This window comes from Tursiops truncatus, chromosome 10 (genome assembly GCF_011762595.2).
Source record: "Tursiops truncatus isolate mTurTru1 chromosome 10, mTurTru1.mat.Y, whole genome shotgun sequence".
Classification (NCBI taxonomy): domain Eukaryota; kingdom Metazoa; phylum Chordata; class Mammalia; order Artiodactyla; family Delphinidae; genus Tursiops; species Tursiops truncatus.
The window spans coordinates 77,885,243-78,029,421 of record NC_047043.1 but is presented as its reverse complement, the minus strand read 5'-3'; positions in this window follow the sequence as shown (position 1 = coordinate 78,029,421).

The following is a 144,179-nucleotide window of genomic DNA, read 5'->3' as shown; positions in this document are numbered from 1 at the left end:
CAGCAACTTCCTGCAATCCTACAGTGCCCAACAGATGGAGGGTGACTCACGCCTCTGACAGGGAAGTTAATGGGTCTTTTCAGTGCTTATATTGGTCACTTTTCCCTGTTTGCTCCCAACATTTGCTGGTCCAGTAAGTTTATGAAAAGATTGGAGGACATCACTATAAGGTAACAACGATAGCATTTAGTTACTATTACAGTAGATTCTATTTGAAAGATTATAACTTAACATGTACCAGACACTATATATACTATGCGTGTGTGCGTGTGTGCATATATATATGCTTTGTATTTTGTGGTGGATAAAACACGGGCACAAATTTATCAGCATTCTTCCCATTGAGAGGTGAGTCTGTGACTCCTGCCCTTGAATCTGCGTGAGCTCAGAAACCGCTTTGAGCAGGCGGATATGGAAGAAGTGATGCTGTGACTGTTTTCAGGCCCAGGCCTTAATAGACTCCAGCTTCTCCTTCCTGCCTCTTGGAATGCTCATTCAGGGAGAAGCCAGTGGCCATATAAGTCCAACAACGCAAAGACCACCATACCGTGAGGAAGCCCAAGTTAGCCACAAGAGAATAGGCAGAACTGACTTAGCTCCCACCCAGCTTTTCTGACCATTCCAGCCCAGACAGCAGACCTGTGAGTGAAGAAACCATTAGATGATCCAGCCTCAATGACCATCTGTTGATATCAACCCACAGAGAGATTATAGGAGGAGATACCAGTGTGTTTATGAATAAAGACGAGTTCAGGGTTGGTCATGATGTGTTTGAGGTGCTGTGGGACATCCTGATAGAGCTATTGAGAGAGTACAGGTGTCTGAAGTTTAGGGTGAGTGAACTAGACTAAAGGTATAGACCTGAAAATGCTGAGAGTGCGTGTTGCTGGTCTCTGAACCACGGGATACAGCCTACTCTTGCTTGTAGCAGTCGCTTGCTAAGGGTAGGGGCCACACCCCTGGGGGAGTGAAAGAGAGTTGCACTTACGGTGAAGAGGGACAAATGTGTGTCATCCGCTTGAGGGAACCCTTCTCCCAGGCAATTCTAGTATCTGTCTCCAAGGAAAGGTATCAATTCTGCTCCCCCCCGCTTGCCATAAACTAAAATAAAATGCAAAAGCGTTATGTTAGCATACAGACCATTATTCATGTGTTTGGTATAGTTTTTTGTATAGATATTTTCCCACTGCTAAAGTTACGTATCAAACTCTGTCTTCCACTCTTTCTTTTTTTATGGCCTGTAAAGACCAACACCATCTCATTCTTGGCCCACGCTGATCTCATTTCCTTTCAATTTCATTCATTCACTTTGCTCCAGCCTCCCTGACTTTTTTTTTTATCTGTCCTTTCCATTTACCAAGCTCATTCCCTCCTATGGGGGGGTTTACACTGATTGTTCCTCGTATTTAAGAGGACAGATTGTCTCTTATATTGTCTTCTTATATTGTCCTATAGTTCTGTCCCTATCCTATAGTTGTCCTATAGTTCTGTCCCCATCCAAATTCAGATGTCAACCCAGAACCCAAATGTCACCTCAGAGCGGCTATGTCTACACGCTATGCTAACAGGCTATTTTATCTTCTTTGTAGCACCTAGTCATACCTGAAATTTTTTAAAAACTTAATTTTGTTTGTAGAACTATTAGCTCCACAAGGATAGGATTTTTGAATTTCTAATTCCCAGTTCCAAATGAGTACATAGTGGATTTCCAATAAAAAACTGCTAAGTGAATGAATGATCTTCTAGATGCCGGAGAGAGGGACCAAGAGAGGGAGGACGAGGGCAAGTGAGCATATGTCTTATAGGAGTCCATCTCCAGGGCTCCCATATCTAGTTTACTGCTCGGTGGATCTCAAATTCAGCTGCACGTTAGAGTCATCTGGGGTCCCACTAAAGGCTGAGACCCAATCCCAGAAATTCTGATTTATTGGTATGTGACCTAGGCATCAAGATTTTTCAGAGCTCCCCAGGTGGTTATTATGTGCATCCCGATTGAGAACCACTTATTAGGTGTTAATAAAACTGAAGTTATCTTTTCCTGGGCCTCTTGTGACTTTTTTATTAAGTGAGTTCTGAGACTCTAACTCTAGAGCCATCAAGCAATGCTAATCTCTAAAGATGTCCCCAAAATACTTGGTTTAAAGAAGGATCTGGACTGCTCATGTTTACCTTAAAGATCAAATTCCCAGTGACTGGTGGGAACGTTTTGGATTATAAGAAGAGATACATGGAGCTTTTGTTAGAAGACAAACTAGGGCTGGCATGTGAACCAAATTCAGAATTTTCCACATTAATGTCTTTCATGGTCATTGTATATTAAAGTAGGATAAGAAAGTAACTTAACAGTCCTCCCAGGAATAGGAGCGCTATTTTTGACATTTTGAAGGTCACGTCTCAGCCCCCAAGGGAAGCATATAGGAGAATAGAACCAGGTTCATTCCCTAAGCCCATCTCATGGAGAGCATGGGGAAGGTACTGATAGGATTGAGGGGCACTGTGGAGCGTGAGTTAAAAATCCTGAAGCAGTGAATCCCTCTTTTCAAAGAAAAGCAAACTATAATCCCAGTTTGTAAAGCTGGTCGAAGTGGGGCAGCTCTGTTTGAAGTAAGGTTTGTAGCCTGGAGGCCAGCTCAGTCCAGGTTGCCTCACACAGTCCCTACCCCAAGGTGGCCCTGGAGGACTGAAGCCTAGGGCTCTGCCAAACTTACCTTGAAAAACACTCTTCCAGATGATGCTTTTAGGAGGAGTAATTATAGATCTGTCCTGGTTAAAAACATCCACCCCAAGGGAAATTTAATAACAAATCGGTAAGGGACTGCTGGGGTTTCTTTGGTATCGAGATTGAGCACAGTGTCAAGATTAACCAGGTTGGTCCTTTACAGGAGCATGACACAGAGACCTTGGTAAAAATGCAGGTTCTGACTTAGTACATCCTGGGTAGGATCCAAGATCCACTTGGGATAAGCTCCCAAGTAGTGCCAATGCTTTGAGTACCAGAGTTCGAAATCACAATTCCTATATGAAAATCCCCTGGGAGACTTATTAAAAATGCAGATCTTGGGGCCCCATCCTAGGGCCTCTGGAAGGAGCCCTCTGGTTGTGGGTCTGGGAGTCTTGATTTAACAGGTTCCCCAGGTTTTTCTGATGTTCGCTAAATTTGAGAACTGTGCTTTAGCATGTATCTGTCTACTTACCTTTCTCTTCAGGGACCCGGAAGAAGAGCCCGAGGCTCCACATAATGCCAGGGCTGGAAGAGGCTTTGGAGATCATCTCGCCTAGCCTTACTCTGTTACTGATTAGGAAACTGAGCTCCCAAAGGGCAAACAGTCCTGCCAGGTGCCTATAGCCAGTGGGTAGCAGAGCAGTGCAGACACCAGAACAGAAGTATCTGATTCCGACCCTCACTTTTCCTAGAAAACCATGGACCTTTCTTGGTCATTGCTTTTCTGTGCTGCTTCATGAGGCTGTCTCTCTCTCATCCTCTGCTGTATTCCCCAAGCCTAGTGTCTGGCCTAGGGAAGATGCTATAATGAGTTACTCTTACTGTTGTATATACCAGCTGCACTTGTGCCTAATCAGTTATCTTCACATTCTCTTATTAAATATTTTCAAGTTATAAAAATGAACACTGGATGTTCCCAGATAAAATACCAAAGTTCTCAATAAGAGTCTAAATGTAGAAGGCATTCAAGAACATGGATTGTGGGGAGGAGAGGGGATGGCCCCAGTTCCATAATTTATTAACTATGTGATCTTGGGAATTTTGCTCAACTTTTCTGACCCTCAGTTTCCTCATCGGTAAATTGGAGATATCACTGGACCCTATGTCATGGAGTTGTATAAATATTTAATCGGTCAATGTATATAAAATGTTTACTATGGTGCCTGGTACATAGTAAGGGCTAAATCCAGCCATAGCGCTCTGGATTTCAGAAGCAAAATAATGCTTCATCAGTCACACTGGAAGTCACAGCGTTAGGAACCCCTTGCCAGCTGCCAATCTGTAACAGTTAGAAATGGGTCACATGTAATGCATAAACCATAGGTCTGGAGTGAAGAAATTTGAGTTTGCACAGATTCTGAGAAGAAACTTTCTGCAGCATAAGGTGTGTTACCCTTGCATAGCAAAGTGGTTACTGAGATACTGAGGAGACAGGTTACTGAGCTGGGTCACTGCTAACGAATGCGATGGCAGGAGGGGTGTGTAGGCTGAAATCCCCACTGGGATTCTCTCCACAGGGTCCACATATTGACTAACCAGCTCAGAGTTTGCTGCAGATCTGTGGTGCAATGGCTTTCAGCAGTGTGTTTCAGGCTTCACCCAGAGAGCGTAGGAAACATATTTTTAGCCTGATTACTAAATGATGGAATGTGAGTTTGAAATGCGCGCCTCCAAAGTTCACCAGGGGAACGAGACTGTGTGATTCTTACTGTCAGGAGGTGTGTTTTCTCCGCGTGTCCCTGGTTTTCAGAGTAACTCTGATTTTCAAGCATTCTGCTCTGTTGTTCCATGAGTATAATTCTGCTTGTCTGAGCAGATATGCTGATTTGTGAGGAAGTGGTTGGGAAAATATGGCCACCACAGAGCGATATAGAGATCACGTCAAAGGTACTTGGTGGTAGAGGAAGAAGTACGACATATTGTCAGCAGGTGTGACTTCACCTTTTACCTCAGTAATGAGTCAGACTTCTTTCAGTTGCAAGTGACAGAAACTAACTGAAACTTGCATAGGCAAAAAGGGAGTTCCCTGGCTCTTGTAACTGAAAAGTCCAGGGGATTCATGGCTGGCTAGATACAGATTCTCGACCAGTGACCCAGCAAGCCCACATCTCTTACCTCCTCACTCTGGCTCCTCTGTGTGGCTTTTATTCTCAAGCAGGCTGCCCCTTTGGGTGACCTCAGCGTCCCTGGGCTTGGATCCTGCCAGGGGTTTCAGCAAAAGCTCTGAAAATTCTCTTTGGCTGGACCTGAGTCATTTTTCCCTCCCAAAACCTACCAGTCCCTTAAACTGTAAGGACTAGAAGACTCTTCAAAGGAAACTGAGGTATAGCTGTCAAAAAAGGAAGGCATGGATTCTGGACAGAGAAATGCAATAAATGCCTTACATCCTTTGCTTGTGTGTCAGGAATGTGTTTGCTGTCACTTCTTTCTGCCCAGTTTTCCTAGAATAAAATTCTCATGCCCACCATCGTCATCTACCCACAAGAGATCTGTCTCTCGCTCATGTATTCTGTTCATTTGCCTCCCCGCCCCTTTACTTTTCTGCCTTCAGGAAGAAGGATAGTGCCTTTAGCTGCAGGCGGCCAGGAAGAACTTCTTCTGAAATTTCCTGGGAAACATGTAGATGCAATTTTGCCACCATATGCAGCGTCTCTGGTAAACTGTAGAATGGGCCCTGGTCCATCTTAGTTCACCAGAGCAAGGACTCCAGGAGTGATGTGCTTGGCTCTGATTTGCAGTTTGCTTTTAGAGAGCTGAATAGATAGGAGTTTGCACTTGAAGACTGCTACCCTTGCAGGGAGCAGTTTGCTTAATTAAACAAGAGGTGACAATGTTGTGTGTTGTGTACTTAGCACAGTAAGGTTCACAGTTCCGTACACAGTGGAAGAGCTCTAAGATTGACATGTCACGAGGTTTAGAGAGAACCTCAGACAGCAAAAAGGGACATTAATTTCAAATGTATGTTTTCATTCAGTACAACGCATCAGAGCCTCCTATAAGGTTTATTACAAAGAATTAGCACTTACTGACTGCTAAGTGTCAGACACTGGGCAGAACCCATTCACTCCCCCAAATACCCAACAGGGTGTTTATTATTCCCATTTTATACAAAAGGAAACTGAGGAACTCGAGGTTAACTGACTTGCCCTTGGTAACATAGCTGGACAGTGAGGGAACTTCAGGCCATTGGACCCTGGGCCCCAAGCTCTCTGACATCCTATATAGGTCTATGTGATGATCAGTTTGGCTACTCAGAAATTATCCATGACTGGGTTTCTTGTTTGTTTGTTTGTTTTTAAGACTTTATTTTTATTTTATTTTATTTTTATTTTGTTTTTGCTGTACACAGGCCTCTCACTGTTGTGGCCTCTCCCGTTGCGGAGCACAGGGTCCGGACGCGCAGGCTCAGCAGCCATGGCTCATGGGCCCAGCCGCTCCGCGGCATGTGGGATCTTCCTGGACCAGGGCACGAACCCGGGTCCCCTGCATCGGCAGGCGGACTCTCAACCACTGCACCACCAGGGAAGCCCTAAGACTTTATTTTTAGTACAGTTTTGGGTTAATCCCAAAATTAAGAGGAAAGTACAGAAATTTCCTATATGCTCCTTGCCCCATACACGCATAAGCTCCACCCCCCAACCCATTGTCAATATCCCCAGCCAGAGGTTACATTTGTTGTAACTGATGAACCTGCATTGACACATCACAATCACCCAGAGTCCATAGTTTACCTTACGGCTCAATCTTGGTGTTATGCGTTCCATGGGTTTGGACAAATATATAATGACAAGTGCCCATCATTATGGTGTTGTCCAGAGTATTTTCATTGCCCTAGAAATCCTCTGCCTACTCATCCCTCCCCTGCTCCTTACTACCCCAGCAACGATGAAAATTTTTGTTTGCTTTGCCTTTTCTAGACTGTCATAGAGTAGGGACCACACAGTGTGTAGCCTTCTCAGGTTGGCTTCTTTCACTTAGTGATATGCCTTTAAGGCTCCTCCGTGTCTCTTCATGGCTCGATAGCTCATTTCCTTTTAGCACTAAATCATTTCCATTGTCTTGTTATAGCACAGTTTATTTATCCCTGTTCACCTACTTAAGGATATCTTGGTTGCTTCGAAGTTTTGGCAGTTATGCATAAAACTGCTGTAAACATCCATGTGTAGGATTTTCTGTGGCCATAAGTTTTCAACTCCTCTGGGTAAATACCAAGGAACATGATTGCTGGTCTGCCTGGTGGTAAGGGTAGGTTTAGTTTTGTAAGAAAACACCAAACTGCCTTCCAAAGTGGCTTCACCTCTCTTCGTTCCCAGCAGTGCATGCGAGTTCCTGTTGTTCCACATGCTCGCCAGCGTTTGGTTTTCTTAGTGTTCCAGATTTGGGCCATTCTCATAGGTGTGCTACTTGCCATTTAACATTTTTTCTTTAAATATGTATTACATGACTTTTAAGTGCTAGCTGCTAGATGAGTGCAATGCTCGGAAGATTCTTGAGAAGTGACTCCCAGATAGCACCTGAGATGAAAAACGGTAGCTAAAACCTATTGCGTACTTACTAAGAGCCATGCCTCGTGTTAAGGGCTTCATGTTTTCATTCTCTTGTTCATTTAATTCTCATGTAACCTTCCTGAGTTAGATACCACTTCAGTTTAGATTAAGGAAACCAAGAGTCAGAGGGAAGACATTTGCTTAAGGGCTTCTAGTAAGTGAGTGACAGAGTTGAAGTTGAGTCCAGGTAGTTTGTCTCCACAGCCTTTGCCTTTGACCTCTGTGCCTCTCCACACCACGCCACACCATGCCATGCCACGCCATAGCAGATCCTGTCAGTCACTGCCAAGACCACGATGCCCTACTAGAACCCAATCAATTTTATACTTAGTATTCCTCAGTTATTATTCAATAGTCTTTTCCTTTTTAAATTTTTTAAGGCCATCACCTATCAAAACATTAAGTAGTAGGTATTTCACTTTTAAATTCAGTTGCAAAATAACAAAATTTTTGAAGAAGGAGATTTCGTCACTGAATAAAGTGACAGGATGCTCATTATCAATTCAATAAATTTCCCTAGGTGGGTTACAAGGGCCAGGCTCTGTGGTAGACATTGGAATGCGTGGTAAGATGCAGGCAGTGCCACAAGAATGTGCATAGTCTGGTGATAGGTATACAGATAAGTACAGGGAAATGTGTTGAGTTTTGAAGAACTAGAGGGAAGGCCAAGGTGCTCTGGGGACTTGGTCTCAGCTACCATGACAGCCAGTGAACTGGGTGTTCCCCAGAAGGTAATGGAAGTCTTGTCCTTCAGTTAAAGGGGTCAGATTTGAAGAATTGTGTGCTTAGTTAAGAATTTTTGGTTGGGAAAAAAAAAAAAGATAACAGAAATTTAAACAAATAGTGAGTTAATTAAGAGTTCAGCAGCATTGGTTCACTTGTCCCATGATATCGCCAGTGTCCCCTCTGTCTACTCTACCATCTTAGTTTTTGGTGTTTCATATTCATGATTTTACTTCATTGTCACAAGTTGGCTGCGGTAGCACCATACAAAACCAAGGTAGGAAGTGGATGAAGGCGTGGTAGTGAAAAAGCTCTTTTCCTGTAATGGAACTCTCCTTCTGTTAACAAAAGGAAAAACTTTCTCCAGGAGCCTGCCAGAAGAATTCCCTTTCCATCTCTTAGCCAGAATTGAGTCACATGATGACACTTAACTGCAGAGGAGGATGGGAAAGAAGCAAGTCTCCAGGTTTTCTCCAGCCTCTTTAGAGCAAGGTTAACAAAGGAGATAGAAATGGCTCTGTGTTATCTAACGAATAGTTTCTGCCACAGTGTGAAAGAGTGTGACACATTTGGAGCATTCCTAACCATACAAGTACTGTGACCAATGATTTGTGACCTTACGATCATTTAATTGGTCAGTGTGTTGGAGTTAATCATATAGAACTGGGTCACATGTTAGAGGATGGGAAATTCCTGCCCTGTTGCTCATGAGTTTTGAAAACTCTTCCCAGGGAAATTAACTGAGTAATAATTGGCTTATCTGTTTCCACTAGAGTTCAAATAAGGCAAAATATTTTTTTCATAACCTAGGACTGGACAGTATATCCCAAAATTACCTTCTAAAATTAACTGAACTTTTTAAAGCTTGTGTCAGTTATAGCTTATGTGCTATGGACAGCAGTAGCCATGTAATTTGTGAAGCTCAGTGGAAAAAAAAAAACAACGTAGGGCTCCTTGTTCAAAAATCATTAAGAATTTCAAGATGGCAGAGCAAAACACTAATCCAAGCATGGGGCCCTGTGCGACTGCACAGATCACACATCTACAAAACTGACCCTGGCTGAGCGCAACTGGTTTGCTGCTGAAGCCTGAACTTGGGGGAGGCTGAGCTCAAGAGGTTGGCTACAGGTGTGGGATCTGCTCCTCATGAGGGCAGCATGATGGTTGAATCCACACTTTTGAATAGGTCTGCTCTGTATTCTAATCCTAATGCTGCCACTTAATTGCTCAGTGATTTTAGAAACTTCTTTAGCCTTTCAAAGATTCAGTGTCCTCTTCTGTAAAAGGAAGATGAGAATATCTCTTTCGTATATTATTGAAAGGAGTAAATTAAATGATAGATGTTATCTCCTCATCATAGCACATCCCTGCTCTATGCTATACTCTGACCTCAGTGAAAGGTTGCCATGACCTGTGAATTTTGCTGATCCCAAAACTCAGTTTTACCATGTCAGACAGAGGATATTAGACTCTAGGAGGCAGATCCTTGCACATTAGACTCACCGGAGAATGATTTGTGAGTCAGAATGTCCATTTCTTCACATGTAAAGAATTGGCTGGGCTTGGAATGACATCTAACATCTGCTCTTTTTTCAGAATCCAGTCTGGAAACGATGCTCAGATTAGTACACAGAATCAGTATTTTCTTCGGACGCATATGTCCTGACATTTCCGAGGCCAAATACGTGGAAATCTTTTAAATGTAGCCAAGGTTTCCTTTTTGTAGGACTTGGGAGAACCTGTTTAGGAGGTTTAGGAGTTCTGTGAATTCCCAAGGGGATTTCCAAACTCAGCCAAGCATGCATGATTGGATCAATGTGGGGATTCACTTTGGTAAGCAGTTAACATAAACAGGGTCATGTTTTGTATGTGAACACAGGCATGCGTAAACTACCGTCAGCCTGCCCAGTAGGAAAAATTAGCATTTGAAGCACCCTCAGCGAGAATCTAACCTCAGAGGCAGTTACTTAGAGCTTTTGAATGCGCCTCTTGTAATCTACACCATAGGATTTGTTAATTTGCAAAAGAGAAATAGAAATGCTTTTTTGATTGCTAGAGTTAGTGGTGTTCAGCTGTGTTACCGGCCAGAATGATGGCATGGCCCTACCACCCTTCCATGAATGAAGTATAGGGACCGGGGGAGCCAATCACCTAATCCTTTTGGTCCTCAAGGTCCTACACCCCCATTTCATGGAGGGCTCTGGCACTGGACACAGTCCTTTAGTGGATGGTCCAGCCACCAGAGGACAGCGGTCTCAGCCTGTCGTAGGCAGAGTGAACATTTTATGTAAGGAGCTTATGCAAGAACCTCAGGGCAGACTGAGACTTCCCAGAGCTTATAAGAAAAATGTGCATTTTCATCTTGTGTGCTTGTTTGTTATTACACACATGTGTGTTTGGCAGGGTTTGGGCCTAGGCTTGCTTGCGTTAGGACTTCTTATTTGGCAGCAGGGATGTGAGGTGGAAACAGTCCAACCACTTTTTGTGGCCAAATGGGCTTAGGGCAGTTCGCCATGAAATACTTTCTTTGTGGTACAGTTCATGGAATTCGTGTTCTCAGGAACACACTTTGAGAAAGTGTGGAATTAACTTCCAAGCAGAGGGTTAATTTCTTAGGTGATATTTCCATCAGTCTAGAATAGATGGGGACAGTTGATCTAGTTCTTTTCTGTTTGTATTTTGATTTTCCGATCTGGGATGTCATGTATAAGAAAAGTGTTGGGGAGACATCCCAATGAAATCTCGTTTGATTTTGCATTTAACAGTCTACTTTTTTTGAGAAGAGTAAAATAGAGGAAGGCTGGGGAAAACAAGAGACACGATCATTTCACCTGTGCACTCATAACGGATCTGTGGATGAGAAATGAAGCACTTTGGCATCATCAGGGTGTTTCTGTATGTTTAAGTGCTTTCTCTCGATGGAGTGACTTTTAGAGGACTGACTAAAAATTGCACTTTCAGAAGCATGATGCTGTGAGACACATCCTAAGATAGAAAGCCCTTTGTGGAGAGAAAATTCACTGCTTTCCTGTGGCATCTATAACCAGCACACATCTAGTTATCAAAAGGAGAGCGGCATGGAATAAATACAGTAGTTGACTTCTACCCAAATCCTTTTGAAAAGAGGAAGTGGAGCCTTTCTGCTCTTTGACACACAAAAGCACATTGCTTTATAATGGATTCCACAAAAGAAGCAAAATCCAAAGAAAGCAACATCTTTTTGCCCTAACCTACATACAATGTAAGTGAGATTCCAAGTATGCAAATGATGGGAGGAAAGAAATGCATGTTCACTACCCCGATTATTGGATATTGTGTAGAATATGAGCAGTAATTGCCCACAAGTTGGATGATTAATGTGCACCACTTTTGTTCTTCTTCCTCTTCTTCTTTAATATTTGGTCTCAGTCTAATCTTTATCTACTCTTTCTATGATTATTTCTCTTGCTGTAAAAGCTGGGTTGGTGTTCCAAGAACTGAATCCAACCCCCATCAAGCCCAAGCCATCAGGGTGAAATATAACAACAGGTCTCTTTATCTGGGCCGGTCGTCTCTTTTTAGACGTCAGTAAGACTTTCTTTATATCCATCATGAGCTTGGTTTTGAAACCAAACCTGTCTCCATCCGTTTACTCTTGTGGTGCAGGTGTGAGTGGAATCAGTGCCATTTTAGAGCAATCTCTGTGAAGTGCAAGCTCCTGGAGCAACAAGCCTAGATGGGTACTCAGCCTCCCCCCACACCCCCCCCCCCCACTCCACCGCTCCGACCAGATCCTTAGGATGTGTGAGTTTATCAGTCTATCCTCCCTCCTTCACTGTTAGGCAGGGACCTTGTTTAATTTTCTTTGTGTCTCAATCTCCCGCCACCTCTCTTCAGTGCCTGGGCCAGTGTTCTATCCAAGTAGGCTCTGAATGTTTGTTGGCTGTTTAAATACTTCTGGAGGACTGTTTAGGGTTCTGTTGAGGGGGCGGGAAAATGGCTTTGCTGGAGCCACACATGAGGGTGGAGGCTTCGTTCTACAGGCTGGAATGAAGTACAGTGGGAGGATGAAGGATGTTTGCAAAGCTGGGGGTGGAAGGCACTAGGGAGAAAAGAAATGCAGAAGGGAATTTTGTGTTCTGTCTTTGGAGTTAAATTCATCAAGACTGTAGAAACCTCAAGGCATCAAAAATGATACCATCTCATAAAAGTCTTGGACTAAACTCTCCAGTGTGGTAGTCAGCTGCATGTGGCTATGTAAATTTAAATTACCTGAAATTAAACAAAAATAAAAATTCAGTTCCTGAGTCACACTAGCTGTATTTCACATGCTCAGCAGCCACATGAGACTCACGACTGCTGTATAGGAGAGCAGAGATATAGAAATTTCCATCATCTCAGAAAGCTCTGTTGGACAGCCCTGCTCTAGGAGATGGTAACATCTTCATTTTTTTTTCACTACTTGTTCATTCATCCTACAATATTAACTGAACACCTACATTTCCTGGCAGTACTCTGAGAAAAGCCTGAAACAGCTAAGAGCCTAGACCCTGGAGCAATGGGTTCAACTGCTCACTTACTGTGGGACCTTGGACAAGTCAGTTAACCTCCCTGTGCTTTAGTTTAACCAGCTGTAAAATGAACATAATGAAATCATCTCATAGGGTTGTTATGAGGATTAAATGGGTGTGTATGTATATGTGTGTCTATGTAGATAAATATATGTACATGTGTGTATCTATATGAGTATATATATGTGTATGCACATATATGTATATATGGGTGGATACACATACACATTTATTTTTGTATGTATCTTAAATCACTTTCTGGCACGTATCCAGTGCTTGGTAGGAGGGAGCTCTTAGTAGTAGTAGCAGGTATTTATTACAGAGTGATGAACAAAACAACTATGGTTCCTGTTGTCCTGGAATTCACCATCAAGTGGGAGCAGCACATGGTAAATCACTGCACAAGTTAATAATTACAGACTGTGTCAAGGATTGCAAAAGAAATGAATGAGATGAAGCAACAGAGAATAGTAATGGAAAAGCTACATAGAAAGCTTCTCATTTAAGCTAGAAAAAGAGGAGAAATGGCAGCCATGCAAAGGGAGAAGGAGAGAGAATGCTAGGCAGGGGAGAGTACACTATGAAAGAGGACAATGTAACTGTAACAGACCAGGCAATGGAGGGGCTCCAGCTAAGGTTGGAAGAAGCAGTAAAATGCAGCCAACTCACACAAAGCTGAAGCCAGTGGTAGAGTGTGTGCCAGGGGAGATGTATTAACATTATGTATAAACTGATCGCTCTGAGTTGTGGGAGGCACATATTGGAGGGGTAGCAGAAGCGAAAGTGGAGTCCATTGGAAGGCTATTTTAATAGACCAGGACCGGGGGGAGTGATGTAGATTCCGGCAGTAGGCATGGAAGTAGAGTGAGATGGGCAGTTTCTAGTTATAGTTGACAGAAAGAACCAATGAGATTCGCTGATGGATTACAAGTGGTTGATGAGAAGGAGGCATCAGGCTGATATTCAAGTTTTTACTTGACTAAGTTATTGGTAGTTTTATTTACCGAAATAAAGTAGACCTATAAAGAACGTTTTTGAGGAAGACTAACCAAATCTGCTTGATGACAAGCAGTGTGTTAGAGATGGAAGTCTGGTTTCCAGATGAAAGGCTGGTCTGAAAATAGGCACATGGGCATCATTAGCTTGTAGACGATATTTAAGAGGTTAGATAAGAGACTAACTTCTGGAATGATGGAGTGAGAAACACAGCAAACGTTCTCCCCAGTGAAACAACCATTTAACTGAAGAAGATTATATATATTCTCTGAAAATTGTCTAAGGGCATACAGCAATTAGAGCAATATTCATTCAAGTAAATTTAGTAAATCTTGGTAAGAACGGTGAGAGAGAGTCTTTGACATTTGAGCCGTGACACCTCCCTCCCAGCTACATCTTTGGAATCACCACGGAAGGGGCAGGCTGCCAGCATTTTTCATCTTTCTCCAGAAGTCCCATGTTGCAGGAGCGTCATTCGGAGAGAACTGGGCCTCTGTTCCTCCACCTAGGAAATATCCATTAAATACAAATGAAAGTAGTAGAAGAGGAACAGAAGAACAAAGAGATTTGAGACAGAGAAAACCGAAAGCAAAGTGGCAGATGCAAATCCAACCATATTAGTAATATTGGTTATGGATGATACTAAAATGTGGATGATCACACAGTCCAACTGAAAGGCAGATTATCAGATTAGATTAAAAAAGTAATATCATCTAACTATGCTGTGTACAGGAGGCACTTTAGATTCAAAGATACGAATAGCTTGAAAGCAAAGGGATGGTAAAAGATACACCGTGGAAATAGCAGCCATGAGCAATGTGAAGTGGCTGTACTAATAGCGGACAAAATAGCCTTTAAAACAGGAGCTGGAAATGGGGGAGACTATCCAAAAAGAAAGCAGTGCTAGAGAAGAACAGAGGGTTTGGGGTGGAACTTTGGGAATTCTCAAATTTAGAAGCAGACGAGAGGGGAAGGATCATGAAAAGGAGACACCCAAGCCACAATATTTTTCCAGGCTCTTACGGATCATGCTATGGTATAAGCACACATACTAGAATCCTTCCGCATCAGCCCTAAGAATGCATGCAGTTGAACGGATCTTCTCACTCTTTTACCTGCCCCAATTTGACACATCAGGAGATGAAAGACTGAACAGTGACTTCCCCAAAGTCAGAGAAACATAGTAACAGAGCCAGAACTTAAAAGTTCACGTGTGTGTGTGTGTCTGTGTGTGTAGTGTGCGTGTGTGTTTGTACACTCACCAATTCAGCTACATTACATTACAGCATTAAGATACATTGTCTTAATTTTCCTTCTTCTCTCATATTCCCTAAGTCTTTATCTTGTGGTTAAAGATAAGGTGGACTTGTACAGCAGGGTTGCAGCCTGCTTTGAACCCTGATAGAAAGTTCTCAAGATTTAAAATCAACGAAGTGAAATTGGGTTGACTTGATATTAGCTGTATCTTTGTATGTGATTGGTTAACTTCCCACAATCTTGGTTTCCTCATCTGTGAAATGGAGGGAGTCATAGTCCAAGGAGGGGTATAATTATTAGGAATGAATGAGGAACACAGAATCCCTTAGAGCTTAGCTTGTATTTCAGGAGCCCATCAGATTGGTTTGGAATCCCAGGTCTGTCTCCAACCTTCTGAGGGCATCATAAAACATTCAAGATGTAATATTTCTGCAGTGAGAACTTACCTCCACAGGTAGAAAGCAGCAATTTTGGAGAGTCCAGTGAAAACACCATGCTGTGTTTCAGATGCCAAAGAAGAGCCACCACAGAATTACCAGTTTCCAGTAACAATTATAACTATAATAACAGGATTAATTAACATCTACCATGGAACTAACATACAACTACAGTCTTGACATGAAAACACCAGTGATCCTCTACTACCCAGAAAATTAAAGTGCTTGTTGGCATTTAAACATGCCATAACCTAAAATGGCTAAAGGCATTTAATAAATACCCTTATATGCTTTTTACTTGGGTAAACCATCTATAGTTCAGATCCTTTCATCCTCAGGAAGTCAGCGAGAGTTCAACATGAATAAACTTAATTTATATCCTTTATAACTGTCTCCACATTGTCCCCCTTGGTGTTCACTACGATGAGAATCTGACCCCAATGTTACCCCAGTAGAATCTGGCCAGTACGTTTAAAAAATCCGTTACATATAGTATCACTTTTGGATTAACAGATCAATATCACAGTAAAGACACATTGAGCCAACTCTTCTCAGAATATGAGCAATGATATGGGAGAATATTAGGTAGTTTGGGAGACCATGGAACCCCCACTGGGGTTATACCATAGAGTTCCACGCAACTTGCCAATGCAGAGTGACCAATTAGAGCCATTTTTCAGTTTTACTTAAGAAGTTTTTATTGGGTACTTCCTATTGCTGATACTATGGGAGATTAAGCTAAGCATTATGATACTTAGAACCCACAGTAGGTTATAGCATTGCGCTGGACTCCAGAGTTAGAGTTAACCCATAGGTTCCATTTTCAGGCAACTGGAAAGAAGTTGCCATGCTCAGTCAGTGGAAGACAGATTTGGGTGGTACCGGATACTTTTTTTTTAGTTGTTGTCAGTGGAAGAAAGAAAATTACAGATGGAGTAGAAGTTTCTGCTTTCATGTTGAAGAGATTTTAAGATATGGAAAAGTCTGTTTATTTAATTGAAGTATAGTTGATTTGCAGTGTTGTGTTAATTTTTGCTGTACAGCAAAGTGACTCAGCTATACACATATATACATTCTTTTTAATACTCTTTTCCATTATGGTTTATCCCAGGATATTGAATATAGTTCCCTGTGCTATCCAGTAGGGCCTTGTTGCTTATCCATTTCATATGTAATAGTTTGCATCTACTAATCCCAAATTCCCAGTTCCTCCCTCCCCCACCCTCCCTCCCCCCTGGCAACCACAAGTGTGTTCTCTGTGTTTTTGAGTCTGTTTCTGTATTGTACTTTCATTTTTGGCATATTTTAGATTCCACATGTAAGTGATATCATATGGTATTTGTCTTTCTCTTTCTGACTTACTTCACTTAATATGATAATCTCTAGTTGCATCCATGTTGCTGCAAATGCCATGATTTCATTCTTTTTTATGGCTGAGTAGTATTCCATTGTATATACGTACCACATCTTCTTTATCCACTCATCTGTTGATGGACATTTAGGTTGTTTCCATGTCTTGGCTATTGTGAATAGTGCTGCTGTGAACATAGGGGTGCATGTATCTTTTTGAATTATAGTTTTGTCTGGATATACGCCCAGGAGTGGGATTGCAGGATCATATGTTAATTCTGTTTTTAGTTTTCTGAGGAACCTCCATACTGTTTTCCATAGTGGCTACACCAACTTATATTGCCACCAACAGTGCAGGAGGGTTCCCTTTACAGATACGGACAAGTCTAGAATAATTAGGTACTGCACAGAGTGATCTTGACGCATTTGACAGTATTCTTCATAGAACACTATGAGTGAAGTAAAGTGGAGCTCTTAATGAAATTTCTTGGAGGAATTGCCTCCTCTCAGTTTAGGTTGCCTAATGAAGAGTAAGCAACATTGTCACTACTTAGAGAAGTAGAAGAAATTGAGAGGGTGAAGCAATAGAAAGAAAAGGTACTCAAATTTTATTGCCATTATTCGTAACGTTGCAATTTTAGGTGTTTTCTATGGAGCTACTCAGCTCTTCAATTAAATCTGACAGCTGCTACTCAAAAAGTGAAAATAGATGTACTGACATTTATAGGTAACATTTTTTCTCACCAAGAATATCTGTCCTTACCTGTGTATGTTTTCTTCTTGTAAGTTAGCATTTGCAGTTTATTACTATTATATTTAAATAAATTATCCACTCTTTTTTTCAATGATATGAATCAGCTTACCACAGTGCATTTCTTTTTGGTATAAATAGAAGGAAACAGAGTTGAATTTATTACAGTCAATTTAGAAACAATTTATTTGGATTAGAGCGTAATCTTTCTTGAGTTTCCTTATTACATTGTAAGTCCTTTTTCTCTCAGATCTCTATTCATTAATACATTAAGCCAAAAATCATTATTAAGAGTCCTGCCTCATTAGAAATTGCGAGAACTAGCTTTCCATGCTGTAGTTGTACACTGAAAATAGCTTCTGGGGAAAGATAACATTTTCTTTAACAGCTCATATTTCAGGCAGTCAGCATCATATCATTATTGACAAGCGCCCAAATCAGAGCACCTACTGAACATGCCCATTCAACAAAGAGATTATTACATATTGGTTTTGAACAGTGACCTTAAGAGCAAAAGTACATCATCTTCCCAAGTACTTTTCCCCCATCATTAACTAGTTATTCTTACCAATAACCTTATGACAGAGGCCATTATAAAGAAAGGAAGTAGAAGTGGAAAAAATTCTACAAAAAAGGGCTGTGTCAGAGGGTACACATTGCCAATGTCACATTCTGATGGGAGCAAGTGCCTTGCAATGATGTATCTCTTTTTGATGGTCAGTTACACCCCAGCATGACTGATCAGATCAATAACACTCCTTAAAGGAATCTGAGGCTGGGTTGAAGGTTAGAAACAAAATCTTTTCTTCTTCATTTCAGTCAAACCAATCAGCCACAGGCCTCCAAGGTGACAAAATCGGCAGAGCTGTGGTGTCAGATGTTCCAATTGTCCTTCCAGAGAGGAAGATCATCCTTGGCCTCTTAGCATCACAGTCCCTTCTGCTTTAAAGGGAACATAATCCCTGGGTTCTTAACCTTGAGTTCGATCGTGGATTCCTCCAGGCGTCCGAGTCAAGATACACATGGCACCTCTCTCTCCAAAAATATTTTAAAAAGCTTTCTGCTGTTAGAGCCCATTCACAAAACTTACCTTTGTCTTTTTTTTTAAGATTTATTATTTATTTATTTTTATATCTTATTATTTTTGGCTGCGTCGGGTCTTAGTTGTGGCATGCGGGCTCTTCGTTGAGGCATGCGGGATCTGTTCATTGCAGTGCATGGACTTCTCTCTAGTTGTGGTGTGCGGGTTTTCTCTTCTCTAGTGGTAGCACGCAGGCTCCAGGGCGTGTGGGCTCTGTAATTGTGGCGCGAGGGCTTATTTGCCCCGAGGCATGTGGGATCTTAGTTCCCTGACCAGGGATGGAACCCGCGTCCCCTGCATTGTAAGGCGGATTCTTTACCACTGGACCACTAGGGAAGTCCCACCTTTGTCTTTTTAAGTGAGAAAATAGAGACCCAAGAAAGTCAAGTTAAATACTCAAGTTCAACTAACTCCTAAGCTGGTCCTCTTCAAATCATTCATCACTGCCTCTTGAGAGGGCTGAGGTAACCTCAGGTCTTCCTCAGCTTTTCTTGGAAATGGTAGTGTTCTGATTCTTCAGCCCAGTTCATCCATTCAGCGGTATTGATTGAGCCATTCTATGTGTCAGGCACTGGCATTCGTCTCTTCCATATCACAGGTGTCAAAACTGAAGAAGAATCAAAACGGTGGTCTTATCTTTTGATCTGACCAGTTGGTAAAGCTCCAGAGGACATCCTTTTGCCTCTTCTTTTAATCAATGAAGGTAACAGACCTCTAAAACTGTTATAACTCTACCCAGAACCACTAATGTTTCTCCAGTGCTCCTAAGACCAAACCCATTCAGTGCCTAGTGTGGAAGGTCCATGCATACATGGGAAACCTATTTCCAGACCCCTTTTCTCAAGACAAACCATTCTACTCACTTTGTACCAAATCATTAAAAAAACAAAAACACAAACAGAAAACAAAACAGAAAAACCCCATACTGTTATTCATTCAAGCGATTCTCACGCAGAAATTCACTGTAGTTCTATTCATCCTTCAAGGCCTGCATAATATCACCCTTCCTCCCTGAACCCTATTCTGATTACCTAACTTAAAATCCCCCCCCCCTTTCTCTTCTTAATTCCTACAGCTCATTTGGCTATGCCCAGCTGGGGGCTAATGGTTGATGGTCCTGTTTTATCTCTTCATGCATATATGACTTAGCACCAGTGATAAATTTAAGCTTATTGAGGACGGCTAGCGTGTCTGTGGTTCATTATATACCCTCCCTCCCTTGATGGATTTGTTCAAATGAGAACTAGTAAAAATGGCCTCCCTTCAAAAGATTCCCAAAGTATTTCTATTTTTAGTAGTTGACTATTAACAGAAAGCCCAGTCCATCCACATATTGAAATCCTTGAATCTGCCTTGAGTATGGATTCCCTTGGCCAAGAACACTCTCACTTTTATTTTCTTCCAGAGTCCAGAAAACCTTGGAAGGCTGCCTTATGGGGTGATGGGATGAAAAACCAGACCAAACCAACCAGACATGGGCTCCTTCTATAAATGTACATTCCACAGCCCAAGACAGAGCATCTTCCATTTTAGCTGCTCAGCCCCCAAATGCCTCCTGGTTATAATTAAGGACTTCAAAGTCTCCCAAACACCCTTTTGGAAGTGACTACCCCAAATACAAAATGATGTCCAGTCAGTTGTACATCATCACACAGCAGGGAGGGAGAGGCATGGAAAGCAGTCTTCAGCATATGGCCTAATCAGAAAGCCTGGTCTCTTGATGAGGATTTTCGTTTTCTCTCCGGTCCTCTTTCTAGCCACTGAATTCTCAAGTGGCCAATTTACTCCCTATTGGTAATCAGCTAGTTATTTTTACTCTCATTCTCTCTCTGGGACTGTCAAACTCTTTGGAACAATTCATCACCCAGGGCGGCCTAACCCTCCTGTGGCGGGAAGTGGGGGAGGGAAGCTATTATCCTGGAAAAGATAAGTAGAAAACTATTTCACCGTTTATATTTGGTTTTTAAACAATGATTTCCCCAATGAGGTAAGTCAAATAATGACACAACTGGGTAAGAGTGAAACAATGAAAGCTCCAAGGGTAAGTGCGTTAGGCAATGGAAACGCTTTCCGGCTGTGGTTTGTGACTCTGAAATCACTTGTTCTTAGATTGTCTTTACAACCCCACAAAGGAGCATCATCTTACATTCATGACTTAGGTTTGCAGGAAGCTGCCTGTGTGGAAATTATAAACCCAGAAAGGAGAGTTTTAAATATGTATAACACATCGGTGGTTTTTTCAGGCAACTTTACCCCACTAACGAGAAGGAAGGTAGTCTTTGAAGGTTGTTTTGTCTGAGGCAGGAAAGTTTTTCCGCTGGTTCCCGCAGGTCTTCTCGATTACAGAATCTCACTTTAGTTTGTCCCTTGTTCCCTCGTCTTCCAGCTGTTGCTGTCTTTGTCTGTCTCCAGTGAAATCATTTCCAAACGCAGTTTTCGGGCTTCCATTTTTCTGAGTTCACCCCAGGTGCCACGGGAAAGTTGACCCCACTACTCTTGCAACTAAAACTCTGGTGTCAGTACATTTTCTAATGACTGGTGTCTAATTTGATCTCCTCTCAAATTTCCCTCAGTCCTTCAGAAAAACCTAATATCAATCCCTCAAGGCTGGCTGTGCTCACTGGCGCTAAAAGTTTACATTTCTGAAGTCTGCGTTCCCCCTTAAGAAAGATGTTAGTGTGACACAAATTGGCATTTTCTTGGCACTTCCATTGCTTGAAGCAACCTCTTTATTCCTTGGGAGGAAGCTGAGCACTGAGCAGCCCTTCTCGCTATTTCCTTAGAGACTCTGAATTGGGGCAACAGCAACGTGATCTGAATCTTGAAATGTTTATCTTTCTCCACCATTTTTCATGTCTCAGACCCTTTCTTGTGTCCTTTATGTTTCACATAAACATCCACATACGTAACTTAACTTTTAGGTGTGTCGATCTATAAGGAGAATTGAAAGAGACTGAGAAAGCATGTTTACATACCCCATATTGAGTTTGCTGCCTTTTCATCTGCTAATTCCCTCCACGCATGGCTGTTCGCACAATGGGTGATATCACCCAACAGCTGTCTGGATTGGAAACGAAAATGCTTGTAGAATTTTGGTCTTTTGTCTTACCTACTTACCTCTCTCTCTTTTCCAAGATACCAAAACCATACAAGAATGGTTGTCTGGCTTCAGTGAAACATTATTTCTGTGACTTTATATAAATTGTTTTACAGCTTATTCTCTTCATCTTTCATGGTAATTGTCCCTAACTCTAAATTTGCTTTCAAGAATCATTAACGGCGATGATACTGACATGAGCTCTTATAGTTGGTATTTGGTGAAACAGGAAAATTGTTTTTGTGAACATCGGTTTTTCCATCTGCCATGTGTGAGTAGGAAATGAGTGGAGAGAAGTGACCCTTTACCTGACCCGTGTCCCCAGGTTGACCTGAATGAGAACTTTAATATCTGACGTGGTGCATATTTCTTGATTAGCGTCTGGATTGGCTGAACACAGTGAGCAGGGATCTCTGTGCCTCCTTTTCCATAATTACTCTGGTTAGTTACTGATGTCCCTTGGTCCTACTCTGAAAACAGCAGGTTCCTCTCATCATCACCAAAAATTGCTTCATCACTAAAATCTTGATTTTTAAGACAAATCTGCTTTCCTACCTGTTCTTCCATTCTCTTTAGTCTCCATCCTTATCACAATATCCTGTTCCCTGCTTCTATCCTCTGTTTTGGGTCATTGTGTTAACTCTATTTATTCCCAAAGAAGTGTGCTCTTGGGAGAGTGAGAAAGCCTCCAGGGAGCAGCAATCCTAAAATCCACAGACTGCCAGCGGTTCACAATGTTATACAGACATTGCATACAACTCAACACATTTTCCTCAACTAAACACATCTATTTGACCAGCGCCCAGTTCAAGAAGAAGCATTTAGGAACTTTGCTAGCCACTTGACAGAATAATGTCTATTGAAACTAATAAGCAAATATTGGGACCTGTATTTTGCCTGTCTCTTTATTCCATTTTTAATCCTTCCTTTTTATTGTTTTTTTTTTAATGTATCGACCAGTGAATGATTAGAAATAAATAGCCAAACAAAATGAAATCAAACAACAAAACGGGTCCTTTACCTCTGATTATTTGAGAAAAACCAATCTAGAGGACATAAGAGTCCTATCAGATTTTGTACGTGGTTATTTTCAGCTGCTAACTTCAGCGTACCTGTGAGAACCCCCCCTTCACATGAGGCCCCGTTGTCCTAGACAGTTAGGATAACACCCTACAAGGAGTTCACTCACCAGAACCTGTCTTCTATTATCAAAGCACCTTTCCTTGGATTTAGAGTTACCACAGTGTGTCTGTTCAGGGTCCTCAAGGTGTTGCTTTCTCTGGGGCCCCTGCTTTGCAGACATCGGGCTTGAATTTCACTAGGGTAAGTTTCCCTTCTTGGAGCCCAACCTCTCCTTTGAAGATGACAGCATGGTCTACACTATAGAAATGATTGTTCTGGTTCTAATATAGAAGCTGACACACAGGACTGGACTTTTCCTCCCCTCGTGCCAAAATTGTCTGCGGATGTCAAACTTTCCTGTTGTGAATAGGTACAGGCTGTGATGTGGCCACTCCAGGACTTCCAGTAGCGGTAAGAGGAAAATTACGAACCAACTCCCCTCAGAGAGGAAGTGCCTATTGAAAGAGTGGTCAGCCGGCGGCAAGCATGGTGGCTGCCTCCTTCCTACCGGGAATGGCCCCACCTCTGCAGCTGCCGACTCTCCCGTCTCAGGGTCTGTGAACTGGCATCCCACGAAGAGGCTTGGCACAGGCAGCATTGCACATATGCACACTTATCCCGCGAGCACTTTGGCAAAGAATCAGCTCCGTGCATTTCCCCGGAAGGCAGGATTTCCCTTGCTCATTGATGGTGTCTTCAGTTTACAACACATGCCTTGGAAATGGGACACATGTGATATTGTAAGCCTTCTACACATTCGAAGAGCAAATGACCCAAAGCTTATTTTCTACTTTTTTCCCCTTGTTCCAGAAGTTGATTGTTGGAATGGAAGAGGTAATACACGGGCAATACAGCTGGAAGGGCCCTCACAGATCAGCTGGCAAATCCCACTTTATAGATGCTGAAACGGAAGCCCAGAGAAGGCATGTGAATTGCCAAAGATAAGATTCAAACAACACAGAGTGGATTTTAGGGCTTTATGTTTTAATTTTGCTTTTGTTTCAGTAAACTATTGATGGAAATACAGTATACTTACAAAAAAGTCACAAATCATAACTGTAAAGCTCAACAGATTTTCTTAAACTAAGATACCCATGTAACCAGCACCCAGAGCAAGAAGCTAAGCATTTCTAGTACTCCCCAATGTCTCCATAATATAACATAGCCACTGCTCCCTCCCAAGGGTAACCACTATCCTGCCTTCTCGTATAATGTCTTGGTTTTGCCTGTTATTGAAGGTCATATAAATTGAATATGTAGTGTGCTATTCTTGTACCAGGCTTCCTTCATTCAACACTGTTTTGGTGAGATTTGTCCACTTTTTTGTGTATAGTTTCTTTTTGTTTTTTTCTTAAACATCTTTATTGGAGTATACTTGCTTTACAATGGTGTGCTAGTTTCTGCTGTATAACAAAGTGAATCAGCTATACATATACATATGTATAGGGAGTCTCCCTCCCTCCCTCCCTCCCTATCTCACCCCTCTAGGTAGTCACAAAGCACTGAGCTCATCTCCCTGTGCTATGCGGCTGCTTCCCACTAGCTATCTGTTTTACATTTGGTAGTGTATATCTGTCCATACCACTCTCTCACTTCGTCCCAGCTTACCCTTCCCTCTCCCCATGTCCTCAAGTCCATTCCCTACATCTGCGTCTTTATTCCCGTCCTGCCCCTAGGTTCTTCAGAACCATTTTTTTTTTTTTTTTTTTAGATTCCATATATATGTGTTAGCCTATGGTATTTGTTTTTCTCTTTCTGACTTACTTCACTCTGTATGACAGACTCTAGGTCTGTCCACCTCATTACAAATAACTCAATTTCGTTTCTTTTTATGGCTGAGTAATAGTCCATTGTATATATGTGCCACATCTTCTTTATCCATTCATCCGATGATGGACACTTAGGTTGTTTCCATCTCTGGGCTATTGTAAATAGAGCTGCAGTGAACATTTTGGTACATGACTCTTTTTTTTTTTTTTTTTTTTGCAGTACGCGGGCCTCTCACTGTTGTGGCCTCTCCCTTGCGGAGCACAATCTCCGGACACGCAGGCTCATAGGCCATGGCTCATGGGCCCAGCCGCTCCGCGGCATGTGGGATCTTCCCAGACCGGGGCACGAACCCGTGTCCCCTGCATCGGCAGGCAGACTCTCAACCACTGCGCCACCAGGGAAGCCCCATGACTCTTTTTGAATTATGGTTTTCTCAGGGTTTATGCCCAGTAGTGGGATTGCTGGATCATATGGTAGTTCTATTTGTAGTTTTTTAAGGAACCTCCATACTGTTCTCCACAGTGGCTGTATCAATTTACATTCCCACCAACAGTGCAAGAGGGTTCCCGCTTCTCCACACCATCTGCAGCATTTATTGTTTCTAGATTTTTTGATGATGGCCATTCTGACTGGTGTGAGATGATATCTCATTGTAGTTTTGATTTGCATTTCTCTAACGATTAATGATGTTGAGCATTCTTTCATGTGTTTGTTGGCAGTCTGTATATCTTCTTTGGAGAAATGTCTATTTAGGTCTTCTGCCCATTTTCGGATTGGGTTGTTTGTTTTTTTGTTATTGAGCTGCTTATAAATTTTGGAGATTAATCCTTTGTCAGTTGCTTCATTTGCAAATATTTTCTCCCATTCTGAGAGTTGTCTTTTGGTCTTGTTTATGGTTTCCTTTGCTGTGCAAAAGCTTTGAAGTTTCATTAGGTCCCATTTGTTTCTTTTTGTTTTTATTTCTATTTTTCTAGGAGGTGGGTCAAAAAGGATCTTCCTGTGATTTATGTCATAGAGTGTTGTGCCTATGTTTTCCTCTAAGAGTTTGATAGTTTCTGACCTTACATTTAGCTCTTTAATCCATTTTGAACTTATTTTTGTGTATGGTGTTAGGGAGTGATCTAATCTCATACTTTTACGTGTACCTGTCCAGTTTTCCCAGCACCACTTATTGAAGAGGCTCTCCTTTCTCCACTGTACATTCCTGCTTCCTTTATCAAAGATAAGGTGACCATATGTGCGTGGGTATATCTCTGGCCTTTCTATCCTGTTGCATTGATCTGTATTTCTGTTTCTGTGCCAGTACCATACTGTCTTGATTACTATAGTTTTGTAGTATAGTCTGAAGTCAGGGAGCCTGATTCCTCCAGCTCTGTTTTTCTTTCTCAAGATTGCTTTGGCTATTCGGGGTCTTTTGTGTTTCCATACAAATTGTGAAATTTTTTGTTCTCGTTCTGTGAAAAATGCCAGTGGTAGTTTGATAGGGATTGCATTGAATCTGTAGATTGCTTTGGGTAGTAGAGTCATTTTCAGAATGTTGATTCTTCCAATCCAAGAACATGGTATATCTCTCCATCTATTTGTATCATCTTTAATTTCTTTCATCAGTGTCTTATAATTTTCTGCATACAGGTCTTTTGTCTCCTTAGGTAGGTTTATTCCTAGATATTTTATTCTTTTTGTTGCAGTGGTAAATGGGAGTGTTTTCTTGATTTCACTTTCAGATTTTTCATCATTAGTGCATAGGAATGCCAGAGATTTCTGTGCATTAATTTTGTATCCTGCTGCTTTACCAAATTCATTGATTAGCTCTAGTAGTTTTCTGGTAGCATCTTTAGGATTCTCTATGTATAGTATCATGTCATCTGCCAACAGTGACAGCTTTACTTCTTCTTTCCTGATGTGGATTCCTTTTATTTCTTTTTCTTCTCTCATTGCTGTGGCTAAAACTTCCAAATTGTGTATAGTTTTAATGCATTGCTTTTAATTTCTGTATAGCATTCTTTTCTGTGAGTATAGTACATTATTTATCTTTTCAACTGTGGATAAACATTTAGGTAGTTTCCATTTTGGGGCTGCTATGACTAGTGCTGCTGAGACCATTTCTCTACATGTCTTTTGGTGAAGATACATATCATCAAATTGGGGTTGACTCATACTTTGTGCCTAATGATACTCTCAAAAAATGATAAGAAGGGGAATGAACCAACTTTGTGCAATTCTTTGTGCTGTGAGACATTGTCACCGCACCCCTGTCTGTGCCAGCTATCAAAAGGGGACCACTTGAGTAATTAAAGTAGCCACATGGCAGTCACCAGTACAGCATTTATGTTTGGGACTGTTTGCAAGGACTCTCAAAAGCCAAAATAAATAGTCATGACATTTTTGTTAATATAAAAATCTGTTCTTTAATTTGCTTTTGTTTTTACTTATTTTTATTTCCAGAGGTAATATATAAATACATTCTTGTTCTATAAACATACCTCACAAAACAGTAATGCTAGGATGAAGATGTCATGGTTGCAAGGATTTTTGTCTGTTTTTTGATCACAAGGCAGCATCAGTGCCTGGCATGGAAGGTGCCTGACATTATCTGTTGAATGAATGAATGATGGGTGGTACCCATGACCACTGCTCTCAAACCCTGGAGCTTCCCCAGAGGTAATCTAGTCTTTGAGTTTGATGTGTGTTTTTCCCTTCCTTTTTTTTTTTTTTTTAATATATTGGTTTCGTGTGTGTGTGTGTGATAATGTCATTGGATGATACCATGCTCTGTGGATTTTTAAAATTAAGAGTATGTCTTAAGCATTTGTTGTTGGCAGTATATAGAGGAGATCTGCCTTTTTAAGAGCTGTATAGCATTCCATGGTATGGATTGTTACATTTCATCTATTGCTCATTTTTTGAGACCATGAATGATGGTGCAATGAGCATCCTTATGAATATGTAAAAATGTTTCTTGGTGGCAGGTACGTAAAAGGGGCTTACTGGCTCACAGGTTGTGTACATTTTGAATACTTCCAAAATGGCCCGTCCAGTTCACACTGTCATCAGCAATCTTTCATCAATTTACACTTTCCTCAGCAGACGCTTACCTGCTTCCCCTCAGCATTGCCATGATTGATATTATCACACTTTGACGTTTTTCCCAAAATGATATGTGAGAAATGTCATTTAATTTGTGTTCCCATCCCTATTACTGGAGTTGGGCTTCTTTCCATATATTTGTTGATTAGGTTATGGTTTGATTGAAGCTTGCTGCAAAGAGCGAGTGTATAGTTGGAAATAATTTAGTGGGTGGATGAGACCTGCCAACCCCCCAGCAGGGCACCTTCTTTGGCCATGTTATTCCTTATCCTGGTCTTCAGACTGTAGGAATCCCAGACAATCCCTGGTTATATCTCTGCCCAAATGCTAAGGGTGTAAAGAAGTGATTTAACCATTTCTTCAACAACCTAGGAGATAAGCAGAATCTTGACCTGTCTAGTGTATTGATACAAAACAAAAGCATTTGGAGACTGGGTTTTCCAGTTAATTATCCTAGTGCTTTCTCTTTATACCAGCAACTGCAAGGAGAAAAACAAGTTCTGCTATGTGGCTGACCTATCTTTGCCACCAAAATGGGGTCTGAGTTCTGAAAAATGCTGTATGGGGTATGAGATTACAACTAAACGTGCAACGAGCATCAGTTTATATTCCTGCATGTCGGGTTCATTACCCAACCAGTTACTGACCAGCATTAAGGGCAGAGATTCTAGGGGTGAACTGTGCAGCTTTTAATCCTAGTCTCTGCTGGTTTGTAAGCTAGAGCATGTTTCTGAACCTCTGTTTCTCTGTTTCATTTTCTATCAAATAGAGCAAATAATAAAACTTACTTTGTAGAATCATCAACAGAATTAATTTATCAGTAAATGTAAGGTACATAACATAGAGCCTGGCACATACTAAATATTCCATAAAGGTTACTATTATTATTAATAGGGTTAGCTTTGATTGGGTCAGAGATCAAGGTTTAAATTGGAGTTGAGAATATGTTCAAGTTCTTTTCTGCTCTTATACTGGGGAAGAAAATCACTCTAGTGGGCCCTTCACATTCATCTACAGATGTACGCTCACGTCGGGTAGAAGTCATGTTGGCCTCTGATGTTGATTTCATACACAGCTTCTTGCAGGTTTTTAGTCCAGAACATGCAAATGAGGGATATTTTTGACAGAAAGGCTCGCCAGACCACTAACTTGCCTATGAATTTTTACCTAATGCGTAAATTGATTCAAGTTTGCTCTGATCAGACCTTGGCCTCATGAGCCCTTGGCTGACATTTCTGTTTGAAACCTGACACCGTGCCAGAAAGTTTCTTCAGTTTGAATGAAATGAAATGGGGAACTTAATTCCAATAACAGATGGACCCAGCAGGGCCAGCAGTTGGTTCGGATTTTTATTGTCCCACAAGAACTTGGCTTCCTAGGCCATGACCCCAGACTTCTACACGTTCACCTCGCGTTCAGGATAGAATAACCAGAGGCTCACAGAGGGGTCATCTGGGTGGGATAAAGTCAAACTCCAGCTGCCTTTGTTCTCAGCTTCCTCAACGGCTCTTTGAGGTCCAGCCACTCTTGGACTTGGAGATGAGGCTGATTTAATGCCAAGGCATCTGCTGGGTACCATTTGAGAAACGCTGGAACAATGCCCTCCTCACCACACTCATTCCAGAATGGGCCTTCCGTATGGAACTCCTATGTGAGAATTCTGAGATTAAGATGCATCCTTCGTTAGAATCTTCTTTCAAAATGCAAGTGTAGCTGGGGAGAATATTAAGCTATTATTGTTGCATCAGTCCCTCATTTATTCCTTCATTTACTTACTCCCCGCATATCTATGAGGACTTACCCAGTGCCTGACTATGGATGAAAGGGACAGTGGCTCACAGGGCAGACACAGTCCTTATGCCCTGCATCACCCAGTCAAATGGGGAGACAGACACTGGACAGGCAAGTACCTCAAAGTGTGATGAATGTAAAGGAGTCACCAGGAAGGGCCCTGAGGAACTCGGGGTTCAGTGTTTGGCCTTGACTCTGTGTGACCTGGATCACTGCTCCCTCTTCGTGAGCCTGCATGGTCATGGGGTGCCACCCTTGATGCTGCTCCCAATGACAGTTTTCCCTCTCGTAAGGCACCGGAGCACGCAGCCAGCTCAGGACTCCGGGGTAGTTTACGAAAGTCTCATTACAGTGTCCCTCTTGGGGTCTCTGCCACAGGTTCACAATGCAGGTGAGACCACCTTGTAATGATGCTTTTCTGTGCATTTCACCCTGGAGTAAACTGAAATCCAAGTTGAGACAAAGAGAGAGGAAAGAGGAGAAGGGGAAGGGGAGGGAGGAGGGGGAGGAAGGGGAAGAGAAGAGACAACAGTGACCCTGAGGAAACAGAGACACAGGAAGAAGAGAGAGACAGGTAGAGTGTGATCCTACTGTTCTTATTCCCAACGCAGCTAGTACCGAACACCCTTCCTCTGTCCAGGAGGAAGGTTTGACTCAGGGCAGTTGGGCTTGAGCTACACTTGGCATCATTCGCCAGCTCTGACCTTGTCAAGTCATTGAACTTTGGTTGCTTCAGTTTCCTCATTTACAAAAAGGGATATAAATCACTGTATCCCATTCCCTGGGTGGTTTTGTCGCTTGAATGAGGTCAAACAAGTCAATACCCATCAACAGTGCTTTCAAAACATAAAAAATATGTTAAGAAATACTAGTTGTCATTGTTATATATACACATTCACTGCGTGTATGTACAGTGGATGTAAATGACAGAATCTATACTTTTGAGTTGGCTTGGGGTCAAAGGGTGGACCGAGGCTGGAAACCTGGGTCTCCCCAAAAGAATGGATTCTAGCATTCTTCTCCGCTTCCTCATTATCTCCCAAGTGTATTTCCGTGACGCCCCTAACTTTTCAGAGCACTCACACATCAGCATTTCACCGTCTCAGTGGGTTTGTTACTAAGTGACCAAAGGTGCTCAAGTGACCCACCTCTTTCGGTCACAGATTTTGAAATGGATGTAACTTGACATGACTGCATTGCTATCCTCATGAGGCTAGAGGGGGATGGAATACATTGTAGGCTGGGAGACCTTCGTTCCACAAGCCACGTCCTCTTAAACCTCCGAGCTTCTCATCTCGATGGGAAAGAGAAAGTGCAGAGTGAGGGCGTGCCGTCAGACGTGAGGGGACATCACTGACGACAGCCACGCTTGCCAAGTTCAGAACAAGACTCTGTTAAGTTTATAAATGGTTCCCTCTAACACACCCTAAAAAGATGCTTCACCTCTGGCCTCTAGTGCCCAGGGTGCCACTCTTCCTCCAAGAAAGAGCAGCCCTCCTGGGGAGCTTCCAGAAACCATGCATTTCCTGACATTTGCAAAAGGCTCTTCGGGAACTGCTTCTCTACATCTGTCTGCTCCAACTACAAAGAAATGGATTTCAAAACCATGTGGGAAAAAACCGTGACATATGGGGCAGGTCAGCCACCCCACCTGCAGTTGTGACACCCAGCATCACCAGGAGAGCACCCAGCTTCAGAGCAGCCCTGCCCCCGAGGGCAGCGCTGCAGGGTGACTTTCTCAAGTCGGGGGCTGGGCTCAGTGCTACTCCTCTCCTGCCACAGCCCCCAGCCTCCCCACATTCTTCAGCATCCTGGTTGTGAAAAGGGCAGGGGCCTTCGGAGCTGGAGGACCCGAGTTGAAACGCCAGCCTCATCACTTACTAACTGAATCATTTTGGACAATAGTTTTTACCTTCTCTGAGTCTCAATTTCCTCATCTGAAAAATGGAGATGATCTTCTTCTTATAGGGTCAGTGTGAGGATTCAGTGAGACATTGTGGATAAATGCTTAGCACAGCCGCTGACACATAGCAGTGCTTCATCAGTAGTGGTTGCATTCACTGTGTCGTCCATCCATTCATTTTAGGGAGGCAGAATGAACATGGTATAATTTAGACCCTTTTCCTTCTTTCCTAATAGGTAACTTTATCACCGAGGCCTGTCCTCATCACCCTATTACAAATTGCAAACCTGTATCACGGACTCCCCTCCCCACACACCTCCAACCCCCTCCCCATCCTTTCTGCATATCATAGTTTTGGGGGGTTATTTTAGTATTTATTTTATTTGTCTGTGCCAGGTCTTAGTTGTGGCATGTGGGATCCTCGTTGCGGCACGTGGGATCTTTTTTTGTTGCGGCATGTGGGATCTTTTTTATTTTTAGTCGCAGTATGCGGGATCCTTAGTTGCAGCATGTGGGATCTAGTTCCCCAACCAGGGATGGAACCCGGGCCCCCCACATTGGGAGCATGGAGCCTCAACTGCTGGATCACCAGGGAAGTCCCACTACCCTAGTTTTTAGAGCACTATCACTTTCTTTTTTTCTTTTTAAAAAATTTTATTAAAGTATATTTGACTTACAGTGTTGTGTTAGTTTCTGCTGTACAGCAAAGTGATTCAGTTATCCTATCTATCTATTCTTTTTCATATTCTTTTCCATTATGGTTTATCCCAGGATATTGAATATAGTTTCCTCTGTTTACAGTAGGACCTTATTGTTTATCCATCCTGTATGTAATAGTTTGCATCTGCTAATCCCAAACTCCCTATCCTTCCCTCCCCCACTCTCCCTCCCCTTAGGCAACCACAAGTCTGTTCTCTGTGTCTGTGAGTCTGTTTCTATTTCGTGGATAAGTTCATTTGTGTCGTATATTAGGTTCCACATATAGGTGATATCATATGGTATTTGTCTTTCTCTTTCTGACTTAACTTTCCTTAATTTCATAATCTCTAGGTCCAACCATGTTGCTGCAAATGGCATGATTTCATTCTTTTTTCTGGCTGAGTAATATTCCATTGTGTAAATACGACATCTTCTTTATCCATTCATCTGTTGATGGACATTTAGGTTGCTTTCATGTCTTGGCTATTGTGAATAGCCAAGCCAAGCCCTATGGGCACGGGGTGCATGTATCTTTTTGAATTAGAGTTTTGTCCAGATATATGCCAAGGAGTAGGATCGCTGGGTCATATGGTAGTTCTATTTTTAGTTTTTTAAGGGACCTCCATACTGTTTTCCATAATGGCTGCACCAATTTACATTCCCACAAGCAGTGTATGAGAGTTCCCTTTTCTCCACACCCTCTCTAGCATTTGTTATTTGTAGACTTTTTGGTTATGGCCATTCTGACCGGTGTGAGGTGGTACCTCATTGTACATAAACTCCCTTTTTGAACATTGAATACAAGATAATGAAGTTGATGCTGATGATATCTATAGCCGTTTATGGGACACTTACTCTGTGTTTTATATATGTTATCTCCAATCTCAGTAACTCTACAAGGTGCATTTTATTTTCCCCAATTTGTATGTAAGGAAGCCGAGGCTCAGAGAGGTTAGTTAACTTGTCCGAAGATGCCCGTCCAGCAGATGGCAGAACCAGGATTTGAATCCAGATTGTCTGAACTCCAGAGCCCAAATTCCTTCCATTCCCCAGGAGCTGAGTCATCTTGGGCAAGTACTTAAACTCTCAATGCCTTAACATTTCCCCCTGTGCAAAGAAGGCAACAAAAGTACCTAACCCAAAGTGTTGTTGCTTAGATTAACAGAAATAATTCATGTAAAATGCTTAGCGCAGTAATATTAGCTATGACATAGTTGTTTTTTATACCAGGGCTTCTCAAACATGTCTTAGAAGTACGCATCCCCTCTAGATAAAAAGTGGCAAATAATTTCTGCGTAGGCTGCAAGTGACATCTACCTCTCAGTGGTTTTCAGCACTTATTCGCAGGTTAAAGAGTCTGAGAAGTTCCACAGTAAAGAACCCAGTTACACTCTTCCCCAAACTAGAAGATATAGATATTTAAATCAGTTAATTCACCTAACATTTTAGTCCTCCCAAGAAAGAAAGGGGCCTTTTACGCCTGATTTGGAATGGAATTGCTTTGATAATCTCACCCTCCGTCAGCGTCGGGAAAAGGTCCTACTGGAGAAACATACCATTAAGAAGGACTTGCTTTGATACCGGCTGTTAATCCCATGGCCCAGCTTGACATTGTCTCTTAGCAACGTCCTGTCCTTTTCCCCTTTTCATTCTTGTGCCTCTAATGACATTTCCTCTCCTCTGGTTTCTCTTCAGGCTTTCACGGCCCCTTTAAGCCTCGTTTACACAGAGAGAAGCAGGAGCCGAAGGCCCTGTGCACATATTTATGTTAATAGTACCGAGGGGAGGAACAGCCTGTTCTGGGGGCTGCTTTCCAACTGTCACAGAAATCAGTCCGAAAAAAAAAAAAAAGTTACTATTTTCACAAAGACACTGCCAGAGCGGAACAGCAGGTCCTGGCGAGGCATCGTCTGTGCCTCCCTCCAGTTACGTGCACCCTCCGTAATGTCCCCCGCAACCCTCAGGAAGGGGCGGTGGGTGAAGATTTCATAGATGCAGAGGATTTCCAAGTCAGAAGGGACCTTTGAGATCATCTAGTACTAAATCACAATGAACCGTCTCGTAAATACCTCTGCTTGGGTCCTTTCCCCGGAGATTCTGGTGCTGTTGTTTGGAGGTGGAGCATAAGAGAGATTTTGAAAGCTTTCCAGGTGACTCTCGTGCGCATTGAGGAATGGAGTACTGATGTCATCACACATCATTCAGGGACTTAGTGATACGGCCGAGCCCTGACACCCAGCCGCGTTTTGTACCGTGATGTCACGCTGTCACTGAGTTCTGCGAACAGCAGCAGAAATACTAGACAGTGGTATGATTCGAGTTGTGCGTCCAAATCACGTGGGGAGCTCTTTGAAAGTTACTCCTCACACCCACCCGCCCTTGCTCTGCTTGGACCAGCTGAATCAGAATCTCTTGGTGCAACCCCAGCACATAGATTCTGGAGAAAACCCTCGGTGGCAATTTCAATATATCCCAGTGTAAAAAAAAAATGCTAGTCTTATAGACCACTCATTTTAGAGTTAGAAAAACTAGTGCTTAGATCCAGGGTCCATCAAACACATCAAACGTGTTGTGTGTGTGGACAAGTTATGTGACCTCTCTGATCCTCAGTTTCTTCATCTGCAAAATGGGACTATGCAGCTAACTCTCACTCATTCTTCAGCTTTGTGGTTCAAAAGCCATTTCTCCTTGGAAGTCAGGGCTGAGCTTTCCGACCAGTCCAGTCACTCACCCTGCCAGGATATGTCCTCACAAAGAGCACCAGAAACTTGTCCTTTGTACCACTGACCACAATTCACTGGTTCAGCAGTGTGAGACTGAACATGTGGTTTTTGAATGGGTGAATAAATCATTAATAGTGATTAAATACTCGTGTAATGGATTATCCGCTCTCAGTCTCCACCACCAGTATTTAAGTTCAGTGAAATAAGAAGTCAAACTGTCTTGTCTACGGCTGCATCCACAGTGCCTGGTGTGAGGCTAGCACTCAATACACTTTGAGTAAACACACAAAGGGCTGAATACATGACTGGACAAGTGACTGATACATATGGAGCTGCTGGCTCACAGTGAACGTGCAACAACCATCAGCTGTTCTAATAATTATCATCAGAGAGGTCCAGTGTCTTGCCCAAAGACACACAGCAGAGCTGAGACCTGAACTCAGTCCTTTGGACTGCCAGCCTCATTTTTCATCCCTTATGTCAATCTGCCTTCCCTTTCACATTGAGGGGAGGGCATCTAGGAACTAATGGCAGGCTGGCTTTGCCCACTAGAATGAGCTGGAAACCCAGAGCTTCTTGCCCATTCCTAGCCTCCACCGATGCAGTCCATGCACACGCCTAGCCTCCACTGATGCAGTCCATGCACACGCCTAGCCTCCACTGATGCAGTCCACGCACACGCACGCACACACACTTGCCGATGGTAATGACTGTTGGCACGAAGCTCCTTGGTCCTCTCTTGAGAACGTTTTGGATCGTAAGCTCCTTGAGGGCAGTAACCATGGTTTTGGCTCCCCCGACACGATAGACCCATAGGAACTCTGCTGTTTGCTAATGACAGGTTGGTGGTGGCGACACTGTTTTGATCTCAGCACCAGTCAAATCATGTGCATGGTGAGGCCAAACACCTGTGATGATTTCCAAATTTCCCCACTGGCCATCGTACTGTCTGGGATGTCGGGGCAGTTGGCACCTAGGGTGGAACTAGAGAGGAGGTGGAATTCACAGTATCGGCTGCTTAAGCACCACTGGGGAGGGGAGTTTCAGAGTAAGACTAGGGGAGAGTGTTTGGGGGAATGACTCTGAATGATCCCTTGTCTTCTACACCAGCATGGAAAGCAAGAACTTTTCAAATTTTCATTCTAGTAGATTTCATTAACTTAAAAGTTACTGTGAACCAGATACTATGCCAAGTGCTTTATAAACATAATTTCATTTAATTCTTTTGATTCCGAGGGGTTTCAGTCATCAGTGTCATTATCTTACACAGGTGAAAACTGAGGCTGAGAGTAATTTGCTAAAGGTCACAAACACCAGTACAAGGCAAGACCAGCACTGGAAGCAGTCCTAACTAATGATTCCTTAGTTCAGTCCACAAATATTTATTGAGCCCCACTATGTGCCATGTTTTCTAGCTGCAAGGAATATACAGTCGGCACTCCATATCTGCAGGTTTCACATCAGGGGACATGGAGAGCCGACTGTGTATTCGCTGTACTATGCCACTTTATATAACAGACTCGAGCATGCCTATAAACGTACAGGCATGATCTCTGCCCTCACGGAGGTAATGGATAAGAGAAAGAACTCCCGTTTTCCTGGGGTACAAAGACTTGAAGTGAGGGAGTATATTCAGCAAAGGCCCGCAGCGGGGAGAGAGAAGATGGCATGTTTAAAGAACTAAAATAAAGGAAGTATGGCTGAAACATAAAAGGAGAGAGGGGAGACGTGGAGAAACATGAGTTTAGAAGGGTAAATCTGGATCTGCCATGCAGGGCCTCCAAAGCCACGATAGGACATGGTAAGAACACTGGGGCGACTTCCCTGTTGGTCCAGTGGTTAAGATTCCACCTTCCAATGCAGGTGACATGGGTTCGATCCCTCTTTGGGGAACTAAGATCCCACATGCTGCGGGGCAGCTAACTACTGAGACTTCGTGCTCTGGAGCCCGCGTGCCACAACTAGAGAAAAGCACACCACAACTAGAGAGAAGCCCGTGTGCTGCAACTAAGACCCAGCGTAGCCCCAAAAAAAGGAACATTGGGAACCCACTGAAAGGGTTTGAGCAGGAAGTGACGTGATCAGGTTTGGGTTTTAGAAGGATTACTCTGGCTTACCCTGGGTGAAAAAAGTGTGTGTGTGGAGTAGGGTGTTGGAGGGATGCTTAATTTTTTTTATGCCTAATGCCGCGGTAACTGCACCATCTTCTTGGGGTGGACCCAAGGACAGTGGGAGAGGGAGGAGAGCAGGGGGATGTGATGTCAAACATGGGCATCCTTCACTGGGCATCTCGATGTATCAGGTGTGATGCTAAAAAGAGATGGCGCACGTGATTTCTGTGGTTGGCAGTGTTGTGAGATGGCCGCAAACAGTCCCCACTTCCTGGTTTGCACACCCCTGTGCAGTTCCCTCCCCTGGAGTGTGGACTGGACCTGGTGACTTCCTTCAAACAAATAGAATGAAGGAGAACTAGTGGGATGTCGCTGCCATGACTGGGTGACAGAAGACTGTCTTGCTGTGGCTCTCCCCTTTGCTTGCTCTGAGGTACCTTCCTCTATGAGTCTGTCTATAGCAGAGGAACTGAGGGCTCTCTGTAGTGCCCAGCCAGTGACGCCCGGAAGCCTCTCTTCCACCACCCGCAGGACCTTTAGCCTGGCAACAACCAGTGAGTGAGCTTGGAAGCAGATCCATCCCCAGCTGAGAGCACTGTGGCTCCCACCAGCAGTTTGACTGTAGCCTGTGAGAGAATCTAAAACAGAGGACCCTGTGAAGCTATGCCTGGTTTCCTGACCCTTAGAAACCATGAGAATGAGAAATGTGTGTGGTTTAAGCCACTCGTTTGGGGGCTAATTTGTTGCACGGCAACATAGAGCTGAGACACTCTTACATGATGTCACAGAAGGCAAGTGAGGACACGGTATTGAGAAGGGGGAGTGACAAGCATCGTCAAATGTGGCAGGGAGATCAAAGATAACCAAGAATGATAAGGAAAAAGAAAACACTGAATCTGACAAGGAAGCAATGCGAGGGAAGCTGGGGTGGGGTGGGGAAGAAAGGGTAGCTTCAAGACTTCTATGACGTCCATATAGATCCTACATGATGCGACCAAATTTGAACTCAGTTACTGCTGCAGGCGGGAAGTATGACCTTTCGAGGATGAATAATGCAATCTGTTTTTGCTTTCTGTTTCTCATTCGAATTTGGGCCCCAATCCTATAATCCTGTGCTTCTAAAAACTCTCCTAAAGGCATCTATTAATGAATACAGCATCTGGCTTTGCAGTGCTGACCCGAATTCCTCCTCCCCTTTCTCTGGATTCTGCTCCCACTGATGCACTCCCTGTGTCCGTAAAGTGCATCTTTTCTGCACACTACCTGTTGTCTTTGGAGCAGACTTGGGAACAAAATGAAAAACTGTATACACATGACATGGGTGTGTGAAGTCAGAGTCTGAGTCAAGTCAAGTTCAAGTTCTTTCCTTGCTGGAGTTTCTTACCTATAAAAGACTCACAGACTGCCACATGACGCTCCACGTCCTTGCCTTCTCTCCAGCTTAAACTGTTCCCGTTCAGTGCACAGCAGGAGAAATAAAGAGTTTGGAGTCCCCATTTTATTGCTGTGTGGCTTTGAGGAAGTGACTTAACCTTTCTGAGCCTCAGTTTCCTCTACTGCAAAATGGGAGCAGTAGTACCTCCCTCTTGGGGTTGTTTGCAGGAGGATGAAAGGAGTTGATGTAAATAGGGCACTGAGCGAGGTCTCAGCGTGAAGCCTTGCTGATGTGAGGAGCAGCTAACCTTCTCAAGCTTTCTCACCTGCCTGGCAAACCCAAAACCACTCTAGAGGCTACCAGGCCAGCTGCCTGAGATGTGTCAGAAACAGCCTGGGGAGGCAATTTGCTTTCAAAGAGAAATAGGCAGAAGGGAATAAAAACAAGGCAGCCAGCAGCGGGCCCAGCCCTGAGCCAGGATAATTTGGCACTTGGCGGCTTCGGCTTCGGCTTCGATGGCTAGAGGTGCGCCGCCCGGAGAGTGAGTCTCTGCAGGAGCTCACAAGCTCAGGACCATCCTGAAACCCCCATGTTGATAGGGAAGATCTGGCGGGGCTGCTGCTTGGCACCTGTACCTGCCTATTCAAAACCCAGAGTTGCCTGAAATTACCTTGCTCTGATTTTTTCATGCCACCGAGGCCCGCCCCTCCTCTTGGCAGGAGAGTTGGTTTTCTCGCTTTCATTCTCTTTCGAGGTGGGTGGAACAGATGCCGGGGCTGCCTGAGAAAAGTACGCAGGACACTAGCCAGCTGTTGCCAGCATGTAGTCACTACGAAACTTAGAAAACAACGCCGTGCCGGCTGCTAGCATGCGGGTTACAATACAGGAGTCTTCACCATGATATTTATTACTGTGTTTTCTTTCTGGAAGACAGTTTCTGGGGTTTTGGCACACAGATCCTGGCCTCCTACTTTGGAAGTTGATGTGCCTGGCTTCATTTCACTGTTCAGGTTCCAGGTCCCCTTCTCGGAGAGACCCACCCTGGTAACCCACTCTAAGCAGCCCCTTTGTCTCCATCCCCTGCAGAGTTACTTGCTAACTCAATAACCTGTTAAATTGCTTGCTAGCCCTATCTGACATTGTTCCCTTTGCCTATATTTACACCAGTAAGTTGTCCATGCTCCCCACTAGAGTCCAGTTCAGTGTGGGCAGGAACTTCATCCAACCCCTTCTTTATCTACTCTACGTTGAAGGGATGATTCTTATCATCTTATCATCTCCATCTTACAGACGAAGAAACTGAGGTTCAAATAAATCAGAAGGGTTTCCCTAGGTCATAGAACTAGTTAGTGGTGGAATGAGAATTAAAATCAGGGAATATGAGTGTGCTTGTCAGTATAGTAGCCACAGGCCACATGTGGCTCTTGAGCCCTTGAATTGTGGCTTGTCCAAACTGTCATGTGCTCTAAGTGTAAAATGCATACTGGATTTTGAAGACTGAGTACAGAAAGTAAAAGAATATTAAAATATCGTTAATAATTTTTTATGCTGATTATATGATGAAATGATAGTCTTTGATCTATTGGCTTAAATAAAATCAAATATTAAGATTAATTTCACCTGTTTCCTTTTTTAAAGTTTTTATTGGCGTATAGTTGCTTTACAACGTTGTGTCACTTTCTGCTGTACAGCAAAGTGAATCAGCTATACGTATACATACATCCCCTCCTTTTTGGATTTCCTTCCCATTTAGGTCACCACAGAGCATTGAGTAGAGTTCCCTGTGCTATACAGTAGGTTCTCATTAGTTACCTGTTTTATACATAGTAGTATATATATGTCAATCCCAATCTCCCAGTTCATCCCACCCCCGGCTTCCCCCCTTGGTGTTCATATATTTGTTCTCTACATCTGTGTCTCTATTCTGCTTTGCAAATAGGTTCATCTGTACCATTTTTCTAGATTCTACATATAAGCGATATTATACAATACTTGTTTTTCTCTTTCTGACTTACTTCACTCTGTATGACAGTCTCTAGATCCATCCACGTCTTCACAAATGGCACAATTTCGGTCCTTTTTATGGCTGAATAATATGCCGTTGTATATAGGTACCACATCTTCTTTATCCATTCCTCTGTTGATGGACATTTAGGTTGCTTCCATGTCCTGGCTGTTGTAAATAGTGCTGCAATGAACTTTGGGGTGCATGTAACTTTTGGAATTATGGTTTTCTCAGGTTATATGCCCAGTAGTGGGATTTCTGGGTTGTATGGTGGTTCTATTTTTAGTTTTTTAAGGAACCTCCATACTGTTCTCCATAGTGGCTGTATCAATTTACATTCCCACCAACAGTGTAAGAGGGTTCCCTTTTCTCCATGCCCTCTCCAGCACCTGTTTCTTTTTATTTCCTAAAATGTGGCTACTAGAAGTTTTAAATTATATATGCGGCTCAAGTTGTATTTTCATTGGACTGCCTTAGTCTATACTCTTTTTTATGGAAGTATAGTTGATTTACAAAATCGTGTTAGTTTAGGTCAGTACTTTTAATCACGTCACATAGAAGAACTGAAATATTAGTAGACATGATATATTGTCACTATCAGTGCTAATAATAACACTAAAATTCAGTCATCCAGTTTAGAATTCCCTCTTCTGTTTTCTAAAGTTCGTTTGTGGTGGGATGAATTGGGAGATTGGGATTGATATATATACCTTAATATGTATAAAACAGATAACTAATAAGAACCTGCTGTATTAAATAAATAAGATTTAAAAAATAATAAAGTTCGTTTGTCAAAAAAACAGTTGCCCTTTTATTTACCTACATATATTAGGTGCCTCCTCTATGCAGACCACTGTGCGAGGTGCTTCTTAATGCAGTCAGAGCCTGCATGAATCAGGAAGTGACAGAAACCCAGCCTGAACTACCAAAGGAATAAGAGAGGGTGATTAGCTCAAAGAATCCTGGGTATCTCACAGATCTGAAGAAAGAGCTGAATGAACGGTGTCAGGAATGGGACTCCAAATCTACTCTTTCCCTCTCTCAGTTCTACCTCTTTCTGAGTGTTGGCTGCTTTTCCTCAATCAGCTTCCTTCCATGGCTAGAGGCAGATTTCATGACAGCTTCCAAGCTCACTTCTTCCCAGCTTCATCACCAGAGTCAAAGGGCTGCCTCTGTATCAACTCCAAAAAGGACTCTCATTGGCTTAAATTGATCACGTGTGGCTCTCTCAGGCCAATCACAGGTGGCACATGATGATTGGCCCAGCTGGGTCACATGCTCATCCATATAAACTGATTGGCGATCCCCATTCCAACCAAAAGCTGGAAAAGGAATATTTCTGAAATTAAAGGGCGATTCTTTTGTGATGAAGGGATGTATGCTGAGCAGATAGACAAACGCATAGTGCCTTTCTGGGTGTCACTGTCTTCTCTGTGGAAATGAATTTGAGAAATGATAAAAATCTCTGTAAAAATGAAGATGAAAAAACTGGTACTAAAGGTCTGAGATATTAGAGAAATTTTACAGAAAATTAAAATGGGAATAGAAGTCTTTTGTGGGTGGTATAAGGGGAGTATATAAGCCGACTCAAACATAAATATCCCTTTAAAAGTGCCTGCCATTGTCTCTTGTGACCATCTATGTTCCAGACATAGCCCTGAATGCAGTGAAGCCGGACTAATAAATGGACTTCACCTCTCATCACTGTTGGAATATTGCTGCTCATTTGTTGAGTACTCACAGTACAGAACAGAGAACTAAAAACAGTTCTGGTCTACTAGACAAACAGTCTCATTCAGGGAATATTTTCTGTTGAACAGCATGCCCCTGAAAAATCCACTTGTGCTCAAAACGTCTTCCTTTTTCTTAGAGAAGAGGCTTGGTCCCTACACAAACACACACACACACACACACACACAGTGTGCCTCCTCTTCATTAGGGGTTCAGCCCCTCCCCCCTTTTAGCTTTATGCTATAAAGCTGTCAGCTTATTGTCATCTCATACCACCACCTCCAACGTCCGATAGCAGAGCCTTCCTTTGTCACTTCGTCATGGAAGTCACGTTTGGACACATTTCATTAAAATTGAGAAAATTGGGCTTCAGGACTGGAAGCATAATTAGAGTTGAATATGCAGACACTAAGGAGACCTTGGAGTAAGTTATAAGGCAGTCCATCCATGCCCAGAGAACCCTGTGGATGGCTTGAAATACATACGTATCAACATCTCTACTAACTTCATAGAAAGAGATTTTTAAAAGTATGTGCTCACATTCATTTTTCACTCTTTCCTATATTTTTGGAAAGATGTAGTAGGAGTTTCCCCTCTTGCTCTCTTTCTGACCGCTTAGTTTCACGAAGACAAAGAGGTGAAATTCTAACTTTTCAGCTCGGATGGAAGGGTCTTGTCCAAACTATAGGGGCAGAGAGAGCTGCTGTTTGCCATGCATGCCTGAAGCATTATGCAAATAAGAGTCAGGTTTCTTGGCTAACAAGACCATGTTTGGGGGAAAAAGACTGGGGAGAGGGGTTGTCTCAGGGGGTAGCTTAGGCCTGGTGTACAGTCTTTGTCCTCATCATATTCTTAGGAAACCTCTGCGCTGTGTTTCCACTAGCTCACCTACAGTGGGCCACGGAGGCCAAAGATAGGTGGGCCCAAGAGACAACCCTTATATAAAAATTTAAATAATTCCCTTTAGAGGTCTGGTTTGGTTAGACAACACCCGGAGAGTTTTGTCTGGAGCAGTCCTCATTACACAGTTTTTCTGATTTGAAGCAAACTGATGCTTTCCACAAATAATTAAAAATTAGTTCTCTAATGTATGTAGCCTCTTTGGAATGAAGATCAATGGAGACATTTTTTAAAAGTGGAGACTGGGGGTTGGGGGGACACGTTTTCCTCCCTGGAAGCTTTCATGTTTAATTAAATCTGTAAATTAAATATTTTTCCCCTTCTCATTTTAAATCCCAGCCAACTGGTATCTTGGCTTTCTGGCACAAGAGACGAATCTACATGTCTAGCTTTGCAGGTAATGGTGACTCACTGTTGTAACCCAATGGGAGGGAAGAAAACAGACTCAAAAAAGCTCTCCTCCTTACTGCAGAACACAGAATGCCATTTCTGGAACAGTTAGTAATTTCTAGTTAAACACTGCCAGTGTTATCTTAAAGGAACCGTTACATGGTTTTGCTTTTGCTTATTTCTGATGTTTATATCTGAGGTTATTTCAGAGCATAGAAAGGGAATGAAGTTGATCATCCATACAGAGTATCCCTTTGTAATGATTTGCCTGCGTAAAAGGATGGCTTTGACGTCACTGGTTGTGAGATTTCAATCCCCACGTCACAATATTTCTTGAACTGCTCAGTTTAATTTTAGGCATTGAAAGGAACCAGAGCTTTTGGCAGTAAAATTCCCAGTTATATTTTCTGTCCTAATTCTGATGTTTTTCCTACGCTGTGACATATAGAGATGTTTTCTTCTCCTAAGATGTGCCCCAAAACTTTGCCTTGATGCGTTGGGTGTCTGGAAAACAACTTGAGTGTCTTTAACCAGAACTGAAAGAAGAAATAATTTGGTGTTAAGTGATGAAGGCTTTTCTCCTAATAATCAAGCCCTGAGTCAAATGAATCAGAGTTCTCAGTAACTTCCCAAGTATCCACCAGGCAGTTCACGATTCGGAGGACCCCATCATGTGCCCACCTCGCGGCCTTTGCACGTGCTGTCCCTCTACTTCCAACTCCCTCCTGCTCATTCTTTCTCTGGACCTCTCCTGCTCATCATTTCCCAGTTTAATATAACTTCTCTGATACTTCCTGGTTAATTTTAGTCCCTGTGATTTTTCTTGTGAAAAAATTATAATTCCTTAATCAGGTAAATCTTCAATGGGACAGGCAGTGTTAGGTAAGGGGAGCTACAGGGCCTAGCACTGTGTCTGAGACATAGCAGGCACCCTGTAAATATTTTATTGAAGGAATCAATCCATTCACTGATACTCCATTTAAATCTGGGGCAGAGGGTGCCTGGCTTAGAAATAATTGAGAATTAGGTCGCAAATAGAGCCACACATGTTAGAGGTCCAACTGTCTATCCCTGCATCAGACAGGGCTGTAGCTGGTCTTGTGATTATAAAACTTCCAACGTATAACCCAGGCTTTGATAAGTTCTGCTAAGAGTCTCATCTCTGGTCCATTGCTTCCAGTGGGTTCTAAACACTCTCTGTATATATTGGTGCCAATGGTAACTGGCCTTGAAGACGGCCCCCAGCAGTCCTCAGCTTCTCTTCTTCTCTCTGTGTATTTGCCCCCCACATCGAATCAAGGCTTGCCTATGCTCACTTCTTGGCCAGTGTGTGAGTCTGAGGCTAGGTATAAAAGGCATTATACCTCCTGCCTTAGTCTTCGAACAACTTGCTTTGGCCAAATCCAGCCATTGTGGTAGAGGATGCACAAGCAGCCCTTTGGAAAGGTCCATGGTGGGAGGGACTGTGGAAAGGGATGGAGGCCTCTGCGAGCGTCCTTTGTAGCCACTGGGATAAGCCACCTGGGAAACAGATCCCCCATCCCCAGAGTTACTGAAGAACGCTAAGCTCAGGGCTTCATTGACACAAGCAGAAACTGAAATACAATACAGGTGCATTCAAATGTTTCCTGCCTTGTCAACCTCTTCAAAACATAGAAAAACAAAAAAGTTATTTTTACTCCTCAGATGTTGGTAGAAAAATTCATTCCATGAATACTCATTGCAAGTGGAGTAATGCAATAAATCCCTTATTCTCTCTATATTCAGTTAAAATCAGCTTCTTGGATTAATTGACAGGTTCAAAAGCCTCAGTCCAATTAACAAGGCCCATCTTTATATTTTTCACAATTGTTTTCTAATGCTCGGAATACTTCCGCTAAAGGTGGCCATATAAATCCTTCTTCATTTGGTGTGTTGGCTCTAAAATTTTCCTTCAAGATACATTTCTATTTTAGCAGACTTCAGCCACCTCATGTGTAGTCCACACACAGACATGGACAGAGGAGTAAACTTTACCTTCATGGAAGACAACACAGGCCACCTTATTCCACCAGAAATGGTGGACAGTGGGTCACATCTGCTCTTGGCATGATAAGTACGAGGTGTCATGTCGCTGCCTTACACCCTGTGCATTTTATCCCATTTTGTATCGCTGAGCACTTCTATCCTCTTTTTCATTTTCATTCTTTTAACCAAGTGGTCTTTCATTCTTGCCATTGAGGCTTGCCTTGGCAGGGGACATCTGCTTCTTTGTCAAGGATGTCGTGGCCACCCTGGTCCGTTTTAGACCCACATTATACTCCAAGCTTTAGGGCCAGAAGTCATTTGATTTTTAAAATAGTGTTATCTTTATTTTCTCATAAAAGCAATGCATGCTCATGGGAAAGATAAATACCAAATGATACAGAAATACATAAAGCAGAAAAAAAATCATTGTCTTTTATGGTTAAGAGTTTATGGTCCACATCTTTTATAGCTTTTATGTTTATTTTTTTCCTTTTTTTGAGTAAGTATATATGTATAAAGGAAATGTTTTATATAAATGGGATTATTTAATGAACAGTATCATGTAACCTAAAAAAAATCTGAGGAACATATTGTGGACATATTTAGACGATAGCTATGACTCCTATGTATGGAGTTATTTAGGAACCAGACTCTGTGCTAAGCACTTTACACGAATTATCTCACAGAATTCTCAGAACAACACTGTGAAACAAGTGCTATTAATGTGCCCATTTTATAGATAGGGAAACTGTGACTTAGTGAAAGTACGTGACTGGCCTGAGGCCACACAGCTAATAGGAGATGAGCTCAGATTGAGTCTCCACAGTCAGACTTTAACGTCTTAGCTCTTAGCTGCTACCCCCCTCCATGTCTTCAAATCCAACTCTCTCATTCTTTATCATGTGCGTGGTACTCATTCCCTTCAACCTTGCTACCTTGCTACCCTGTCCATCTGCTCTAGAACTTGTCTTATTTCCCCTTCTTCTCCTGTGTTCCCCCCTCCAGTGACCATCACCCTTGACCACCTTCCCAAGCTTGTTACATCCCTGCTTTATTTGTGGGCTCTGAATAACACTTCCCTTCTCTCAAGGTGTGTTTTGACCCTGATAAATTGGTTCTATGCTGATTTGGGCAAGGATGGATGGAGTTTGGGGGCTTAATGCATTTGGGGTTTCTGTTTGTGAGGTCTGCAAGTTCTGTTATCTTAGAAATTGGCACGCTTAAAGAAAAACGTTCCCTTTTCTTTCCCTCTCCTACTCTAATTTTGATTCTGCTCATTCCTAACTGGGTTCACGGTCTCTTCCTGAACTTTCACTGACAATGCTTTGGGTGTGTCCAGGCAGCTCTGAAATTCTTCTCCCAAGAAAGAGAAAGAAAAAAAACATCTTTATATGTGGGCTAGAGGGGGTTGGTAGGGGAGCTGGGGCACAAAGAGGTGAACCATCTGGGCTTGGTTTGAGGACCGGGAAGCCAGGCTAATGACCAGTTGCTCTTGTAAATCTGTACCATGTCATGATCCGAGGGCACTCCCAGCCTCCAACCAGTCATTATGCCTGTGAGAGCTTGCTGTCTGAGCATGAAACCTAGCCCCTTGGAGAAAAGGCAGACTTCCAGGCCTCCCTGTTGGCACAGAGTAGAGTGCCATTTTCCTCCCGTGGTAAGCAGCAGACCACCACGGCAGCATCAAGACTTTGGAAATGGTGGCGTTGCAACTGGCTTGGTGGCAGAGGGCCCCAGGCTCTTTACATGGCATCCTCTCTTTATCAGTGGCAGTTGCGCTGCAGCCTCTGAACCGTCACATCTCAGATGAACTTCATTTCTAGGAGTTACCAAACAGTCTTTGGAAAGTAACATTGACCACACAACATGCAGAGTTGACTCTTTTTTCACTGTAGCCATTAAGATAAAGGCTAAACAGCAGGAAGAGGTGATGTAGGAGTAGCCAATAAGCAGGACATTGAATGCCAACAGTATTGACCAGTAATGGCTGCCCAGAGTAATGTGTGTGGAGAAGGATTCTGTGGTCATTTCTAGGCTCTAAAGGGAAAGAGCTCCATGATCAACTAGTAATGTCTGCAGTGGGCAAGGGAAAGAGCATGGTAGCATAAGCATCATGTATTTGTCCTGAGAATAAATGGTAGAATAATTTAAGACTGCAGTGGAGGCTCAGGTCTGCCACTTTCTAACTGAAGTTAATCCTGGTGCAATTGACTTAATTCTCAGAGCCTCAGTGTTCCCATATATACAATGGGAATTTTACCTCTTGGATATTTTTTGGAGTGGCGAAATTCTTATCTAGGTATCTGGAACATTAAAACTTCTCAATAAATGGAAATTATCCAGACTTATTACTGAGGGTCGTGGTACCACAGAAGTATTACTGGGGCCAAGGGAAAAAGCAAGTATGTGTGATGATACTATTGCTAAATTTAATGATGATTTTGAAGATGCTTTCCCCTTCTATCTTTTCTTTTGCTGCTGACTGGTTTTATTGTGCTAGGTGACAGTGCCTTGAGTTTTCAGGTGTGTCCTGCCATTGATATAAATTGGGGTCAGACTCCAAACTCCCACCTATTTTCTTCATTATACAACCTGATATGCAGTAAGATGACTCTCATACCCTAGTGACCAGAATGTGATGCTCCACCTTGTTTTTTTTCTTTTTTATTTGTGGGCCCTTGGGCAAATTATTTAATGGTACCGAGACTCAGTTTCCTCATTAATAAATGGGTGTAATATATACTCTACAGGATTTTCATGAGGTTCCATTTAGATAACTTTTGTGAGTTACAGAGTCACTGTTATTTTACGGTTTTATTAACATATCAAAATTATTGTTCTGTTCATGCACTTAGCTTCTGAATTTAGGTGGGCTTGAGGAACTTAAAAACAAATGTCAAAATGACCTGAAAAAAACAATAATGATAGGATTTACTACTTTCTGAGGTCTACTTGGTACCAGAAACTAGATTCGTTTCTACCTCATCTTATTTCAGAAAAAGAATGAATAGTTTAAAATATTGGTACATCCCAAATATTGCATGGGACATACTTATAATTAAAAATTATTTGTTGTTTATTTAAAATCAAACTTAACTAGGCACCTTTTTATAACTAATTAGATTAGAGTTGCTGAGAGTATTAAGTGTTAATAAATATAAACTACAGGTGACCCTTGAACAACCCAGTGGGGGCAGTGGGTTTAGGGGCACCAACCACCCCCACCGTGGAAAATGACGTATAAATTTGTAGTCGGCCCTCTGTATCCAAAGTTCCATATCTGTGGATTCAGCCAACCTTGAAACACGTAGTAGTGTAGTGTGTATTTATTGAAAAGAATCGGCATATATGTGAATAAAATGGATTAAAAAAAAAAGAATCCACTTGCCAGTGCAGGGGACACGGGTTTGAGCCCTGGTCCAGGAAGATCCCACATGCCACAGAGCAGCTAAGCCCATGTGCCACAATTACTGAGCCCACATGCCACAACTACTGAAGCCCACATGCCTAGAGCCCGTGCTCTGCAACAAGAGAAGCCACCGCCATGAGAAGCCCGTGCGCCGCAACTAAGGAAAGCCCATGCACAGCAATGAAGACCCAACGCAGCCAAAAATAAATAAATAAACTTATAAATAAAATAAAATGCACAATTAATAAAAGGAAATAATCTCACAAAAAAAAAAAAAAGAGAAGAATCGGCACATAAGTGAACCTGCATAGTTCGAACCCCTGTTGTTCAAGGTCCAACTGTACTTAGAAGAGCTATGCTTACATCTAAGTGCTCAATAAATGTTAGCAGTTAGAGAGACAATGCAATATAAAGGTATGGAGGGCATGCTCTGGAGCCAGATTTCCTGCACCGAATCCCAACTGGGCTGCTTGTTAGCTGGGTGGCCTTGGATTAGGTACTCTGTCCCTGCATGACTCGGTCGCCTCGTCTGTAAAGTGAGGATGACAGCCTCTTTCTCATAGGGCTGTTGTGTCACTGAGTTAATACACATGAAGGTTTTGGAATGGCATCCAAAACAGAGAAAGTGGTCAAAAATGTCCCCTATGAGGATATTATAGTCATTGCTATTGGACTCTAACATTTGAGTATTAATGCTTATTGTGATAAAGGTATGTGTATCTGCTATCCACCAAAAAGGTTTCAGGCAGCTAGGCAAGTGTTGCCTCATCCCCCTTGCACAGAGATATATCTAAGATCAGAGAAGTTGCTAATTTCCCTAAGGTCACACAGCCAGAACTGTGGTTCAAACCCCTGACTCTCTGACCTTATGGCTGAATAACTTTCCACTCCTTGAGCAACTGAGATCTGTGATCTATAGAGTGGAGAAAATGGCTATGAATTATAACAGCAACACCATCTGTTAGATGTATGAAGACTCTATAAATTTTAGAGAACATTATCTGAATTATAATAATGTTATATTTTATATTTAGTTAAAAATCTACGTAGTCTAAAGTATATTATCTGTTTTGCTCTTCCTCACAGCCTGTGAGGTGGGCAGAGCAGGTTTGATTGCCACCACTAGGCAGAGGAGGGAAGTTAGAATCCAGGAAAGCCGGGTGACTTGCTCAGAGTCACCCAGCAGAATAAGACGTAGCGGGTACGACCATCATCCTCAGTTTTCAAAACCCATGTTTGTTTTCTGACCCGTGGCACTTCCCTCATTATAAACACATTCCTCCGTTAGAGCTTCCAACATGGTCTGCTTTGGTTTTTATTAAATTAAGTGTTGCGTCCACATCCAAAGACAACTCGAGTGTTCTGTCTTATAAAAATTCCCCCTGCATTGGATTTTTCTTTCCCGTTTATCTCCAAGATAATAAAAACAAATAATTCACAAATCCAGGGGAGAGATTAGCAAAACAAACTTTGCTGTTATTTTTGAGCTATAAGCAGAGCAAGCAAGCACCATAATTGCTAGCAAATGTTCTGCAGCCTATATTATCTCATCAGCTAATTAGACAGCTAAGGCCACGGCACCCCACATTTTCTTTAGGAATCACAGGTATAATTCCCACCATGTTATTACAGCGTTTTCAGTTTTCAATTACACTCCAAATGCTTATTTGGCAGTCAGACGTATTCTGTGCATCTCTTTTTGGATTCCTGAAACTACTGCCCATGCGGCACGTCTCCAGACCATCGTTAATATACAATATGCTCATCCTTGAATTTCTTTCCACTTAAAAAAAAAAACAGTAAGATGTTTATGGAAAATGCTGGGTTTGGGGATTTTAAAAGGAAAGTGCTTTGAAAGACCAGGCAGGAGTCCAAGCTGACCTAAGGCCAAAGTCTCAATCAAAGCTGATGGTCTCCAGCCCAGCGGTATAGAACTGAGCTTGGAAGGAACTGCCAATCTGTGGATGTCACGGGATAGCCCCTTGCCCTCTGAAATACCTTCCCCGGGGGGGCAGAAGGGTGACAGGGTGTGGGTGGGGACCACAGAAGTTCCTCTCTTCTTTCTCAGAAAGACTTAGATGCTAGTCACGGGCACTACCTTTTGCAACAGGATCAGGAAGGGGAAAAGTATGAGAATTTGTAGATTAAGTCACATTTTCAGTTTTTTAAGGGTATGCAGAGAGACTGAGAGGAAGAAAAAAAAGCTTGGAAGGATATACACATGAATAGAAATGTGGTTATTGCTGGTGGTTGGTCAAAATTATTTCACTTATAAGCAAGAGAATCTCACCTGAAACTAGTTTAAGTGAAAAAATACGCAACAAGAAGCATATCGGCTTGTATGACTTTTTGGCCCATATACAGAGGTCATAGTTTCGGGTGTCACTGGATCCAGGTCTTCTAACTGTCGTTGCGGATATCTTATTTCCCACCCTTTTTTCTCCCTATCCAGAAAGCTAGCATCTGCTTTCTTCTCTATTCTTCACCATAGGAATCTTCAAACATATTAATCATAAATCTCATGGGTCCCAGAAGAAAAGAACATCTTTCAGTAGCTTCAACTGAAGTCCCAGGGGACCATCTGCCTGGTCCACTGGCCCATGCCTGTGGCAGGGTCAGCTCTGTGCAAACCACATGGATGGAGAGAATTACTGTGCAGTTGGGAGAGTTGGTCCCCCAAAGGGAGGGGTGTAGGGAGATAAAAATCATATGTCCCTTACTCTGTGATGTTCATCTGCTTTTTGTTAGACTACTTTTTCTAAATAATTTTTAATGAACCTATATTACTTTAGGATAAGATTTAAAAGCTTTAAAATTTATTTTGAAGCATACTGTGATGAAAAGGAAAGGAATCTGAGAGATTCTAAGCACCAGGAGACTTTACACTTTTAATACCCCTAGCGCCCTCCCAAGGAAATGGATGCTAGTAAATTGCCGGTTTGTCCATGAGAGGCTGCCACCCAGAGTAAGTGGGACCAGAGAGAATCACCCTAGCCTAAAAATAAAAGTAGCACCATTCCGTCTATGTATATTAAGTCATTGAGTTTTCACAAAATCCATCCTGTTAATATCTACCTGTCACAGATGGGGAAACTGAGGCACACAGAGGTGAAGCAACGTGCCCAAGGTAAGTGCAAGAGTTGATCTTCACACCCAAACAGAGCATCTGCCTAGGGACAGGTTGAAAACAAGATCCTGAGAGAAGGACCCAGATGTAGAGGGAACAGCAGAGGCAAAAGGCGAAGGTAGCGAGGGTGGGAGAGAGAAACTTCTGAGAGCACATGCAAACACCCAGCACTCAGAGCTGCTGTTATCCTGAGAGATGAGTGGCTCTTGGTCCAGCTCTTCGTGAGCTGTTTTCCTGTCCTGCTCACTTCCCCATGTCTCTTGATGATAAATGCTCCATCGCTTGACATAGGGTCACCTCTTCCTCAGTATCAAAATGCCTGACTCACAGGTGTGTCAGGGGAGGCATATGGTCCTGCCTGCCGCTGGCTGGCGCAGTTAACCACCACCAAGCCAGAGAAAGCCAGTGAGCTCATTAATTTCTCTTACCCTCGCGCTCCTGAAGTTCTCTGTTTGGATGTCTCTTTCGACACTGATTTCATTCTGCCTGTTATTACCAGGAGTGGTCAGTGTTTCTTTCCCTTTCAGTGCTCAGTAACCACTTGTGAAATAGAATTGAGGTTTGTCCTGGCTCCGGAAGGATGCTCCTCTGTATGACAGAGCCCTCTCTTATGATGGCCCTGTCCCCAGAGGTCAGGAGCTGGCCCCTTCTTCCCTTCCTTATCCTGGCCCTCACTGTGCCAAAGAGTGAAGAACCAACCTTCTCTTATCATTCAAGGCTACGTGCACTCCTGCGACAGACCCTCCAATATCATCCTCAAGGGCCAGGCCTGGGCAAGCCTGTGGCTCTAAATGGCATTCCAGAAGGGGACCACCCTGGGAGATGGCTGGAGGGGCTGGCTTGAGGGCACAGGTGAGATCGGATGGTGTAGACTCAGCTGACTTCCAACAAGAAGTGGGTCCTAGGGACACTGTACTGTTTCTTTATAGTATTGCTTTTGGAGACTAGGACACAAGGCCTTTGAAGAACAGGCAGACGTTCATTCAGCCTTTAGGGACTGGTTTTAATTTGTGAGGCCGCGTGAGATCTTGGTGGGAGATGCTGGAGAATGGGATGAAACCATTAGGATGGCTGCCTGGAGACAGAACTCGATGAGTTTCTTTAGGTATCTCCGAAATCAGGGAACATGGGAGCATCATTTTATATTCAGCCAACGTTCTCTGATGCTTTTGGAGGCTATTTCCTTAAGAACAAGGAAATGGATGGGGAAATATACCAAATGTCCACTCAACAAGCTCCAGCTGGGGCCTTCTTCATCAGCCTTCCCTAGTCACGCTTTATCCTCACTCATGATACTCTAGGCCCCTCTTCCAGGTCCTCAAATAGCCCAGTCTTATGCCCGTCTCAGGACCTTTGTACTTGCTGTTTCCTCCTCCTGAGATGCCCTTCCTTATATTACATTGAATCAAGGAGGCGTCAGCTCATAGTTCACCTCCTCAGAGACACCAATTTGGATCGCTCAACCTAAAGCAATCCTCCTCTGGCTGCCCTTTCTCCCATTATCCTCTTTAATGTCTTCATAACCCTCTCTACCATGTACAGTTATTTCCTCTATTGGATTATTGACATTGCATTGTCTGACTTTGCTAGAATGTAAGAGTTCCATAAAAGTGGGGTCCTGGGATCTCTCTGTCTTTGTGTCTATATCTCTATATGACAAACTCTAGCAGGTTTTGGAAGTAGACTACCATCACCACCCACAGGACACAGTTTGCCCTGCCCTGTGCTCTTGGCTGTGGGAAAGATGACTTCTCTCTTTCACAGACAGACCAAGTTAGAACCTGATGCTAAGTCTGGCTCCTTAGAAGGCTCTTTGATGTGGCATCTCAGTAGTTACGAGTTTCCAAGGCTATTTTTGCTGAACCTTGAGATTTATATGTTTGGCACTTGGTGGCATTTACAGGAATTCCCTTTAGAGTTTTACCAGCTATAGCATAGCATTGGCTCAGTGTGTTGAGCTAAATGATAGCTCTTGGAATTCGTTGAACTGCTTGATAACCCAATTTTTGGATTTCTGTTCTCCTAATTTTGTTCCTTAAGAGCTGCTTCCACCAGGCATTAATGGGTGTCCTGTATGAAAACTAAGAAGGTAGAGGGGGCATCTGGACAGCAGACATTGTAATGTCCCGTTCATCTCCCCCGGCACTGAACAGTTTCCATGCACAGCAATCTGAGTGCTGTACTGCATGCACCTGCTCCTCTCTGCCTGGCCTCCTTCTCTGGATGTCATGCAGGGCAGGCTGAAAGTGCCAGGGAGTTAGCGACCCTGGGAGCAGCCCTCATTTATGTTGGATGAGTGTTGGTGGGTAAATATCCAGCTCCCTCACTCCTGAGATGGGTCCCCTCTGAGGCATCTTCCCATCAGTCCCCAGCAAGGTTGAGCCCCAGCTGCCCACAGGGGTGCATCTGCCCATGAATGCACCCTGGACGGGCCTCCTTCTCTTTCCATCTTGCTTGCCATCTCCTCTCCTGATGCTTTCTTTAAATTCAGCTCCCAAATAAAACTGCTTGCACTTAAATTCTTATCTGAGGATCTGTTTTTGGTGCAATCTAATCCAAGACAGCATTCTATGGCTAAACATGGTCAAATAAACTTAGGAACTGGAGAAAGTTAAATAGAATATTTTTTCCCCCTGCAGGACCTCTTGGCTTCTCTAATGTGCTAATGTGCCTTGTGAATTTCAAGACAAGGGTTGCTGCAGCATTTCCTTTATTTATTTGGCCACAGAGACTAAGGCAATGGTGCCCCTTTATACCAGGAAGTGTGTGGAATCAGTGAGCCTTAGAACAACACACTTTAGGATCATTTATCCCCTTCCTCCATCCTGACCCCCCCATGGCAGGAGAAGCTCAATGGCTGAGACCTGGCATGTGCACATTTTGGCTTGGTGACTGTGGGTTTAAAGCTTCATGTTGTCAAAAAAGTGGTATGGATGTAACAGCACTCCCTCCTCAGCCATCTGCACACTCTCTTGGCAAAAATAGTGTGCACAGATTCAAGCATCTGTTCTAAAAGGAACATAAAACAGACGAGGCTTTCCAAATGCTTCCTTCCCAGGGTTACTCACCCGAAGTGCTACAATTTATCTGGGCAATTTCAGTCATCTCTTGTCCCTCCTCTTTGTCATGCAGAAAGCCACAGAATTAGAAATGAGCTGAAGGGAACTGAGTATACTGATGGTTAAAGAATTGAAAATGATGTGTCATTAATGAGTCCATTATTCACACTGTGGGGTGGGATACAGATGTGAGGGTATCCTGGCGCCTCAGTGTAGCAGGTGAGATGGATGTTGAACCCACAGTTACAGAAAGAATGAATCCTCCTAAGTGCTCTAAAGGAAAATGTAGGTTCCCAAGAGAGTGTATAATGTAGTGCCAGGAAGGCTTCCTGGAGTAAGTGGCATTTAGGGGGAGACATTAAAGAGTGAAGAGTAGGGGCGAGAGTTGGCAGTGGTGCTAAGGCTGGGAGTGAGAAAGAGCCAGGCATTAAGGGAACTGCCTAGGGGGATCAGACCTCCGACAGCGAGCGGAGAAGGGTGGGAACTCAATCTGGTGAAATGGACACAGGCCAGATCAAGCTCATGTATTTGCTTTGTGAGATTAAATAGTAAACATTCCTCAGCCTCTGTATTCTCATCAGCAAAGTAGGAACAATAATAGTAATTGCCAAATGAGGTTCTAGGATTAAGTGAAATTAATACATGTAAAGCCCTTAGTAAAGTTCTTGCTACACAGCACATGTGTAATAAATGTTATCATACTATTTACGTGTTTTTTTGTGTTTTTTTTTTTCCCGGTACGCGGGCCTCTCGCTGTTGTGGCCTCTCCCGTTGCGGAGCACAGGCTCCGGACGCGCAGGCTCAGCGGCATGGCTCACGGGCCCAGCCGCTCCGCGGCACGTGGGATCTTCCCAGACCGGGGCACGAACCCGTGTCCCCTGCATCGGCAGGCAGACTCTCAACCACTGCGCCACCAGGGAAGCCCTATTTACGTATTGTTAATGCTAAGTCAGTTGGTTAGCGAGAGAACCAGGATTCAAGCTCAGGTCTTTTTTGCTGGAGTCTTCCCTATGAACTGCAGAGATGTATTTCCTGGTTCGATTTTACACAGTGCTCCTCAGAGAGGATTCTGTGGGTTACTAGGTGACATTCGAAGATCAGGTTTTTGAAAATATTTAGGAAATAAGTATATAGGACAATAGTCACAAGATTTTTAGTAAGAAAATGCATTCTGCAAAATTTTGTACACCATTATCCCACCTAATATTTAAAACATTTAGAAGAAAACTAGGTTTTTAAAAATAAAAATGGTGGGGCTTCCCTGATGGCGTAGTGGTTGGGAATCTGCCAGCCAATGCAGGGGACACGGGTTTGAGCCCTGGTCCTGGAGGGATCCCATATGCCGCAAAGCAACTAGACCCGTGCGCCACAGCTACTGAGCCCGTGATCCACAACTACTGAAGCCCACGCGCCTAGAGCCCGTGCTTCGCAACAAGAGAAGCCACCGCAATGAGAAGCCTGTGCACCAAAACAAACAGTAGCCCCCGCTCACCGCAACTAGAGAAAGCCCGCGCATAGCAACAAAGACCCAACACAGCCAAAAATAACTAAATAAAATTAAATAAATAAAAATGGTAAAGAATTGTTAGATGATGGAAGTGTGAGTGATGTTCTAAGTAAATTTACCTTAATAGCTTTTATAACTGTCCCCCCGAAAAGTAAAAAAACCTGGTGAAGTTCCAAGTTTTCTTCCTGGCTCCAATCTTAGGAACTACTCATTTCCCTATTTCTGAAAAAAAGTTATATGTGTAGGATGCACATCCTACCAGGAATTGACTCAAAAGACTATTAATCAAGCTCGAAAAGGAGTTAAAACTGGTTGACTCTGCATCCGGGTCCACTTGAAAAAGGAAAGGGATGCTTTCCTGCTCTCAGGGGGAAGTCCATGCAAAAGTAGAGGAGTGGTCCGCTTGCAGTCTTGGCGGTCACAGCAGTGCTCAGAACATCAGTGGGTCAAATGGCTGGCACAAAAAAGAGTAACTGGGTTAGCTTCCTTGCCTTTCTTAGTGGCTTAGCTCAAACGCTTGAGGCGTTTTCCACAGTGCATTGGACACGGAGCTAGGCTTAGATAACACCTTGGATTATTAATGAAATCCTATATGTACCTGTTCTGAAAATGAAAATCCTATGTTGTCCCAGAGAGAAAGTATGAGCACCAAGGTCCTATGTTTCTCTTTAGAAAGGTGTTAGCCACAAACTTGACACCAGACTCAACAAAAGCATTCCTCAGGATTTGCCAGGAACACAAGAGCACATGATCCCTCCGGGATTTGAAGTCCATCTTCAAGCCTCCATCCATTCTCCCTCTATGCACATACATCAGCAGATCGAAATGTGCCCCAGACTTACACATTCTGTGAGCTGAAAAGATGATTGGCAAAGGAACGTCAGCGGTATTGAGTCAGAATGTTGATGTAGCACATGTAGCTTTAATTCGGATTAGGATACTCCAGCTGAAAAGAAAATTGTGTAATCTTGCCAGATTTCCACACCCCCCTGACACACACGAAAAATATTTAGCTGGAGTTGCCCAACCTTTGTTCCCAAACAGTATCTTCTGTAGCATCTGAAGGTGTATTCCGATGGACAGTCATTTATTACATGCTCTTAGGTGTCCTATATTGCAAAGGCGTGCCTCAAAGGGGAGAAACTGCTCATTTTTCTAGCAAGCAGACTCTTGGCAAACATTTCTGAGGTAAATCAGGATTTATTTGAAGCTTAAGATAGAGGATGTGGATGCCAGATGGTACTGGTGTGAGTGAAAACTCTTAAGTAAAACAGAGCTGACCTCATAGAGTGTAAGGCGCATGCTTTGGCAGATTATTACACCATCTGTCACTTGAGGACATTTGAATAATGTCTTTCATAGGAAACTGGGGAAGTTACGGGCCTCTTTTTGAAGGTCTCGGTTCTGAAAGAACAAGCTCGCGAGGCATTCATTGATTTCAGAAGGTGCACCCTCAGGAGACGGAAAACGTGTGCTCAAATCCTCAAAAACTCATAATCTCCATCAGCAACCATGATCAATCACTGCATTAAAATAATAAATAGGGCTTCCCTGGTGGTGCAGTGGTTGAGAGTCCACCTGCCGATGCAGGGGACACGGGTTCGTGCCCCGGTCCGGGAAGATCCCACATGCCGTGGAGCGGCTGGGCCCGTGAGCCATGGCCGCTGAGCCTGTGCGTCCGGAGCCTGTGCTCCACAACGGGAGAGGCCATAGCTGTGAGAGGCCCGCGTACTGCAAAAATAAATAAATAAATAATAAATAAATAGCGGACTATTTCCATGTGTTGGTGTAGGAAGCATCTACACAATGGTGGCCTCAATGCCTGGGACTCTAGAATTCCAGGACACACCTACTGGAGTTCTATTTTGAAGGTCCCAGATATTTTGAGAGAGATAGAAAGTACTTAGTGAGGACTGATATCCGTAGTCACGTCCCGGGAGTGCCCGGATTTAGACTCTAAAGCACCACGTTGCCTATATTCTTTCCGTGATGTACCCTTCCTTTCTTTCCCTCCTGGATGACTCTCTTCTACCGTTTAGGATTCTCCAAGGCAAAGCTGAGTGTAGCATCCTCATTTACCCTTGGCATCCCCTGCCTCTCTCGATGACAGCCGCATCGTCATTATGTGGCTGCCTCCCCACTAGACTGTGAGTACTTTGATGTCAGGGAACAAGTCTTATTCATTTTTGTACCCATAGTACCTGTCTCCGTAGCCAGCACAGAGTAGACCCTGAAATGGATCTGGTGGTGAGGAATTGGAAAAGGAGAGAGACTTCTCCAGGATCTTAATCCATTTCTTATCTGTTAATTCACAAGTCTTTCTTTTAATGTATGTCGACCTGAAGAACAATGAGAGATATTTGGTTTTCTGGTAACATTTTGAAATAAAGTTCAGGGATCACCTGGTAAAGTTTTTGAAAGCCAGTAAGGGGCAGTAGTACAGCAATACATTTATATAATGTGCTGTGAGAGGAAAAAGTACATTTTATGTGGGCTTCCTGCTATAAGCAGTGTAGTGGTTAAGAGTGTGGGTTTGGGTGGAGGTCAGAATACCTGGCTTGGGTCCTGTGACCTTATACAAATCATTTAAGCTCTCTGAACTTTTAGTATCATTCTTTATAAAATAGGGATGATATATTCATCTCATGGGATCATTGTTTAGCTAAACAAATTAACGTGTGTGGGACTTCCCTGGTGGCACAGTGGTTAAGAATCCACCTGCCAATGCAGGGGACGCGGGTTTGAGCCCCGGTCCGGGAAGATCCCACATGCCGCGGAGCAGCTAAGCCCGTGCGCCGCAACTACTGAGCCTGCGCTCTAGAGTTCGCAAGCCACAACTACTGAGCCCCCGAGCCACAATTACTGAAGCCCGCACGCCAAAGCCTGTGCTCCGCAGCAAGAGAAGCCACCTCCATGAGAAGCCCGCACACTACAACAAAAACCCAATGCAGCCAAAAAAAAAAAAATTAATGTATGTGAACTGCTTAACTAGGTACACGGCAACTAGTAAGTGCTTAAAAAAGGTTAGCCATTCTAATTATTAACCAATAATATATGTTTAGCATTTGGTAGTTAAATAGGTTTAATCTAAAAGTACTTATATTCGACCCAACAAAACTTTCCCCGCGTGCCTATTGTGTTCTGTGGTTGGCTGTGCACAGGAGACTGGATTTAGGAAGATGAATGGTCCTGTTGCTGTAAAACCAAAAGGGAAGCAAATAATTGAAACGTGGTATCATATGCGCTATTGGTAGAGTCATTAACAAGGTGCTGTGGGAGAGATGTTAAAGATTTTTTAGTGTTAGTTATGGTCAATTACTGGAGAGTGACTGCTTTGAAATGCTGTGTTGAGAAGGATTTTGAGGGTAAATCCAGTTTCTTTGGAAAAGAACACTGTTGTCAGTTAGCAATGTCTGCCAGAGGTGGAAGTGAGAGGATTATGGTTCACGTGCCACACTTCGATCATTAGAACTTTACCTGCTAAAGAAAGGATAACAGGGAAGATATTCAAGAGGAGCAGACATTTGCATTCTACAGCATTACATATTCCTGAGTTGAGCTAAGGAGTAATATCAAAAAAGCAGACACTTGTGGGTTTAAACCTAGGCTTTGCTCCTTGTGTGAGTTACTAAGCATTTTTAAGCCTCATGGACCACAGAGGTGAAATGGAGGTAATAATACATCCTTATTGTGCAGATTAAATGTGAAAACACCTAGGAAAGAGGCCAGTGCTCATCAGGGACTTAATGAATGATATTACTGTTATAATGATTATGGACTTCCTAAAGTACCTTAGTATGATGACATCTCAGCTTTGCTTTCTTCTCACTCAAGTGAAAGACTCATCAAACTTGAAAGTGCAAGAAGATGGTTAAGTATTTTTATCTCATTAAAACAGCCACCCAGTGAGCAAGACATGAGGAAAGGAGTGAATAACTTGCTTGCTTTCTTTCACAAAGTTTAGTGACACAGTCCTCACTCCCAAAGATTACCTTTTCAAGCACATCTTGTCCTTTTAGCAGGTGGACTCTGTGAGAGCAGGGATTATGTCTCACATGAGTTCTGTAGATCCTTGAATACACACTGTGGGTGCTTAGTAAGTGAACAAGATAAAAAAGCCCAAGAAAATAAGATGAGTGTCAAAAGGATTTCATTTAGGGGATAAGAGTTGTGAAAACATGAAAATACAAATACTTGATGCTGGCATATTCCCTACCAAGCTTATTCCTCATGTAATCATTCTTCTTCAGCATCACAGGTAATAGAACAAACCCATATATTTGAAAAATATGTGTATTTCAACCACTGAGAAATATTTCATTTGATGTACCATGCAAATAAACCTTATATTACAGAGTAGTTCTAATATATTGACATTGGGAGCTTACCCTGTGCTTGATTGTGCTGTGAACTTGAGCTGCATTACATCATGTGTGCTTGTCCACAATCCTTTGACATACATACTGCTATCTTCCAGAAATTATAGATGACAAAGTTGAGGTTTAAATTAATTTCAAGGATCTGAAGCTAGGAATTTCTGACTCCAAAGCCTAAGCCTTTTCCCCCTTATCCTTGGGGTCTGCAATCTCCCCAAATGTCTGTAGTTTCAGTGTTTGTAAAAGAAACATTTTAAAGTATGTATGTGGTTTTAAAAACTCAACAGTTTTCTTCATATGGATCTTACTATATCTGTGAGGTGTGTATTCAATTCAGACTTTTATGTATAAGATTTCGTTCAAGCAGAGCACACCTGGGGTTACTCACAAAGTATGAATGTGAGGTATCTAGCAAACTGATTATACCTCACAGACACTTCATAAATGATGACTATAAATATGAATAATCAATTGAATGAAAACATTTTGTATAGTCCATACTACTATGCAAATATCCGCATTGTCATTTCCAATAACTCTGCTGTTTTCTGATGTTCTTAACCACCCCATTATTTCACAACGTTTTCTGGAACTTAGCTCATTATTATCAGTACATTATCAGCTCTGTGTGAGTATCTGAGCACATAATGTGTCCAAAGTGATGACTGGCCCTCTGATTTTTAGAGGTGTGGATCACTTCCTTTTTGGTTAGGTGAACAATACTTTTGAAAATTAGTTGACCTGTATAAATGGATGTATTACTTCTCAGCAGTACAGCCTTAATTACCTAATTTCAAAATCTATTGTCTACCATAAAAGGAAATTTCAGGGTACCATGAGTGGAGATCAGAGATTCCAAATAAATAAAATCCACAGCTGCCTTATCAAGTCAGATGTTTACAAAAATATGTGGTCTGAAAACATGGAGGCAATATACATTACCTAATTAAACACAAATGTGACAGTCAGTAACGTGGGGTAATAGATGTTTCAACTTCACAAAGAAAAAAGTCAACCGTGATTCTTAGTTCATTTCCGACTCAAGGATAAGTGTTGAAATCCCTTTGTGTCTTTTCCCTGTGTCAAAAAGCAGTTGTGTTTCATTCTAAGTATGTGGTTATCTTGGATACTTGGCATGGTCTGGGAATATGGTATCCTAATTAATCCAGTGTAAAGTTTCTATAGGTACCCTTTGTGGATGATCAAGTGTCATAGTGGTTGAATGCAATGTAACATGAAAAAAATGTTTCTTGAGGATTCTGGTTTTGGTTAAGATGGACTAAGCATGTGCCACCTCTTCCTAATAAGCTTTGCACAGTGCAAGGCACAGAGCCAGTGCTTGGCCAACACAGGTAACTTGAACAGATGCTAGTTTCTCTGGTTACCTGCCCCTACCTCCACCATCATAAATATATATTAAACTGTCCCAACACCTTCAGTCAGGTCTCCTGGATGTAAAGTGACAAAGGAGACTAGGAGGGGAGGGGAGGAAGGACATACCAACAGTGAATGTTTCTAGGGAGGCAGGAGAAGAGTTATGAATTCATGGTGTGGCACAGCCTGGAATCATAAGCCAAGGAAATTCAAGTGTGGGAACGACCTCCATAGGGTGAGGGTGTTTCCGGAAGTCTTCCTGAAAGGGCTTGAATGTGAATTTCCTAATTGGGTGTTTTTCAAACTGTGGGTTGTGACCTGAGGGTCAGGAAATCACTTTGGTGAGTCATGACCAGATTTTTTTTTTAATGAAATAGAATGAAACCAAATGGACAATAGCAGAGTGTATTACTGGCTCACAGCATATAATGTATTTCTTTCTGAGGATTGTGATCCAGAGAAGTTTGAAACACATTGCCCTATCCTTAGGCTTGTGAGAGGTTGCTCTACGCCTGTGATTCGAGTCCATCAGCCACTGTTGAAGATGGTCTTCTGTTCTGCTAGGGATGGAGAACATGGTACAACTTTCCCATCCTTGAAGAAATCGCCCTTCATCTTTCTGTTATGTCTGTTTCTATGGGGCAGTGTTTTATATGGAGACACAAGCTAACATATATGTAGTCCAGGCTCAGTACTACCAGGCAGCTGAAACACATGGTCAACATTTAATTCTCACCTAATCTCCTTCTGACCTTATCAGAACCCAACAAGGCCAGGTTCATCATTTCCTTTGTACTGATGAGAAAACTGAGGGTCAAGATGAACGTATTACTAGTCACTTGCCAGGAAGTGGCTGAGCTGGATTTGAGCTCACTCTCTTCTGCCTCTGATGCTAGTCTAAAACCCTCTGTGCTACTGCAGATAGTCCTTTCTTTTAACTTGGAATTTTTGTCATGGAATTATATATTCCACTTAACCAGAGCATAGGCAGTCAGTCTCCATTTTGTGCCCTTCACAGTGAATCCTTAAGTTTGTGCCAGATTATTTCCCCAAATTTTTATTGTGGTAAAATATATATAACATAAAATTTGCCATTTTAATCATTTTAAGTGGAAAGGTCAGCGGTATTAAACGTATTCGTAATGTTGTGCTACCATCACCACCATCCGTCTCCAGAACTCTTTTCATCGACCAATTGAAAAATACACCCCATGTTGTTTCTATGAATTTGGCTACGCTAAGTTCCTCTTATAAGTAGCATCATACTGTATTTGACTTTTTGTGACTAGCTTATTTCACTTAACATAATGTCCTCACGTTTCATCCATGTTGTAGCGTGTGTCAGAATTTCCTTCCTTCTTAAGGCTGAATAATACTCAATTGTATGAATATACCACATTTTGTTTATCCACTCATCTGTCAGTGAACTCTTGGGTTGTTTCCATGTTTCAACTATTATGAATAATGCTGCCATGAACATGGGAGTACCCATCTCTTTGAGACCCTGCTTTTGGTTCTTTTGGGAATATAACCACAAGTGGGATTGCACAGTTACTCTACCACAGTAACTCTACCATTTTACATTTCCACCAACAGTGCACAAGGGTTCCAATTTCTCCATTTCTTCACCAACACATTGCTTTTTACATTTTTTGATAGTAGCCCTCCTTATGGGTTTGAGGTGGCATATTGTAGTTTCGGTTTGCCTTTCCCTAATGGTTAGTGATACTGAACATCTTTTCATGTGCATGTTGGTCATTTGTATATCTTCTGTGGAGAAGTGTCTATTCAGATCCTTGCTCTATTTTGAATCAGGTTTTTGTTTCTTTGTTTGTCTTTTGCAGTTCAGTTTTAGGAGTTCTATATAGATCCTGCATATTAATCCCTAATCAAATATATGATTTGCTAATATTTTCTCCCATTCTGTGGGTTGCTTTTTTATTCTGTTGACATTGTCTTTTTTTTTTTTTTTTTGCGGTCCGCAGGCCTCTCACTGTTGTGGCCTCTCCCGTTGTGAAGCACAGGCTCCGGACGCGCAGGCCCAGCGGCCATGGCTCATGGGCCCAGCCACTCCGCAGCATGTGGGATCTTCCCGGACCGGGGCACGAACCCGTGTCCCCTGCATCGCCAGGCGGACTCTCAACCACTGTGCCACCGGGGAAGCCCCCGACATTGTCTTTTGATGCACTAAATTTTCTAATTTCCATGAATTCCAGTTATTTTTTCAGTTGCTACCTTTGCTTTTAGTGTCATATCCAAGAAATCATTGCCAAATCCAATACCATGATGCTTCTGTCCTATGTTTCCTTCTAAGAGTTTTATAGTCTTAGGTCTTTGATCCATTTCTGAGTTAATTTTTGTATGTGGTATTAAGAGTCCAATTTTATTCTCTTGGCTGTGGACATCCAGTTTTGCCAGCACCATTTGTTGAGAAGACTGTCCTTTTCCCATTGAATGGTCTTGGCACCGTTACTGAAAATCATGCAAATAGTTTTTTTTGGGTTTTGTTTGTTTGTTTTTGCAGTACGCGGGCCTCTCAGTGTTGTGGCCTCTCCCGTTGCAGAGCACAGGCTCCGGACGCGCAGGCTCAGCGGCCATGGCTCACGGTCCCAGCCGCTCCGCAGCATGTGGGATCTTCCCGGACCGGGGCACGAACCCGTGTCCCCTGCATCGCCAGGCGGACTCTCAACCACTGCGCCACCGGGGAAGCCCCCGACATTGTCTTTTGATGCACTAAATTTTCTAATTTCCATGAATTCCAGTTATTTTTTCAGTTGCTACCTTTGCTTTTAGTGTCATATCCAAGAAATCATTGCCAAATCCAATACCATGACGCTTTTGTCCTATGTTTCCTTCTAAGAGTTTTATAGTCTTAGGTCTTTGATCCATTTCTGAGTTAATTTTTGTATGTGGTATTAAGAGTCCAATTTTATTCTCTTGGCTGTGGACATCCAGTTTTGCCAGCACCATTTGTTGAGAAGACTGTCCTTTTCCCATTGAATGGTCTTGGCACCGTTACTGAAAATCATGCAAATAGTTTTTTTTGGGTTTTGTTTGTTTGTTTTTGCAGTACGCGGGCCTCTCAGTGTTGTGGCCTCTCCCGTTGCAGAGCACAGGCTCCGGACGCGCAGGCTCAGCGGCCATGGCTCACGGTCCCAGCCGCTCCGCAGCATGTGGGATCTTCCCGGACCGGGGCACGAACCCGTGTCCCCTGCATCGCCAGGCGGACTCTCAACCACTGCGCCACCGGGGAAGCCCCCGACATTGTCTTTTGATGCACTAAATTTTCTAATTTCCATGAATTCCAGTTATTTTTTCAGTTGCTACCTTTGCTTTTAGTGTCATATCCAAGAAATCATTGCCAAATCCAATACCATGACGCTTTTGTCCTATGTTTCCTTCTAAGAGTTTTATAGTCTTAGGTCTTTGATCCATTTCTGAGTTAATTTTTGTATGTGGTATTAAGAGTCCAATTTTATTCTCTTGGCTGTGGACATCCAGTTTTGCCAGCACCATTTGTTGAGAAGACTGTCCTTTTCCCATTGAATGGTCTTGGCACCGTTACTGAAAATCATGCAAATAGTTTTTTTTGGGTTTTGTTTGTTTGTTTTTGCAGTACGCGGGCCTCTCAGTGTTGTGGCCTCTCCCGTTGCAGAGCACAGGCTCCGGACGCGCAGGCTCAGCGGCCATGGCTCACGGTCCCAGCCGCTCCGCAGCATGTGGGATCTTCCCGGACCGGGGCACGAACCCGTGTCCCCTGCATCGCCAGGCGGACTCTCAACCACTGCGCCACCGGGGAAGCCCCCGACATTGTCTTTTGATGCACTAAATTTTCTAATTTCCATGAATTCCAGTTATTTTTTCAGTTGCTACCTTTGCTTTTAGTGTCATATCCAAGAAATCATTGCCAAATCCAATACCATGACGCTTTTGTCCTATGTTTCCTTCTAAGAGTTTTATAGTCTTAGGTCTTTGATCCATTTCTGAGTTAATTTTTGTATGTGGTATTAAGAGTCCAATTTTATTCTCTTGGCTGTGGACATCCAGTTTTGCCAGCACCATTTGTTGAGAAGACTGTCCTTTTCCCATTGAATGGTCTTGGCACCGTTACTGAAAATCATGCAAATAGTTTTTTTTGGGTTTTGTTTGTTTGTTTTTGCAGTACGCGGGCCTCTCAGTGTTGTGGCCTCTCCCGTTGCAGAGCACAGGCTCCGGACGCGCAGGCTCAGCGGCCATGGCTCACGGTCCCAGCCGCTCCGCAGCATGTGGGATCTTCCCGGACTGGGGCATGAACCCGTGTCCTCTGCCTTGGCAGGCGGACTCTCAACCACTGGGCCACCGGGGAAGCCCCATGCAAATAGTTTTTAAGCTAAGTTTGTAATGCAGCAGTATGGATTTGGAATGTCATTAGCATTGCCTAGTAAGACTGAATAACTTTCTGTTTTCTATCTTTGGAGGCTTTGAAATTCCCATGTTATATTTTAGAAGAACAGAGCTATGCATTTCCTAGTTTCAAATCTAAAGTGTTGTTTTCTCATCTCAGTTCCATCTCTTGGGTCTGTCATCTATCTCTCTTCAGCTTCACTGTCATCACACAGTCCATGCCACCATCGTCTCTTGCCAGACAACCTGTAATAGCTTCCCAGCTGGTCTCTTCAATTTGGTCTCTTCTGACTTTTTTTTGAAATGCACATTCCATCAATCCACTGCTCATAATATTTCAATGGCTTCTCTTTGCTCTTACAATAAACACCATATTTGTTAGGCCGAGTATGTGTTGCCGTAGTTCTGACCTCCCTCTCCTCTCCAGCTTCATTTTGTACCATGCTCTTTGCTCTTATCACCATGCAGGCCTCCTTTCAGTTCCTCTGAGATACGTTCTTCCCTCCTTTCACGGGGCCTTTGCACATGCTATTCCTCTGCCGGCATCACTCCAAACTAATCCCCTGTTCCCGTTATCTGAAGAACTCCTGTCCATCCATCAGATCCCCACTGATTTTGTTAGCTCCCAATGGAAAATTTCCCTGTCCTCCTTGCAGACAATTAACCATTATATGATCTCCAAGCACCCTGAGTCTTTACTTCGTAACATCTTCCTTGTAATTTTACATTTATTAATGTGGTTCTCTGGCTGCTGTTTTTGTCCCCCACTGGACCATTAGCTCCATAAGGGAAAGAACTGTGTGTCTATCTTTTGCCCCCAGGGCCTTGACCAGTGTCCAGCTCATAGAGTAGGACATTAAGCATCCAACTTACTTGACCTCTTTAGAAGCAGGTGTTCATATTTGGCCAAAAGTCTCAACTCAGAGGGAGGTGATCAAGGCAGACCTCTGAGGGATTAAAGAGTCAGGTTTAGCAGTAAGAAGAGCTTTCTGAGTATAAATGTTGATGTTTCAGAGCCCTTGTATTTATGGTTTCTCCTTTATTTGGTCTGGACACAAGACATTCCTCCATCTTCATTGGGTACCATCGTTTCCTTGTTTAGGAGTTTAATTAAATCTGCACCTAACATGCTACAAACAGTTGGGGGGAAGAGCGGTGTCTGGTTTATGGCTTGGAGGGAAATGTTAACCGTGCAGAGCTTCGTAGCCCCAGGATTTACTATGTGTATAATTCTTGGATGGATTTGCATAGGCCTCCATTAGCCTAGTCCCAACTTCATGCTGTCTCCCTGGCTATCTGTTTCCCAAGGGATCTAGGGTAGACAGTATTAAAAAAAAAAAAAAAAACAGAGATAAGACTTCTCCATCAGCAAAAGTATCTTTTCCAGGCAAGCCTCTTATCCCAGCAACCACTGGGGTATGTTGAGGGGATATTATTAACAATAATGGTAATAGTAGTAATAAGGATAACAATTACTATTTTAGCACTTCTTGACCTTTTGTTATGTGCTAAATGCTTTGCCTGCATTATCTTACTTAATATTCCCAACCACCCAAGGAAGGACTCTATTTTACCCTGGAGTAAACTAAAACTTAGAGAAATCAAGCTCTTTCCTTAGGACCACACATGAAGCAACAGGTGGTGAAGGGATTTGAAACTGGGTGGATGATCTTCCAGTCCCTTTGCTCTTGAGCACCGTTTTATCTGCCCTTTTTTAGAACTTAATCATTCCTTTAGTAAATCTTTTCTTTTTAGGCATTTATTGTGTGATGGGCACTGGGGGTCCAAAGCAAGATAAGTTATAGATGGTCCCTTCCCTGGAGAAGTTCAGCACCCAGTGGGGGCCATATCAACCTTATCCCCTCCTTGCTGACATTGATTGAACACTTACTGGAAACCAGTTCTGAGCTAAGCCCTGCACCTGTGATAGTCTCAGAACTCTCCCCAGGTAGGTGCTATTATCATACCCTTTTTACAGGTAAGACAATGAAGGCCCAAGAGAAAGTACATTGCCCAAGGGCCCACCACCAGGAATCCACTGGCTGGGATAGGGCTTCAAGTTTATTTGACTTTGTCAGATGTCTGTGCCTTTCACTACAACCCTGAATTGCAGAAATACGGAGAATGCACGCACAGGGGAGCCTGCAGGGCACTTTGAGAGTTCAGGGCAGGATGTACTTAATTCTGTCTAGAGAAGCCAGAGAAGGCTTCCTGAGGAATATTAGATCTAGAGAAGAAGAAAATGTAGGTTTTGGTTGAGTAACTGTGTCCTCTGCCTTCCTGCTTAAATATATTACACATCTGGCAACAAGTGAGATTGGAAGGAAGTGAAAGCCAACGGGGAGACATTCCTAGAAGACACATTCGTGTTCCACATAGAGAACTTTCTGATAATTTTTCCAGACTAGGAGTAGAAGGGACTGTTGGGAAGCAGTGAGTTCCCTACCACGGAGGTTTAAAGGAGGCCCACGATCCACGAGGGGGATATTCACGTACTAGATTGGCAGTCAGATGTGGTCAAGGGTACCCAATTTAGTTGTGCATAAAAATTGGCAGGTGACGTGTTTAAACACCAGTTCTTGGGCCTTTCCTATACACGTTCTGATTCAGTGGGTCAGGATAGGGTCCCAGGCATCTGCATTTTTTTTTTTTTTTTTTTCATCTGCATTTTTAACAAGCTCCCCAGCTGATGCTGAAGGATCTGGTCATGGTGAAGTCACACTGCCACAAATGCACTAGGTGACCTTTAAAAATCCTCCAGTACTGAGGTTCTCTAAACAGTGTTTCCTAGTGTGTATCTCACAGACCATTCAGTCTGTAGTGGGAGTTGATAAACGTTTTCCTTCAAACAACAGATAGTGAAGGATTTCGGTTTTGTAGGCCTTAGGGTGTCTGTCACTACTCAAATTACTGTGTAGTCTGAAAGCAGCCATAGATAATATATAAATAAATGCGTGTGGCTGTGTTACCATAAAATTTTATTTACAGAAATAAGCAGTAGACCAGATTTGGCCTACAGGCTGTATTTTGCTGACCCCTGGCCTACAAAAATTAGTGCTATGTAAAAATGAGCTTGTGAAAAGCTACAGACCATATCTCTTCATGAATAATCGTAGTGCATAGTAGCATCTTAAAAGCTCTGAGCAGGCCTGAGAAGTAAAGAGGTTTGTTTAGTTTTGATTGACCCAGAATTTCTCAAATTCTTTTCACCAAAGGACCTTCTTACTATATACCACTCCCACACCCTTAGAACTGGCGTTCCAGAGAACACATTAGGAGAAGCACTCGTTCACATCTTACAAGTGGGCAACGTACATTACAGTTTGAATAGATTGTCCTCTGAGAGTTTAGGAAGACATTTTCCCTAAAATACTTCTTCACCCAGATCACTGTTGCCTAAACTTAACATCTTTAAGCTTGGCTTAGGGTGCTGTACCCTGACTAAAATGAAGACACTCCCAATGTAAATGGGCTTGTCAGCTTCCTTCCTCAGGAAGGTGGTTTTGAATGCAAGTGATGGGGCAGAAGACATGGCGTTATTTGGAAGGGGTCAAAGAAAAGACATCTTGGAAAGGAAGAAGGAGCAGATAGGGGCGTAAACAATCATAGCATGAGTTCTTAAATACTTGCTGTATGCCTATCACTATACCAAGGCCTTTAGATCTGTGGTTCTCAACTGGGGGCAGTTTTGCCTCCCAAGTGACCTTTGGCAATGTCTGGAGACATTTCTGATTGTCAGGACTGAGGGTAGGGGATATTGTATTGGCATCTACTGGAGGCCAGGGATGCTGCTAAACATCCCACAATGCACAAGGTAACCTCCCCCCCACCCCCAGCAAGGAATTACACAGCCCCAAATTTCCATAATGCGTCTGTTGAGAAACTCTGATCTAGATGATCTAATTTCTTCCATATAACAACCTTGTGAGGTAGTGGTATTATTTGTACATTTAAGAAATGAGGAAAATGAGGCAAAGACAAATGTATCTTTCATTCTGACTTTCCGTAGTTAGTGACGTTGTGAGCCCACACTCTTAAAAGCTTACATTCAACCGCCTGTGGCAAAGACAGCTTTCACTTCCTTACCACATAGCCCATGACTCCAAGAGGTCTTCCCACAGATCCTTCACAGCACGGTCCCCTTTTGCTCCCCCATTCCCTTTCATTTTCTGCTCTTGATACCTTACTTAGGTAACATCCAACTCTATCCATCCTCTAAAAATATATCTCCGACAACCACCGAGACACCCCTTATTTAAGCGTTGAATGGCCAGCCTGACCATTTATGATCAGTTAGGTTTGTGACACCAGGCAAATGATTTGGACCTATTGGTTTTGGTTTCATCATCTGTAAAGGGAAATGATAACAACATGTGCCCTTCCTCCCTTGATTCATTTCGACTCAAACCTAAGCTACTGGCTCAGGATTCTGCTTGGAACGTTGAGGGATCTAGAGAATGCACAACCCCCCAGCGAGAGTATGCTGAGCGGCTGGGATCTTTAAGAAGGAGGCACATTTCTTGTGTTTTATGAGCCTGCCCAGCTCCAGTCTTTCTAGCAGCCTACAAGAATGCTGCGGAGTGTGAGAGCGGGCTTAAGAGGGTCTGGACAATATCATGAAAGGGCAGTTGTTACCCCAATATTTGGCCCGGGGATACGAAGGGCTAGAAGTGCATGCACGGTAGTACATTACAACATTGAAGGTTAAAAGTTCCTAGACAGAGCTCTCTCCAAGAGGGCAACTGGGGTGAACATGACCGGGACTTGCGAGGAGACCTCCTTAGGGCCCGGCACTACGAGTTATCCTCCTTTCGGGTAATTAAGAAACATGAAGCCCTTGTACTTTATTTTTATCACTGCTAAATCGAGCAGTCAATTCAGACAGTCCATGAATAAGGAGGTTGTTTCTGGGAAGACGATACCCCATGGATTATCATTAAGCATTGAAACCAATACTCAGAAAATAAAAACAGGGCAATGGCATGAATATTCAAGATGGCGCATCACAGTGATGAGGTATGACTATAGCAGAGCCACAGAGTGTGGTCCTGGAAGACGGGCTTTCCCTTTAGTCTCTCTCATCTTCTGCTTCTTTTAGAGATGTCAGCCCTTTGTTCTCTCTCCGTCTCTACTGACTCTGGCTATTCAATTATTTCACAGTAAGAGAAGATACTCCTTGAATTGGAAACGACAGAGACTCCACAATTGTAATGAAACTTTCTTTTCAGAATCTCAGATCCTCATGGAAATGAGTGATTGTTGAACACTGGGCTCTTGGTACTCACAAATACTAGGAATTAAATAGTCTAATAAGAAATGCATGTCCCATAAATGGCCATTCCCCATCTTCCCAACCGTTAACAAAATAAATAGTGTGATGTCAGTGTGGTTTGAGGTTATCTGACTGGGGGATGAACAGAGGACATTAAGGCACATGCCCAGGGAGACTCACGGAGGCTGAGCAGTGCTTATGAAAAAAGAAGTGAGGTTGTTCAGTTATTTCATAGCAAGGGATATGTCATACGTTATGGATATCTGTGATAAGTCATATTTTACTTGACTCCTCTATTAAATCTCATTCCTTTTTTCTTTCTGTAAGTCCTTTCTCTATAGAGTTTCTTGAACAGCAATAAGGGGAGTGCAAAGACCTATAATTTGGAAGAGATAAAACCTGACGATCATATCTTGGCTCTGCCTCTAATTAGCTGGGTGGTTGTGGACCGATCACGTAGCTTTCCTGGGTCTTAGTTTTCTTAACAGTTCAATAAGGAGATATTACTTATCTCATTGGATTCTTTTGTGAAATAAAGAAAATGATGTATGTTAAGTGCCTAGAATACATCAGGCACTCAAAAATGCTAACAGTTATTCTCAGTCAAATAGAAATGAAATTATATCGATGCTCCGGTGAAATCGCTCTATTAAAGATACCTAACCGCTCCCCTTGAAGAAGGAGAGCTGTTCCCTGTACCTGGTAACGAGCAGCAGACGTAAATGATGAGAATTTCAACTTGTCATTTTTTTCTAGGTGGACCTCTCATCATTCCAAGTTGGAAGATATAGTGCAAAAGAAAAAAGAAAGAAATGAGGAGCCTTATAGTAAACAGATTTACAAGAATCCAAATTGGATTGTAGATAAATTATTGTTAAAAGAATTCTTGTAAACACAGGGTTAACAGTCCTTAGAAGGGTAGTCGATCTGTTTCATGTTATCATTTCTTGGTTTCTTAAACCCAGTGACTCAAGCTGGGCTGCCCTCTTAGCCTGGGAAATCCCTAAAGCGGAAACTGGGGGGGGGCGGAGGAGGGGAAAGAGCCCCTTTGTGATTTTCTCAAAATGAATCACTAGTGATTAGAGCCAGTTCAATCTTGGATTCGTTCAACTAAGTCACCTTGAAAAGTGGAAGCACCTTTGACTTTCCCTTTTCCTTTCTTTGTTCTCTAGCCAGCCACACCCCCCTGGGCCCACCACAGCCCCTCACCTCTTACACAAAGACCTTCAGAACTGGGGGGTTTCAGCTGCCTCCTGGGGGAGAGCCCTCTGCAACCTCCCCCTCCATCCCCACCCTCCAGTCTCTTCCGGTAGGTGCTGGTTGACTCAGTTTTCCCTTTGGGCAATTTTCGAGTTTTGCTTTTCCTCTTGCAGTAAATCCGCCCCCCACCCCACCCCACCACTCCCCCCCCCCCGCTGCCCCCCCCCCCCCCCCCGCCGCCCCACCCATAGCTAGCTCCTTGTTCCTTGGAGTTAGCAAATGCCTGGGTGGGTAAAACCACTCCTCACGGTAAAGGAGGCTCTGAGAGTCCTTGGTTAATTGCGCTAAAGGCAATGACCGCTCTTTGCACATGCCTAAGTAAGCTTTTATGCTGACTAGAACAGCCGGGAAGATGACAGAGCAACAAAAAAAGGCATCCGGTGGGCTTAGATTGGGGTAGGCTCCTGTGACGGTATATTTGTACCACTTGGGGATGTGGTGGGAGAAGAGGAGTTGTGATCTTCTTTCCCCTCTTCCTGCTTTCCCTCTGTTCCAGGCAGCAGAAAAGATAGTGTTTTAAGGAGGCAAAGCTGATTCTGGGACAGAATTTTTTAATGCAGTTCTGCATGATTTGATTCAGCAAACCATGCGTGAGCCTCAAGTCCGGGGGTTGTGGAGCTGAGTTAGGTCCTGTCCCTGCCTCCTAGGAAGGGAGATGCCTATGTTACAAAACACCTACCTTTTCCAAATGTCAGTCTTGTGCTCAAAAATACTGACTGAATGAACGCACCCCAGCTTCACAGATTTTGCTCTAAAACCATAGCAAGGGGGACTCACTATTCTTATCTCACTCACTATTTTTCTTTAAACTGACTTTCTGTCTCTCTTTTTCGCTTAGCCTCATCCTAATCAATACATTGTGAAATCCTGTGTCTGATATATTAATTACATTGTTACAAATGCACATTAAAATAAATGCATGAACAAGTGAACCTGTTCCTCCATGTACCACATACCCAGTGTGCCTCACATATCCTCTGCAGTGGGTAGACCACCCATGGGGAATCACTGCCATATGGTGCGCTGCATGTAGATACACGGCAGTGGTCTTTGCAGAGGCTATCCCATGAAGTTGGGGAGGAGGAGGGCGGCAAGAGAGGTAGAAAGTGGGGGACAGAGGACTTCTCTGCAGGTTCTGGGCTGAGATTCAAAACATAAATGGGAGTGTGCTAGGGAGTCCTGGGGAAAAGGGGCTCCAGACAGAAGGAGCAGAGAGTACTAAACTTAAAGTATTAGGGAAAGGAGTAAGGAAAAGGGTAAAAGATTGATTGAAGCATTCATTCGACAAATATTTCATTTCAAACCACATATCTGTTTGTTAGTTTTCCACATGGTTTGTTCTGGGAGGATCCACTAGGAAGTGCGATAAATGGTGTTGCTCACAATCTAGTTATACGGGCAACACGCACACACGCAGATCCAGGAATCGTCAGGCAAGCATCCTTAGAGTGTACAATTAAGGACCAAAATAGCAGCACTGATAAGTTACTTACTGTGAGGTCAGAGGAGAAATTTCTGCAGATAGCACTGGATGAGAAGGGCTTCCTGAAATTGATGGACTGGGAAGAATGGGGTAGATTTGGAGACTGGAGGAAACAGTTCAGATAGGAGAAATAGGTCAGGAGGGAGAGCTGCGGTGCCAGGGACATATTCAACCTGTCTCCACCCCTCGGCTTCTAGACTGAAGGTGGGTGCAGCTGTAATCCAGATTCTTAACCCACTGCCTTGGATGGATGTTAAGAGGTCTGTGACTCTCCAGACGTTGATGCAAATGTTTTTGTGAATTCATGTGTGTGTTTTTCAGGGGAGAGTATTTCTAGTTTTCATCCGGTGCTCCAAAGAGTAACACAGAGTTGCTCAGGGGCTTTGGCAAATCTATTGATGTGCCTTTATTTTGTTGTTTCTTTAAATCTTGCTCTTTTTTTTTTCTTTACATAGAGAATCCAGTTTCCACAAACTTGAAGGGAAACAAAATTTTTCAGAGTGATTAGGTTAACTTGCCCAAGGTCACTTGGTGGAATCAAGCCTCCCCAGTGAGGTCAGACTCTAAGGCCCACCCATGCACTTAACCACCACGATATGCTTCTCAGTCACTCTTCCCATGGAGCAAATCTGCCCAGGGCCTGGCTGGCAGTCTCACCTCTACTGTGAGGGCTCATGATATTCTCAGCTTGTGAAACAACCCCTCCGAGTGACAGGCCCTGGTCACTGACCTTGGCTTGAGTGTTAATTTTCTCCTTTTGACACCTGATTTTACTAATCATCATACTCTACTTGTAAGACCCAGTCCTTTGGAAACTGCAGAAAGAAAGCATGCTTTAAATACCTTCAGTACAGCCTGTCTTTTTAACGTGATATTTCACTTCAATAGCTACACAGGAACCCTATGTTCAAAAACAGCCATTTAAAAATCACCATTTAAAATCAGTATTTATATGAACCTGCTTGCAAATGCACTGCTTAGACATAATTAACTCTTCTTTTTCTTTTTATCACACAAAAGTAGAGAGATTATAACCAAGCCCCATGTTCCGATCTTCTCATTTCATTTGTGAACACATGACCATTCCTGTTTCCTCTTAGCCCCAATACCCACTGTCCCCATCTGGGATTATTTTGAAGCAAATTCCACATATCATATAATTTCATCCTTAAATATTTCAGCATTATACAGAATTTTAAATAGACTGTTATAAATAGTATAGGCCACTTGCCAGGTCATGGAAAAGTCTTGTGCTATATACAATGGCGTGTGAAAGGGTTTTATTTAAACAGGGCTTCTCTGGAACATTTCTGTCTGATAATTTCTGTTGGTTGAAGGTCTCTTTGATAATGCGGTCTATCGCACTTTTGAGAATCGTTGCTGTGAAGTACAGTTTTAGTCAATTCAATAAATATGGACAGTCAGTTCTGCTCTAAGACATGTTTTGAACACATGGATTTGTTCCAGTGCCACTGATATATTAGGGAATAATTTGGACATAGTCAAATTTCATGTTAGCTTATGCAAGATTTCGTCCCCCAAAAAACACTTGACGAGCATTAGAAAACTGTCCTGAGCTGAACTGGGCTGTGTGGGAATACACAAGATACACACACGTGCGCACACACACACACACACACCCTCAGACATCCACCAGCTACCTTGGTTCACTCCACATGTTATGAGCCACACCATCCACATCTAGAGCTTTCCATCCAGTTTTAGATAACCCTGCTTCCACCACTTCATACTTGCTCACAAGCTGAGACCCTTCCAACACCCATTTCCACAGGCAATGACAGGTCTTTTTCAAGGCAAAGTGTATATTTATTGCAGTTATTTATGCATTTTTTTCACCAATTAACATAGGTAAAACAGTGTTTCTGTTTTTATTAGATTCGTATTCTTTTTTTTTTTTTAATGTATTGCTGACAAGGTTTTGAGTGTTGTACCTCTAACCCAGGGTTTCTCAACCTTGTTACTCTTGGCATTTGGGGCTGGATCATTTTGTGCCCTGGGGGCTGTGCAGGGGAGGGGATTTAGCAACAACCCTGCCCTCCCCCTACTAGACTCCAGTAGCACCACCTCCTCTCCTGCCCACCCCCTCCCAGTTGTGACAAAAATGTTTGTAGACATTGCCAAGTGTTCCCTGGGGAGAGGGGCAAAATTACATGAGATTTCGAGATTTTATGAGTAACTGAGAGCCTCTGCTGTAGCCCCATTTCCCATGAGCCCTGTGGTATTCCTTGCGCTACTTTGCATTGCATGATAATTTTTAGGATCATGTATGTCCTGTCACAGCAGAACTGTTACACATCTGAAATGAGTGTCTCCATGTGAGTCCTCATGCTGATGCTATTTATGGTAGGCTGTTGGATTCCATTCACTGCATTGAGTTCAAAATGTAAATTCCAGAATTAAGGGAGTCATTGACTTCTAACAGTGTCTTTACTTTGAAAGTACATAGAACTTGAACCATACAGGATCTTACGACATAAATAATAGTAACAGCAGCAGCTACCATTTTTCAGATATTCCTTAAGAACCAGGCACTGTGCTGTAAGCATTATATTCAGGGTCCCATTTAACCTTCACAAGAAGCCATTCTGGGAGCCACTGTCTGTCACGCCCTTTAGCAGGAGAGAGTTCTCAGAATGGAGTGTGAGTCCCTGAGGAATGGGGTGATTTGCCTGAGGTCAGCCATATAGGAGAAGGATGAGAAACATCAGTACACGGCACCTCTAACTCTGAAGTCTGTGTTCTCGTGCCTCTGGAGCCTCCTTGCTTAAGGATATCAGAGGCTGTTTACTGAGCACGTGCTCCATTTACCAATGTCATGACTGTAACCTTGATAGCGCAGCAAATAGCTGAAAAGCCAAAGTGCTCAAACAAAGGGGCTGAACTCAGTAAAAATGACCTCACATTCCTACACTGAAGCCTATGCTAACATTAGATATAAAGATGTAGAAAAAGAATTATATGGAGGCATCTTCATGCTTTGTTTATCCAACAGATTGTGTGTTTCCACACAGCAAAATGCTGGAAAGGTGTTACACCAAATCAGAAGGTGCCATTATTATCCCCGTTTGCTAGGATTACCAAAGATTTCTGGCCTCATCATTTTGCTTTAACCATATTTTAAAAACTTTCACTTACTTTTTGGATTCAAAGCCTATCTTCTTTGACTATCATTCATCAGGAGGAAACCTGAACAGGACCTGCTACTTTTTCTCAATCAGCAGTTGCAGAAAGGGTCGCCTGATCATGAGTACCAGCAGCCCCTAAGGGATAACCTTTACCACCATGCTGTGCCTTCTTTGCTTTTACCATTTGTCCTAGGGTTCTGTCTGTCCTTTTTTTTTTTTTTAGTGTAGTCTTTAGCGCTTCTTATCATTGGTGGATTTGTTTATTGGTTTGGTTGCTCTCTTTTTTCTTTCTTTCTTTTTTTCAATTTTGTATTACTTTTTTATTTTTAATAATAGTTTTTTCATTTTTTACTTTACTTTATTTATTTATTTATTTTCTCCCTTTTCATCGTAGCCATGTGGCAGACAGGGTCTTGGTGCTCCAGCCGGGTGTCAGGCCTGTGCCTCTGAGGTGGGAGAGCCGAGTTCAGGATACTGGTCCACCAGGGTCCAATAATATCAAACGGGTCCAGGTAATATCAAACGGCAAAAGCTCTCCCAGAGACCTCCATCTCAACGCTAAAACCCAGCTCCACTCAGCGACCAGCAAGCTATAGTGCTGGGCACCCTATGCCAAACAACTAGTAAGACAGGAAAAAAAAAACACCCATTAGCAGAGAGGCTGCCTAAAATCATAATAAGGTCACAGACACCCCAAAACACACCACTGGACGTGGCCCTGCCCACCAGAAAGACAGGATCCAGCCTTATCCACCAGAACATAGGCACTGGTCCCCTCCACCAGGAAGCCTACACAACCCACTGAACCAACCTTAGCCACTGGGGGCAGACACCGAAAACAACGGGAACTACGAACCTGCAGCCTGCAAGAACGAGACCCCAAACACAGTAAGTTAAGCAAAGTGAGAAGACAGAGAAACACACAGCAGATGAAGGAACAAGGTAAAAACCCACCAGACCAAATAAAGGAAGAGGAAATAGGCAGTCTACCTGAAAAAGAATTCAGAGTACTAATAGTAAAGATGATCCAAAATCTTGGAAATAGAATGGAGAAAATACAAGAAATGTTTAACAAGGACCTAGAAGAACTAAAGAGCAAACAAGCAATGATGAACAACACAAATAAATGAAATTAAAAATTCTCTAGAAGGAATCAATAGCAGAATAACTGAGGCAGAAGAATGGATAAATGACCTGGAAGATAAAATAGTGGAAATAACTACCGCAGAGAGGAATAAAGAAAAAAGAATGAAAAGAATTGAGGACAGTCTCAGAGACCTCTGGGACAATATTAAATGCACCAACATTCGAATTATAGGGGTCCCAGAAGAAGAAGAGAAAAAGAAAGGGACTGAGAAAATATTTGAAGAGATTATAGTTGAAAATTTCCCTAATATGGGAAAGGAAATAGTCAATCAAGCCCAGGAAGGGCAGAGAGTCCCATACAGGATAAATCCAAGGAGAAACACGCCAAGACACATATTAATCGAACTATCAAAAATTAAATACAAAGAAAAAATATTTAAGTCAGCAAGGGAAAAACAACAAATAACATACAAGGGAATCCCCATAAGGTTAACAGCTGATCTTTCAGCAGGAACTCTGCAAGCCAGAAGGGAGTGGCAGGCCACATTTAAAGTGATGAAAGGGAAAAACCTACAACCAAGAATACTCTACCCAGCAAGGATCTCATTCGGATTCTGCAGAGAAATTTAAACCTTTACAGACAAGCAAAACCTAAGAGAATTCAGCACTACCAAACCAGCTTTACAACAAATGCTAAAGGAACTTCTCTAGGCAGGAAGCACAAGAGAAGGAAAAGACCTACAATAACAAATCCAAAACAATTAAGAAAATGGTAATAGCAACATACATATTGATAACTACCTTAAATGTAAATGGATTAAATGCTCCAACCAAAAGACATAGACTGGCTGAATGGATACAAAAACAAGACCCGTATATATGCTGTCTACAAGAGACCCACTTCAGACCTAGAGACACATACAGACTGAAAGTGAGTGGATGGAAAAAGATATTCCATGCAAATGGAAATCAAAAGAAAGCTGGAGTAGCAGTTCTCATATCAGATAAAACAGAGTTTGAAATAAAGACTATTACAGGAGACAAAGAAGGGCACTACATAATGATCAAGGGATCCATCCAAGAAAAAGATATAACAATTGTAAATATTTATGCACCCAACATAGGAGCACCTCAATACATAAGGCAAATGCTAACAGCCGTAAAAGGGGAAATCGACAGGGACGCAGTCATAGTAGGGGACTTTTACACCCCACTTTCACCAATGGACAGATCATCCAAAATGAAAATAAATAAGGAAACACAAGCTTTAAATGATACATTAAACAAGATGGACTTAATTGGTATCTATAGGGCATTCCATCCAAAAACAACAGAATATACTTTCTTCTCAAGTTCTCATGGAATGTTCTCCAGGATACATCATATCCTGGGTCACAAATCAAGCCTTGGTAAATTTAAGAAAATTGAAATTGTATCAAGTATCTTTTCTGACCACAATGCTATGAGACTAGATATCAATTACAGGGAAAAATCTGTAAAAAATACAAATACATGGAGGCTAAACAATATGCTACTAAATAACCAAGAGATCACTGAAGAAATCAAAAAATACCTAGAAACAAATGACAATGAAAACATGATGACCCAAAACCTATGGGATGCAGCAAAAGCAGTTCTAAGAGGGAAGTTTATAGCAGTACAGTCCTACCTTAAGAAACAAGAAACATCTCAAATAAACCTAACCTTACACCTAAAGCAATTAGAGAAAGAAGGACAAAAATGGTTCTGAAAAACCTAGGGGCAGGACAGGAATAAAGACGCAGGTGTAGAGAATGGACTTGAGGACATGGGGAAGGGGAAGGGTAAGCTGGCATGAAGTGAGAGAGTGGCATGGACAGATATGGACTTACCAAATGTAATATAGATAGCTTGTAGGAAGCAGCCGCATAGCACAGGGAGATCAGCTCCAAGATTTGTGTCCACCTAGAGGGGTGGGATAGGGAGGGTGGGAGGGAGATGCAAGAGGGAGGAGATATGGGAATATATGTACACATATGGCTGATTCACCTTGTTTTACAGCAGAAACTAACACACCATCGCAAAGCAATTATACTCCAATAAAGATGTTTGAAAAAATTAAATAAAAACTTTCAGCCATAAACATGTATTACATATATATATTTATATTATTTCATATGTATTTCATTATATACATTAAAATACATATAATATATATAAATATATAATATATATAAAACACAATATAAAACATGATTTTAAGGAACTAAGTGAAGACCAAGATAGCACAAGAGGTAATAAAAGGGGAACCAGACACTAGTGGGTTCAAGCTGGATTAAATTCTAGAGTATAGAAAGGACTTGCAGATGTGATTACCAAACCACTGTCAGCAATCTTAGAGAAATCAGAAACCGGGAGCCAGGCCAGGGAACTGGAGACAGGAATATGTTATTCCAGTTTTCAAAAATGAGAAAAATGTGGATTCAAAAAACTAGAAGGCAGTGGATGTAGCACTGGAACCCGATCATTAAACACACCCTGTATGAACATCCAGGAAAGGCAGCGCAGCCAGCAATGGCTGAGAGCCTGCAGAAGCTCAGGTCACACTGGCCTAACTTTATTTCCTCTTTCAGTTGTTTGTTTTTGATCGATCAGTAAAGTACTCCGGGTATCACACACTTCGATTCCGACAAGAGCATTTGATAAACAGACGTGTGTTTTTCGTCGTGGAAAGCATGGGCTAGATGATAATTTGATGAGTTGAGTTCCCAGCTAACTGAATTATCCATACTAACTACCAGTGGCTGTAGATCACTTGAGTAAGGTGCTGGGCTAAGCACTTGAACACACAAGCTCGTCGGATGTATGCCGTGGTTATTCCTCTTCCCAGAGATGGGGAAATGGAATCTTGGAGAAGCTGTCCTTTTCTTGAAGATACGTAGTATGTAAATAGCAGAGTTGGGATTGGTGCTTTTAACTACCGCTCCATATTGCTTTCTTAGTAAGTAAACAGGGATGGAAATATGAGGGCTGCAGTTGCAAGCTATGGGTCTTTAGCTCATGCAGTATATTGATCAATGACTCCTAAGAGACTGAAGAACTGACAGTTGTCAGATTCCAGATGACATATAGCTGGCGTTAGCCACCCCTGTCTTCAGTGCCGCTTCCTGTCTGAGTGCAGGGATGGACTCTTCAGTGGGTGGGGCTGGGAAAGAGGACCATAGAGGCATGGGCATGGGTAGAAACCATACTCCAATCCGCTTTTTCCAAAAACGTATTTGCTAAGGTCACCATGAAGTTCAGTCCTTTTAGTACTTTCCATGGACATTTGGCCTGAATAAGAAACAGGCTTTTGGCCTATATATTTCCTCAGTTCTTTCAGCTGCAAATAAATCTCTGGCCAAAAAAAGAAAAAAATTCCTCTGGCTCTGAAAATAAAAGATTTATTTCTTTTTAAACTTTCCCCCAAAAGTACTTCGTTATGGAACTTAGAAAGAAGGAAAAAGCAAGAAAGAGAAAGGGGGAAGAGGGGGGAGCAGGGAAGAAAGAAAGAAGAGGGGAAGGAGGCGAAGAAAAAAGTAGTAGGGAAAAAGGAAAGGAGAGAAAGAAAGAATGAGAAAAAGAAACATTTTCTTTGTGTGATAAAATCAGATTTCTTTTTACGGCATCAGGGGAAAACGAAAGGGGTTACAGTTTCCCCCCCTGTTTGGTCTGGGTGCAGTGTAAACAAGCCATCCCCCCATCTGGCCCCCAGGAGGCTGTGAATCTCAGCGGAGCCTGAGAGCCTGCTTGGCCAAACTGCCCCGAACCCCCCGGGGGCCCCTGCTTGCTGAGTCAGCAGGAGCGACCAGGAGACTTTGTTTCCCATTTTTATTCGTCTGAGTGCCAAATAGAGTATGCAGGTGAAGGGTGTTGTCCTGGAACAATCAAGGACAGCTCCGATTAGGAAATGGGGACACAGTTCTCAGATGCTTCCTGACTCTGCAGAGTTGAGCTTGTGGTGAGATTATTCTTAGCCTGCCTTAGGAAATGTGCACCATGAAGATCTGGCCAGGCTCATAACCCAGGGCTTCTGTTCTTCTGGGCTTTTATTTTCTTCTGTGTCAAGAATGTATCCTGGGGGCTTCCCTGGTGGCGCAGTGGTTAAGAATCCGCCTGCCATTGCAGGGCAGATGGGTTCGAGCCCTGGTCCAGGAAGATCCCACATGCGGCGGAGCAACTAAGCCCGTGCGCCACAACTACTGAGCCTGCACTCTAGAGCCCATGAGCCACAGCTGCTGAGCCCACGTGCCATAACTACTAAAGCCCGCGCGCCTAGAGCCTGTGCTCCGCAATAAGAGAAGCCACTGAAGTGAGAAGCCTGCATACTGAAATGAAGAGTAGCCCCCGCTCACCGCAACTAGAGAAAGCCCGCGTGCAACAATGAAGACCCAACGCAGCCAAAAATAAATAAATAAGTAAATTTATTTTAAAAATCTTTAAAAAAACAAAAAAGAATATATCCTGGCATATTCATATCAGTGAAATGTGCTGCTGTCATTAAAAAAAGATGATGTAGGCTACAGGGCAATAGTACTTGGCAGGGACAGATGCCTGCCAGGTACTGTTTACAGGAGCTCAAGTGTAATAAGACACAGATAGTATCAATTATCTCTAGGCGGTAGGCTTGCAGGTGATTTTTTAATTTTTATATTTTTCTGTATTGTTTATTTTTTATACTCATAATTATAGCTGTGCATTGAATATATGGAGGGTTTCCTACGTGGTGGGTACAATGCCAAGTATCTCATGTCAATCATCTCATGGGCTCTGTGCGAGAGACCTGTGAAGCAGGTACTATTAGCATCCTCATTTTATTGATGACGTAACGTAATTAAGTCCCATGCCCAAGGTTACGCAAGTCAGGAAGTGCCAAAAAATGGCACTGAAATCCGTAACCCACCCTAAAGCCCGTTCTCTTAAGCACCACATGACATTCTTTTTCTGAAAACAATCATGAAAATGTATCCTGATAATTGGTTAAATCAATTTCTGAAGAAAATGCAGCTATTTAAAATCAATTGGTTGACAATTGATGATGGTACAAAATGTTCCTGATATTCCATTATGTGAGAATGCAGTTTACAGGTATCATTCCATTGCGTGCACTTGCGTGCCCACGTACGCCCCTAGGAAACAAATATCTTTGCTGATATGTTAACTGCGACTTTCAGTGTTGGGATGGGGATCATTTTAGACTCTTTTGATTTTTAGTGGTTTAAAATTTTTCTATAATAGCAGTAAGGAAAGAAGGACAGCAGCCTCTCCACCTGCCTTTCTGACACCCAGTGCAGCCGCCTGACCACCTCCCTGCCCCATGTCTTTTGCCAACTTCTGGAATAATAGTGCGTCTTTCCCTTCTCTCTCCCCTGGGACCTGCCACTCCATGGGCTTTAACCTTCTTTGGCTAAAACCTGAGCTGGTGCCTTAGAGACAAGAAACAGAAACTGGCAGATAACCTGCCTCCTGAGTTTCCCATCTCTGTTTTGTTTGCACCCTGGGGCAGCTCACAGAGGTCAGAATCTGGCTGGTCGAAAGGGGCTTGTTAGAGATAAAGACTCTTGACTCCCAGGGCTCAGGGGACAGGGTGTGGCCACTGGACAGCTGGAAGTTTAAAAACCATGTCAAGATTTCTGCAAAGGCCTCCATGAGAAGCAGCTGGAAAATGTCTCTCACACCTGAAGGGGAGACCATGTACTAGACAAGGGGACTCAGTGTAAAGCAGGTGCCCTGCCCTTACATGCTATGAACCTTTGCCTGAAATTCATTCATTCATTCATTCATTCATTCATTCAAGAACTACTTATTGAGTGCCTTCTATATGCAAGATACAGTTCCAGATTCTTGGGAGGCAGCAGATAACAAAACTGACCAAGGTCCTTGTCCCTGTAACACTTAACATTCTAACCCTTCCACCATCTGCCTGCTTAGAGAACACCAGCTCATGCTTTCAGACCAGAATTTTAGGCTCAACCTGGAGAGCTGTATGATCATCTAGGGAAAAGGGTTACGCACACTTTTCTCAGGTTCCATTACATTTTATTGGCACTTATTTTCCTATTATATAACTTATTATACATGTATTTGCTTATATGTAATGTAATTGTTCGTTTATGTGTCTTTCTCAAAGACCATGAGCTTGAGACACCTGGGTTCAAATCCATTTTTTCACCGCTCAAATAGCTGCATGACACCGGGTCAGTTACTTAAATTTAGTTTTTACTTAACCCAGTTTTTTCACCTGTATCTTAGGGACATTAATGTCTAACTCAAAAGATTGTTGTGGCGTTTACAAGAGCAATGAAGACCTGTTCATACAAAAACATGTATGTGAATATTTATAGCATCTTTATTCATAAGGATCCAAAACTGGAGGCAAGCCGTATGCCTTTTTTTTTTTAAAAGATGTTGGGGGTAGGAGTTTATTAATTAATTAATTAATTTTTGCTGTGTTGGGTCTTCATTTCTGTGCGAGGGCTTTCTCTAGTTGTGGCAAGCGGGGGGCCACTCTTCATTGTGGTGTGCGGGCCTCTCACTATCGCGGCCTCTCCCATTGCGGAGCACAGGCTCCAGACGCGCAGGCTCAGTAATTGTGGCTCACGGGCCTAGCTGCTCCGCGGCATGTGGGATCCTCCCAGACCAGGGCTCAAACCCGTGTCCCCTGAATTAGCAGGCAGATCCTCAACCACTGCGCCACCAGGGAAGCTCCCAAGCCGTATGCCTTTTGACTGATGAATGGGTCATCAAACTGTGCTACATTTGGACTATGGAATACTACTCAACAATAAAAAAGTTGAAACAGGAAACAACATAGGTGAACATCCAACATATTATGGTTTTTTTAATGTTTTTTTTTAAGTATACAATTTAACATGTTTATTATATTCACAGAGTTGTGTATCCATCACTACAATCACTTTTAGAACATTTCAGTATGCTCCACCACAAAAAACTGGCACCCTTTAGCTGTCATCCCCCACCAAATCTCCATTCCCCCATTCTTAGGGAATCGACTTTGTGTTTCTATAGATTTCTCTATTCTGGGCGTTTCACATAAATGGAGTCAAACAGTGTATGGCTTTTTGTTATTGGCGTCTTTAGGTTAGCATATTTTCAAGCTTCACTCACATTGTTGCATGTATCAGTACTCTTTCCCTTTTATTCCTGAATAATAGTCCACTGTATTGATATACAACACTTTTCCATTCATCTGTTGATAGACATTTAGGTTGTTTTTTTTGTCTGTTATAACTAATACACATTTATATACAAGTTTCTTGTTTTTAGTTTTCAGAATATATATATGTAGGCCTTCCCTGGTAGCACAGTGGTTAAGAATCCGCCTGCCAGTTCAGGGGACACGGGTTCGAGCCCTGGTCTGGGAAGATCACACTTGCCGCGGAGCAACTAAGCCCGTGCGCCACAACTACTGAGCCTGCGCTCTAGAGCCCATGAGCCGCAACTACTGAGCCTGTGTGCCACAACTACTGAAGCCCACATGCCTAGAGCCCATGCTCCGCAGCAAAGATAAGCCACCACCACAAGAAGCCCGTGCACCGCAACGAAGAGTAGCCCCCACTCGCCACAACTAGAGAAAGTCCACGCATAGCAACGAAGACCCAATGCAGCCAAAAATAAATAAAATTAATTTAAAAAAGAATATATATGTATATACATATATCTGTATATATATCTGAATCACTTAACTGTACACCTGAAACTAACACAACATTGTAAATCAACTATACTTCAATTAAAAAAAAAGATATAACACCAAAACACCGGCAGCAATGCAAACGATACGCTGAAAATGAAAAAAGACTGAACACATTATGTTAAGTGAAAGAAGCCAGAATCAAAAGGTTACATACAGTGTAATTACATGTATATGACATCCTGCAAAAGGCAAAACACAGTGACAGGACAAAGAGCAGTGGTTGACGGGGGCTGAAGTGAGGGGAGGGGATGGCTGCAAATGGATGAAAAGGAACTTTTTGAGATAATGTACTATTATCTTTATAGTGCTGGTTACACAACTGTATTCGTTGGTCCCAACTCATAGAATGGTACATCATAGAACTGTGTTAAATGGATGGATGGATGGAAGGAAAAAAGGAAGGAAGAAAAGAAGCTCAACTTAAAACTTCAGGGGATTTAATGCCTCTGAACCTTTCCAATAGAAAATAGAAACCAGTGAATAAATTCTTCTCCACCACTGTGCATGGCCTCCCAAAACATAATCCCACAAGAACTTGATACCATGTGTTAGCCAACTCAGTAATGCCCCCTCCCATTTGCTTTCACTCCTTCCTTACAGCATTCCAGTCTTCCTCACTTCTGCTTCTCCGCGTTGCACTCCCTGACAAAATAAGACAACAGCTTTTGCTCCAGGCTTTGCTTTCAAAGGAACTAAGGATAAAACACGAGGCATGGCATGTAACTAGGTTCTTGCCAAGAGAAATGGGAGCAGAAATGGTATGCGCTGCCTTTGGTTCTGGGCTCTCAGCCTTTGGGCATGCTCTCCTTCATTCTCCCTCTTCTGCTTCCTGTGAGTTGGAGCCCGACTACAATCTTGATTCAAATATGTAGACAAACTTGACCGCCTGTGAGATGGTGGCACAACCATATGGAAGGAACTTTTTGGTTCCTGGACGACCCTGTGGAGAAAAGATCCTGCCAACCTGGGCAAATCATGTCAGAACTGTTAGGTGAGAAAGAAAATAAGCTCTGTATTCTTTAAACCACAGTATTTGGCGGGGTGAGTGGGGGGTCCCCTTTGTTACAGCAACATAACCTTTGCCTAAATGAATATGGGGGAATAATATGGTTTCTCAAGTACTCTCCGTGACGGTGACTGTTCTGAAAACATGGTGAGCACACATATTATCACTGAAATTGTGACACTTTTAAGGGTAAAGGAGGGACTATTAATAATGATTGGGGGTGATAGGAGTAAAGTAGTCTCCCTGTTTGTAAGCAACGTCAAACCTCTTCTAAGAAGATACTTGGTATATACTTTATCAAGTATATATGTAAACTATGTAAAGTTTTGTATCTTTATTACTAGGATCGGGATGAAGGATGGAGAGTGGCATTAACATTAATAGTATCTGGCCAAGTGATGGTGGTTATCTGGAAAGTTCTGATCTTTGTATATAGAGTATGTATGGAATCTCCATTCCCAGGGGAATATGGATGTGGCTGGCAATCAGCAGCCCTGGAGATCCATGTACGTTGGCATCTTAGGTGAGCCTAGGGGGATCGCCAACATTTCTGTTTAATGAATATAAGGAACCAGGAGTATCTTCATTTGGATTTGAGTGGGGAGGAGCCTGTAAGGCGGGCCTGAAAATTCACAGGTGGATGGATATGAGGAGAGGGACATGAGGCTGCCCCTGGTCCAGTCTCACATACCGGATCTGAAAACTCTAGAGCCCTTTTCAGACAGTCTTTGAGACACAGCAGCTCCAGAGTGTTGTATTAGGGCCCATTTGACAAAGTGCTGTTTGAGTTTAAAAGAAGGGCATTGTTCCTATAACTGGAACTTGACTAAGTGAAAATGGCAGGAAATTCAAGGAGCTGCACTGCCCCATGGGTAAGTGCAGAGTTGACAGCTGGGTGAACAGAGCTCAAGTCTATCCGCGCTGCTCCTTTCTCCTTGCTCTCCTTTTCTTTTTTAAGGTGCTAGACAGGCTTCCAGAAAAATCAAGCCATCAGGTCAATATACAAAGAAGATATGCCCTTGAAATGATTTTTATCACATAAAAATAGGGGAATGGCTTTCGAGCCCTCTTCATGAGGACTAAACCCTTACCTACACCATTTTCCTTCCATTGCAAACCCTGTTGCTGGGCAAATTAGGATTATCATCAAATCCTGCATCCCTCAATTTGACCTCTTATCCACTACTTTTTGTTTTGTTGTTTCCCAGTACCTTCCTGGACTATTAACCCTACGTGAGGCGATGTAATGTGAGATTGGGCTTACATCAGGCTAGTTAAATTTCAGGCAGGCTAGTAGCCACAGAAAATGTTAAAGGCCACAATATTCAAGTTATAAAGGAGTTAGTTGGAGAGAGGAAATGTTAACATTCAGATGCAAGATATTGTAAAACCATAATCTGCCAAATAAAACTGTTTCCTTGGAGCTAAATAAATATTCTCCCAGGGACGGACCTGAGGCATCAGACAGCTGCATCTATTTATGGTTTCCCCTGTGTTTCCCTCTCTCCTCTGAGTCAAGCAGCTCTACAGAAAGCAACGGCAGTTTCTTTATAAAGCCTCCCTTTTCCCAGCAAGGGACACGAGTAGTGCAAGAGTGAAACAGCGAGCCAGCTGCCATTGAAATGTTCCAACCATCTGCTCCTTCCTTATTTTTTTTTACTCTGTACGCATTTAAATGTCCTTCCTTATTTATGTGTTTGTAGAGAGCAGATGGAATTATCATCATCATCATCATCATATTCCACACACTGAACACCTACTATATTCTAAGCACCATGGTAGTAACTTTATATAAATTATCTCATGTCAACCTCACAAAGCTTTGATAAAGTGTAAGTTTTACTGTCCTATTTTACTGATGGTGAAACTGAGGCTTAGAAAGATTAAGAGATTCGCCAAAGGCCCCATAGCTGATGAGTGGGATGTTCTGAACCTTAAGCCTTTCTCTTTCGAAAGAAATGTGTAAAGTGCGGATAAACCTTCAGAAAAGTTATGAAGTGGGTGCAAGTATGTTTAGCGTCTTTTCAGCTCCCTCTTTTCAAACCGTCAGAATACCCTACTCCTCTGGACCACCTTTCCCAAAACTGTCAGCGATCCCAACAGTTCCAAAAGCATCCTTTCTTGTACCATTTGTTTGAATATGGGTCTCGTAGAAAGCAAGACAGTTGAAACATCCAACGAAATAAAGCTCTGAAGGCTGAATTTCAGACCATTCGAGCACGGAACGGGGGAGGTGTCTGTAGGTCGGTGGGCCTCCCCGAGGCTCCTTTGGTGACGCCAGATAGTTAGCTGCTACTCTGAAAACTTTAACACCCCTGTGCCCTCAGCAATGTCAAGTACATATGCAAGACTTCCCAAGATAGGCTACCTATCGAACTTTTCAGTTTATTAAAACCAGAACAACAGCACACATTCTTTAAGGCCATTGCTATGATCCTATAATATTTTGAAGGGGAAGACAAGCCCAATTTTTTCAGAACAATAGAGTAGGAAAGATCCAGATCCCTGACTTTGTTATGATTAAGTGAAGAGAGTGCTTGTTTTCTAGCAAATAAAAATGTGTTCTTTGGATAGTCTTCTTCCTCCAGTCCCAGGGATATGCCTTCAGTCTGCTGTTGAAAATCTAAAGCATTCCAGTTGGAAGAACAGTAGACTTTTCTCTTGTTGGATGACTCTGAGTAGAATTTGGACAATGATTGTTCTGCTTCCAGAAAGTCCCTGGGGAGCAGAGAGAGAGGAAGGGGCCTTGGAAACTGAGCCAGGTGTTAGCCATCTCCTCAGGGGGCCCTCTTCTGCCAGGCCATGAAATCCCAGGCCTGGAACAGACCCCACTGACTTTTTCCAAAGTTTGATCTTTATTAGAGAGGCAGAGGCCAGGGATTTTTCCATGCACAGTTCTTCAGCTCCGGAATTCTGGATCTGACCTTCTGGTGCAAGAGAACTTGCATATCCCAACCGTGAAGACATGGTGTGACTGTAAAGCATTGAGTTGTTTTTCTTTCCACAGCCTTTTTCTCATTTCCAGAAAGAGAGGTTGAATAAGAGGGGTATTTGGGATGTTATTTGGCTTAGAAGCAAGTTTGTAGAAAAGAATGTCACCCTAGGGGTTTTCCATGTTAGGTAAATTTTTCTCCTTCGCGAAATGAATAATGTTTTAATATGGAACTGGCCCTTCATTTAGACAACTTAGATGCATGAATGCCCACCCCTTCTTTCTCTCAAAGCAAATGGATTCTTTTCACCTACTAGGAGGATGGCTTAAAACAAGTAAACATTTGGGTGGTCTGTTGATATTCACAAAGCACATTTGAAATTAACTAATTTGCCTTCAGTGAGAAACAGGTTCAAAGAGCTGGAGCTTTGAAATTAAGTAGCACAAGTTGTCTTTGTATATCCTCTGACTTGCTTAGGTTGTTGTTTCAATGGCAGCGTTTACTAATGAAGGGAAGGACATTGCCAGAAGGAGGGACAGAAGGCCAGGATGGGTCTCATACAGAGTGAATTTTAAACATCAGGAGTAAATAGGCAAATTAATCTGTTTTAAGAACCAGGTTCTTAAAACATAGTTATTCTCTCTCTATTCCCTCAGAGTTCTTGTTTGCCCATCTCTGCAGCACAGCCTTTTAGGCTGCATCTGGGGCTCCTTGGTCAGCTAGTTTCAAGTTGGGTTCAGCTAGAGAATGACACTGACAAGAAAATCAGAGGCAGGAGAGAAAAATGAGGGAGGGTATCTCTACCCTCTTCCCTTATTGTTTTGTCAACTCCGCTCTGGTGGAGCCTAAGCCTTACTTCCTTAGCCCACGAGATGGTTGTCTGAGTCAGCTTGGGCTATCATAACACGTTACCACAGACTGGGTGACCTAAACAATAGACATTTCTTTTCTGGAGGCTGGGAAGTTCAAGATCAAGGCACTGGCAACACTGGTGTCTGGTGAGGGAGCACTTGCTCGTTTGCAGACGACTGTCTTCTCATTGTATCTTCACATGGCCAAGAGCAGAGAGAGAAGCAAGCTCCCCTTTCTCTTCTTTTTTTTTAAATTAATTTTTATTGGAGTATAGTTGATTTATAATGTTGTGTTTATGCTGTACAGCACAGTAAATCAGTTATACATATACATATATCCACTCTCTTTTAGATTCTCTTCCCATATAGGTCATTACAGAGTATCGGGTAGAGTTCCCTGTGCTATACAGTAGGTCCGTTATCTATTTTATATATAATAGTGTGTATATGTCAATCCCAATCTCCCAGTTTATCCCCCTCCCCTTTCCGCCTTGGTAACCATAAGTTTGTTTTCTAAATCTGTGACTCTATTCCTGTTTTTTAAATAGGTTCATTTGTACCATTTTTTTTAGAGTCCACATATAAGCGATATCATGTGATATTTGTCTTTCGACTTACTTCACTCAGCATGACAATCTCTCGGTCCATCCATGGTGCTGCAAATAGCTGTATTTCATTCTTTTTTATGGCTGAGTCACATTCCATTGTATGTATGTACCACGTCGTCTTTATCCATTCATCTGTTGATGAACATTTAGATTGCTTCCATGTCTTGGCTATTGTAAATAGTGCTGCAGTGAACATTGTGGTACATGTATCTTTTTGAAGTATGGTTTTCTTCAGATATATGCCCAGGACTGGGGTTGCTGGGTCATATGGTAGCTCTGTTTTTAGTTTTTTAAGGAACCCCTTCTGTTCTTAGAAAGGCACTAATCTCATTCATGAGTGTTCCACCCACATGACCCAGTACCACTGGGGGTTAGGATTTCAGCATAGGAATTTAGAGGGGTACAACATTCAGTCCATAGGAATGGTCATGAATGCTTAGGTTTGCTAGTCTCTGGGTGCTTTACCACTGCTTGTTTCATCAAACCCACACCTTCCTCCTTTAATACCTTATCATTATGGCCAACTTTGGGAGTAATGGTGCATCCTATTTATTGCCAGGATCCTGATAAATAACACAACTGTCTTTTACTTAATAAGCCTAAGAAATACTAGGAATTAACCTCCTTATAATCACCCAGAGTTGGATCAGGCATAATAACAATGAGATCCAACACTTATTAAATGCTTTCCATGTTCCTATGTACTATGCTAAGCGCCATACATGAAGAATTCCAGGAAGTAGAGACTGGACGGGTTTCTCGATACAATAGGCCATAGGGGGCAGAAACCATTTATAGGGAACTTATGGCCAAAGCCTATTTAAGTCTAAGGAAAGTGACCCTTGAAGTAATAATATTAAATATTAATTTTATTAATACTGCATATTAATAAAAATAATATCAAATGATCCTTTAAGGGCACTGGGTAAACGTAGGTAAGGAGACTATTTTCACAAAAACTCCTCTTTGCTTAATACCTACTGCAAATATCTTTCCATTAGCTGTCATGGGATCAAAAGACTTAATATCTGTCTATTCTTCTCTCTGAGGAATCCACGGGTGCACGTGATGATGTCCCCCACCACCATCTGCCATGCGCAGGGCAGTAGAACCTTGGTTATACGCTTCCCCAGGGATGGGGGTGAGGGATTTCCATGCTCCCAGGGAGACTCTGGGCTACTTTGGGTTTTGACCCTCTTAAGACTGGCTCTTTGTGGCTGAGTTTGCTCATGAGTTTCCCCTCTCTGGGGTCCCCTCTCTTCTAATGGGTAAATTGCTTCAAATGTACGTTTTCTGATAGAAGAAAGAGGAAGCGAAAGAAGTTAGGATGGGGCAGGAGATGGGGAGGCTTGGTGTGACTCTGTCACGCATGGAGTCTTTGTTCTTTTCTCCTTTCTTTTACCAAAACTAATTGTCCGAACTGAAAGTTCTGGTAAGTTGTTGGGTCACCTTTGGACACTGCTTGGGTGGTATTGGTGTCGGTGTTAGTGGTATTTGTATGTTTGTGCGAGCGTGTGTGTATTTTGTCTGACACTCTTGATTTCTCAGAGTCAACTAAAATTAGGTTTAACAGCTTTTCCTAGTAGTGTTTAGGAAATTTGACCCCCATAGCCTGTTATCTGTCACAGATGCCAGACTTCCCTCCTTTGCAATCCTGATCGTACACTGAGCTTACCAAGAAGGAAAAGTCAAGATACATGTGAAACATTTCGACTGGAAGAATGTGAGAGGAAATTATGTTCAAATTAAAATGAAATAAATCACAGATAAGAGGGTAGAATTCCCATGAATTTTCAAAATCACTTGGGAGGTATTAATGTTGCATTTTCTACTAGTAACTGTATGAAATGCTCCTAGGTGTCCCAGGCATGATAACAGTACCAGCTAACATTTATCGAGTCCTTACTGTGTAAGGACATTATCTAATTTAACCATTATGCCAGCCCTATGATCTACTTGTTATGAGTTTCATTTTACAGATGAGGAAACTGAGGCTCAGGGAAATTGAATAATTTGCCTGAGGTCACACAGCTAGTACGTGACAGAATGCTGAGTTAATACTAAATACTAACTTGCCTCCCTGTATATGCAACTTCTGTTTTAGTTTTATTTTAAATTATGTAGTTCTATGTGCTCATTAACCACCCCCCAAAAGAATCAAACCATACAGTATTATACGAAGTAAAAAGGGAAAAGTTTCCATCTTCCGCAACTTTTTTCTTTTCTATTTTGTTTCTACTTCCTTCTTGTATATTATCCTGGCGGTAGCTTCTGCAGACCTTGACCAAGATCTTCTCGGCCTATACTCGTAATCTCTATGCTGTCATGCTGCATTGTTGGAAAAGCTGTGACACATTTACATAAATTTTGCCAAGAGAACAATCTGCCCAATATTTAACTTAGACTGTATTTAAATCAAATTCTTACTGAGTGCATCTGTTCAGTCCCTTTGTCAGAGTACAATTCCTTAAAAGTTAGAAATATAATACTTTCAAATGTAGAGTGGGTAAATGTCAAGGATTTCTCTAACTCAGTAACAAGGGACACAGCAGAATGGCAAAGGTGATCCAAGGGAGGATATAAAAACCGATATATATTTAGTCAATTAAAAAAATGCTGGAACAAGATTGAAAATTTAGAAATAAAGCTGATTAATTTCCTTCAGAGCAATAAAATCATAACTTGTAGAGTTATCTGTTATTCTGGGTGAAAATTATTTGCATCTCTAGGAAGCAAAAACTATTTGAAATGTATCAGTCTTCTATCACCTGACATCTAATTTTACAGAGTCTGAGCTCTAATTAACAGTAAATTTTAAGGCAATGTTACTTTCCCTTAGAACAGCTGTCCGACAGAACTTTATGCCATGATGGAAGTGTTCTTTATCTGGGCTAATACAGTACCCACTAGCCTCATGTTGCCATTGAACATATGAAATGTGGTTAGAGTGACCAAAGAACTGACTTTTGAATATAATTTTAATTCAAATTTGACTTGAAATAGTCATATGTGGCTAGTCGCTACCATATTGAACAGTGCAGCCCTGGAGCTTCCAATGACCCTTAGGTGGGCTCATTAGAACAGTTAGTATGACTTTGAAAGGGCTCACGGTAATTTTTTTGCCTTATTTCTAAGTTTGGGGGCATTTTTCTCAATGCCTTTGTCCCTCCTACACTTCCCTCCATCAACCTTTATTTTTCTTTCTTTGCTGTGAGGAGCTGGAAGGGACCGCTCTGTTTGGTGCCCGCTGATGGCCCCCGTCCAGTTCTCAGATGAGACTGATGGCCCCTCTGAGGACTGAAGACGCAGTCCCCTGGCACGGCAGTCGGGAGGGACGTGCACGCAGCTGCGGTCTAAGAGAGCTGACGTGTTCTCCCGCCAAGCTGAGGAGTAAATGTCACGAGAAAAGCCCTTGAAAATGGTTCTCATCCTCTTTCTCCATCACAGACAGTCCAGAATGAACTGTTCTTAAGTGTTGAATTTTAATGTTCTTCACGGTTGAGAAAAGCTTCTGGTAAGGGGATTTCAAGGTAAATAGGTTGCTAGTATTTAATTGATGATCAGTGAAATTCCCAGACCCATCTTTCATAAAGGAAATGGGCTCATGTAACCTTAAAAAAAAAGGAAGAATATTATCTTTATGATAAGATGATGCAAGAGTGGTTTTTGTTGATTTATTTTGGAAGAGCTATTTATAAAATGATAGAGATTTTAAAAAGAGAGAGAGAGAGAAGCCTCTGTTGGTCCCTGGTATACCTTACTTAGCAGGGGAGAATGAAGTTGATTCTATGTTAGAAAAAGTTAACTGCTATGCGTTTCTGGTTGTCTCAAAGCATTTTCACCTCCCTTAAGTTAACAGCCCCTCACTGGTAACTCCTAAAGACTTTAACAATCCGTAGATGGAATTAATGACTTCTTCGTTGTTCCCCTTTTGGTGCCTCCTCAGCATCAGGATCTAATAAGCAGTAATGTCTGGGGTGCTCTGTACTGTAGCGTGCCTTGGTGTGCTGCCCTGGATTTGCTTGTAATCTCTCTTAGGGGATTCAAGGCACGGGGATTCAGAGATTGGAATCATTTTGCCAGCCCTGGCAACCTCTGTCACTCTGATTTCTTTAATCTTCCCATCTTTTTTATTTCCCCAGATAACTGAAGACTTTATTGGAAGGTCAAGTAAACTTTGCTGTAAATCACTAGAGGATCCAGAAAAGGAAAGGTAAAAAGGGAATCCTGACTGCTCTCAAATAGTCTTGAAATTTACCCTTTTAATTTTTTAAGCCCCTTGTACTTAAAAAGGCTTATAGAAACATATATAACTTATGTAAACCAGAATATCCATTGATTTCTTAAACTAACTGAAAGGTAGCTAGAAATGGGTTTATTGTCTCACTGCTGTGTTCAAAAGCTTTCTGAAGTGTATGCTCACCTTCCTGCCTTATTTGTTACAGTAAACATGATGAATCATGTATTTCTTTTAATATCATACCTATACTATGCCTGTAACTCATCATTTTCCACTTGAGTTCTCACCATTATTTACCTTTTTGGGTATCGGACACTGAGTTGAATGTTCCTATACTTTGAAGCTATTGCCTTGAATACATTGGGTGAATCTTTTGAAATCAATTTGCATTATCATCTTGTTTTGTTTTTCAATCCAGCCAAGGTTTATTGAGTGTTTACTATGAGCCAGGCATTGTGCTAAGTGCTTTAAGTGAAGGGTCTCTTTTAATGCTCTCAATATTGAGTTACTGGGTTTTTCTCCTTAATAAAGAGGAAGAAACTAAAGTTCAGAAAGCCAGTGACTTATTCAGGGTTACTCAACTAGTAAGTATTGAAACCATGACTCAAACCTAGGCATGTTTATCTTTACAAACTTGCTCACGGCTCACGAAGTCTCCATGTCTATTCCCAGCTCTGAGTGTTACCGACTAAACAGTTGTTTGACCTTTCCAGGCACTTGTGTTCTTATTGGAAAAATGAGGATAATAATATCTCTCTTCCAAGGTTGGGGTACTGAGACTTGTAAGAAGTGCTAAGTACATGTAATGTGTTATTATTTTAATATGTTCATTAGTAACTTCTCTAGTGAGTTGGATTCCAATTAATTAATATGTCATGCTTAGATCATAGGTGGGGAATCTCACTGCCCACCATAGGGAAGAAATTGGTTTAAGACCTCCTGGCTTTGGACTTGATCCAATGTGGCCTAGTGATTGAATTACCACAAAGAGTTCAATTAAAGGTGGTTTGGTTAATGAAATGGCCAACCCCTGCGCCTAGTACTGGTCCCAGTTTCAAGTTTCTTGCTTGTTTCACAAAGTGTGCAAACATGTGGTAATCTAAATAATTCTCTCTTTAGTATTTGAGACTGTCTGTTATATTGTTTGATTTTTATCTGTTTAGGTGGGCTATGGAGCAAAATTAGTATGACTTTGAAGGGGCTCACGGTAATCTTTTTGCCTTCTATCAAGTTTGGGTCATTTTTCCAGACACTTTCCTCTCCTACATTTTTTATTTTTATCCCAACTATTGGGATAGTCTTTCTACATTTGAAAGGGACTTTTTATGATTTGGGAGTCTCTATTCTGACACAGAGCCAAAAAAGAGCAAAATAGACTAAATAAAGATCAATTCTATATTGGTCTTGTGTTCTTTGGAAACTAATGAAATGTGCCACCGAGCAGAGAGGCGCCGTTAAAGAAACAACCTTGCCTTCTAAGAGTGGCCTCGCTAGGGTGACGTGTTTCTTTGAGAGGCATTCAAAATTTCAAGGAATTGTTCCACACAGTATTGGTATTTAACTTGACATTTTCTTCTTCTATTAAAAAAAAAAAAATCCTTTCCTAGTTTCAGCAATGGCTTGTTTAAGGAGAAATGAAGAGAAAATGATTAAGTCACTTGGAGCTGAACTTCCAGGCAGCTTTGCTGAATATTCATGATGTGTAGTTTCTAAATCTCTCTGAAATGGAATTCGACAGAGCCATCAGACTTCATCATCTAAGAGGCAAATCATTCAAACATATCCACAGACATTATCAGAGAATACCACCCTTACCTCATGCCTTCCCCTGTGAGCCACTTTTGAAGATAAGATGATAAAGTCTGCACTAGCAAATAACTTACCATTGGCTAGAGGATACTGAAAGTTGCTACCTATATAAACATTTGTACAAAGGTGAAAAGGAGATGCCTGGGACTGGTTGGGTGCTGGGGAACCACTGCAAGCTAAACCAGATTCTTCACTCTCTCAATCTATTCGGCTCTTTTTGTTGTTGTTGTTGTTGTTGTTGTTTTTTGCGGTACGCGGGCCTCTCACTGTTGTGGCCTCTCCCATTGCGGAGCACAGGCTCCGGACGCGCAGGCTCAGCGGCCATGGCTCACGGGCCCAGCCGCTCCGCGGCACGTGGGATCTTCCGGGACCGGGGCACGAACCCGTGTCCCCTGCCTCGGCAGGCGGACTCGCAACCACTGCGCCACCAGGGAAGCCCTTTGCTTCTTTTCTTTAAAGTACTTTTCAGCCAGTGAAGCAAGAAGCTTAACCAAGTCACAACCCTAGCTGCGCTCTGAGGGCGAGAGTAAAAACTCTATTTGGTTCTCATTTTCAAACACCTGACCCCAATGTCTGAGACCTACTGGCAGTAAACAAAGAGGAACGATGTCTAAACAAACAACAACAACAACAAAACCCCCAAAACTCAGAAGCATTTAGCTTGGATTCCACATCAGAAGTATGTATCCAGTAAATCCTACTTGTTACCATTATAAACGTAGTATTAAAAATCCCACCCACCTGTTTAGGACACAATGACAGAGTCAAGGGAAGATAAACAAAACTGCCCGTCTGCTTTCTTTTAAAAAGATATTCAACTTTCCATATTAAATACTGTAGGTCTGTTTAGAATGTAACTACTAACACATGCCTCTTCTGGAAAAGAAATCCAGGAGAGAACATTTAAGTCCTTTAATGACAGCACAGTGTATAAAGAAGATAAACCATTGGAAAGTTGATTAAACTGATTTTTCTGAAAGAGAAAGAATATCTTAATTGTTCTTGGTGACTGTAAAAGCATGATCTACTTCTAATCCTGTTTCTTACCGATGCCTCCTCAAAGGATAGGGGAGAAGATCGATCTTATCATGATAGAACTTTATTTTCAATTTGAGTGAGACGGAAAAGCTGCGTTGCCTTGAAGGCTGTTTTAGCTAAATAATTGACCCCAAACATCTCCTTGGCCCTTGCGACGCTGGTGAATGGAGGGAGCTTAAGGGGCTCTGAGTCCACTTCAGAACGCTTTGTACCATGGCGAAACAATATAAATAAATCATGTAGTAAAATGACCTTTCCCAAATCACGTTTTGGCGAGAAGATGTCTTTTACAGCCGTCTCTTTGCTCTAGCTGCAGGTGCCAACAAAAGTGAAACTTTTACCAGCCCTACTACAAATTCGACATCCAGTTGAATTCGGTGCTGGGGAATCTAAATTCAGCATGCTTCCTTTTCCCATTTTTGGCAGACGGAAAATACATACTGCCAATGACCCAGGGTGTGTACAAACAACATCCTTATCTTCAGCCTTAGACCTCACTTCTGGAGAAAAGAAAGTTGTCCTGGGAGAAAGACCTTGAGAAGGAATACCGAGAGGGATTGTTTCTTTATTTCTGTTACTAGTTTATTTGCTTCGTCAGAATAGCCGATTGTGTTGTCCTGGGAATTGCTGAGCACAGTGACATGTAAATAAGGAAATGGCCTAAAAAACAGTATGTGAGTCCTCTTTTTTTCCTGTGCTTTTGCTCAGAAATGAGACAGTTCTGTGTACCTCAGGAGACAAGATGTGGCTACTCAAGGGACCCGTTTCTCCAGGTGACAGTGTGCTGTGGAATATGTGACAGACCACACTGTTTGTCAGCACAGCCTGACCCACACGTCAAACCACTTTTCTAGCTGTTAACAGAATATGGCAGGTCCATGTTTAGTACCAGAAAAGTCAGAATTCACAGAAACACAGAAAAACCAAAAGGGATTGGAGGTTGTGAGGGATGAGTGAGGAGTCCCTGGAATGTAGAAATTAGGTCAAATCAGATCGAGGAGTAAAACCAAAGCCCAATATGTACATGGGAAAATTCATTCACGCTCTGCCAAGTTCCAAATGTCGCCTCCTCTTCTCCACCCGCAGCTGGATCTGCATCCCAGTCCCTCCCGCCCTCCCTGAAGCCTTCCTTGCCTTAAAAATGTTTTCACTGGCCTGTCCTGCATCAAGTTTTTCTCAACCTTTTTCTCATTATCACCCTCCTGAAGGAGCTTTTGAAGGCATTTTCCCCAATCATTCCCCCATAAAATGTTAATACCACAGATATACTGTGTATCTGTGCTCTATGTACATCTGTGTTTCTATATAAAAAGAGTAACAACTTTTTGCCCCTCCCAAACCAGTTTTTGCCCTTGGGGGTGATATTGCGCCCTTGAGAATGTACTTCTTACGCCCCAAAGGATCAAATAGCTTCTTTTAAGAAGAGAGGGTCTCCCTGACTCCTCTCAAGTCACGCGAGGGAGAAGACCAATACTGCTGTGTCTCTGGGCTGTGAGCTCTGGGTGAACAGGCAAAATATCTGTGAACAGTATCCTTTTCTTTAAGTGGGTTAGGGGAAAGATTCAACAGCGGAAGAAATGAAGAGCCATGAAACATGGTTTAGATATGTTTCCTCCTTGTTTTATTTCTCCTTCTAGTGTCCCCAGGACATGCTTTGCAGAAATGACAACCTCTGGAGAGTTCACCGAATGCAGGTGTCAGCACAGAAGAAACACGCTGTGGTGGGCAGCCTCCGAGATAGCTCTCGGTATCCATGCCTTTGAGTAATCCCTTATCCTTGAGTGTGGGCCAGACCTGCTGACTCACTTCTAACACACAGAATTTGGCAGAAGTGATGGAGTGTTACTTCCAAAACTAGGTTATAAAAAGACTGGCTTCCATCTTGGATTCATTTTTCTTTCTTTCTTTCTTTCTTTTTGCAAAAAAAAAAAAAAAGACAAAACAGAACATTTAATGAATTTTTACTCCAAATCTTAACTAATAATGAAATGTTCATATTGGGCAATTGGGCAACACAGAGATGAGTTCTTCATAACAAATGCAATTAGAAATTAAGTATGATACAAACCTATATATCAAATTAAAAATAGAATTTTCTGAAGTCTAACAGACACATGAGAAAAAAAAAAAGCAAAACTACCCCAAACATAGGCATAGAGCTCCGTAAGATACATACTGTGTAACCGCTAGTCAAGAAGTAGAACATTGCCAGCCTTACAGAAGTTCCAAACAAATAAATGTAATTATTACAAATATTGAAAAATGCCCTGAAGAAAGCAAATGAAGTATTGCAATTTCAAATAAGAGGAGCATCTCTGTTAGTGGGTAGAGACAGGTGCGTATCGACTTACTGAGAGGAGTGATGGACAAGGCAGGATGAAGAGCAGATAACACATGGTTTGAGAAGGTGATGTGTAGAGTGCTGCATAGATTTTCTAGAGTTGGACTTTGATAGAAGGAAGAGTACTTTCTTCATTGAATTAGGAAAGAAGAGGGAGAACATGGGCACAAGAAAGGATAGTTTCTAGGTTTGTGGTGAAACTTCTCATCTGATGACTCTTCTATGAGGCTGATTTAGTTTTTTGATTATGGATGTATAGGAGGAGTCTAAATGTTTTAAAGAAATAGGAGAAAGTAATGATGGTGCTATAATGGTCTCAGTATTGAGAAAGTATTGACAGTATTGACAATAGTTTTTCCTATACAAACACAGCTATAAGAAAATTTACTTTATAAATTAGGTATCACAAGGGATTAACGATAAGCAGACGTTCAGCATAAACCATATCTTTTGCGCAAGCTGTTTGGACTCAGGAAGTCATTCCTATCAGAGGATGGTGGAAACTCTCTTGAAATCTAGGAGCCTAGATGTCAGCCCACGTGCAGCCTGTAAACAGAGGCCTTGCACGCATCACTTCAGACCAGCGTTCCTAGAGCAAAGGGGCTGCACCTGATGCCTCAGCCAGCTGGCAGGCTGCAGGGAAGCACTGCGCATGACACCTCAATCCCAGATCGAGGCAGCGGGCCATGCTCAGAGAGGCTGCGCACAGCGCTTGGAATCCTTTAGCGGAACAGCTGCACGTGCCCCACGAGAACCCCGCCCCTTTCTCCCTGTGGAGAATATAAAGCAGCCACGCCCATACCTTGTCCTGCCCTGAAGAGAGTGTGCTCTGGAGTACGCGCTCGCGCTTCTCCATTTTTCCGTCAGAGAAGAAAGCTTTCCTTTGCTTCTAAACCGAACTCGGTCTCGTTTTATTGGCTTCAAGGACACTGGACGGAAGGATCCTTCTTGGGAACCAACTCCGGAGGGTCCGTAACAAAAGTCCCTGACTTAATAAGGAAAGGAAAAAATGGTATGCTGAAGTTGCTACGATTTCTGGTAAGAACGAATCTTCTCGGTGAAATTGTGAAGAGGGAGAAAGAAATTGGTGCTAGTTTTTCTGCTGCACCACAAACTGCAGAAGTTATAGCCGCGGTGTGTGATAAGTGCTTAGTTAACAGACGAAAGGTGTTAAATTTGTACAATAAAGTATTTTGAGAGAGAGAGAGAGACCACATTCACATAACTTTTATTACAGTATATTGTTATAATTGTTGGATTCATTTCCAATCCTCGTATTACCCGCCCCCGCACTTCTGTCCTTGTATCTTAGTCCTATCCTAGGGTACTGGCCCCTGCGGGTACTGGCCCCTGGCTAATGCCTCGACTGCAGCCTTATGAGAGACCCTGGGCCAGAATCACTCAGCTAAACTGCTTCCAGATTCCTGACCCACACAAAGTGTGAGATAATACATGTCTGTTGTTGTAAGCCCCTAAGATTTGGGATAATTTGTTATAAGCAATAGATATGTAATACATCCTTTTTTTTTTTTCCTATGTTTTATCCTTCCTTCAAGATTATTCATTATCATTTGTTGGCTAGTCTCCCTGTTCTGTAACAGTCAGATGGCTTTTTCTTCTAGACAGATACTGGAGTTAGGTCTAAAAGCTTTACCAAACCCAAAATGAATACTAAAAATCAAATTAGAATTTTGTTTCCCGTGATATTGGTGTGAAAAGAGTCATAAATTGGATGGAACGAGATGTGACTGGCTCAAATAGAGAAAGTAACCATACTCAGTTGTCCTTTTTCAGTTATGGTTTTTAAAGTTTGTATAAAAAGACTTTACGTGTTCTACTCCCAAGAATTCAAACTTCATGTTTTTTTAGATGGAGTCTGGAGAGCTCATTATCTTTGTGAGATTTTATATATATATGGCACAGGTTATGTTATATATAGTACAGTATAAAATACATATATATGTTTTGCCTCAGTCTGTATATGTGTATTACTGCCATTACTTCTTTGCTATAATTGAAAGCAGTCTCTAGATTCCTTTTGAAGACTTACTTAGAGCAAAGGGGCTGCACCTGATGCCTGAGCCAGCTGTCAGGCTGCAGGGAAGCACTGCGCATGACACCTCAATCCCAGATCGAGGCAGCGGGCCATGCTCAGAGAGGCTGCGCACAGCGCTTGGAATCCTTTAGCGGAACAGCTGCACGTGCCCCACGAGAACCCCGCCCCTTTCTCCCTGTGGAGAATATAAAGCAGCCACGCCCATACCTTGTCCTGCCCTGAGGAGGGTGTGCTCAGGAGTAGAGAGTTCCTTCCCTCTCCTTCTCCCACCCTCAGAGGGAGTGAGCCTTGCAGACTTTCAGTCTTACGGGTTTATTAGCATTGTCTTCAACTCTTCCGTGCCTCTCTGTGTTGGAACAATAGCTTAAGGAAATTGATGTCAGTATATTTGTTTTCATATCTCTATATCTCTGTACAGAATATATATATTACATATGTGTATATATCTATATCTATGTACATAATACAGTATAAAAAGATGGGAAGGGTAAGGGGAATGTTTGCCAGCTCACAAGAACTACTTCTTTCCCAAAACTGTAGCAGCACCTTGACCTATAAATATGGAAAACTATATTCAAAATAGCCCTCATCTGTTCATCAAAATAGGCCGAATGAGACCTCCCCATGGTTCTATTTTTGCCCAGTTCATATAATTTTATATTTTCCACACTCCAGTTTGATTGATTCATTCATCCATGAGATATCAAAAGGTAATAAGACTTTCTTTCTTTTAATTCATACTTTAATTAAGATATTTTATTAATTCAGAATTGCCTCTCCCTTCAGTAACTCTAAATTAGTGAGTTCTTCCTTTGAGATGTTTTTAATATCCTTCTGATCTTGGGCCTGGTGGTATTGGACTGGTTTGATGGATTAGTTAAGAACTTACTTTATTTTAAAAAAAATAGCCCATCAGAATACTCCTCTGATGAACAAGGAACCAGAAAAAAATATATGTATTTTTGGCAGAGAGTTTGGCAGATTGGCTCATTTTCATAAAATAGTTTGTGTAACAAAAGTGTGAAAGATGTCTCATTTGTTAGCTGCTTTAATGAATTAAGATGGTAAAAGTACTCAGACCATAAAAGATGACATGCTGTGTCCCATGGATGACATGGGACATGACATGCGGTGTCCCATGTCATCCAGAGGCAGTGAGTGCGTCTAACGTTGTGGGGGAGTGCTGATTACGAACATGAGTTACACCATGTGAGGGAAAGCATCTTCTTCACCTTTGACCTGCAGCTATAGGTTGGCAGGGGACCACAAGTTTTGGAATTTTGCAGGCCTGAGTCTGAAATCTGGCTATATACCTCTTACTCTCAAGTTAATCCAGACCTTCTCGGCCACAGTTTTTTGTCATCTTCAAAAAAGAAAGAAATAATACCCTCTTCATATTGTTGTTGGATGTTTAAATGAGGTTAAGGAGCTAAGGCTTAATTCTTAACCTGGGGTCTGTAAATGCATGACAGATGGCCAGGTCATTATGTGAATGGTGAACCTCAACTCTTTCTCATAGAGAGATGACCTATCAGGCATCAGTTATCAAAACACAAATCGAAGAAATGAACTCTTCTGTTTCTGCTCCTCTCTTCAAGGCATTGTTTTTAAATCTTATGGAATTTCCCTTCTCATAGGCCAAATATGGTCAAATATTGGTTCCTAGTGTCCACTCCAATGACAGTTTTATATTCAGAAAGTTATATTCAGCTTAATCTTGCAACCATGAAAAATCTCAAGGATAAAAATAAGTTGATGATAGTCTCCCATGTAATGTAAGCCCATTAAAACACCTATATTTGTTTTTTTTTTTCAAGGCAAGGATAGGCACAGACTTAAAAAATATTCATTTAATTATCTTTCTATCCTACTAACATGGTTGTCTGAACCTGATACACTGATAGGGTCCCTTCTCTAAATGTGCCTATTCAGACATTTGAGGTTGAAACTTTAGCTAATTTACTGACAATTGATGTGTTGTAATCATTTTCGCTATAATTGATCTAAATGTTTGATTCAACTTTTATTGAGAAATTTAAAAACCTTCCTCATTAATTGATTGCCTTGTTGTTCCACGTACTCTTAAGGCCATCTTGACAAAATTCAGGCAATGAGACCGAGAGGTGATTTTCTGTGTTTAGAGTTTTGTTTGTTTTTTAAGAGTTTTCAAGTCCCTTGGCTTTGTTGTCGAAGCAAGCAACAAAGCAAATTTGTTGACAAATCAAGCAGGTCTGTCATTTGTCTCTAGTCCATTGAGTTATCTAAACGTGGAAGCCCAAGTTCAGGGATAGAGCATTGGAACAGTCAGCAGAAATCTTGGCTTCCTGGCTTCCAGATGCCACGCCAGCTCATCTAGATATTCCTCATTTAAGGGAGGAGTTGGAGCATTACAGTCCTAAAAACCATTTAATATGCTTTTATTATTTAAAATGCTTTATCTGTAGTATTAGACCATCACAGAACCCTGTGAAAATGTATTTTATTTTTTAATCTTTTACCAATGAGGAAAATGAAGCCCCAAGAATTGAAAGCAACTTACCCAAATTCCCCCCCAGCCTGTAAACCATAGGCTGAGTGTAGAGCAGTGGTTCTCAGCCAGGGATTTTATTCCCTCTTCCCAAGGGACATATGACACTATCTGGAGATATTTTTGGTTGCTACAACTGGGGGAGGGTGCTCCTGGTGACTACTGGGTCAGGGCTGTTAAGCATCCTACCATGTATGGGACAGTCCCCCACAGCAAAGAATTACCGGGCCCGAAATGTCAATGCAGGTATTGCCGAAGTTGAGAAACTCTGCCTAGAGAGTCTCCAGAGCTTTCCAATAGAACTTTCTGCAATGATGGAAATGTTCTGCTAAACACTGGAAAAGTGGCTAGCGTGAATGAGGGACTTTTTGTTTAATTTTAAATCATTTAAATTTAAATAGCATATTTAAATATAGCTAGTGGCTAGCCACATATATCTAGTGGCTAGTTTTTTGGACATCATAAGTCTTATGTTGCTTCCTGGCCTGTAGAATGTCATATAATAACAATTTCATAGGGTTGTCATAAGAACTGAGTGAGATAAGTAAGTGTGCAATAGGATATTGACTGCTATTTTAGGAGTTAGGTAATACATCCATGTATACATGCTAATTATACTATGAAATATGTGCATATATTATTTGTATATACATACGCGCACACGTGAATGAAGCAGTTTCCAAAGAATGGTCTCAAATAATAACGACATGTTTAGGTAGTCCACAAACTATTGCAATGCACCAACATGAAGTCTTCAATCCTGCTGAATCCCCGTGTGTCACTTCTTGCAACTGCAACAGACGTTGGGAGCTCAGATATTAGAGAGTCCTTTCACCAGACCAGTGAATATCTGAACTTCAACAACTAAATGAACGGGTATTTATTGGTCGGAACCCTCCCTGCCCCCCACCACCAAGGCCAGATTTCCTTAGGTATCAGTACTTCAGTGTTGATAAATGTGGTTTCATCTTGAAAAGTACAGTTTATGTGAGCTTTTTGGAAGCACAGCTTTCAATGGCTTCTAGCCTGAAGGCCTAGCCCACTTTTGCTCTCTGAAGGTGCCTCTGGCAGACAGGCAGAATGGCCCACCAAGACTGCTGGCATGAGGACCCAAGTGGCTTGGTGGGCACGCTAATGACTGGGAACTTTGAAGCTGACAGCTGGGGCAGGATTCAGATTATTCTGCTGGGGAATAAAGTCACCCCTTAAATCTCAGGGTTTACACTTGCCTGTGAAGAGAATGCATGTACATACTTGATACTGGAGTAAGAACCAGTTAAATTCTTCTTCCATCAACATTCTAATGGTTTTTTACCTTACTTTTCTTTGGAACAGGGATTGAACTAGAAGGAAAGGCATTTGGGAGCAAATAATATTCAGAATAAAAATAAACAGGATCATGGCCTTTCTTTTCCTCTCTTTCTTTGGGTTTCAACTTAAATACCATGTTTCTAGAGAGGCCCAACCCAACCAGCATACATATAAACAAGATTTCCCACCTTACTCTTAGGTTTGATTTTTATCTTATCTCCTAATTAACTTCCTTCAAAGCACTTTTGAGAATTAGCAATTATTTATTTGGAGATTTACCTACTTAGTTTCACTGTGTCTTCCTCACCAGACTACAAACTCTTTGATGGAAGAGACCATCTCTCTCTTGTCTGCCATAGTATCTTCATAATCCAGCATCATGTCTGGCACGTGTGTTTTTTGGATGAGTGGATACGTGAACGTAAAATTGAGTATAAATATCATAGATTACTCCTCTGGTAGGTATAACCTGTAAAAATTAGTCAAAAGATATTTGTCTATTTTCCCGGGAATGAATGCTCCCAAATTGTGTTATTCTTCCTGAGTCTGTGAGAACTTTGACTCAAGCATTTTCCAAAGAGAATGTGTCCCATTTCTTTGATTTCAGGATGCAGGCACAGGGTCTCTGGAGATGAGGCCACCAGGGAGAGAATTATTCGAGCAATTACATGAGAAATGTAGATGCCAGGCCCGAGGTCCACACAACCATTGTTTCCTGAGGACTCTACTTCTGACAAGAGCAAAAGAGAGTGCAGTAGTTGCAGACCACGATGTTGCTTCCCAAAGTCCCTACTTGCATCCCCTTAGATACATAGATGCTGTGACTTTCTTCCTTTCCACAAACACTTAGAATGAACCTACTCTGCACACGGATCAGAAGTCAGGGTCGAGTTAGAAAGAAGAATACCAAGATGATAACGCCTAGGCTTTTAAATCCTACAAATTTGGGTTCAGTTCCCAGGGTGGCCACTTACTGGTGACCTTGGACAAGTTACACATCCTTTGGAAGCCTGTGATCCCTTATCTGTAAACTGGGGTTTACATATTTACATAGCACATATTTCATGCCATTGTGATAAAAGGTGAGGTGTTCCCAATGAAGCATTTAGGACAGAGCCTAGGACATAGGAAGCACTCAGTACATGTTAACTGTGATGATATTAACACTTGGCTCCAGATTCTCTGACACTCCTCAAAGGTGGAGTTATGTCCCTTTCTCTTGAACCAACATGTCCTTATGACTGCTTTAACACAGAGTCCAGTCGAGGTGACACTTCCAAAGCTAGGTCAAAAAGACATCAGCTCTTCCTTGTTTACTAGAACCCTGACCCACCTTGGAAGAAGTCACACTTCCCTGAGGCCGCCATGTTGAGGAGGGCATGTGGAGGTGCTCTGGCCAACAGTCCCATCTAAATCCATCCTTCCAGTCACCCCCACTGAGCTGCTAGACCATTCCTCTGGGAAGTAGACCCTCCAGCTGCAGCTGTTCATGGCCCCAGACGTTCAGGTCACCTCCAGCTGAGGCCCCAGACGTGAGGCAGCTGACTGAAGCCATCCTCCCTGTGCCCTGTCAGAATTCCCAATTCATAGACTCCAGGAGCACCATAGAGGGTGGTCATTTCAAGTCACTAAGTTTTGGGGATAATTTTTTACCCAGCAACAGGTTATGGTACGCCACAATTACCATTTATGTCAGTTATTAAAAACTCTTGTGATAGTTAACATTTAAATAACTAATTAAATAAATAATAAATTTATTATTAGTTAAATAATAATCATAGTAATTTTCAGTAATTGATTAGATAGGTATCATTCTTGCCACCTTGTATCATTCACACTTCTGGTCGACGGTGCTGTGAAAGAAGTCTGGAACTGCTCTGTCTTTTCTCGGAGACTTTGCTCATGGCATCTGCTCCTCCTAGAGCTCTCTTCCGAGCTTATTGTGGCTCATTCTTACTCGTCCTTTAAGATTTCAGCTCAGGTGTCACCACCTCCAGAAACCCACTCCTCATACCTGCTCCTCTGTGATCCTGCAAGGACCTCTTGAGTTTCTCTTTGCACTTTACACACTGCACTTGCTACATGACATCACAAATTTCTACGACCTCCTTAAGGGAAGACACTGCCTTAGTCAACATTGTTTCCCCAGGGCCTGCATTTACGCAGGAAAAACAGTATCTGGTTGTGGTTTAGCACACATGTTCTGGAGCCAGGCTGCCTCAGTTTGAACCCTGGCTCAGCCGCCTACCTGCTGTGCAGTCTTCTCCGAGTGCCTTAAAAATGCTGTGTCTCGTGTGTGTAGACTGCTTCACGGATCCTCCCTCCTTCATAAACTTCCTTACAATTTAAAGATTTTAAAAAGTAAGAAATAGAAAGCCTTTGGAGTAGCACTGGATATGTAGTAAGTCTTCAATTAATAACTAGGTATTAATTATAAACTATTATATTGGTTTGGCTCCAGACAGAGGGTCAGCCCTGCCATTTCTTTTTATTCTGGTTCTGTTTGGAGTTTTTTCCTCTTAAATATTTCATCTGTTTTATTTGCGTTTGTTTGTTCATTTGTTTGTTTAGCCTGGGATCTAGCAGTAATTCTCAAATCTAGCTGGTATACTCTAGGCTCATCTGGGGTAGCCTGTTAGAAAATCCCAGACACCCTTTCCAGTGATTCTGCAGCCAGAAGTGAAGCCAGGGAACCTGCAGCTTTAACAAGTTTATCCAAGGAGGTGGCCCATGAACGGGGCCAGCATTTGGGAACACTGACCTAGGATTTCTAAACAATTTTAATTTTACTGCTTTATCTGCTAACTCCATTTCTTAAGAGAGCATCTCATATACACAATTTTCCCTTCAAGCAGCAAACTGCAGACTGTTTAAAACAAACATCTAAATGCATTTCATTCTCTTTTTTCCAGGATGCCCTTTTCTCACCTCATTTTGTCCCCTTCACCAGCAGTTAGCATCTGACCCCGTCCTTGTTCACCAGAAGAGCTGGCCATTTGTAGTCAATGGATGAGCAGCTGAAGGCTCCTTTTAGGGAAGTAACATTGCAAATAAGGGTGATAAATAAAGCTGTTCTTTAAAAGAGCCAGTCTCTTTGGCACATACTGTGCTCTCCTCTATCAGAGGGGGGAAAACTGAGGCTTATTCATAAGGAAATGAATACATGGTCAAAGAATCACTCCAGAGAGTCAGAAGCTAATCCTCTTTTGTCAAGTGGGGGATGCTTTTCCCTATTTCATATTTGTTTATGAATGCCACAGCATGTATTCCAAAAACACCACCCCTGGAGAGAGTAGAGCTACAATTCTGACAGAATTATATTACCCAATCATCTAAATTCAGGATAAATTTTAGATAGAGAGGAGATAGCAGAAAACCAATCCTTAGAACACACCTGTGAGACCCTTTGAATAGCGCTTTGTGAACGAATGCCCTTTATCTCTCCCCCCAGTGATGCTATCACAGTTTAACTGGCGCTAACACAGCTGTTCACAGCTGCACACAAGATGCTCGCAAGAGCACAATGTCAACCATTTGTCCTCGTGGGGTGCAGCTTAATTTATTTCCTTTGAGGATGGAGTCTGATATTGTGTTCTAGCAGGAATCTAATCAGCAGATCTAAAAGACATTCAGAGGTCAGATTTAAGGGATGAGATGTTTCCGTGTATGATTCTTCTCTTGGATATCTACCCCTGCCCCTCGAAATATATCCAGTGGAGAACTAATCTTGAGGGTCAGTTTGTTTTTAATAGACCTTAAGCAGGAAGTGAACTGTGGTGGAACAAATGTTCTCATTATTTGAGGGAGAACCATAGCCACACTCCGCTTGTCAGCAGGGTCAGCTGATGCCAGAATGCTCTTCACAAGCCAATTCACAGCAATGTGACAAAGGAAATTTATTGAGCACCTACTACATGCTGAGCAAATGTGTGGGGCTGGAAAAGGCAATAAAAAGTTTTCATTTCATTACAACATAAGTTGCATATCTTGCTCCTGAATGCCTTTAACATGCCTGGCGCAGTTTAGATGTTCAATAAATGTTGAATAAATACTGCACTCAGTAAATCAATCTCCTAAGCTAAGCCAGATAGATTTGTAGCAGCTGCCCAGAGGGCTATGCCCAAAAAAAGATTCTGAGGCTGTATCCAAGCTCAGTGAGAAATGTGACCTGAATGATTAGCAGTGTCTATCAAGGTCAGGAGAGAGATGAAATCAAGTGTGCCATATAATATATTCTGGGGCTAAACGCACATGATATAGCTATTCATCCCCTCCCTATCACCCTCTCTGCTTTTTTCCCCATAAACCTTTCCCTTCAATTTCTGAAGCAAGCTGAGCGGCTGTCAGGGTCTAATCAGAAGTATAAATCTTCTGCACTCATGAGCCCCATCTCTTCAGAATTCATCTTCTTCCAATCAGGAGAGAAGAGCTAATAGATTCTGGTTTGAGTGAATCAAAGAGATCACAGAAGGAAATTCCACCTCGCTACACCACTGTGACTCTGCCTGGTTGGTACAAAATGAAAGACCAGGCAAAATGCAAAGTTCAAAACATTGAGCGATACAGAGTTTACATTTTCTTGATTTAATGTGTAAACACAAGGTTCACCTAATCCTTAGTGGGTGAGGATATAGGTGATGCGTATGCTGGATAAATATGGATTTTCTGCTCGTCATGTGAAAAACCGGATGTGCCTTTTCTTGACTTCACACTTAAAAACAAATTTTCCAGCGTATCTCGTTAAATAGAAAAACTTTAAAACATAAAAATTTAAATCTCACACTCAGTTACTAGGCTGCTTTGTTAAAATTCACTCTGTCGAAGCCAGAGGAGTAAGTTTTGACACTACCTATTAGGAGAAGGTGTTGCAGAGCAACATACATTTTAAATGTCACCCCGACATTCATAAAAGATCCATCCAAATTTACCTGGAAGCCCTGGAGGATTTTCTGCCCTCCCAGTAATTTGGCAGAAAAGTTTCACTACAAGCCAACCAGTAGTTACTAAAGCCACGCAAATTTCCGAGATTGGTAGGCAAACAGGTCCAAAGATTTGGCAACAAAACACAGCCCACTTTTTTCCTTATACACTTTATTTGGTTTGCATTTGTGAAAAGAAGTATGCATTGCTCTATAAATGGGAAAAATAATTTATATGGATATAAGCAAAATACATGCAGATATTAAAAAATAAAGGCAATATTTGTAAAATGATGTCTTTCTTTGATGTGAGAAGGAACTAAACTAAAAAATTCAAAAGTGGATGTCTTTGAGCAGAATTGCAGTAACTTTATTCTTCTTTAAGCTTAAGCAAGAAAAATGAGGGAAAGGTATATTAGAGTATGAACATAAGAGGAAATAAAGAATGAGATTGCTATCCAATTTGCATAACGAGTTATTCCTATAAAATTAATGTAAGTGATATAAGAATTGATTTGATAAGACTTCCCTTTTTCCTGGAAATCTTTGTTAGAGAAGTAAGCAGGGATAGAAGGAAAATCAGCTTCAAATATTAATATATCTAAATTCTATTTCCTGGGGCTTTTTTACTCTGAAACAAAAGGTGGAGATTCATATAATGGAAGAGAGAGGATCCTGGGAAACATAAACAGGAGTAAATCAAATTTGGTCTCTGAATATATCTTTTTGAAAACTTTACAACTTCATTAATATATAACAAGTATATAATCGATTATCTAATACACTAAAAATGTTGAATAGTCATTAGACACAGTAGCAGACATTGGGAAATGTATGATAAGTCATTCTGAAGTGGCCAGTGATTTTGCTGACATTTAAAAAAATATCACTATATAAACATTGTTGCCAGTAGCCCAGACCAGTGGAAATATGGAATCCTTTAGCTATAAGCTGGAAACAGTGAAAAAAGGAACCTATAGAAATAGGACAGACTGGAAAGAAACTAAATTTGCACAAAGCATCAGTCTCAAGATCTAATTAGTGCCCCCTGGAGACTAATTTTTCAATGAGAAATTGACTTCAATACTAAAGGTATGAGAATAAATTTATAAAACGTGCTTCCACCCACGTTTTTTGCTTGAGGGTTCTAATTATAAGGAAATGCACCAAGAAAATAAGTCTATGATAAATGAAAAAATCCTAGACAGACCAATTAGGATAAGAAAATAATTTGGGCTCCAAAACCTATGGAGTTTTAAAGACTGCAGCAGTTAATGGTTAAAGGCGGGGGGGGGGGGGGGCGGGGGGAATAAACGATCTGTTGCATAAGCAACTCCAAGATATTCAGAGTGGGCCTCAAACGTTCTGGGTTGGTCTGGCTCCAGGATAACCACAGTGGCTGATTAAATACTAGTATACTGGAGTCTGGTTTGGGGTCCTCCTTGAGTTTTTCTTTATGAAAAAAAGTAGGCAGGCCTCTGTGTCCTCCTGTTTCAGAGAGTTTGGATTGTAGGGCAGAAAGCAGAACTCACCTCAAGAGAACCCTTGCTGCTTGGCTTTTATTGTCAAAAGTCTGCTTGTATATTTTTAAATTGAGCTATAGTTGATTTACAATGTTGTGTTAGTTTATGGTGATTCAGTGATTCAGTTATACATACATGTATATATATATTCTTTTTCACATTGTTTTCCATTATGGTTTATTACAGGGTATTGAATATAGTCCCCTGTGCTATACAATAGGACGTGTTGTTTATCCATTCTATTTATAATAGTTTGCATCTGCTAATCCCCAAATCCCAATCCAACCCTCCCCCAACCCCTTGGCAACCAAAAATCTGTTCTTTATGTCTGTGAGTCCGTTTTTGTTTTGTAGATAAGTTCATTTGTGTCATATTTTATTTTTTTAATACATTTTTATTGGAGTATAATTGCTTCACAATGCTGTGTTAATTTCTATTGTACAAAAGTGAATCAACCATAGGAATACATATATCCCCATATCCCCTCCCTCTTGGGTCTCCTTCCCACCCTCCCTATCCCACCCGTCTAGGTGGTCACAGAGCACTGAGCTGATCTCCCTATGCTATGCTGCTGCTTCCCACTAGCTATCTGTTTTACATATGGTAGTGTATATATGTCCATGCCACTTTCTCACTTCGCCCCAGCTTCCCCTTCCCCCACCCCTGGGTCCTCAAGTCCATTCTCTATGTCTGCATCTTTATTCCTGCCCTGCCACTAGGTTCATCAGTACCAATTTTTTTAGATTCCATATGTATGCATTAGCACATGGTATTTGTTTTTCTCTTGACTTACTTCTCTCTGTATGACAGACTCTAGGTCCATCCACCTCACTACAAATAACTCAATTTCATTTCTTTTTATGGCTGAGTAATATTCCATTGTATATATGTGTCACATCTTCTTTATCCATTCATCTGTCGATGGACACTTAGGTTGCTTTCATGTTCTGGCTATTGTAAATAGAACTGCAATGAACATTGTGGTACATGACTCTTTTTGAATTATGGTTTTCTCAGGGTATTTGCCCAGTAGTGGGATTGTGGGGTCATATGTAGTTCTATTTTTAGCTTTTTAAGAAACCTCCATACTGTTCTCCATAGTGACTGTATCAATTTACATTCCCACCAACAGAGCAGGAGGGTTCCGTTTTCACCACATCCTCTCCAGCGTTTATTGTTTCTAGATTTTTTGATAATGGCCATTCGCACCAGTGTGAGGTGATACCTCATTGTTGCTTTGATTTGAATTTCTCTAATAATTAGTGATGTTGAGCATCTTTTCATGTACCTTTTGGCCATCTGTATGTCTTGTTTGTGGAATGTCTATTTAGGTCTTGCATCCATTTTTTAATTGGGTTGTTTGTTTTTTTGATACTGAGCTGCATGAGCTGCTTGTATATTTTGGAGATTAATCCTATTAGTCAGTTGCTTCATTTGCAAATATTTTCTCCCATTCTGAGGGTTGTGTTTTTGTCTTGTTCATGGTTTCCTTTGCTGTGCAAAAGCTTTTAAGTTTCATTAGGTCCCATTTGTTTATTTTTGTTTTTATTTTCATTAGGAGGTGGGTCAAAAAAGATCTTGCTGTGGTTTATGTCAAAGAGTGTTTTTACTGTGTTTTTCTCTAAGAGTTTTATGGTATCCAGTCTTAAATTTAGGTCTTTAATCCATTTATAGTTTATTTTTGTGTATGGTGTTAGGAAGTGTTCTAATTTCATTCTTTTACATGTAGCTGTCCAGTTTTCCCAGCACCGCTTATTGAAGAGGCTGTCTTTTCTCCACTGTATGTTCTTGCCTCCTTTATTGTAAATTAGGTGACCATATGTGTGCGGGTATCTCTGGGCTTTCTATCCTGTACCATTGATCTATATTTCTGTTTTTGTGCCAGTACCATACTGTCTTGATTACTGTAGCTTTGTAGTATAGTTTGAAGTTGGTGAGCCCGATTCCTTTGGCTCTGTTTTTCTTTCCCAATATTCCTTTGGCTATTCAGGATGTTTTGTGTTTCCATACAAATTGTAAAATTTTTTGTTCTAATTCTGTGAAGAATGCCATTGGTGGTTTGATAGGCATCACATTGAATATGTAGATTGCTTTGGGTAGTATAGTCACTTTCACAATATTGATTCTTCCAGTCCAAGAACATGGTATATCTCTCCATCTGTTTGTGTCATCTTTGATTTCTTTCATCAGTGATTTATAGTTTTCTGAGTACAAGTCTTTTTGCCTCCTTAGGTAGGTTTATTCCTAGGTATTTTATCCTTTTTGTTGTGATGGTAAATGGGAGTGTTTCCTTAATTTCTCTTTCTGATTTTTCATTGTTAATGTATAGGAATGCCAGAGATTTCTGTGCATTAATTTTGGATCCTGCAACCTTACCAAATTCATTGATTAGTTCTAGTAGTTTTCTGGTGACATCTTTAGGATTTTCTAAGTATAGTATCATGTCATCTGCAAATAGTGACAGCTCTACTTCTTCTTTTCCCATTTGTATTCCTTTTATTTCTTTTCCTTCTCTAATTGCCATGGCTAGGACTTCCAAAACTTTGTTGAATAAAGGTGGCGAGAGTGGACGTCCTTGTCTTGTTCCTGATCTTAGTGGAAATGCTTTCAGTTTTTCACCATTGAGTATGATGTTTGCTGTGTGTTTGTCATATATGGCCTTTATTATGTTGTGCTAGGTTCCCTCTATGACCATTTTCTGGAGAATTTTTATCATAAATGGGTGTTGAATTTTGTCCAAAGCTCTTTGCATCTATTGAGATGATCATATGGTTTTTATTCCTTAATTTGTTAATATGGTGTATCACATTGATTTGTGTATACTGAAGAATCATTGCCTTCCTGGGATAAATCCCACTTGAACATGGTGAATGATCCTTTTAATATGTTGTTGGATTCTGTTTGCTAGTATTTTGTTCAGGATTTTTGCGTCTGTGTTCATCAGTGATATTGGTCTATAATTTTCTTTTTTTGTGATATCTTTTTCTGGTTTTGATATTAGGGTGATGGTGGCTTCATAGAACGAGTTTGGGAGTGTTCCTCCCTCTGCAATTTTTTGGAAGAGTTTGAGAAGGATCGGTTTTAGCATTTCTCTAAATGTTTGATAGAATTTGCCTGTGAAGCCATCTGGTCCTGGACTTTTGTTTGTTGGAAGATTTTTGATTACAGTTTTAATTTCATGCCTCGTCATAGGTCTGTTTATATTTTCTAATTCTTCCTGGTTCAGTCTTGGAAAATTGTACCTTTCCAAGAATTTGTCTATTTCTTCATGGTTGTCCATTTTATTGGCATATACTTGTTTGTAGTAGTCTCTTACAATCCTTTGTATTTCTGCAGTGTCAGTTGTGATTTCTCCTTTTTCATTTCTAATTTTATTGATTTGCATCCTCTCCCTTTTTTTCTTGCTGAGTCTGATTAAGGTTTATCAATTTTGTTTATCTTCTCAAAGAACCAGCTTTTAGTTTTATTGATCTTTGCTATTGTTTTCTTTGTTTCTATTTCATTTATTTCTGCTCTGATCTTTATGATTTCTTTCCTTCTGACTCGGGTTTTCTTTGTTCTTCTTTCTCTAGTTGCTTTAGGTGTAGGGTTAGATTGTTTATTTGAGATTTTATTTGTTTCTTGAGGTGAGATTGAATTGCTATAGACTTCCCTCTTAGAACTGCTTCTGCTGCATCCCACAGGTTTTGGGTCATCATGTTTTCATTGTCATTTGTTTCTAGGTATTTTTTGATTTCTTCAGTGATCTCTTGGTTATTTAGTAGAGCACTGTTTAGCCTCCATGTATTTGTGTTTTTTACAGTTTTTTTCCTGTAATTAATTTCCAGTCTAATAACATTGTGGTCAGAAAAGCTGCTTGATACAATTTCAATTTTCTTAAATTTTCTGAGGCTTGATTTGTGACCAAAGATGTGATCTGTCCTGGAGAATGTTCTGTGTGCACTTGAGAAGAAAGTGTATTCTGCCACTTTTGGGTGGAATGTCCTATAAATATCAATTAAATCTGTGTGGTCTATTGTGTCATTTAAAGCTGTGTTTCCTTAATAATTTTCTGTCTGAATGATCTGTCCATTGGTGTAAGCGGGGTGTTAAAGTCCCACACTATTATTGTGTTACTGTTGATTTCCCCTTACTTGGTTGTTAGCATTTGCCTTATATTTTGAGGTGTTCCTATGTTGAGTGCATAAACATTTATAATTGTTATATCTTCTTGGCTTGATCCCTTGATCATTCCTGTTAGTCCAGTGGTTCGGACTCAGAGCTCCCACTGCCGGAACTTTGGCTCAACCCCTGGCTCCTGAACTAAAATCCCACAAGCTGTGTGGGGTGGCAAAAAAAAAAAAAAAAAAGAAAGCAGAACAGTAAAGAGTAAATGATAAAATTAGACCAGGAAATTAACATATGTTAGAAAGAATATAAATATAAGAATATAGATGAAACAACAACCAGAAGGTAAAACAGAACCACAATAGTAAAAAAGAGGAGAAAAAAAAAAAAAGGCAGAAAAGGCCTTGGCTGTGGGAGGTGGGGCTTAGGCAGGGGCCGGGTTTAGGCAGTGGGCGGGGCCTATGCTTAGTATCCACAGGGCTGGAAAAGGCTCGGGGGCGGGTGGGTTGCGGGGTGGTGGGGGGGTCACAGGGAGGCTTAGGCTCAACTCAACAGAAGGGGCCCAGGCTGCCTGTGGTCTCGGAGGGCGGGCAACCCGGCCTGGGAGCCCAGCAGGCTTCCCCAGCCCGAGTGGGTGGGGCAGACGCCCCCCTCCACCTCCTCTCCTGCTCCTCTGGTCCTGGAGGGCCCCTCCCACCTCCCTATCCTGTTCTCCCCTGGCCTGCCTCCTATGCCCCCAGGACCAGTGTGGCCTGGAGTGGGCCTCTGAGTGCATAGGACCTGTCCTGAGAGCCAGGAGGGCTTGCCAGGCTGATTGGGCAGGGGAAATGCTAGGTGTGCTCCCCCCGATCTGAGCCCCTGAGGGTCCCTCCAGGCATGGGAACACGTCTCCCCTCCCAGCCCTACCCCTCAGGGGCACCGATCCTGTCAGGCCTCCACTTCTCCTACCCTCCTCCCCCACATCCTACCCAGTCGCTTGAGGGTTCCTCCTGTCTCCTTTGGGCATCGAGGTCCCCCACCAGCGTCCGGCAGGCACCCTAGTTGTGCGGAGATGCGAATTCCACGTCTTCCCATGCCGCCATCTCGACTCCCCATTTGTGTCATGTTTTAGATTCCCCATGTAAATGATATCATATGGTGTTTTGTCTTTCTTTTTTTGACTTTGCTTAATGTCATAATCTCTAGGTCCATCAGTGTAGCTTAAAATAGCATTATTTCATTCTTTTTGTGGCTGAGTAGTGTTCCATTGTACATATGTGTACCACATCTCCTTTATGCATTCATCTGTCCGTGGACATTTAGGTTGTTTCCGTTTCTTGGCTATTGTAAATAGTGCTGCTGTGAGCATGGGGGTTCATGTATCTTTTCAAATTATAGTTTTGTTGGGCTATATGCCCAGGAGTGGAATTGATGGATCATATGATAGTTCTATTTTTAGTTTTTTGAGGAACTTCCATACTGTTCTCCATAGTGACTGCGCCAATTTACATTCCCACCAACAGTGTAGGAGGGTTAAAAGTCTACTTATTGATTAGGCCACTGTTATTTTGGGTCTCCACTACCCATAACAAACCTAATCCTTATTGAAATTGCTTCTAACCTGAATGAATAGTAGTTCAGAGTAAAACTTAAGTTGATTTTAGAGAAATAGTGTCGTATTATTGGGTGGGCCAAAAGGTCCGTTCAGTTTTTTCCGTAAGATGGCTCTAGTAGCACCTAGGTGTTTTTAACTTCATTTGTATGTTAGATTGTATGTGACACCTGTCATATCAGCATGCATTTAAAAAAAGACTTACCAAAATTGGTGAATTTTTGTGTAGCCATTTTAATAGTGAAGGTAGAACAGAGAAAGCAACGTTTTCGGCATATTATGCTTATTTCAAGAAAGGTAAAAACGCAACTGAAACGCAAAAAAAGATTTGTGCAGTATATGGAGAAGGTGCTATGACTAATCGAAGGTGTCAAAAGCGGTTTGAGAAAGTTTTCTGCTGGAGTTTTCTCAGTGGACGATGCTCCATGGTCGGGTAGACCAGTTGAAGTTGATAGCAGTCAAATCGAGCCATTCACTGAGAACAGTCAACGGTATACCATGTGGGAGACAGCCGACATACTCAGAATATCCAAATCATGCAGTGAAAATCATTTGCCCTAGCTTGGTTATGTGAATCACTTTGATGTTTGGCATCCACGTAAGTTAAGCAAAAAAGACCTTCCTGACTGTATTTCCGCATGTGATTCTCAAACGTAATGAAAACATTCCTTTTTTTAAATAAATTGTGACGGGCGATGAAAAGTGGATACTGTACAACAGTGTGGAATGGAAGAGATCGTGGGGCAAGCAGAATGAACCACCACCAACACCACCAAAGGCCGGTCTTCATCCAAAGAAGGTGATGTTGTGTATATGATGGGATTGGAAGGGAGTCCTCTGTTATGAGCTACTTCTGGGAAACCAAACGATTAATTCCAACAAGTACTGCTCCCAGTTAGAGCAACGGAAAGCAGCACTCGACGAAAAGCGTCAGAATTAGTCAAAAAAAACACATAATCTTCCATTAGGATAACGCAAGACCGCATGTTTCTTTGATGACCAGGCAAAAACTGTTACAGCTTGGCTGGGAAGTTCTGATTCCTCTGCTATATTCACCGGACATTGCAACTTCAGATTTCCATTTATTTTGGTCTTTTCAAAATTCTCTTAATGGAAAAAATTTCCATTCACTGGAAAACTGTAAAAGGCACGTGGAACATTCTTTGCTCAAAAAGATAAAAAGTTTTGGGAAGATGGAATTATACAATTGCCTGAAAAATGGCAGAAGGTAGTGGAACAAAAAATGAATGCGTTTTTCAATAAAGTTCTTGGTGTAGGACTTCCCTGGTGGTCCAGTGGTAAAGAATCTGCCTTACAATGCAGGTGACGTGGGTTTGATCCCTGCTCTGGGAACTGAGATCCCACATGCTGCGGGGCAACTAAGCCCATGCACCACAACTACTGAGCTCACTCACCTCAACTAAAGAGAGAAAACCCGCACACCACAACTAGAGAGAAGCCCATGTGCCACAACGGAAGGATCCTGCATGCCTGAATGAAGATCCCGCAACTAAGACCCAATGCAGCCAAAAACAAATAAAATAAATAATATTTTAAAAATAATAAAGTTCTTGGTGAAAATGAAAAAAGTGTCTTTTTACTTAAAAGCCGAAGGCACTTTTTGGCCAACCCAATATTTTTGCACAGCAGATTTTGGGGTGTAATACTTACTCCTGCTCTACTGAATTTGGAAGAAGATACAGTTATCCTGGTGATGTTCTCAATGTTTTCAAAATTTTTGTGTGCATATGAGTCACCTGAGGGCTCATTAAAATAAAGATCGCTGGGCTCTACACAGAATTTAATGCAGCGTTTGGGGTGGGAGCAAGGATTACATTTCTAACAAGTTCCCACGAGATGCTAATTCTGCTGGTCAGGGACCACACTTTTGAGGGCCACTGTTCTAGACTAATTTTCAAACTAGCTAAGGTAAAGGACAAGTTTTATTTTATTCTGTCTTATTTTAATATTCACTCTGTCCTAGACTGATGCTTTTGTAAAATACAATGAAAATCATTTACTAAAATTATGAAATAATAAAAAGGTATAAAAGTACAAGCCTCATTTTAAACATTATTATTTGGATTCAACATTTGTGTAGACATAAAATTCCTCTGCCAGTTCCTATAAAAATGTCTAATTGCTGACTCTCGATGTCTATACTTACCACGTGGACTGGTTACTGGCATTCACAGGTAAGCCTGATCCATGGCCCACTACAGCACTCCTAGCCTGATTGAGTAGCCTGGGACTAGGGGCACTCTATGCTTCCTGTCTGAGAAATTTCTGCAGTAGAATCCAAAGACTCCCAGCCTAGGCCAGTATCTCCTATCCTCCCTAAAAAAGTTACCAGTCTTTTTTTTTTTTTGGCCATGTGATGGTTCAGTGGTATAGAGAGCTTCCTAGCATTGCTTCAGGTAGAGCATTATCAAGGAGCTTCCACTGACAAACTCTTAAAGAGAAGTTAACAGCAAACAATTCATCATATCATATCTTCCTTCTCTACTATAGGATGTGGCCCACCTTTAAAAACACTATTTCTCAATAACTGGCAACCTATCTTTAGCACTTACTACGTGCTAGGAACAATGATAAATTGTTTATAACTAATGTATGTGTTTTACATGCATTATATCATTTAACTTCTCAACAACCCCACAAGGCAGGTGCAATCATTACCCCCATTTTCAGTGGAGGAAAAAACAAAACAAAACAGTGAGGCCCGGGAAAGTGAAATAACTTGCATGAGATCATACATTGGGAAGTGGGCAGTTAAACCAGGTCCATGCTTTTGACCACCAGGTTTTAGTCCTCATTTCACCCAAGATCTTTCCCTGCAGAAATGCAGGCCAGATCAAGATACCAGCTTTATGCAAAGCATCGTAGAGGCACCAGGAGACCCAGGTGCCTCTAAGTAGTTGAGAGCCTAGGAGAAGTCGTTTTCCTCTTTGAGCATCACTGAGCTGTCATCCATAATTTGCTTCAAGAACTCATGTTCCTTGAGGGGTTAACAGACATTCTATGAAAAATGTGTTTGGGGTCAAATAAATTTCGGAAAGCTTGAATAAAATATTACCCTCTTTGAGATTCACATTCCTGGCAAATTAAAGACTCTGAAAGGTTTTATGGTGAAATGGTTCTGATTTTATTTAATATAGCATTTCCCAAAAGTCTTTGAATAGAGAAACCTATTTTTATACAACTAATATCGTAATAACAGAGGTTATTCATGGAACACAGTTCTGGAAGCAATACCCTAGTTTTTCCTGTCCCCAAATTCTGTGAGTCTATGACTGGTATAGAAATAGAAAATAGATACAGAACGGTATAGCAATAGAAATGGTATAGAATAGATAAAGAATAGTATAGAAATAGAAAAAGAATGCCAATAATAATAACAAAACCAGTAAGACCTAAACCTAATGATAGTCAGTGCTCTCATTAGCTGTGCACTGGATGGATTAGAAACCCAGATACCATTCTGTGCGCTTCACATATATTAGTTCATTTAATCCTTATTCTAACCCTATTATAATCATTGTAACCACTGTTATCCCCATTTTACAACTGAGGGGACTAAGGCCCTGAAAAGAGCAGTTATAGGTCTCTCAAGCTAAACCACTTCTCAGAGACTCAGATTTTCCTGCACGCCCTAAGCAGAGTATCAAGAAAAGCGATAGAAGCGAGCCCATTGCTATTTTTTTATTTTTTTGCCTGGTGTGCTTCATTTGCATATCAAAAGCCCTGTAATGTGACTGTAATCTGCCCTGTTTAATGTTTCTGACTTTCTTTTACTCTCCTTCTATCGAGCATTGGTTCACAGTCATTACCCTCTTGATCAAGTTACAGACAAAAGCAGCCTTCAAATTAGGCCTATTAAGATTTGTTTTTAATGAGGAGATAATTCCTCTAACAGCACAAGCCAGATTCAGCCGGGGTATGATTACACAATCAGGCTGTCTTGCAGAAAGGGAAAGAAAAGCAGACTTCTGCCTCTTCCTCGAATGATTTCAGCCAGTCTTGATTCACTTGATGCCACTTAAAAGCACGGAGCAAATGTAATATCTGGGACTTGTGAGTAATGAAATAATCACATAGCCCGTGCTCTGCTAGGACAGTGGGAAAGTTTCTATTTCAAGGATTGGAACTTCTTAGAAGGCAAGTGTCCAGATTCGTAGTATTGGAAATCACAAGAGGGAAGATAAATGCTTTCTTTCTACGAGTCTAAGCTCTCTTGCTTTGTTGAATTCACTTGTGAGCCCTCTTTGTCTTTCAGGAATGAATACCCTGTAAGACTTTAAGTAAAATGATTTGTTAATTAACCCCAACCTTTGGGGATCTTTCTGCATGCTTTTTATTTTTATTAAAATAATCTTCAGCACATTTACTTTCTAAAATGTTCTTCCAACAAAATCATCTCTAGATATATTTATATCCTTTGCATACCCATAAGTCTTGGGTTAAGAAATCTTTATCTGTACTTTATTAATTACCTCAACCAATCATTTTGTTATATGTATAATACATCCATTCATCTGAAACTGTTTTACAATAATATGTGACAAGGAGAATGAACTTGGGCCATCATGGACTCAGTATTCTGCAATATTGGTCCAAAGGCTCTTTCATCTCTCATTGCAGCACTACCAGGAAGAGATGTGATAAGCCTCCTTAAGGATTTAAAGTTGTTGGGCAACTTTAAATTGTTAAAGTTGTTTGCCCCAGTTGAATTTAGCATGACTGACAAGGAATAAATAGCTCTCGACAGCAGGCAGGGGATATAAAAGAATATTTTAGCCAGAACAGTAGCTACTAACACTACATACGACTCCACATGTAGAACAGGATCCAGTCAAATGATTTATTTGTTCTGTATTAATACAGCAGAAATCAGCTTGTAGCATTTGGGAGCTGAGTGAATGAATCATGAGAAATGGCCAAAATCAGGAGGCCAAGGTCTAACTTAATCTTGAATATCATCACCTGCCATTCGTACCTGACACCTGCACACACTCTCAGACTCACCCCTGTGACTCAGCCTGGTCACTTGTACAAAGAAAGTCTTCAATTAACGTGGTCTCCTTTCAGTGCTGTAAATACCCCAGTTTTTTCCCCAATTGCAGTCCTTTTCATACACTATTCTTGATTTCTAAAATGCTCTTTACCCAAACACTTATATTGATCCTTTCTCCCATTCTTTTCTTTCTTCGCTCAAATAAATCACCCGAGAAGCTTTCCCTGAGCACGCTTTCTAAAGCACCTCTACCCAAACTCTGTTTTTCTCCGTCTCTTCTCCTTGTTTATCTTCCAACATAACTCCTGTTTGATTTATAGTTTTATTATTTTTGAACCTGTATTCCTTATCACTGTGTACGATCTTTGAGAGAAAAGTATCCATTTTGTTCACTGCTATATTGCCTACCCATAGAAAATTTGATGAAGTTGACATTTCATGTTTTGTTTGCTCAGAAGACTGTATTTTCTTGCTCATTTCTCATTGTTCATTTTGATTTTCATTTCCTAATATAAATGTCCCTCACTGGAGGCAAAAGTTGAGATTTATGTCTATCCCAATTCCATCCTTTAATAAATTCCTTCATCTCCCTTCCCTTGTACATTTTGAATGTGGTTTTACCTAGTGCCTCTCAATGAGTGTTAGAGGTAAAGATGTTGGAGAACTCTCTCCTTGGAGACTTCACTTCATATTTCTCCCAGATGAACTTAACTGCCTCACAAAAGGGCTCTTTGTCTTTTGAATTTAACCGGCTCTTTGTTTGGGCTGGTATCCAGCAGCCCAGGAGTAAAATGTCAGTGCTCTCTATTTAATCAGTGTTTTATTCTTGGCTTGTATTTCAACAGGGGGGATGAAACAGCAATTTGAATGTTGCTGATATATTTTTTGACCCTTTTAAATTCCCGATCTATATTATGTGAATCTCAATAATTTCTCATTTATTTTCAATCTGTACAAATTCCTTGGAGAAACGTGCTATTCTTTTGCTAAAAGACATAACAGCTGTGCTGACACTATACCAAAACCAAGACTAATCCTCGCCGAACCAAAGAGGTCATTTTATGACATTCAGCTTTTTTTCTTTCTCATCGTAATTGCCAAACTTTGTACTGTCTGCTTGTAGAGCAGTGGTTCTCAAAGTTCCTTTTCTGGAACACTAATCTATAGTGATATTTTGCTCCCCATCCCCCAAATAGTTTCAGCGAGCCAGGAGTTTGAGAAAACACGTATTAGCATATTAACAGTTCTGAGACCTGTTAGAAAATCAGCTGCTTTAGTTTGGTTTACCTTTTAGCGGTTTGTCAGTGTATTTGACCATAGCAATGGCACACAAACAGCAGTCCCAGACCACCTGGGAATTTGTGAGAAATGCAACATCTCCGGCCCTGTCCCAGACCTACAGACTCCCAAGCCCTAGAACAGAGAAGAGGCTTAGCAATCTGTGATTTCTCAAGCCCTCCAAGTAAACTTGACATTTGGTCGACGTGCGAACCACTGGACCATGGAGGTCTTGTATTGGGACCACCTTCTAATGTCCTGAAGGTATGTATTCAGAACACCAGGGAAACTATTCAGTAGGTCTGGGGTGTGGCCTGAGAGTCTGCATTTCTCACAAGTTCCCAGGTGACGTTGATGCTGCAGATCTGCAAAGTATACTTTGAGTAGCAGGGCCACAAGACACTTCCGAAAGAGCTAGAGCAGGCATGGCTGACACGCATGGGGAAGAATATTTGGATAGGTTCTTACAGTGGAAATTATGGGCAAAGTGTCTCCTGTCGCCCACCTGACCAGCCCTCCTCCAGCCATCCGTGAGCCTCTGTCGGAAGGTAAATAGAAATGGCAGCATGATGCTCTTCACCTGGCTACCTACCACACCAGGTGTGCGAAGACAGACACACGGCAAAGGAAGAGATGAGACCAGAGATCCTTAGCGTGGGAATTTTTCTTGAACTTACAAGTAAAACATGAATGGCTCTGTGGTCCTGGAAAGCTTAGATAACCACCATGAAACTCGATTTTCTCACCAGTTGGAAATATTAATAGCACCTGTGTTAGTAGTGGTAATGAGAGTATGACATGCTCGTAAAATGCTTACACTGTGGCATAGAGTAAGTCCTTAATAAGTGATAATGATGATTATGATATGATGATGGTTATGATGGTGGCCCCACATGGAATGGAAACATCCTGAAGTCAGCCTCATAATTTGACGGAAAAAAGAACGTGGAAGCGAAGATCAGGTCATTGTATTTTCCCTCCATGACTAGGGAATGCAAACTATATATTTTCACCGTGATTCTCTTCTCACAGCTCCAAGTGTCTAAACCACCTACCTAGAAATCCACCATTATTAATTCTGGGGTTTGTGAGTAGTAGAATTGCTGCTGACCTTGATTTCCTTTTCTAGTATGACTGGGATAAAAATAGTCTTGTATAAGGTTTAAAACCTTCCCGCGTCTCAGAATATTCCAAGGAGGATTCAGTATTTGCCTGAGATCTAGGACTTTGGTTGTGTGGATCTAGGCGATGGGTAAGGCAGCCACGTGCTAAGAGGTTACCTGGATCTAAACGGGAAAGGCCGGAGAACCACTTGGGGAGAACTAAGTCAGCGGACATGAAAGCATGAGCAGGGAGAAGAGGCCAGCAAGCCAGCACACTTGCGGCCGAGTTTGAGAGAGAGGAGAGATTGTGAAAGAGCAACTGTTTAGATGAGAGAAATGAATAGATGGTTGAAGAGGGATGACTTTGATTATAAGAAATAGGAAGATCATCTCAGGGGTCATGAACTACATTTCCTGTCCCCATATCTCTTAGGAAAGTTTTGGTAGAGAGCTAAATTTATTTTCATCAATTTTTGGATGTCAGACTTGTGACTCTGTTGACTGTGATACCAGGTTGAGACTGACTTGGAGGTAATTTGATATTACTTAAGTAACATGTTTCCATAGTTTATAAACATAAGTATTTATTATTGATACATTGATAGTGGGAAAGAATAATACCTCTCTCTGGCTCTCTTTCTCTGTCTCTCTGTCTCTCTGTCTCTCTGTCTCTCTCCCCGCCCCGACCCTGGCCTCTGACTCTTTCTTAGTAAAGAAACTATCTCTAAATTTTGAACACCAAGACTTGTCTCAATTAGTGATTCTCAGTTGGGGGCTATTTTGGGACATGGGTCAAGCTCTGAAGACGATGTTGGTTATCACAGTTGGGCTTGTGTTACTAGCATCAGCTGGGTAGAGGCCAGGGACGCTGCTAAACATCCTACAATCACAGCTTAGCCCCCACCATAACAAAGAATTGTCTGATGTAAATGTTAATAGCGCCAAGCTTGAGAAACTCTTGTCTAAGTTATTAGAAACTTTCCTTCCTCAATTCCAACTTCCAGTGTGTGATTTGAATAATTCCTCTGATTATAATTTAAATTATAATTTAATTTATTAAATTTACATAATTTACATTCCAATAATAATAATTCTAGGGGAAAGCCATTCTGTATAGCACATAAGAAAATGAACGATTCTTTGGAAACTTCCATCTTATTATCTGTCAAAGGAAATATCCTTAATAAACTACAGGTTTTCTTTGGAGACTCTTACTATGATAATAGACTCAGTTAACCAATAAATAAAATGTTCAATTCTGCAACAATTACTTTTGAGATTTTCTTGCCAGTAACAAAATGTATGATGACTTTTAACTGATTTGCATAGCTAGTGATTTCCATGAAACTGCCATGTTGGAGGAGCTATTGCCAAGTGTTTGAAGAGGCAGTAAGGCCAAATGGAGAGGGCCTTGTGTGGTCCTCCTGAGCTTAGTTCTAGGTCCAGCTGTGCCACCAGCCACGTCATGTCCTTGGGCGATCTGCAACACGTCTCTAAAACTTGAAAGCCTCTTCTGCAGAATTAGTAGGAATTGGATTAAGTTCCCTTTAAGGTCTTTTCTGGTTCACTCTGAACTCTGATTGAGATTCTGTTCCTCCATGAGAAATAATGCCTTTTAGTTGACCTTTGAAGGAGAGTTAAATGAAGTTCAGGTCAGCCTCAAGCTCAACGAAGTGTTTGTGTTATTTCTAAAAAAATAAGGAAAGTAAGGAGGAGAACATGGCAAGTTGCCACTGTTAAAGTGAATATGTCTAAATGGAAATTTAGCATTTTTCCCTACTAAGACAAATCTGTATCCAAACAGAATTTGAAAAATAGTGAAAAAAAAAAAAAAGTCGATTCCCACAGAAAACAATGAATCAAAATGAACATCTGTTAGAGGTTTTTTTTCAAGTCAGGCCAATACCATATTAAACCACGGCCGGTCCTTGCTCACTACGCTTAGTCTCTTTCAAAAATAAGTAAAATAAAATATTTTTTTTATAAAACAGCATAAAAACAATTTGCATTGACTTCACTGTAACAGAATGTAAACCAAAACACATCTTTGAAGTTCCCGGCACAGATGGCAGGTCCCAGCTCTCCCATGGTAGATGCTAAGCAGAAAAGTGACTGAGCTACAGGAAGTTGAAGAGACCACAAATATCTAACACCATAGAAATGGCCCAGAACTGCCAGTGACAAACATGAAGTGTATTAAACCGATGTGTCTCTCTGAAGCAGTCCATTCCTGGGCCTTCTGAAGGAAGCCCTTCTTTTAATTTGAACTTGTCTGTCGATGCTTACATTGTCAGCACTAGGACATGCTCTCCTGAGCCCCGTGTTTTAGTGGGAGAGATGAATTCGTGCTGCTTTGTTGATATCTACCACCTGGTTCCCATGGTGACTCGTAGCAGGCTTTTGTAAGAAAGCTTCCTGAAGTCTGGAGTCATGGTGAGCAAACTTTTTTGACCTCAACACATAGAAATACGTTTTACCTCATTACCCAGTACAAATGTGTATGCGCACACACACACATACACAAAGTTCCCCAAAGTACCAAAGATTCTCTGATATCTCCTGTGTTTGGGCCTATATACCAGTTCCTTCTGCCCAGGTCACTATTTCTACTCCACTCTCTTGTTCTGTTACTTGTCTAGACGATGCCTACTTGTCACTCAGGTTGAGAAATGTACCCTACACTGGGTTTCATGTCTTTGGTCCCTTTACAGCAATAACACAAGCTATATAAGCACATACAGAGAAGGTGAGAAAACCATGGAAGAACTGAATCTTAAATGGCCTGATTTATCTCAGAGCATCACAGAATTTTTAAGCAAAAGGGCACCATGAAAAATGATTAAGAGCAGCAGTTGCCAACTACTGTTCCTTATATATCAGTGAAGGCCACAATTTGTGGCTAGGTACTGTGGTTCAATATTATAGAAAGCTCAGGGGAAAACTGTCCACTTATTTTTTAAGACTGCATAAGCAAATAAAATCCCAAGTTTTTTATATGACTTTGATTATAAAAAATAGGAAGATCATTGATTGTTACTTCAAGAAGTGTTGTTTGCTTTTTTTTTTTTAATTTTTTAAATGTATTTTTGGCTGCATTGGGTCTTCATTGCAGTGTGCAGGCTTCTCATTGCAGTGACCTATCTTGTTGTGGAGCACAGGCTCTAGGCACGCGGGCTTCAGTAGTTGTGGCTCACGGGCTGTAGAGCGCAGGCTCAGTAGTTGTTGCGCACGGGCTTAATTGCTCTGTGGCATGTGGGATCTTCCAGGACCAGGGCTTGAACCCGTGTTCCCTGCATTGGCAGGCGGATTCTTATCCACTGCGCCACCAGGGAAGTCCCTGTTTGCTTTTTTTTAAAAGTCTCTCAAATCGTGGGAGAGCTCATTTTTTTTAAAGTTCTTGGTGGTCTAGGCCTTTGTGAAGAGTCACTGATTTAGCCCAATCCCTTAAATTTTACAAATCTGGAAACTGAGCTCCAGAGAGGGTAAGTGACCTTCCAAAGCCCATCCAGCATATAAAGGCACACTTAGGATGAATGATCACATCCTAAAACACAGAATTTCCCTCTAAAGGCGTAGATAGTTTATCTCATCAATCTGTTAAGGAGATAATGCATAATCCAGAATCTCTGTCAACCGTCGAGTGTAACACTCCAGCAAACATAAAGCAAGATCTGTTGTATTCAGAACTGTGCAAGATTCATCAGAAACCACAAAGATGAGTTCTACACAATCCTTGACTTTAGGACCTTAGACTTAACAGCACTTACCTTCATTCTCTCGTTTAACCCTCACAACAGTTCTATCGGGGTAAATGCCACATTATTCCCATTTTGTAGATGGGAAAGTCCTATTGCTGGTAACCTGCAAAACTGATTCAGAGTCTGATGCCTTTGCTGCTGCCATATATTGCACAGGTATTTTAAGAATTCAGAGAAAGAAAAGATTAATTCTGGTTGGGAGATTTGTGTAAGGCTTCTTGGAGAATGTGGAATTTTTAAAATTAAAGTATGGTTGATTTACGATGTTTTGTTACTTTCAGGTGTACAGCAAAGTGATTCAGTTATTCAGATTCTTATATATATATATATTCTTTTTCAGAATCCTTCCCATATAGGTTATGACAAGATATTGAATATAGTTACCTGTGCTATACAGTAAACAGCAAGTATCCTTGTTGTTTATCTGTTTTATATCTAGTAATTTGTATCTGTTAATCCCAAGCTCCTAATTTATCCCTACCCCCCTTTCCTCTTTGGTAACCATAAGTTTGTTTCCTATGTTTGTGAGTCTTTTTCTGTTTTGTAAATAAGTTCACTTGTATCACTTTTTAAGGAGGATCTGGAATTTGAAGCATGTGATAGATTTCAATAAAAAGGGATTCAACAAAAAGACTGTCCAAGGCATAGGGAACCAAAGAGCAAGAGAAGAAAAATGAAAAGAAAATTCTAGACCGAGTACTTGGAGGATAGTCAGGTTATAGAGGACCTTGAATGCCATTCCAGGAGTTGAGCGATTCCCAAGAGGTGTTCCACAGAGCACAGTGTCTGAAGGCTGTTAATGGGGGTTAAACATGGTGTTGGATGACCAAACGGGTCTGGGAAATACTGGATTAAAAAGGTTCGACAGATTCTTTACTGTAGAACTGCCCAGAGTCTTGAATAGGCTAATGTAAATTATGAACATCCAAGAAGAGGATAAAATTCACAGCATTTCCCAGATTTATTTGATTACAGAATATCCATTTTATCATTTTTTTTTCCTTTCTTAAAAAGCAGCTGACAGATTACTGAACCTTAGGAAAACTGACCTGACAGTAATGGGAAAGACTTCCTAAGAGGGAAGATGAGATGGAGATGAGACCAGATAGGAGGCCAGGGTAAGAATCATGATTACCTGTAGGTGAGGGTGAGTCCTGGACCTGGGAATAAAAATTCACAGATTTTTGTGTAAGGCTGGAATGGCCCCTCCGGTCACGTGATGTCAGGGGACCATGGCTTTCTGCACCTCTCCCTGCCCTCCCATCCACATACACAAATTGACCTGTCTTTGGATTGTGAGCTGTCTGCAGAGAATAGGCATAACCTAGGGCAAGACACTATTTGTATCACCTCACACCAGGTAGAATGGCCATCATCAAAAAGCCTACAGACAATAAATGCTGGAGGGATGTGGAGAAAAGGGAACCCTCCTACACTGTTGGTGGGAATGTAAATTGGTACAGGCACTATGGAGAACAGAATGGAGGTTCCTGAAAAAACTAAAAATAGAACTACCGTATGATCCAGCAATCCCACTCCTAGGCATATACCCGGAGAAAACCATAATTCAAAAAGATACATGCACCCCAATATTCATTGCAGCACTATTTACAATAGGCAGGACATGGAAGCAACCTAAGTGTCTATCAACAGAGGAATGGATAAAGAAGGTGTTGTACATACATACAATGGAATATTACTCAACCATAAAAAAGAACAAAATAATGCCATTCGCAGCAACATAGATAGACCTAGAGATTATCATACTGAATGAAGTAAGTCAGGCAGAGAAAGACAAACATCATAGGATATCATTCATATGTGGAATCTCATTTTTAAAAAAATGATTTAAACTTATTTACAAAACAGAAACAGACTCACAGGTTTCTAAAACAAACTTACCAAAGGGGAAAGGTGGGGAGGGAGGGATAAATCAGGAGTTTGGGATTAACATATACACACTACTATGTATAAATTAGCCAACAAGGACCTACTGTATAGGACAGGGAACTCTACTCAATCTTCTGTAATAACCTATATGGGAAAAGAATCTGAAAAAAAGAATGAATATATGTATATGTATAACTGAATCACTTTGCTGTACACCTGAAACACAACATTGTAAATCAACTATACTCCAATAAATTTTTTTTTAAAGAAAGACACTATTTGGCTGACAATTCCCAGAGAGAGGGACTCCAATAGGTGCTGAGCTTTCAGCAGTTGAGGTAATAAGAACCTCAGTCCTCATCCGGGAAATCTGGGCAGCTTACCCTGGCACCCATCACACTCTCCATTTCCTTGTCCTTCAGCATTTACAACGATGACATGTTTCTCCCATGTTGCATGCAGTTGATGATTGTGTCTGTGTTTTGTTTTGTTGGCTATTATGAAGGAGTGGTGTATTTGCATAAAGAGAGCATGTGTTGACAAGAAATAGATCTATTGCTTTAAATTCATCTTGCAAGTGGTTTTCATCGAAATAGCAGGAAACTAATGTCGTTTTAAAACTTTATTAAAATCATCTGGATATACTCAGCCTAATAAAAACAGAGTACACGGCTGCTGGACTTCCTGTAGCTTTAGATACGGAGCAAGAAGAGGCTTAAGTGATATCCTACATTTGAAATTGTGTAGAAAGATATGTTATTGGCCTAAGAAAATATGTCCCTTATGAAGCAGATTCACAGCTAGCATCCCTGCTCCATTTCTGTTTGCATGACTTTTTAGTGTCTCTGGCATTCAGTCCTACTTGGCCTCTTCGTTCTCTGTGTGTTTATATACATCAGTGCTGTTTTACTGAGGCTGCTGCCTTGTCTTGTTCAGTATGAGACATTTCACTTCTCCACTTAAGAAAGGTCAATTCTGAAGTGAACCTTTAGAAAGAGCTGTATCACCCTAAGCTTCAGAATCATTTCGATTTTCTCTTCCAAAGAGGCAAGTTGACCCTTCATCATAATTGAGTCCTATTTAATCTAGCTATTTTCATGATTGATTACAAATGGGAACTCTGGTCGGGATGGGGCAACCATGTTTAATGAGGTCACTCAGGTGGCCAGGCCACTTTCTAGGGCCTCGTGCTCTTTTACTAACTTTTGGCAAAAAAGCGTCAAATAACTTGCGCCCTGTTGTTGAGTTATTTTAGAAAAAATGCCACCAGCGTTCATTAAGGATGTAAATGCCTATAAATTCACATAAACACATGCCTTCCCCCTATCCAAATCCATCATGCAACCGCGATTGCATTTGATTCTAGGGCTTTGAAATGCAAAGGAAAACACTGAACGCTGTGAGGTAAAACTCTTCTGCAATGGGGAACTAGGATGAAGTCTTGAATAGCATTACTCCAGCCAACATACACAAGCTTAACATTACATTTTGAACCTATGGCCATGTGCATTAAAGATGAACATTTTGCCTGTGAAAAATTAATGTCCCAGAGCCCTCGCAACCACTGTTTCTTTGTGAAATGGAGTATGCAAAATGTCTTTTCAAAAGGCAACCTTTTGGTGAATAGATTGCTTCTCCTCTTTCGGTTTGTGCTACTAGTTGGAAAGGCCCCTAAAGGAGCATTAAACAAATGAGCCAGTAGTTCTAAAAGAGCCTGAAACCAGAGTCACAGAAACCTGGAGATGGATGGAACCAGAGAGCGAGACCAGTTTTCGTCCTTGTGTGAAAAAAATAAAATGTCTCTTTCTCCTCTTTCATTTTCTTGATCTTTTAAAAATGTAAAGGCTCTGCTTTTTTTGTTGGTTAACAGGTCGAGATTTAAACAAAGAAGGCTCCTTGGGAAGGCCCAAGTAAGAAGCGCCAAGCTGCAGAGGACAGAGCTGGCCTGGGAGCTCCGTGAGTTATCAGGTAAGTGTTATGTCTGGAGTAGAAACCAAGATAACCAAGCCTCGAGGGGCCTTGGATCAATTTAATTTTGATAAATGACCAGTTTGGTAAATATTATTTACATTACTCCACAAGTCAGGTCTGTTTCTGTTCCATTCAAGTTTGAACAACCCACATCGCCGGCCGTGGAAATAGCTTCTCAAGTAATCCCCACGGCCCAGCTTTCCCCACTGTTAACTCACAATTAGAAGGATAATTAGTAATGAGGGTGCTTGGCTTTTGAACTAAAAATGAAAACATTAACAAACAGCTCAGTAATCTAGATTTGAAGCAATTCTTGAACCACGAGGCCTCCATATTCCCAACAGTCTACAAAGGTGGTGGTATTACTTTAAAATGTTTGTATCTGCTTTAAAAAAATGACATTCTTAAATATTACAGGATTTAAAAAGAAAAAAAAATTTCAAGCATAGTCCTAGCCCGTTAACACGCTATTTTTATTTATCTGCATTTTCCTCCGCTCTTTATCTATATGTTATACGTTTATTGAGTCATTCACTCCTTCATTCTGCAAGTGTTTATTAAGCACTTAATATGTATCAGTTAGTGGTTTAGGCCAGAGATCAACAGATATTTTCTGTATTGAGCCACACAGTAATAAATTTAGGTTTTGAGGGCCACCCAGTCTCTGTCACAACTACTCAAGTCAGGTGTTGTAGGGCAAAAGTGGCCAAAGACAGTGTGTGAACAAATAGGTCTGGTGGTGTTCCGATAAAACTTTATTTACAAAACAGGCAGTAAGTCGGATTTGGCCAGCTGGCCACAGTTTGCCAAACTCTGCCATAAGACGATGGTGTCCAAGAGACCAACAAAATAGACAAAGTCCCATTGAACAAACACTGTAATTGGGGGAGGCAAATAATAAATAGCAAACAAATGCTTTCAGTGAATAAATGGTACAGTGAAGGAAACCATCCCATATTTTAGTTAATCCTTCTTCCGTTTTGTGGATTTAGCTAAATCTTATTGATGAGCATGCAAATGAAGGAAACAAATCAAGGTGTCCATCTGATAATAAACTTTTTCTAAATCCTTTGTTTCTGCTTTGGGCAGACAGGAATTTTAGGTTAGGAATAATGCACGGGTAAGGAAGGTGAACGTAAAGAGTGTTTGCCTTGCGGTAAGAAACTTTTTTTAGCTTTAGGCACCCAGCTTTCTGGGTAGCACTGAAAATCAGGGTCTAGAAGTCTAGATTGTTCAGAATAAAGGGAACAGACAAATGGGAACGTCGTACTTCCTGCTCAGGGCCTGTGTTTTGCCACCAGGCAGCAGCCCCTCACGATTTAGTCGATTAAGGAACAAGATAGCTCAAGAAGGATGCTCCCATTCAAATCCATCAAACACTTACTGTAATTAGCACAGTGCATGCAAAGCACAGTACATGACCCTACATTATAGGGAGGATATACTGATGAATATGACAAATCCCCTTCTTCCCAGGTGGAGACGGGCACCTGAGGGATAGGACAGATTCAGGACCAAGGTATCAAGTGATAGTGTATATGGGAGGTCAGCCCTTACTCCCCTCATGTTCAGCATAGAGGAGAGGCTTTAAACTCCATGCCCCAGGAAGGGAATGCATAGGAAATATGTATTCCATTTTCTTTCAGAAATATTTTCTCCTCCTTTGTTCTTCCCCTTGGGAAGAACAGTAACCTCTCTGGTGGATGGGCTTGGAGAAGCATGGGGTACAGCGTTCTCTGTATTCTTTTTTCAGATACTGGTCATGACAAACATATATTAGGGTTTCTATGTGCCAGACACCAACACTTTCATTTCTTTACTCCTTACAACCGTCCTATGAGGTAGTACTTTTTCATTCCCATCTTCTGGATGAGGAGACTAAGTCATAGAAACTCTGAGAGACTTGCATGGCTACTTGGCTTTTGAATGGACAGCCAGGTTTACTCACTCAAACGAACTCCAGGATCCCTGCTCTCAATTTCTCTGCTCTGTGGTTCCCCGGAGGAGCGCGAGTGTTCTGTTTACTTCTTCCATGATGTAAGCATCTCTGAGTCAGGGCGAGGTCCCAGCCTTGCTCAAACCCTCTGTGTCTCTGATGGAGGGCACAAGAGCATTTTTGCTGTGCAGATATGCAGGTTTCCTTGAGTTAGGTGCACTGATCACTAGATTTGGCAGAAGTGAGCAGAAAAGCCAATCATGTTCTTGAATTCAGCAATATAAAGCTGATGTTTTCACCTCTCTTGGTTTAACTCCTGCATCTCTTTTCTCAAAATTTGGTGCCCAACTTAGAGGAAGAAGGATGATTAATTCTCATCCCAGACTCACAACCTAAGTATGAATACTAGCAGTAGTAAAAAGTAACCAAAAACAATTATGATATAGCAGGCATTGTGCTCAGTGCTTTAGATATGTGTCATCTTTTTGTATCGTCACCACAATCCCAAACAAGTAGGTACTCCATGTTACGGAAGAGAAAAGAGGGATTAAATTTTAGGTTGTCAAATAGGTTTCTAATGAATGAAAGGGTGATTAGTATTTTATTGGCTATATGACATATTAATAGGCAAACAACACTTGATTGCAGTGGGCTTTGACATTAACATCAAATAATTCTGCTCTTCACAGAGTCACTCACAATAGTTGATGTTTAATATTGTCTGAGAGCACTCAGAGGTCAAAATAATTCAGCAGCACTGGTCAAGAAATAGCAGAATGAGGGTAGGTTAAGACAATTCACTTGATAACCTCTTTCATCTGTCTACTTCTTCCCACCATTTTTGCCATTGCCCTAGACAAGCCACCATCCTTTCTCACTTGTGCTACCAAAGAGTCCTCATATTGTCAACCACATATATTCTTGTCCGTGTCAAATGTCTTCTCCATATGCACAAGCATGGCCTTACTACAGGTCATTCTCCTGCATAGGACATCTAATGTTTTCCAGTTTTTCTTAGAATGAAGACCAAAGTTCTCAACACATCCTTCAAAACTCTGTAAAGTTTGGCCCCCAGCTTCCTCTCCAGTCCCATCTCCTCCATCTCGCATGTTTTCACTCCAGCCACACTGGTCTGGTTCAGTTCCTTGGCTATCCCATACTCCTTCCTGACCTAATTTGTTGTTGTTGTTGTTCTCTCTTACTGAAACATCCTTCCCTAACCTGGCTTTCACATCCATAAACAAACGTATCCTTCATGTTTCAACTTAAATGTTGTTTCCTCTGAATTTCTTCCCTGGCAGCCCAGAGTATTAGGTCTCCCTGTTAGAGGTCCTTAAGCTATCCTGTCCCTATACTTCTAGGACTGATCTCAGTTTATGTTCATTTGGTTTTTGTAGTTACTCTTTTTTTGTCTGACTTCATCTAAACTAAAGCTTCGTGGGGGCACGGTCCAAGTCTGTCTTTCTCACTGCTCTGTTCTCAGTGCCAAGCACGGTGCCTGGCACATACTCACCCGGTATATGTTGTTGAATCGATGTCACCTAATATGTGCAGCCTGTGTCCTGTCCAGCTCCAAGGGCACTATACACATAGACAATGATATCATTGGTACTGCCTGGCAATGTACACATGGCAGCCCTCTACTGAATGGAAGAATGAATAAATGAATAAGTAAATGGATGAGTAAATGAAACCTTTGGTACAGAATTGCCTTACTGAAGAAAGCTATGTTTAATGTCCAGTATTTCCTAAAAACCATAAAATCCCACGTGGTTTATATATGCCTTGCATATATGTCACACTGAAGCAGTTATTTTGGCATTTTATGTGTTACAAATGAGATCTCTTTTGCCCTTATTGGAATTCTGCGTACACTTTTTCATAATCTTGAACTTGGTCCACAACCCTCCAGGTGCCCATATAAAGTCCCACTTGGGCTTTTTAGTGGTACAGGGACCTCATTTTTGACTTGCAGGTGAGAAAGCGCTGACGCTGCATTCCATTTGTGAGTTGAAGTACATTTTTAATATAGTATTTTTATTCATTGGGGCCCCTGAGTAATATCTGCAATGTATTATAATATGTTGGTAAAATATACACAATCATCAGGGGAAGAAAAGAGTGTCATCCAAAAGAAGGTTATAGGTCACGGTGCTGAGAGCCAGATTACCTGGCACGGGGGACTCCTGATAACTCAGTGTCTGTTGGAAATAATAAATCTTAGCCGTGTTGCCCATATCCAAATCTTGCCACACATTTACATTCTGTTTGTGACTCCAGGCTTCCCTCCAGCAGAAATTGAGCCATGGTTATTACTGATGCCATTTATTAATAAACTTTAAAAGGCTAGCAGCTTAAAAAACAAAATGGGAATTTGGGTTGGGTGAATCATGATTTCTTAGGACCAAGAATTGCTACTTCACCCCCAATACTGCCATCATTTCACCTTGTAATTCACATCCCTGCATTCCCCAGAGGCTCTAAGCTCCACATGTCTTGAATTTGTTTTAGGATCCAACTTACCCACACCTGCCTTGCACATACAGAGTTTGCAGGTCTTGATATTCATGGGATGACTGAATGAAATTATTAAACCAAATGGTTTCATTAAACCAGACTTACTTAAAATTCCACACTGCTTCAAAAACATCACTTCATTGGCTTTTCAAACTAAGAACAGAACGTCAGCTTGGGCAAGTTTCTCACTGGGACTTAACCCATGAGATGGTAGATGCCTTGGTGCCTCACCCGGAATGCCTTCAGGAGTGAAGGACTTACTCTCTGAACCACTGGGAGTGCAGCCAGAAGGCAACCCTTGGTTGTTTGGCCCGCTTTGGGAAAAGACTACTGAGGAGAGCCGCCTCGCTCTTCCGGGGGCGTCCTCGGCCAATAGCTGGTCAACTCCAGCTTGTAAAGGCTGGGCCCCCTTCCTCCCCTTTGGAGGCCAGTCCTGCAGAGCCGCCTCAGCTCCAGAACTTCCCATGGGGTCAGCCGAGGCCTTTGCTGAGGATACATCCCAACGTCTCCCTCTACCCCATCCTCCTTGCGTTCCACTCCCGTTCACAGGTGTTGATCTCAAGACCACTCTAATAAACCTCCTCAGCACTAGTTTGTCGCAGAGTTAGCTTCCCACAGAGCACAACCTACAACCCATGCCTGTAAGTTTCAAAGAATTAAATACAAAGGAATCAATTCAAGGACTTTCCCCCACCATTAGAGCAATCTCATAACAAATGACATTATCTTCTGAGAAAGTGACTGGGTCTTGGTAGCAGCTGCAGCAGAGGGCTGGATTCACACTATTCATAGAACAGAAACACTCTCATAGCTTGGAGTAACCGGCAGTGTGGTCCTTCAATGCATGGGAATGCTGCTCCCAAAACAACACTAGGAATTTAGGAAATTATGGTGGTGGAACAAATATACAGTTAAGGGCAGTGTCAGAGTTCTTGCATTTTTTAATTGACCTCCAGAAAACTATTTTTCTTTAATGCCTGGTAGTTGTTTTTTCATATCTAATTCTCCAAAATGTGCACTAACAAGAAAACACTTGAAGAAATTTCCAAGATCTAGAGGATCAAAAAATCTTACATTTTCCCTAATAACTATTATAACAAATATAATTCTTGACGATACTCTAGTATAATTATATTTAATAATATAACTATTGACGAGGCTCTTGCCTAGGGGTCAGCAAACTACAGATTGTTGGAGAAACCCAGCCCACCATGGGCAGAATTTGGCCACATCCATTCATTAAGAGATTGTCTCTGTTTGCTTTCACGCTACAATGGCAGAGTTGAGTAGTTGGGACAGAAACCGCGTGGCCCACGAAATCTAATATTTTTTTTATAATTTGGCTCTTCGCAGAAAGACTGCTGACTTCTGCTCTCATGTAGTAACATTTAGTGATCCTAATGTAGTATTAAATGAAATAAGAAAATGTTGTTGAAGAAAAGTAACACTATGTGTACACACACACACACACACACACATACACACGCACACACAGAGTTATCTCTGGTCATTGAGATTAGAGGTGAATTTTTGTATTTTCTTCTTTTGGCTTTTTTGTATTTTCCACAGGAAACATGCATTGTTCTTTTTTGTTTGTTTGTTTGCGGTACGTGGGCCTCTCACTGTTGTGGCCTCTCCCGTTGCGGAGCACAGGCTCCGGATGCGCAGGCTCAGCGGCCATGGCTCACGGGCCTAGCTGCTCCGCGGCATGTGGGATCTTCCCAGACCGGGGCACGAACCCGTGTACCCTGCATTGGCAGGTGGACTCTCAACCACTGCGCCACCAGGGAAGCCCGTACATTGTTTTTTTAATAAGAGAAATAATAAATGCTATTCAGTGTGTGATTTGTGCTTTTTCTTCAAAACCATTTAGAATTTTATTAGCTAGCTGTCTATAAAAAATAAAGTTATTTGTCTAAAGTCCAGTTAGAAAGCAGCTCTGAATGTTTGTGTACTGAAGGATTTGTTTCATAATACTACTCCATGTCTAAGGAAAATATGTAAACAATGCAATGTAGAGAAGCTTGTCCAGCTACTGGATTAAGCATCCAGTTGGCCTTGAGAAGCTTAAAAAAGAAAAACCCACCACCAACAACCCTGGGTTATTTTGTGACAGCTGACTCCATTTGGTAAGCTTATACACATTGTGCTAAGAAATATGGTTTATTCACCTTCTGGTTTGTAATGCTTTTTAAGTTCTCCCATCAATTTTCTTCTGTATTTCAAGAAGAAAATACCAAAAAAGCTTCTATTTCCCAAAACCAGGCCATCTCTGGACTATAAAAATAACACAGTGGTCCTTACAGTAATATAGCTCACCATTTTAAAGCAATTTTCTTAATAAATAACAAGGCTCAAGTTCAGTGCTATTTATCAGCATCCTCTTAACAAACAGATGAGAAATACTCTCTCAGCCTATTTTCAGATGAGGAAACTGATCCTCAGGCAGGTTGAGTAGGTGGCCAAAGGCTCACCAGCCTAACACATGGCTTAGCCAAAAGTCCAGAGGTCAAGCCACCTCTCTCTGACTCTAGAATTCTGAGTCCTTGCTAACAAAGCTATGTGGTCTTCTGACCATCTGCATGTTCCAAAACATCATATAACCCCAGAACCCATCTCCATGGAAACACATAGTTGGCACTCAAAAAATATCTGTAGAATGACCAAAAGACTGTGCTCTTTAGTCCATTAAATAAGGACTAGCACAAGGAAGTAGGAGTTGTAGCATTAAGAAGTATTGGGAGGACTTCCCTGGTGGCACAGTGGTTAAGAATCCGCCTGCCAGTGCAGGAGACACAGGTTTGAGCCCTGGTCTGGGAAGATCCCACATGTCACGGGGCAACTAAGCCCATGCGCCACAACTACTGAGCCTGTGCTCTAGAGCCCGCGAGCCATAACTACTGAAGCCCTCACGCCTAGAGCTGGCTCCGCAACAAGAGAAGCCACCGCAATGAGATGCCCACGCACCGCAACGAAGAGTAGCCCCTGCTCACCACAACTAGAGAAAGCCTGCGTGCAGCAATGAAGACCCAATGCAGCCAAAAAAATAGAACAAAATAAACCATTAAAAATATGTATATATTAAAAAATATATATATATAAATTTAAAAAGTATTGGGAGATCATGATTTTCATTTATCAAATTATTTGGGGACAGTATTTTCAGAGTTGGTGTAAAGAACTAGCAGACTACTTCTGTGCAATAGTAGAACACTTCTTATTGGAAATAATTTCAGGAAACTATTTTTGTATAAACATGTTATAAGTCCAAATTGATTTCTTTATTCAAATATTAAATTTTGTATAGAAGTCATATTTGCTTAACGTGATATGATATTACATATCAGTGTTACATAGAAAAATATCAGAATATGATTTATATTTTCATTTTCTTCCACTCATAGGCATTTTTAGAGTACTGTGTCTTTGCTCACTGGCAACCTGGGGCTTTTGTTTATTTATTTATTTTTTAACTATTTGAATTAAAGCAAGTATTATTATATTTCTGGGCCTGTGTGGTGCTGAAGAACCTGTATATTCATAATGCATCCTTTCCTGTTACGAAAAACAGAATGGATCTTTGAGATTTTGAAATTAATATCACTTAGTCACCCCAAAAGAGAAGTCAATTATTGCCAAATCTGTTTTCTAAATAAAATTATGCATTTTGCATCCTTCTATTATGTACTAATATTGATATAAAGAGAAAATAAAATCTGGGTTTGAAACTAATATTTAAAACTGGACAATTTCCCCTCAAGTTGTGGCAGTTTGCCACAATATATAGTAATATATTACTATATATTAATTAGTGAATATATAATATATTAATTGATGACTATATAGTAGTTGGTCAATTAAAATAGAATATAGTATTTTTAAACCCTTAAAAATGCCACCAAAGTACGTACTTTATCATCTCCATTTGACAGAAGAGAGACCTAAGGTTCAGAGAAACCAAGAAACTTACCCAAGATCACACAGCCAATAAAAGAGTAAAGCTGGGCTGTGAATTCAAGCGTATAAGGCTCTAGGGCAGAGTTTCTCAACCTCAGCACTATTGACTTTTGGACTGGATAATCCTTTGTCATAGGGAGCTGTCCTGGGCACTGTAAGATATTTAGCAGCATCCTTGGCCTCCACTCACTAGATGCCAGCAGCACCTCCCTCCCAACAAGTTGTAACCACCCAAAATATCTCCAGACATTGTCACATTTCCCCTGGGGAGGCAAAATCACCCCTGGTTTAGAAACACTGCCCTAAAGCTCCTGTCTTAAGTGCTGTGCTTTTCTGCCTGCCTTTCAATTTAGGTCAAGATCACCCTTCCAGAATGGGCCCCTAGCAAGCTTGTCATAGTCTGTGCATGTCTGGACCTCAGCCAATTTAGTTTCTCCCTCATTTTACATAGGAAGGAAATGCCAGGTGCCCACAATCTGGAGTGGTTTGGGATATGTACCCAAAGCTAAAATTAATTTAAAAAAATAATGAATCCCCCTGTTCTCATTACCAGAAATTTGAGCCAGAACTGGATCCATGTGCTTGGGGATGAGGTTGTAAAAAAGGGACAGGAATAGGAAGACTTATTGAAGCTCAGAGTACTCATTATTTCACTTAGAATTAATTTGATGAAGAACTAGAATAAGAATTGCAAAGTCATCAAAGATGATGGCTTTTCCTTTATGACCCTTGGCACCAGAACAAAGAGCCTCTTTTTGTGGGTTTTGGGGTTTCTAGCATAAAGGGAATAAAATGTTTAGGTAATGTTTGGATGGTTTAGAGACTGTATGTACATTAGTGATAGGTCAATTAATATCTGCACAGTTCAAAGAGGCAATTATTTTAATTTATAAATCACTTCAGAGGTAGAGCGCTGCCATCCGTTTATGTAGTTTTTACGAATAAGAGTGCTCATTGTTATGCGTTTGTGTCTGTGCATTTCTGCCGGTGTCATTCTATCTGGCCTGAATTTTCCGACCAGATCACATACCTCTGTGATTATGTATTTGTCTCTAGAGCACTGCCACATACATAAAGCATTGTATCTGCAATCTGACCCTTGGCCGAGACCACCTTCTTTTCCGAGTTTTTACTGTGCTAAGAGGTACCACCACGCACATTGTTGCTTCCAGAAAAGGACTTCTTACGTTACCCTCTAAATGGCAGAGTCTGGGAGCTAAGCCTCCCCGGGGGTGGGGAGGGGGTAGGGGCGGGGGTGCTTACAAAGCCTCTTGGTAATCATTCAAAAAGGAGAGAGGGCCAAAGTGATTTCTGGGCATGGTGGGCTTATCGGACACTTTGACAGTTGATGAGAAGTTCCCAAGTGGCAACACAGAGACTTCCTTTAAAACCATGTCATAAGCATCCCTTTATTTTGTCTTGTTTTTTACGATTACTGAGTGACAACAAAGTACCAAGCATAGTGCTCAGTTCTAGAGGAATAAGAGTATGTAAGACAGATACAGTCTGATGGGGGAGGCAAACTAGGAAGCTGGGCTAAGAGAATAGTCTGA